The sequence below is a fragment of the Clarias gariepinus genome, chromosome 4 (assembly GCF_024256425.1).
Source record: "Clarias gariepinus isolate MV-2021 ecotype Netherlands chromosome 4, CGAR_prim_01v2, whole genome shotgun sequence".
In the NCBI taxonomy this organism is placed as follows: Eukaryota; Metazoa; Chordata; class Actinopteri; order Siluriformes; family Clariidae; genus Clarias; species Clarias gariepinus.
The window spans coordinates 14,060,292-14,204,470 of NC_071103.1; the positions used below are offsets into that span (position 1 = coordinate 14,060,292).

Genomic DNA, 144,179 nt, shown 5'->3' on the forward strand with positions numbered 1-144,179 from the left:
TCTATACTGCTTTATCCTGTATTTATGGTCGCGGGGGCATGGACCCTAGCCCAGGGCGCTTAGGGCACAAAGCTGAGTATACCCTGAAAACGATGCCACTCCATCGCAGGGCGCACACACAAACATACTCATTCACACACTACGGGCAAATTAAACAACCTAATTAGCCTTATCTGCAGATCTTTGGACTGTGAAAGGAAACTGGAGTACCCAGAAGAAACCTACCAAGCACAGGGAGAACATGCAAACTCTATGCACACAGAGACGGGAATGGAACTTGGATGGGAACGGAACCCGAACCCTGAAGGTGCAAGGCGACAGTGCTAACCACTACACAGTAAATTTGTCATCAGGCTTTATTATTCAAATAACAGATATTTTTAATTAAATGATTATGTCTATACTTCCAACTACATTTAACACAAGGATTTTTGGCTACTGAATAGGAAAGAAGGTGATACCAATGCTCAAGTCGGACAAAAGTTTGCATCAGTGTAGATTCAGTAGCAAATTTGGCTGAGAGAAATGGAGGTATAAGGATGAAAATTAAATGAAATTGTAATATCTATTTTCTCTTTTATTCTCTTTACCACATTTATATTAAAAGATGAAGATTTGCTCATTGGATTTTAATGGGAAAAAATTATCTGATTATAGACTTTACTACTATCGTTGTAAGGACATCGTTCACTTTCAGCACACACACTTCCATAATTAAACTGTAAATGCTTACTGTACATTTAAATGTCTTTTTTTGTTTAGCTTGCTAAATCGAGTAGCAATTTTGCACATGTTCAGATTTGTTCAGTTAAAATAACTTTCTTACATTATTATCTTTCATACATAATAACTACCAGAACCTCCTTCTCCACTTCTTCTCTTCCCCTGTGTGAATAATTTCTATTACCTCTAAATGTTTCTTTGCGATTGCTTTGTTTTTCTTAAAACTGGTGGGAACTATTTAGAACTTGTCTCTGACCTTTTGGAAGATAATAATTCACTTTCAACATTCATTTACTTACATTTCAATTAATATAGGGTGTAAAAAAAGTTAAAATGTCTTCCTTAATGTAAACATTTTACATTGAAATATTGATTCTCATGTTTTTCCATATATCGTTTTCCCACAATACAAAACTAGATTATGCTGAATTGCCCCTGATGTGTGTATGTTTGTGCATTGTGCCCTGAGATCTAGTGATACTGCGGCAGGTTCTGGCTCCACAGCTGCCATGACCAGAATGAATCAGAGTTTATCCTGAAGCTTATACTGAAAGTTGAAGATTTGTACACTGTATGTTAAACCAGTTCATGGCTTATGAGCTTCACATACTGTAATTGACAAACATTACAATGTGTTGGTTAAATGATGCTCTTAGGCACCATTTATCTAGATTGTTTTATCAATTTGACTATTAGTTAATGCCAGAACTACTTCTATATACAGTATAAACATGATCTTGTAAAGAAATAAACCTGTGACAATAATGCACAACGGATCAGTATTATCATACTCAATATGGTAGAAGTATCTTAAATTTAAGATTTCATGTAAATGTTGCTTTAAATTGTTTTTCACACTTCATTTTATGAAAATTGCAAAGAAAACGTAAAACCTCATTCACTGTACATTAATTACATTAATTTATACAGAACATAAAATCTTATGTATCTGAACATAAGAGGCCATGGCATTGCTGTAGAATGAAAAGCAGGTTGTCCGTTCTGCCTTTCAAAGCATTTACCATACTAATTTTGTTTTCAGAACAATAAAAGGTTAAATGAAGGACCACAACATTGTGAACACTTGTAGTTTGGCAGATGAAGAAACAGAACAGTAGTCAATGTGCTTTTGCAATATAATATCTTTATAAAGCAATTTGACCCATTCAGACCCCTCCACACGTCATAACCAAACACACAACTGAGAGACACATCAAGTCTGGACTGTACAGTACAAAGGATTTGTATCGCACATTATTTTTAAACACAATATCACACACACAGTCAATCATAAAATTATTATAATAGAGTGAACAAACTATATAAACCCAAATGCTGTTTAAACAACATTGTATTTTAACAAAAAAGCCCCGTCTTTGACATGCCGATTGCTAATTGCTAGACTTCCTTTCGATCAACATTGCCATGATTAGTAATTTATTAGTAACTAATTTATGAGAACTATGTAAGACATTGTAGGTGAAATTCTGTGGCATCTTGCTTAATTCTATTTCTAGGGTAAAATGATCTCTGAGGTCCCTGTAATAGATCATTAGATTAGACTGGAACATCTTTGATTTTCCTGGTCAAAGGTAAATGTCAAGCAGTGGGTAGATACTGTAGGTAGTAGGTAGGATTCACATTTTAGAAAAGAAAAAGAAAGAAATTCCGCTAAAACAGTTGAAACATAGTGGCGCTGCATAAAGTGGCAGCTTCAAATGGAAGACAAACATTTTCGGATGGGAAGACGAAGCCCACTGTGCACTATTCCCCATGCTCTGCGTATCACCTACTCATTATTAGTACTCAAAAGTCAGGTCGAACGTGTGAAGTGTGTGCCATTCTCACTTGAGCCCTCATTCACAGTGGATGATGCACAGCTATGACTACTACACTCATCTGCACCAATCTCGGTGACTACATGGATGACATGCTGTGCAGAAACAGTTGAATAAGTAAAGCTTCAATGGGGGCTGACCTGCTTTCCTGCATAAAGGCTGCCATCAGATCAGCTCAGTGCTAAGGGAGGCAACCAGACACTTGGATGGCAGTGACGCCGTCCTTCAAGTGAGACCTTTCAGACAGCCTGAAGCTAGGCTGCGTCTTAAATGAGAGAGAGTTAGAGAGAGATAGAGAGAGAGAGAGAGAGGTGACATCTATTTGTATGTGCTTCATATGTGAAGAATGTCTGAAAAGGAAATAAAGAGAAAAGAAAAGGAGAAAGATTGTGGTGGTGTCAATATGTAAATATATCTCTGTCTATCTCTTTCTTTCTCTCTTTCATCTTTTGCTCTTTCTCCTTCATACTTATGTGTGTAGGTGTGGCAGGGAAGTCGATGGAAGAAGAAAAATTTGCCCCCAGCAACAGGCATACTGGCACTGCCAGAGGCATACTGACAATTCACTCATGAAAATTCATGCACATATGCATGCATACACACACACACACACACACACACACACACACCTCCCATACCCCACCACCCACACACACACACATACACAGATAAAATAATTCAAGTCACCAAAACTTGCTCAAGGTCATAGCTGGAAATAAGTAAAAACTGTGCAAGTGCTTCATTCTCACTGAGGCTGAGTCTCAGCATGCTGCATACAAGACAACTCAGCCCTGATCACTGAGCTCAGCATGAGGTGAATGATAGTAAACTTAGCTACGCATAACAGAGCGATACACACACACATGCCCACACGCGCACACACACACATACACACACACACACACACACACAGAAATAGACATACACAAATATGCACACCCATGTGGCATCCTGCGATACGCCCATTAACAGAATTCTGCACTACAAATATTACAGTGGTTTGTTGGTTTCATCAGTGCACACAGAGCCACATTTAGAAAAACCAAAATATTGAGCCCCTCCATGATCACTTTTATACTGTATACCGGCCTCTGTAAAACACTACAAGCTGATCTACTAGGGTTTATGTGGAAAACTAGTTACCCATGTTGATCTGGTTCTGTGAAAACCAAATAATCATCTGTAATCTCGCCAGCAATCCTAGGGGGATTAGAAATCAGACCAACTGAAACCAAGTGGAACTCTCACATGGGTGCATGGCATGAATGAAAATCTATGTATTTGACAAACTCTAGGGAGCTTTTTAGCAATTCAATCTGGAAAACCAACTTCATTCTTCTGAACGAGAAAGTATACTGAGCAAAACACGTCATTGTAATCCAGGGGTTTACTTTTTGCGGTATTTTTCATTTTAAGGGGAAGAAAAGAAAAAGAAGCTTTTTAGGTCACAGTGGATGTAGACTGTTCTGCCACTAGCTCATCATGAGCTCTGCTGGACTATTTAGTGGTGTATGGGAGCTGCTGAGGGCCTGTCTCAGGGGGAGCACTCAGAACCCTGTTAGACGCCTGATGATGTGACTATCCATGTTTAGGATTCATCTGATTTTTTTATGGTTTTGTAAGCACTAGAATTGAAAAGGAATTTTATGACCTAAAGGTAATACAAGGCCAAATGTTTTAGCCATGCTGGTTTTGTGATTCTAAACCCTACGCCTTCCCATGGCCTGTGGCAGCAGAAGCTACAGTAACAAAGCAGATTTTACATGACTGATTTTAGTATGTCTAGGAAAAGTAAACTATTGTATATAAATCAGTTAGGTAGAAAGCCGAGGCTTGCCAGGAGTGATTTGTAGATCAGCTTCCTTTTACAGAATGAACTGCCGTGCAAATCTCACCAAATTGCAAATCTCACCAAGACCTGAGCTCAGACATTGCACATCTGGGAATAGGGCTTTATCTGGTGGGACCACCAGTGATGCAATAGTGGGGAATTAATTGTAGACATATGGCCAAAACCGATCTGCTCATGTTCAGTTATACTAGCAAAAGTGCATGTCACTGATCCATGAGCACTGGGATTAGAAACTTAAGTCTCTATTAAAGCTCTCAAACCTTTTCAGTCCTTGCACTGTGGCTAGTGATAACTGATGTGGTGTGAGAAAGTGTATTCAGTTCCTCAGATTGCATGTCACTAGACAGTCACAATCTGGACAAACTCCAGCTCCAGTATGCCAAATTTGTATTATCAGAGAACATGCAGAGTATGGCAGGGGAGACCCTCTAAACCTCCTCGTAACATATTCAGAGTGTCCATTTGGCTCGGAAGTGTGAGTGAATACTCAGAGGAGATAACACCAAGGCTCTGAATGCACTACTAAACAGTAGCTAACACACAGGCAACATCTGTGACACTAACAAGGCTAGAAATGTTAATTAGGCAAACCAAGTTGGTGCTAGGTTTTAGCAATCTCTACATAAGGAGTTAAAATGTATGAAAAAAATGTACTTACCGTGGCAGAAGAGATGGAAGAAGATGAAAGGACACCTTTTGGGAATAGGATGCCTACAGCCCTGACCGGTGTTCAACAGTTATGTAGACATCTCTATATGGATTATGTACAACGATCAGTCATAACATTAAAACCATTAACACCATAAAACCACCTAGCTTTTGGATTCCTCTTGGGCCACCAAAAAGCTAGGTGAAGCCACTGCAGTGGCTCTGTCCCCTTGCTGTGTGGCTCTGAAGGGCCTCTGGGGGTGTGATGTAGTGTCTGGCGCCAAATATTGGCAGCAAATCCTTTGGGTGCTGTGGGTTGTGGTGTGAGCCTTCCATGATTTGGACTTCTTTGTGCAGTGCATCCATGGATGCTTAATCATATTGGGATCTAGTAAGTTTGGAAGCCTTGGGCCTTGGGCTCTTTTCCTCCTAGACCCTGTCCATGGTGGACTGTAGTGCACTGGGTGTTCCGCAGCCATTCTTACGTGGTCAGTATTGATTTTTTTCCAATGATTTCTGCTCCATTGGCATTTCTACGGATCGGACTGGATGGGCTGGCCTTTGGCTCCCTGTGTGCATTAGTGAGCCTCGGGTGCCCACGATCTTCACATCAGTTCACTGGTTTCTAATTGATGATCAATATCGTTCCGTTCAGTTCATTTGTCATTGGTCATAATGTTATAGCTGATCGGTGCCTATGGTCTGATGTGTACGAGGTAAGAAGCATAAAGGAAATGGTGGTATGACAGCAGTATTTATTGCCAATGCTTTGTCATACATTACTTCAGAACTTTCTGCAGGGTGTCAGGATATATGCACATAAACATATATTTTCACTGCCTCTGTCTTACACATGAACAAAATAGCAAGTGTTTTCCACTTTTCCTGTTTTTTAAATGAATATGCAGCTTGAGGTATTTCATGTACTGAAGATGTGAAAAATACCGGGTGGTGGCAAAACAAGTCGGATCATTTTGCACCCAAAATGTGATTTACTATGCATGAAAGTCACTTTTTAGAAAAAGCAGTAAAATGCACAAATTATTATGTCCAAAGAGCACTTATTAAATTTTGCAAAATGTTTTTGTTTCAAGACAACATTATACAATTTAGCATATACCATTTAGTTTGAATGATGGGAAATTTATCTAAACTATGCCCTAGTGTCTCAAAACAATCAGAAAATTCTACAACAATCTGCTGTGATTACTATAATAAAATTGTACTGTACCTTTATTTGTGCACAATGGCCACTCTGACAGCCTTTAAAAAGGTTTTCAGTCACATACCTTTCGTCAACATAATGCACACTCTACACACTTTTATTCATTTATTCATAATGTATTTGAAACATTTTTTTTGTTTGTTTTTCCATCAGGATCATACTAAAGTTTCAAGTTTCATGTTATTCTCTGAGATCCAAACTATCCATGGCCACCAGGAATTTTCAGTGTACACAAAAGTCTAAGTTATATATTGCTTCCTAACATTACTTTGCATGTGATGTATCTCACCCAATTATGCTTTGTAAATCACCTGGTACATGCCCACTTCTGTGTGTGTGATTTAGCCCCATGCACACACAAATTAGCACTTGCACAAATCTCATAGCCATGTTGTAAATGCATCTTGTGAATTATTGGTTATTAACTGCAGTCCTAGAAACGCACTACCCTGAATGATTTTACATTTCTTTCATACCTAACAAAACCGATAAAAGAGATCAGCAGAATTCTAAACAGAAAAAAACCCTTAAAACGTGCATTTAGGTGGGTCTTCAAAAATATAACCTAAATTCTAGGGGGGACTTGAGAAGGACACTTTCCATTGTGAGCAATAAGAATAATTACTGCTTGTTAATTTTACTTTGAAACATACATTGCTAACATGCAACTGTGCAGTACAGTAACAGTACACTGAGTACAGTACAGCCCAGACTCTTCCTTTATGGTCATCACATGCACCCCTTCAATTACACTGTCCATTTATTAATGCATTACATTTTGCTTAGAATCAAATTGATCATCATCATCTTTAATAATCAGTCAACAGGAGCAAGAACACAGTAGCTACTGGTCTCTGTTTTTTGCTAAGTAAGAGAACTGACATGTATAAGCAGCATGATAACCCATGAATTGAAAAAGCGAATCAAATACATGTGAATGTAATAAAGGTATAAGAACTAAAATTAAATGTGAATTATGAGTGTAAAAATATTCCAAACATTACTTTAAAATGGGGCATTATATGAAACAGATGGAGAATTAAATAGGTTTTTAAATACCCACAGATGGATGGCTGGAATGATGGATAGATGTTTGGATGGATTGTGATAAAAGAAACTGAAAGAAAAATAACAGGAAATAGTTACTTCAGGCAGTATTACAGAAGCAGTTTAAAGCAGTATAAAATAATAAAAGAATGCTCACAAATACCAACAGAGCAGTGTACGATATGGTTGGATGAACAAATGGCTGGATGAATATATAGAAAGATAAAGATATTAGACTTTGTCCTTGTCTTTTCTTAATTCACAGGCACTAATGTTTTCACAGTCATATAGGAGGAATAAAATTCAAAAATGTTTCCAGTATCTAGATTTGCTACAAAGCTAAAACATTTAAAACTATTTCTCTAACACTTCCTCCAAGAATAACAAATATTATATATATATATATATATATATATATATATATATATATATATATGTAATCTGTATAAAAATCAGTATATGTATTTATATATATATTATTTGTACATTACTGTATATATATATATATATATATATATATATATATATATATATATATATATATATATATATATGATTTGAATGAGACCTCCAATAAGAAATGAGAAAAGTTCATTCACAGTATTACATGATACATTCTGAGGAAAAATTTAAACAAACAAATAAACAAACAAACAAAAACCAGTTTATATATATATATAGTGATATATATTTTTTTCAGCAAAATTAAGCTACATGGAAAAAAAATCTGTTCTGTACATGCAAAGAGTACTGTGTCAGTGCCTTTTAAGGATAAAGTGGACCCATTGGACCCATTCTCCTGTTCCTCAGCCTGTGTCCCACTCCCCAGTGTAGCCAAACCTTTCACTAACATGCCAGACATCCCCAAGTGCCATTAGAAACCTAACCAACTCAGTCAGGTACCAATTCAGTTACACAAATCGCACTTTATTACCTGAGCATATTCATCCCCAAATTTATGCGATTGTGTGTACCCTTTCAGAAATGGGCAATGTAATCAATAATATTGCAAATATTAGCAAATTGTGTTAAAAACAAAAAAAGTCCTCATTAAAGCAATACATTTTACAGAAAGACATCACAGACCCTATTAAAAGCGGAATCTTGAGTAAAGGGTGTTTTAATCTAGAATGTGCAAGTACTTTACATCCTGATGAGTGTGATTTTTGATGATGTCTGCATCCCAAATGCTACAAGTCTAAAGGTATATCTATATTTTGCTACATTATTTTACAGCTACATTCAAATACAACAAGGGCAAATGAGTTGTGCCTGATGTAAAATAAATTTTAGTAAGATTTTCATGATGTATGCTAACCTAGGAGACTTAAAGCCCTGATATGTGCTCAGTTTGTGTACGTTGGCACCTGTGTTCATTTTTATGAATAATGATGGTCTTATTGATTTGCCCTTGATGTTATTAAATGATGCATTTACTGGCATGAGCCAAAGCTTTTGTGCTTTCTAAAATTATTTCTCTTTTCACTGGTGATAGTATCTGCCAAATAATTATTAAAACATGGAGAAAGCCGGGAACACACTCAATACCTTATATCTGCAAAACTGGTTAACTATTGAACAAATAATGAAATTACAAATAAGTTTAAAAGACATGATTCACTAGTCAGTAATATTAACTCATTTTAATATTATGTAGCCATCTAGTGCCAATTATAGATATCGCAACCCTCATTTTGGTTAAGACAGTTATGTATTGCTTGTGTTAAATACTCTAAGCCAACAAGAGAGATCATATATTATGGGTCCATTCAAATAATCTGAATTCTCTGTGTTATTTGGCATCCAAGACTAAAGTTCTACTATTTAACTTCAGACATAGCTAGCTTACACTATTTTTACTAACACAGTGAGAGCAATAGATATAATAAAAAAGGAGTAGTGGGAATCTGGAGTAAGAAAAGAAATTCATACAGAAAAACTGCTACATGTATTCTGTTTTTGTCCTTAGTTGTTTTTTTTTTTGTTTTGTTTTTTTGTTAAAATACATAGCAGACTATAGTAACATCCCTGTTTGACACCACAGCATCAGAGTTCTGACAAGCGCCAATGAATTTCTGCTAATGAGATCTGAATAGCTGATGTTTTTGCATTAAAACAATAAAAATGCAAGTAATAGAGATACTCTTAACTAATTAGATTTAAGTTCAGACATCACTGTCCAGTGTGGCCTTGAGGGTTGGACACGAACAGAAAAAGTGTCAATGCATCATTTTGGCAAAACCCAGTGAAAAAGATTCAAGGCCATTTGTAAGCCAGTGAAGTGATTTTGGCCACAGCCGGCGTGCTGAAAAAGCAAATTAAAACTCTAAAAAGCAACTTTAAAGTCCTAATGGTTTCCATAGTCCATAGGATTTCCACTGAAGGAACATAAGTCTTCCTTGAATGACAGTGTGTGTGTAAACATGACATCATTACTCACAGATTCTGGATCCATTGTTCTCATTGGAGGACAGGACTACAGACGACATTGTAATGCTCAGTTCTGAGCAAACATGAAGCACGGCTGGGGTTTCCGTGGTTAGGGAGACAGCCTCTGCCGACTCGCCTCCTGTTGTGGTATCACCACCACTGTCCCAGCTTCTGGCACCATCCTGGCACTCGTAGTCACTGCCTTGATCCTGGTGCAGCGCGTGTATGTGTGTCACAGTCCATTTGCATCTCACCATAGAGCTCACGCACACGCGCAGCAATGAAGCCCCGTGTCATACTTCACTTTCAAGGCTGGAAAAGTGAGCAGAGCCACGTCGAGAACACAGGCTTTTTGCTTTAAGGGGTAGGTGGGGCGAGTAGAAGCGTCGTGGCTGGGGAACAGAGCGCAGTCTCTGGTACTGAAGTTTAGCACTACCACTAGCCCCTTTTGTGGTACCAGGTGATAATACTGGTGGGGGAGACATGGATGCAGAAGAAGGGGGTTGTGAGATGGGTACAGGGAGGGAAGAGGGTGCAGAGCTTGCAGGGAGCGATGGCAGTAAGGACTGGGTAGGGGAGGATGCTGGCTCCGAATGTTGGGCTTGTTGGGCGCTGAGGTTGGACTGACTGCCGGATTTGGCACCATCAGGTTTGGGAGGAAGTTTGGGTCGGGAGCCCTCATTCAGACTGTGGCAGTGGGGCAGTAACTCCTCTTGACTGTGGGAGGTGGCACTGCCTCGTTTGGACCGACAGGGCACTCTGCTGTGGCTAATCTGTGTGTATGATCCCATATCCTGGTCCCTTTCTCGAGCCCTTTTTCCTTTGCTCTTTGACCTATTGTGACCACGTTTCTCACTCTTCATGGGCAGCTTATCAACTGACCAATACCTTCGAGGGGGTGGAAGTGATGCTGGAGGAGGTGGCCATTGTAAGCCAAGACCCCCACTTCCACCACCAGAGCCCCATCCAACTCCTGAACCTGAGCCCCAAAAATCTCCACTCCACCCTTCAGTTCGACCTAGTATTGAATCATCTCTGCTGTTGATGCTTCCCCCTTTCTCTCGGGCTGGGTAGGTGCCAAAAAACCAACCCCCACCGCCAATCCCACTTGCTCCATCTGCCCCATTGCCTTCCCAGTATCTTTCAAATTGGCCAAACTCCCCTGAGGAGCCATCATCAGAATAACTCTCATCAGCTCTAATTCGATCCCTTTCAGACTCAGACACAGCCCCTCTGCCCCCTGCCCTTCTCACTCTTACCCTTCCTTGCTCCCTGTCCTGTTCATCCTCTACTTCATCATTTTCCTCTTCATCCTCAGAGTCCCACTCATGGAAGGACAAGCCCTCACGGGTATGCGCCCGGCCTCTATCATAGTGCAGAAGTAATGGCCGCCGCTCACCCCCCCTCCCTGCCACATCTCGCTCTGCTCCACTGCTTCTCCTTCGCTTAGTTGATGGAAGAAGTGTATGTATTGAGGATTGAGGTGAGCCTCCAGAGGGTTCTGTAGCCCCTCCACTGACCCAAAATTTGACGGAAGAAGGAAGTTTGTGGAGATTTGGGTATTTCTTGCTGGATGGTCTGTGACGTGCATGGCTACTCTTTGGCCGTCTTTCTCTACTCCGACCTCCTCCACTCTCTTCATCTTGTTCATCTCCCACATCCTCTCCTCCATCTCTCCTTTCTCGCTCTCTCTCTCCTTCCCAACCTAAAAGACTTCCCTTTTCTCCAAATGTGCTCCGGTATTGGTTCGAGAAAGAGGCATACTCACCCTCTCTCTCTCCATCAGCTTCTCCTTCTCTCTCTACCTCTACATCCCCTTCATCTGGCTCTGAATGCTTGCTGGTGGATACCTTCTTCTTCTTCTTTGACTTCATCACCTTTTTCTTTTTCTTCTTCACCTTCCGCCGCTTACGCTCCCTTTCCCTTTCACGTTCCTCTCTCTTTTTCCTCTTTTTCGTTTTTTTCTTTTTCTTTTTCTCTTTCTCTCTCTCTTTCCTGTGCCTTTTCTCCCTTTTCCGTTCAGTGTCACCAGAACCTCCACCGTTCCGGTCTCTCTCTCTCTCCCCCCATCCTGCCCACCACTCCTGGAGCTGAGCAAGCTGGCTGCCACCTCTTTCTCTTAATCTACTGCCCTGCCTCTCTCGTTCACGCTCTGCAAATGGACCACGGGGTTTGCGTGGGGGAATAGGGGGTGGTGGTGGACCATGTGTAAGAGATCTCGGGGACAGAATGGAGCGCTCCCTGTTGTTGTGCCGGTTGTGTCCCTGAAGAAGACTGGACTCCTCTGTCAGCTCATCCAAGTCTTCCTCTTCCTCCCTATCCCTGGTACTGCATGAGGTAGTGCTAGAGGTGGTTGAAGGAGAGGTCGATCGAGAAGAAGAGGCAGAGGATGTGGTAGAGGAACTAGTGCTAGAGGTGGAGGATGAGGTGGAGGTGTACGGAAGAGAGAGGGAGGGTGATGGTGGTGTGTATGTTGGGGAAACTGGTACAGGTACTGGAATAGGAAGAGGGGGAGATGGTCTGGGTCTACGACCTATATCTCTTCCACCTCCTCTCCGGCCTAGGGGCAGAATGTTCTCATACAGTGGGCCACCAGGCTCTTTTGTTTTTTTGGGCCTCCGCTTCCTCCAAAGGGATGAGGGAAGAGGAGGAGAGGGGTGCTGCAGTGGGGGGTTAGGTGGCAATGGGGCTGGAGTCTGACTTTTTGGTGGCAGCCTTGGAGTGCCCAAAGACTTCACCCCCTTCCCCTGACCCCCTCCACCAGTACACACTCCCACCTTCTTCCCCACCCCATGATCTATGCCCTTTTCCTGATAAAAAGCCAAACCAGCTGGTGGGGGTTGCTGATGGTTCCTGGGAGCTGATTTTGGAGTCTGAGTGCCTGCTTGTTGATCCATACATGGTCCCAAGCCTTCAGGGTCAATAGGGCCATAGTAGCGCTTATATCCATCCAAAGTGCTTCCAGCAGGTCCACTACCTGCCCATGTAGGAACTATTTTTTGGGGGAAGGTCCCCATGTCAGACAAACCACCTCTAAGATTCATTGGTGTGGTGGCACTGGCAGATTTTGGCAGCCTCCAGCGGTCTACTACAGCTAGTCTGCGGTCTGGTCGGGGCAAAAATGTGGAGCATGGAAGAGGAGCACCCAGAAGTGGTGTAGCAGAGGGCCCCAAAGATCCCCCAGAATGTAGCACAGCAGGAGGGGACCCAGGAAGTGGGGATTTGTAGGACTGCGGAGGCTGGGGTAGGTGCTGTTGTTGCTGCTGCTGTTGCTGTGGCACCATGGCAATGGCTTGGTTGGTGACACCTGCAGTGACCACATGGGAGGAGGGAGGGGCTGACACCACAGAGGGATGATGGTGGGTAGGAATGATGACTTTGGGTCCACCTTGGGCAGTTTCATCCTCAAAACTGCAACAGCTATACATTCCCTGAGAAAAAAATGTAGAGCAAATTAAAAAGGATTTTGGTAAGGTGTTATTCTGTTAAATGTCCCAGATTGTTAGGTTCCAAACCAATTTTCAATCACTCCCGATCTACCAAGCAATATTTCATAAACAACAAGAACACTATATGTGCCATAGTGTCCACTCACTACCTCTAATTTTTGTCTCCTATAATCTCGCCATTTTGTTTTATCTGTTTATCAGGCATGCATTTTTCTGCACCTCTTACCCTGCTGAAAGCAAGTAGAAAGTCCAGTTTGCCAGCTTGGCCCATTCCACTCATACAATGGCGGAGCCTCCAATAGACAAGGTGCTCCCAGGCAAACACTAGTAGACTCAGGCCCATGGCCACCAACAACATGTAAAAGACTCCAGCCATATTGTCAATGTCCAGCTTGGAGCTCATCACTTCAATCTTATCATTGTGGCATATCCCTGAAAGCCAGAGACGCTCCAGCATCTCAATTTCATCTGAGAAGAGAAGAGAAGAATAGAGAAGAGAAGAGAAGGACACAAGGTCAAGAACTACACCATGATCCCTTATATGCTTTTCTCCATTGCAAAGTAAATGGAGGTGGAGAGAAAAAGCAAAAAGCAAGGGAAATTTGGTTATCCTTGTTTGAATACTCCATTGTGTTAGGGGAAATTGGCAGAAAAAATGGATAAAATGTAAAAGGAGAGAAAGAAACATACATAAATTGTACGTAATGACTAACAGCAGAAGAATATTTTTAGTTTAAAGAGAAGTACATAAAAGAGAATGATGAGGATAAATAAAGCGAGTGAGACTGTAAAAACAACTGAAAAAATTATACAAGTATATTGTGTTTGACAGTGTGAAGGAGTAAAAACTTACTCAATGAAATGAGTTAGAAATCAAAGACAAGGTTAAAACAGATAGAGAAGTGGGTCTGAAGGGTGAGATCATAATCATTTAATTGTAGTAGATGTTGGTCAGTCTGACTGTAGGAGAGGACTAGAAACACCTGAGAATTCCAGGACTTAGCTTCTATATATAGAAAGAAAATCATGGGAACAATTTAAAGCTACTTAAAGAAAAACATTGGCACATTTACTGGTATGCTTAGAGATCAGTAAATGTACAGTACTTTTACTGTACTATTACAGTAGGCCTAAGAATAAGAGCCATACATTTTTATTTACCTTAAATGTAAGATGTTACATTTTTTAGGGGCATCTCAAACTTTTAAGTGAAGCAAATGATGGCAGCACTCAGACATGTGCACTCAGCTTTATTACTGGAAAGATGTGGGGCTATTGTAAGTGATTGATAATGCAGAGCTTATAAAGATCATAAAGTTCATTTAATCACAGATTTTAATATATAGTTATTTATTCAGGAGAAAGATTGTTGAACTGCATTTTTTTTTTCAAATTCAGTGAATTTCACCTCATGTTCTGCTACAATTGTACACTACATTTCAGACAATTGTACATTGAAACTACAACAATGTGATGGCTTTATTTACTACTCAATCATGCATTAAATGGCAGTCACATGATGTTGACAGGAAGTAAAGAGAAGACTAAAAAGAGCCAACTACTGTAGGTAGTAGTGTCCAGTTAGGGACCGTGGAAGTTTGAGGGGGAGTCAAGTTTATTGAGAACTACTGTTGTATAAAGAGTTATGGATGGGGCTAAGCTTTTCCTGGGGAGAGGGGGGCAGCATGTCCCAACCGGTCCCAACATGTCTGTCTTCAATATTCAGTAGCAGATCTATTAAAAGGCTAGATTGATTAAAGGTTTTTAGATAAATGTAACATTACTTAAATCTTGGTGTTAGTAACCATGGCTAGTGAAGAAATCACAAATTCAAATACCAATGGCACCACAACTATCTGTGGGTGGAAGCCCAAAAGAGCAAAATAAAGAGTGTTTTTACTTACAGATAAGTTATACAATTTAGGACATCACACCTTTGGTGCTAGGCCATCCAATTTTCATGTGATAAAGACATGTGGCAGAGATAGTTTTAATGTAATGTAGTTTTTAATATGAAGACCAGAGAACTGTCTATGGGAGAATACCAAGCCATTTTGAAGCTAAGAAAAAAGGGACAATCTAGAACACTGGACATAGGAAAAAATAAAAAGGAAAGAAACCATGGTGTACTAACAACCAGACATGAAACACATCAGCCAAGAAAACAACAGCAGCTGATGCCAGAAACATTTTGACAATCGTCAAAAAAAAAACAGAAAACATAGCTGCTTTGCCTATCTGCTACTGGAGCAAGCAAAATTGATGATGTAACACTATTATATACACTATTATATAAACTATGTACACTGATCAGCCATAATGATAAAATCAACCGCCTAATATCATGTCACTAGGGGCACTTTCACGCTAGGCACGATTGATCGTACCATGGAACAAGTACACCCCTTCCTCACTCCTCCACTGGCCAACATTCACATTATTATTTATCTCCATACTCAGGTACACTTGTTTTTTTTTCACCATCCGATACTCTAGCTGGCATTATGCACCTACAGTAGTTGATTTGTGAGCCACCATTAAACACAAAAAGAAGAAAATAAGGAAGCCAATCTTCACAATATGCCAAACATTATTGATATCCCGAAAAAAAATGTCATGAGGAACGCTCTCGTGTGCCTTTCCACTTTATCAGCTATGGCTCTGTACAATAGGTCAGAGGATAAGACTGGCACGTGCTACACGCACACTGAGGCACAGTGCCTGACCCTAGAATGCTTGAGTTGTCATTGATCAACATTACTCAGACTTTTGTGTCAAATGCCGTCATAATTCCATCTTAGGGCCCTAATGTGAATACGCCCCCTAAAAGACCTCTGAAACACATAGGCATGGACTCCAAACCTCTGAAGATGATGTGGTATTTGGTGTTAGAAAGAAGCCATTGCCATCAGGAAATTTAGTGGAACCTCGGTTCACAAACTTAACTGCTAAGTTCCTAAGTACAGTTGACCAATTCATTTTTTCCTATAGAAGTACATGTACAGTAAATAGAATTAATCCCCTCTCTGTCACTATGACCTATATTTAACTTTAGATGTATTTGTTTATATCACAACATATAAATAAAAGTATAAAAAAACTGTATTATTATACATATTATACAAAAATAATACAGCACTAAATATAAACTGTACAAGGGAAAAGCAAACACTTAATTTTCACATGTATTGTTCGTGCACCTTTCTTAGAAAGACTCCATGATGAAGTAATGGAGGAGAGGAATATGGAAAAGATTAGTGTTTGGAAGTATAGGAGTCCCCTTCCATAATAACACTAGGTAATTCTCTTTCAGGGGTTTTCTCTCTTTTTTGTTGTTTCTTTCACAAAAAAATCCTTTCAAACACAACAATTTAAATCCTTCTTTCGCGCTGCACAAAAAGGACACTTTTTTGTTGTTGTTATCATTCACAAGGCGTAGTACTCTACAGATTTTTTTCAGATAATAATTCCCGGCAAAGGCTTGGGTCATCACTCCACTTTGCGCATAAAATTATTTTATCATGTGCATAATCTGTGACTGTGGACCGGGAAAAACTGATGCTGCGCGACACACTCATGCCTTGGTTCAGCTGATAGCAGCAGCTTGGGATGGCGGTTTCTGGGTCGTATTCCAAGGAGGTATAAAAAAGTATCAGACTGTCTTCACTGGCATATATTTGTCCCATTGGACATCCAGAAGTCATCTATTGCCCATTGCCTGGGTACTAACTAACCATTGCATACCAGGAACACCCCAAAAAAGCTGCCATTTTGAAGATGCTCTAATTAAGCTTTTTAGTCATCTCAATTTGGCCCTTATTAAATGGTCTCAGATGCATTTGCTTGCCCATTTTACCTGATGCTAGAAAAAAATTACTGTTTCTCTTGCTGCCTAACATATTTCACCCCTTGACAGGTGTCAATTTAAGAAGATAATCAATGTTATTAACTTTACCTTTCAGTGTTTTCAATTTTATGGATGATCAGCGTACAGTATATTATATTAATGTGCACATTTTAATGTGGTTCAAAATAAGTGGTTGGTAAGTGTATATTACATAATTAATATACCTTAACCATTATTCTGATTAATATTGTTGTTGCTGATGATGTTGTTGTTCACACATAATTCATGTCATACATAATTAATTTTTCTACCTACAGTAACACTGTTTAGTTTGTTGTGGGAACACACAACCGCATAGTCAACATAAAAAACAGAGTGCTGTCTATGGGGAAAAGCAAGCCATTTTGAAGCTGAGAACAGAAGGAAAATCAATCAGAGCCATTGCACAAGCACTGGGCATAGCCAATACAACAATTTGGAATGTCCTGAAAAAGAAAGAAACTACTGGTCTACTAACAACCAGACATCAAACATGCCAGCCAAAGAAAATAACAGCAGCTGATGAGAGAAACATTGTGGGAGCTGTGAAAAACAAAACAAAACCTCCTCCATAGGGCATGGGTGAAGGTATCTCAATCCACCATTCAAAACTTCAAGAGCAGTACAGAGAAATACAGAGGCTGTACCAACTCAAAATGCAAACCACTCACCAGCAGTAAGAATTAGCAGAATTAGCAGGCCAGATTAGAATTTGGGACGTAGCGAAGAGATCAGCCACAAAAGTCCTGAACCGAGATAAGCCTCTACCGAAATGGTGAGAAACAAAGTTTATATACAAATTCAAAATTCTACATGAACATTCCGTCTGCCAATTTCGAGATAAATGCATCCAAGTGAATTCTGAGGAACACAACAAAACAAAAAACGTTGAAGGCTTTAAGATGACCATGTCAAATGATCCATGTTTAACCCAGTTTAATTTAATCTCCTAAAGAAAATCTGCAGCGCAAACCTGGACAAGAATCACAAAAGAAGAATGCGACAGTTTGTTAATGTCAGGGGGTCGCTGACTTGATGCAGTTATTACAAGCAACAGATGTGCAACCCAATAAATATTCACTGATTAAATTACTTCTAGGCTATCTGTTCAAATATGTCACTTAAAAATTGGGTGATCTGCCACCACTGGTGCCACGGTCAGCTCAGTGGTTAAGACATTGGACTATGGTTCAGAAGGTCTCAGGTTCAACCCCCATGTTCACCCTCTAGGCCCTTGAGCAAGGCCTTTAAACCACAACTACTGAGATGTATAATGAGATAAAAATGTAAGTCGCTCTGGATAAGGGCGTCTGCCTAAATGTAAATGCCACGTTCCAAGTTGGCAAACTCAGGAAATGAAAGTTAAAGCTGTTATTTTCATTTTATTATCTTAATGCTATCAATTTTCAGTATATAGCACAAATAAAAGAATTAGCCTTGCCTTTGCCATACTTTCAGTGGAACTACACTCACCTAAAGGATTATTAGGTTATCAGGTATCTCATTAATGCTAGGTTATCTCATTAATCTAATTAACCAATCACATGGCAGTTGCTTAAATGCATTAAGGGGTGTGGTCCTGGTCAAGACAATCTCCTGAACTCCAAACTGAATGTCAGAATGGGAATGAAAGGTGATTTAAGCAATTTTGAGCGTGGCATGGTTGTTGGTGCCAGACGGGCCGGTCTGAGTATTTTACAATCTGCTCAGTTACTGGGATTTTCATGCACAACCATTTCTAGGGTTTACAAAGAATGGTGTGAAAAGGGAAAAACATCCAGTATGCGGCAGTCCTGTGGGCAAAAATGCCTTGTTGGTGCTAGAGGTCAGAGGAGAATGGGCCGACTGCGTCAAGCTGATAGAAGAGCAACTTTGACTGAAATAACCACTCGTTACAACCGAGGTATGCAGCAAAGCATTTGTGAAGCCACAACACGCACAACCTTGAGGCGGATGGGCTACAACAGCAGAAGACCCCACCAAGTACCACTCATCTCCACTACAAATAAGAAAAAGAGGCTACAATTTGCACGAGCTCACCACAATTGGACAGTTAAAGACTGGAAAAATGTTGCCTGGTCTGATGAGTCTCGATTTTTGTTGAGACATTCAAATGGTAGAGTCAGAATTTGGCATAAACAGAAAGAGAACATGGATCCTTCATGCCTTGTTACCACTGTGCAGGCTGGTGGTGGTGGTGGTGTAATGGTGTGGGGGATGTTTTTTTAGCACACTTTAGGCCCCTTAGTGCCAATTGGGCATCGTTTAAATCCCACAGGCTACCTGAGCATTGTTTCTGACCATGTCTGACCACAATTTGTTTTCAAAATATACATATCAAATGCACAGCAAAATTACTATTACTACTACTACTACCAATGATACTAATAATCTCAAACCCCTAGATCTCTAGCAGTAATCTGCTGGTCACATTAGTGTGCCCTGGGTTGATAGCATTAGTTTAGTGGATTGGGGAATGGCTGGCAAGAGACAAGAATGGTTAAGTGAGCATATTTTATAAAGACTTTTTACCACCCTTAAACTCAGTGCAGTGGCAAAACATGACACCATCTCTGTGACCTTAGGCCCAATCCCACTCAGACCAGGTTGACCCAAAAGAGAATTTAATCAAAAATATCCACCAGCTTATTACTATAATAAAAACAAGGAATTTTCTTCATATTAACAATAGGACTAAGGCATATTAGAACATATATAAAAACATCAAACCTTTTTTTTATATAATATAGTATATAATACTGGCAATATTTAATCCAGTGCCATTTGATGAAATGTACTGTACTTCAAACGTATAATGATTATTTTATGAGGTTGTGGGTAAACTAGAACTATTATAGTGCAAAAAAAAAAATTATCAAATTTATCAAATATCCCAGTAAACAGTATTCTTGTTATATAGCCACTTCATACAATGACTAGCATGATTTTTTTGTGTTTCAGGAAAGGTTAAAAATTGTAACAACTATTATAAATATTGAATGAATGCTTTTGCTATTAAAGAAAACAACAAGCCACTTTAAATCTGCACATGAAGTATTGTACTGATAGTTACAGTAACTACAGTAACAGGCCTTTAAAAGTAAGCAGGGAGCGTTGGGAGGGGAAGGGTGCATAAATGATTAGTAAAATTAAATTAAATTAAATTAAATTAAATTATGTAGGATAAATTTAAGAAATCAAATTAAATGTTTAACTGTGTCAGGCTGCAAAGTGCCTAAAGGTTTAAAAATTGCTCGCTTACATAACAAATAACAGCAGCAACCTCATTTCCCCTCTCGTCTGTTCCAACCACTTAGCATTCAACATCATCAGTATCCTAATCACCAGCCTGATCATCTGTCAGCATCAGCACCTTTTTCCCACTGGTTTATGCCCAAGGTTAGATTTTTTTTCTGCTTAAATGATTTATAGGTCACTGAGCGGCTAAACAAACAAAAAGAATTAATCTGGAACTGGGTCAGGGACTGGATTAAAAATTAAAGCCAAAAACTTGCCAAAGTGAGAGCTTTGCAAAGTTCTTTACAGGAAGCCTCGAGAACTATTCCTCAGGAGTACATTTAAAAAAATATCCAAGAATGTCCACTTTGGAAGCAAAGTATGTGGAAATGAGGGGTGGCTCAAGACGTTTGAACAGGACTGTGTGTACAGATGAGACACCTTGCTCAATGCTAAAAAAATACAGTTGGTAAAAAAAAACCTAATTATCCATTAATGATAATGACCGCTACACGCATTGTGCTTGTTAATGTTTCCAAAATGTAGTTGGTGCAAATTTTACAAAAAATAAAACCACCGAAAACACACATACTCATAGAGTATGGCAATAAAAATACAAACGGCACAATTAATTATGCATATAGACCTGTCATGTCAGGGTTAGATGTTTAATTGTAGCATTGGAAACTGGCATCAGTGAAATGTTCTCATAGCAGGGTATTGGCACACGCACACACACACAAATATATAAGTCTATATATGAATCCCATTGAGGATTAAAACCATAAAGCAAATAAACTATCAGTATATGAGTAGTTTATGGATTGATGCACTGAAATAATCCTTAAGCATTCAGATTAGTAGACGATGAGTATCATGCCAACAAAATGAAGTCCAAGAAAGAAATACCTCAATTAAAATGAATGAATTAATTAGTTTAAAAAATTCAAGGCTCTACTGGACAATGTTCATGAATGCTTTCGTTTTATTTTTGTATTGAGTTTCTGTTTATAACCTGATTGGTATAACTTTTCTGAGGGTCTCTTCATCTAAAACATTTATGCCAATTCATCAATTTTAAATCCTTCATTTACATGCATACAAATCCAACACGGGTAATCCTTTATTACAGTAATGCTTAATTCCCTTCCTACGTACAAAACAAACCAGTACCTTCATCCAAACCAACATGCATGCAGTACATTAACCCTTTCACCCCATTTAGGCTGGGTGCAACCACAAGTTCGGGCTCTTACCATCGCCAACCAGCTGTAGCAGTGCCAGGTCCAGCGGTCGCTTCCAGCGGGAGTTCTTAATGAGGGCAATGCCGTAGCCCGTGGTGGCAAAGACTTTACCAGAGCCGATAGTCATCACTTTACAGCCCTCGTCCTTACGAGCCATGTAGTTCAGCACTGCGGCATCATAGATAAATGCATCCAGCTTACTGTAGGGGGAAGACGAGGAAGAGAGATAAAAAGATGGAGAGAAAGAGATAGAAAGAGAAAGGGAAATGCTGAGAAGACAGGTTGAGAATCTCAGATCTATTAACAAATACAAAACTGTGTAAGGAAATGACTGATATTGGAAAACCACACTGTATGATTAACAATTTATACTACTTAAAATATTCATATGAAGCTATGACAAAACCCCACAGTTTCTGAAATAGAAAATTTAAACACTTAAAACCATTGTGACATGGTCGAAAAAGTAAACTGCAATTTGAATACACTTTTGTAAATAAACATTTTATTTTATTTTTTTTAAGGAGTCTACCATGTTACACTCCAACACACAGTATTTGGCTATTGCACTATTTTCCGTAGCCCTTTTATTATTCACCATATTCACTTGTCAGTCATATTATTCCTGAAATTGCTCTCAGGCTTCTTTTAGCCTAATTCTTAGTGACTGAATTATACAAAGACATTGACTTCATGTGCCTAAGTGGTTTCGAAGATTTCTTCATTATTTAGCACTGGTCACCTTCTGAAACCTTCAGCGTGATTAATAGACCATAATTCATAAAGTGGTTGGTATGCCCTATGTGTAAAAACTCATGCAACAGGTAATGCACTGCTGTCTCACACATCCAAGAAACGTGCTTCTGTCCTGAGTCCAGATTACTGTCTGTGTAGAGTTACACATGTTCTTCTTGTGTCCCTGTAGGTTTTCTCCAAATGCTCTGCTTGCTTAAGCCGGTGAACAGACTGGCCACACTTAACTGCTTTAGATATTAATGAATGTGTGTGGAATGCATGGCACACTGCCATGGACTGGCATCTCATTGAGCATTTTTCTCTGCCTCACACCCAATCGATCCTCCACAGCCTTTATTAGGATAGTGCGGTTAAACATAAATTATAAATGTAAAAAGAAAAAGAGTCATTTATTACCATATGATTATTGGTTAGATTGATGATGTTTTAATCGTGAATCTTGTACAATGACGTGGCAAGTCACCCAGGACCTACTTGCTAAGCTTTTTCCCCAATACACAAGTGGACAATGAGCCAGATTTGATGTCATGCGAAAACCTCGTTCAATCAAAATCACAATTTAACATTAGAAAACAGTATTAGTAACGGTTTAAGTTTCAACAATTAGACCTGCTTAGAAGACACACACAAACTGTGTGCGCACCTTCGATAGCAGCTGAACTAAATTATGGGTTGTAGTTAGAGAAGACTGACAGGGTTGTTTGTAATTCATTCCAACAGGTATCAGGTACAAGGAATCATAGTCTGAACTCAATGAAAGGAACAACTCTACTGACACAGTAATACCAGCAATCAAGAGGGCAGCTGATTAATAACTGGCATGGCAAGCATATAGTTTAACTTAAGCACAAAAATCATAGAGGACTTAAGCCACCCTTCATTTCTTCACATTAAATGTATTTAAAATATGTAGAATAAATGAAAGAAATAGGAATGAATGATGAACTGCAACCCTAACATGAAATATAAAAATCGGTTGTTTATATAACAACCTCAGCAGCAACCTCATTGCCTCTCTCGTCTGTTCCAATCACTCAACATCACCAGTATACTAATCACCAGTATAATAATCGGTCATTATCTGCACCTGTTTCTTAGTGGTTCATTGTTACAGTAGATGCTGTGTGGCTTAACAAACAAAAAACATTCATCTGAAACTGGCCTAGTACATTGAATAGACTGCAAATGAGAGCCAAATACTAGCTAAAAAACAAAAATGAAGAGGCAAAAAGTTGTTGAGGAAGCCTGGAGAACAAAAAGGTTTGGCTCTTTGGATGCTAAATGTAAATAAATGAGGGGTGGCGCAATACATTTGCATACTGTAGGAATTTTCCTTCATAACAAAAATTTTGCAAGAAATTTGCCTTAAAATGTAAAGCATTTTTGCCATATAAGCGTCCAAGCCAAATTTTCGTACTTTTTTGGTTGGTAAAACGCCAAGTGCGTTTTAGTGAAGACATAGCACCATTGGTCTCAAGAATTTTAGCAATGCTTATAGCAAGAAGAAAAGAGAGCCACGTTTATTTTCGTTTTTAAAGCAGTCATAGCCAAAAGAAATCATGAATTAAGGTTAAGTGCGGTTTATTGTCTTAGTATTTTAGATTTAGTTTAATTTACATGTCATGTTTTAATTGTTCTTAAATGCATAAATACAGTATGATAATAGTGTGGAAAATTGGTAATATTGGTAATATTAATGGTAGGCCGGAACAGATTATCTGCATTTACATTACTTTCTATGGGAAAATGTGTTTTACAATATTTGATTTTACCTTAAGAACTCACCTCTGGAACGGATTGAATTTGTACCACTGTGTGTAATGATTGCATTTGGTTATTACATATTACTTAAATGAAACGACGTCACGCTTAGATGTTATAAGTTACAGCCTTATGATGAAACTAACGACTTAACAAGAATACTTGATAATATTACCAATCACGCTATTTAAATTTAAACAAGTCCCTCTTAGTTCTATTTATTTTAATGCCAATACCATCCTATACACTGCTGAAGTTATTCATATAGCAGCAATAATATCCAAATTAAATTACACCAAGAGAAGCTGGCAATGTACTGTACTGCATATTTACAGGAAAGGCACATTTAGGAGCAAATGATCTTTGTACTGTAAGTGTTTTTGCTTTGTTTTTAAGGGAAGCAAAGACTTACTTCAAACTATGCTCCTGTATGACAAGAACTTCAAATGTAATGAATAATGACTTCAAAGTTAACCGTTTTTAATTAGTTTTAAATATGTGGATGTAACATTGTTATTATTTTATTCTAATTGTTTGCTTCAAATATAAATTACAAAAGAAAGTCTCCATTAATCATTCCAGAGTTTGAACGATGAGTACTTGTGAAGATGTTACTCTTCTTCTAGTGTGCTGGAGTGTATCAAAGCAGCCTCACTTGCAATAGCACTATTAGCTTCCCCCTCGTTTTAACAGTGATTTTAAATGACAATTCTTTTTCTTGCGAACCAGAGACTTAAAAAGCAAAAAGTCAAGATAGGAGACTGTGTGTCTGTGTGAGCGAGAGAGAGATAGAGAGAGAGAGAGAGAAAGAGAGAGAGAGGAATATACTGTAGAAAAGAGAGAAATTATACATTGTATATATCAACAAAGTGATAATGAGAAAGAGTCAGCAAGTAAAAAAAAGTGCAACTATATATAAAAAAAAGGATATCCTTAAACTACAGAGAACTCAGGGTCGAAAGGTGAAATGGACTCAAATGGCTGGATGAAGCATAGAGAAAAAAGAGATAAAATAGAAAAAAGAAATATGACGAGAATCAGCAAGACAGAGGCAGCACAAACCCTGTCTTCAAGTTAGTGATGGCTTCTTCCACTCCTTTCTGGTTGTATTTGATCATGTAGTGGTGCATGTCTGGGTAATTACTGCGAATGTTCTTCTCTGTGCTGCCATTTGGGACCGTTCCAAACTTCAGGGGTGGGTATTGTTCAGTGGGGTGCTGAAACTGAAGAGGACCAGAGGAAAAAAAAACAGAGCATGAGGGAATACAGCAGTGATTAAGGCGAGTATTAAATCAAATGTGATTACTGGGCAGAAGTATTAGCAAAATTTATGAGTCTTCCAAGGAAGACATATGTCACCTCCCCACTGAACATCCTACTTCTTAAAATGAAATAGCTATCGCACATCTATGCTTCCTAATAAAGGTTCTGTCAAGTTTTGGTCAAGTTCCCATTAGTGGTTTAGGGGGAGTTGCAGATAGAGGAAAAGTGTGACGGTGTATGATGGATGACGACCACACACATGACGGATAGCGATCCCTATGTGTGGCCCATGCTTCACAGACGGGTGACACAAAGAAATAGCTAGTGCACGTCTCCAGTATTAAACATCAACTATACAAGCCAGTTGTCCACAATATTACATTCATTAGTTATACGTGAACTGTAGAATATAGCAATCCTACCCTGCAATGCTCGTTACTGAGGGGAATAAGTTCAGTGATGTAGCTAATCAGAGTGGCATCATGGCAAAACAACTTCCCCTGTGCAAACCTTCAGAGGTGCCACCTTTATGTGTTATTTAGGTGCCGCGTAGGTTAATTACTAAAACCTATAACTGTTCCTGTATAATGGAGGGTAATGGATAAAAATAATAATAAATTTAATAATAATAAGGAGAATTTAAAACTTAAAAAAAAATTTAATAACTTTCTAAAAACATCACTATGCAAGTTTGGTCAAATTCCTTTTAATGGTTTAGGAAGAGTTATTAGATTTGACCCTCCCCATTTTTGGTTCTGTAAATGATTTTGATAATAAAATACACAGTGCACATCTATGCCTCTAAATAAAAGTGCAGTAAAGGTTACAAATAAAAGAAAAGTGTGTTGCTCAGGACTCCCACGTGAGACGACGGTATTGATCCATATGTGTTGCCTATGCTTCGCAGGCAGCCGGCTCAAAAAACTGCATGCAAAAATATAAGAGTAATGTTATATGGCAAAGAAGGACTTTCTGTAAGATTATGGCAACCAATCACAGAGCTTTTCTATTATCCGTTATGTACATTTATTAAGCAATGGGCAAGTCATTCCCCAGGTACAATGAAATGTTATCCATTTAAAGCTGTGCATACTGTATGTGAAATTGTAATAGCCAAAGTAGAGAAAGTGTGCTATTTACAGCAATTACAATTTTTGTACAGTACAGTAGATTGTCGCTGACAAAATGTGAATGAACCTCATGGAATGTCAGAATTTTAAAATAAATATATTCTATAGTTAGAATATTAACATAAACAACATATATAGCTCTGGGGGAAAAAATAAGAGACCACTGCAATCTACTCCAGAAAACATCTGGAATGTCATCAAGAGAAGGATCACAAGCCATCAAGCAAAGCTGATCCGTTTTTTTTTTTTGAGTGGTATAAAATTACTCAACAGCAATGTGAAAAACTGGTGGAGAGCATGCCTACGTTGTTATTTAGCCAAAGCATTGACACAATTTCTTTACAAATTATTAGCATTTTTATAAATACACTTTAATGGAGGCATGACGCTATTAGATTTAACGCCAATATAAGAAACAAAACGCAGCTCCAGATGTATTAGTACCCTTGATAAAGGTTGAAAAGTTAATTTGTGGTTAATTAATTTAATTTCACACTGACCAAAAGGTAACCAAAAAAAAAAAAAAATACTCTTTACACATCCATCTTGTTTCTAACTGGAAGGCGGCTTTGTCTGTCTGGGGCTTAGAGTTCATGTCTTAAAATCCATTCATGATGAGAACTGAATTAAATGGCCCTCTTGTTCAGACACTTCCTCCTCGAAATCATTCTCAGAGTCTATGTTCTGCAGAGGTAGTTCCAAGAATTGCTCATATTTGCCCGTACTGCTGTTTTTTTCTCTTCTTCTACTTTCGGAAGATAATAAGAGCCAGATGCAGAAATATTTATCACAGAAAATAACATAATTCCTTAAGCTGTAGAGGGGGAAAGTATAAGACTCTGTGATTAACACATCTGTCTATGTATGGAGTGCATAATTAATATAATAATCATCACGCACTTATCACACCACAAAGAGTAAAAAAGAAAAAGTATGTAGGGAGTGTGTTTATGTGTAGGCCTTTAAGCCGCTCACTTAAATCTGAAAAGAAATAGTTTATTACACACAGTATGAGTCACGCTCTGTTTATGCCAACTAAGGAAAAAGCCACACCTTCACACACTTATGGGGCCTGCTGGTGGTAGGTGAGATTACACAGCACAAAAGAAATTGAAAAGAAAACTTTTTTTCTTCCATTTTTGCTCCCGTTTAGATTTTACCATATTATTTTTTTGGAGGCTAAACAGTCCTAAAAATGTTTCACAAAGTATAAGCGTTAAAGATATATCAGTACTACACAGTGCCACTTGCATGTTATAAAAATAATTTATTAATTAAGTCACAAATATTTTAACTATATAATACTTTCAAGTATGAGCACACTGACATAATAACATAGCATCTAACATCTGCTTTAAAATTAACAGAACTAGTAACATACTGGAAATAAGCATAGGCACGATTACTCTATTTTCTCTAAATTACAGCTACTTATCCAGACAGTGCAATAATTTGATGCCTTTTATGGAACCTGCTTAAACATGTTTTATATCAATTAGATGTACTAAACATAATGTACAATGTATAAAACAAAAGACAAAAAAATCTTATTAATACTGTTAATTAAACAATATCACACAAGAGAGGGTGCTGTTGTATTGAATATCAGCACAGCTGTAAAACTTGAAAGATTTACTTGAAATTTTCATAATTTTTTTTTGTATGTGGGTTTGGCAGGGAGCCGCTGGCGGACCGTACCAATCTATTTCCATCCATGCAGGCAACTGGCCATTAGTTTAATTAACGTCCCAGTGCCATTATGCTCTATATCATCACTCCATATCAAATCAGATTACTCGTTTGGAACTTACTGTTGTATAATCTTGGAGAAAAATGGGAGCTTACAATGGGAATATAAACATTGTGTACAATGCATGTCTGTATTGAAACTTTAAATGTACTGTATGCATGTGACTGATGAGGACCAAGCTTACACACACAGCTGGTTTAAAAACATTGATTAAGGCATCAAATCCAAGTGCCATAGTTATAGCTTCAATAAACAATAAGAATAAACAACTCTTCTGAATACTGTGGGTTCTCAAGTGTCTCAAGTCTCGAGACAAAAAAGACGACTAGACATGTAAAACATATCTTTTCTTCATTAAGAAAGGTTTTTCATACCAGACAGTTGATAAGCTAAAGTACAACTCTTCTGAAATTTTCCACCAAGAAACAGGACTACTGTCAGAATTCTCTATTTGGACAGAATGTTTGCCTTTAGTCAAGAATACCTTGCCTTTTTACATAGCTTTTTTCTTTTGCAGGATAATTTGTATATACACTGCAAAAGTAAAGAGATACTGTATATAAACAGTATATCTAAAATATAATATCTATATTGAATGACCAGGTTTTTTCCCCCAATCAGTGGAATATTCCCTCCCTGATGACATGTTCTAAGACAAATTCAAATTTTATTTGTCACATACACAGTCATACACAGTGCCAGGTCCAACTTTCCCACCATCTGCACAAGATCCTAGAGAGAACTGAATGTGATTCTGCATGGAAATAAATATTGTGACATTGCATAAGGTTATTGAAATGTAATCCAATAATCAAAGCACAACCAAACAACAGGACGTGTTACAGTAGAAATTAGAATTATTATCAGTGCATCCACCTCTCTTCTGACCGTGAACGACACATCACTCTAGAACAGGTGAAATCTGCACGCAACAGACCATCAGCCTCACTCATCTGTTTAGTTAAAATCTCTAGAGTAATCTGTGTGTGTGCATGTGTGCGTGTGTGTGTGTGTGTGTGTGTGTGTGTGTGTGTGTGTGTGTGTGTAAAAATGCTCTTACTTTCACTCTTACTTTCACCTGAGTGTGAGGTCCAATGTTTGTTTTTTTAACAAACTGATTTCAGCACACTTGATCTCTGATTATGATTATTAAAAAATTGTTTCTGACCATATTTATTTCTGGAAGATTATGGTTATCTGAATTGTCTAGATACACGATACCATTAATTTCAGTAAAGAGAAAGAACTGAAAACAAACATAAAACCATACTACCATACAGCTTACATCAATTTACGATTTGTATTCCGTGTTTGATTTATTTACCTCCGAGATTCCGAAATGAACATTTATCAGCATCACTAAAATCATTTTTCTCCTCTCTTATGCTGGATTACTGCCTGCTGAATAATTTCCTTTTATAGGCTCATTATAACATTGTTGGCATGAATTGGAGCATTGTTATGTAAATTCGATTTATATAATGGTAAAGTTGAGGATATTGTATTGATTTGACATATAAATTAAGGGACTAGAAAGAAGGAGCTTGCATGATTCATCACTTGTGCTGAGATCATCATTCATTTTGATATATATTTTTTTTATGTGTATAAATTTCCATGAATCAGAAGCGTATTTACCAGAATGTCATTTAGCGGCATAACCAGGCTTGTTTGCAGCTTTGATGATTATGAGCCAACGCATTGTTTAGATATAATGGAGCGCCCATGTAATGGTCATAAATAGAATAATTATTGTTCCAATTTTAGCAAAAAATGTAAACATGTTTAAAAGTAGAAATATAATATAAACCATTACTGAAATGGAAAGATTATAAATACTGTAAAAGAAATTATGTTTTTTCTGGAACAAAGTTGCTTTTTAATGGAAAAGCTTTAGATTTTTTAAATAGCAGTGTAATAATGCATTGTTGCTTTTAAATACAAAAATATATTTATAAGTAGCATTAAAGTGGACTAGGTGTGTCAATCACCGAAAAAAACAGTTTTACAAACACTATTTATTATCAACAGATTATTATTTATTTGTTTAATTTACCAATGAATTTGCTCTGCCAACACATTTGCACTGCGACTGATGGTTAATAACCTACCAGACCTAGCTTTTTATTAAAGATATAAAGTTTATATCTGGTAGGTACCACCTAGAGCACAAAAGAAATAATTTATATCTAAGAATAAAATAAGTTTCGTTTAATGTTTCTCACAGGTTCTGTGTCTAAATCCCAAATAGCATTAAATGGAAAGATTGTGGTGTACACTAAGGTGTACAATCACTTGTCTATTTGTCCATTCAGTTGTCCCTTTAACCCTAGGATGCACAAGTGGGTCAAAAATGACCCGGAGAGGTCATTTTCTTGCAATATCTTTGTAATGAAAAGTTGTTATCTTTTCATATTCCAGGTATTCCTTAAATAACATGTTTTTGATATCATTCCATTAAAATGTTTAAGTTACCTCTTATACTTTTTAAGAAATTATAATATTTGTATTACTACCCCAAGTTTCCATAAGTGGGTCAAAAATGACCCACATGCATTTCCCATACAATTTCATGGGAACCTCAAGTCAAGTCAAGTCAAAGTTTACTGTCACATACATAGTTATACATGTACAACATGTAGTGAAATGTACAGTATTGCATACAACCATCAGCGTCATCTAACAATCTGACAATAACAATTATTACATTCTAAATGTAACAATGGCACACATGAAATTAGTAATAGCACGTACACTTGAATTGTCTACACACCCCTAACCCTAAATTTAAGTTCGCTCTACAATTTTTAGGCTCCCTCAATGGTTGTATAGATGGTTTACACAGGGAGACAACCAGGGGAAGAAGTTCAGAAGAATCTGGAGAAGAACATTGTCCGGCAGTTGTGCAGTAGATTTAGAAACACAGGTCGCAACATCACCACAGATAATTTTTTCACCAGTGTGCCTCTTGCGCAGCATCTCCTGGAAATGGATCTCACTATTGTGGGGACTCTACGGCAGAACAAGCCAGATATCCCTTCTCTGATGAAGGCTTCCAAGTCCAGGAAGCCTTCAAAGGAATCCATTGAATCCAAACTCCAGGAGTTTGGATTCAATGGCAGCATTACTATGGCCAGCTACGTCAGAAAGAAAGGAATGGCTGTTGTCCTCCTGAGCACGATGCACCACAATAAAATGGTGGATGAAAACACCAGAAAGAAAAAAACAGAAATGGTGAAGACCAAAGGAGGTGTTGACACCATGGACCAAATGGTTGGCACCTACACCTGCAAGCGACAAACACAGAGGTGGCCCATGGTGCTGTGGTACAACATCCTTGACATCGCCACCCTAAATGCCTATACCTTTTTCACGACTCAGCACCCTGAATTCAACAGAGGTATCACCAATGCACGACAACTCTTCCTAAAAGAGCTCTCAAAGGAGCTTGTCACACCACACATGAGGAGTCGACTGGAAGGCTGCCCACAACTGCAAACCCCGATCATTAAAGCAATAGAAAGGTGTGGAGTAACAAAACCCACAACCCAGGGAAGGAAAAAAGCAGACAAGGCCAACTGAAGAGAACGAGGTGTCCGATCTGCCCAAGTAACAAAGATCGCAAAGTCAGCAATAGGTGTGGGAAGTGCAATGTGCCTGTGTGCAATGATCACAGCCAGAAACAGGTAGTCTGTCACAACTGCGTGCAGTGAGGAGACAATAAGGCAAAACAGGGACTATCACATCAAACGCTTTAGCAAACACAGAGACTTACCTGCAAGAGAATAGAAAAGAGTGAGGAACTGTCAATGACCAGACATTTACACACATACACATAATGAATGTTGACATTGTTCTATTGCTGTTCTGTATAATATTCGTTTTTTAATTATCAAAATGTTCAAAATCTGTAATAAAGTGAAAAATAATACAATTTCAAACATGAAATAATTTTTGTGTGGTTAAAATGTAATACAAACTATGTTACAATTCATTATTCACAACCAAAATGAAAAAATAGCATAAAACACATTGACTTTTATAGGTGGGTCAAAAATGACCCATTTATGGAAGAGTGTAGGGTCATATCACTCGTGCATCCTAGGGTTAATTAGGAAATACAGAGGGATTTGGGATTCAGACTTGCATTATAAGCTAGTTGGCTTTGTAGCTCACATTAGGTATAAATAAAACATTATAGAAGCAATTCAGAATGATGTAGAAGCAGTTATTAAGTAGACAATGTGCTGCTGTAAATGAAATAATGTTATCAGATGTGTTTTCTTGCCAAAAGAGCGTCCATGACTGGTTTTTAATGTGGGTTTGGCAGGTAGCGGCTCTCTTCTCAGTACTGCACTGCTGACAATAACTACTTTCACTCATGCTGCCGACTGACAGTTAGTGGGATGCGGAGTGATGCAGTACATACTGTATAGTTCCCACAAGTCCCAGTTGTGTTACTGTCCATTAACACCACTCGTAGAAAGCACCTCATCCAATCAGACTTCTCTGTCGGAACTAACTGTTGTATAAAATTACCTTAATAGCTTTATTCTTAACTCTATCTAGCATTGCTGAAGAAGAAATGTGTCGTTTTATCTAGGCACCAATAGGTGGTTTGATCCATATAATGCTAAAGATATTATCAATCTTCCACCCTGACTGACTGCACTCTTCCTCCTCCTGCTTGTGTCTCTATAGGCATGAACCATATCGATTTTACACTGTACATCCATGAGCCCCCTGAATAATGAAAACAGCATGACCTTAAGCACACACACTTACTCAGCCTTAAAGGTTTCTTTCACCTCCACCCATGCACATGTGTACTCAAACATACCTTCTTGTCACTGAGGCCAGACACAGTGTCAATGTATTCTTCCTGGATCATGAAGGCCGCAAGGTTGGCTGTATAGCTGGCAAGAAAGATCACAGCGAAGAAAGCCCAGACGAGCACCATGATCTTACTGGTGGTTCCTTTGGGGTTCTCCACAGGCACAGAGTTATTGAAGACCAAAGCCCACAGCAGCCAGATGGACTTTCCTATGGTGAACTTTGAACCTCCTGCTTCTGGAAATGTATAGAAAGAAAGTCTTAGATTTAAAATGTCTCTGCCATCTTTTACGTCTAGCCCTAATTTAACTGCAATAAATTAGATGCAGGGGCACCCGAATGGATGATAAAACAAGAGCTGCACATTGCTACCCGAGAAATACGTGAGAGAGTAGAGGAGCAGCAGGATGAATACAAAGCTTCTGTACTCCTCTATTATACATGAGGGTTGAGGAAGAGTGAAAAGTCAGCAGCTACTGCAGAGCAATCAAACACAAATCTTAAAAGGGATAAGGCTAGGTGAGTTTACTTATTAGTCTTCCGCAGAATTCCCCGGCTCCCTAAACAAGTGTGTTCATTCATCTCTATAGACAGCTTACTAGTCATGTAAAATATGGCCATTATTAAAAAGCAATATAGATGTCTAAAAGCTGGCACAGCGAGCTGGAAAACAACATGGCCGCAAGCAAGACAGAGGTTTGACTCACTCTTGCCGTTCTGCAGACTGCGGTTATATCCAACTGGACTGAAGAACTCAAAGATAAATACAGTCACTGCTACCACAGTCAGGCACATAACAAACATCATCACCCAAACTGCAGGGCTGTATGGTTCTGTAAGGAAGAAAAAGCATAAACAAAAGAGAGAGACAAAAAAGAGAAGAACAGACACAAAGCCAGGGAAATGGATACAAAAAGCATTGCGTCCCCTCTACACAACTGCATTTGTATTGATCATTAGGGTACAAAGAGCATCTTATAATGTAAAAGCAGACAGATCCATTAATAACAAAACAAGCTGTAGCGTTTGGTAAGGGATAATGCTCATCCGCTACAGATCTCTAAAGTTTGTTATAATAGAAAACCTCAAGATTTGGACAATGTGTAACATACATGCACTAAGTCTTAAAATAGTTCAACTCTGCGGTGATAAAAACTGTTTCTCGTCATGACACATGTACTCACCAAGGAAGGCAGAGGGTGAGACAGTGCCATTACTACGGGAGACCATGACACTGATTCCTGTCTCCACAAAGGGCACTGAGAAGTCTATGACCTCTGACCTCTCCTCATTGATGGTGAGTGAGCCAATAGCCATGTCTGCACGCTTATCCACCACCTACAGCACGAGAGAAAGAATTGAGCACCTACTGGATAGCACAGTGTGATAGCTAACACGCAACAGATATGGCCTCAAAATAATTCTTTTGATATTATTTAGTAGTGCCTACACCTAAGACAAACAAAAAAAGCTGTGAAAAAAAGATTATTTAAGTGTGAATTCACCCAACCAGCCCACCAGCCACAAGTAATTTAATTTTAACTATGCTTATGGACTATTTCTTTCCAGGTCAGAACATACACAGACCTAAATCTGATTACAAGTTCAGGTTCTTTTAATTGAAATAAATACGGCTGGAATTATTATAACAAGTTCAACTTGAAACAAACGAGGAATTAACTATACTGGACAAAATTTTGTAATACAGTACAATTATGCATAAATACAGAAGTAGTTAAACGTTAGATGCACACACGAGATTGTGTTTTTTAAAGGCATTTGCAAAAAAACCTGTATCCAGAAGGCCACCCAGCACTTGTACTGCATGGCTGCAGTAAAAGGAGATTCCAAAGCAAAACATGTATACAAAGAGGCCATTTTAGGTGACTCCCAAATGTTCTGACTAACAGATTAGTGCCTCAGGTACATAGCAAGCATGGGGGAATTCTCACGTCTACACTGGGGAATTTTGACTTCTACTGGGATATTCTTATGTGAAGAAAGCAGCACTTTGATGGATGACTTAACCCACTGGGAACCACAGTTTCAGTTGTGTGTCAGTGTCAGTTTGGAGTTCCTTTTTGTGTCTAAGGATACTATGGCCAAGTTGAAGGCATTGAACAAAATCGGTGTCAGATGGCCAACACACTTTTCAATGTTTCATGGAGACCTGGAAGATCTGGGTCAGTGGCCTTGGACTGGCAAAGTGGGATGGTTGTCCCACAAAATTAACACTCCTCAGGCCCCAGAAAGTGTTTTAAAGAGATGATTCTGTCCACTCGTCTGGTAGAATACAATGTAGATTCTGTCAAGGCCATTTACGTACTTATATACAGCTTTCTAAAGGGTTACAGGTGTAATCCAGTCTACTTATGTTTTGTAATTTGGAGAAAGCCTAGAATAGTTTGACTTGACACCACACAAACATAACATTACCACCATGTAACATTAAAACATTTTTAATTAACTTTGTCAATTATATACCAGTGGTGACTGGATCATTGGCAGCAAATTGGCTCACCCCTGCCCACAGGGACCAAAAGCCAGCCTGTCCTGTCTGATTCCATAGAAAAGCCAATTCAGCAGAAATCATGAAAAAAGAGCCCAAGGCATCGACTGAGTCTCCAAACTCCCAAGATCCCAATCAGATCAAGCAGAAATTGGATGCACTGGATAAACAGGTTCTGAGCCACAAAGGCCCCACCCACACCACCCAAAGCATCCGTTGCCATTGTCCTGGTGCCAGACACAACAGCACACCCCAGAGAACTCGTGGAGTCATGCCATGTCAGAGCTGCCCAGGTTGCATAGGGGGAACCTAACAATACTGGGCATATTTTTTGCGTTATAATGTCATGGTTGATTAGTGTACAGTATATTGTATGATCCAGTCTCTGTCTGAGCTCAATTAGACCTGTTCTTCTATTCTTGGCAACATAATCAGAGTTGCACAAGTACTGGAGGGTGCTATCCAGGGTTTGGAAATCCCAGTAAAAATCTAGATTCAGTACCCCTGTTTTGGACTGCGGTGATGGGGCTGGTCAGAGTCCAGGGACAGAAAATCTCACATCAAATGCTTGCACTGATGATGTGCAGAGAAGGTAAATTATGCTTACATTTCAATCCCAATCAAGGCAGAGTATGTCTCTTTTTTTTTTGTCTACTTTTTAGGCTTTTTCTAAAGAAACAGTCGTCCTCCTCCAAGCCATCCTACAACAACAAGAGCTAATCCAGGATGACCTGCCTGTTCCTGGAAAAGGTGTGGTTGTATCCAAACCCTATCCAACACTAGGCAACCCAAAAAGCATCATGTTACCGAAATAATGTTCAAATCAGTGAAAAAGTAAGTTATGGCCCTTTCACAAGGATACTTACTCTGGCAGTAATGGGTATCTAAATTTCTTTTACCAGTTCCCCAAAGATATGCTACAGCCCTGTCTACTCAAGGCAAGTCTGAAAGGTTGCACATCCCTTTAGCCCTCCACCCCAGACATGCCCAGGTGCTCTCTAATGACAAATTGACACAATGCATTGCGCAAATAAAGTGTGCCAACCACAGTACTGACCAATCACATAGGAAAGCAAACCCTCTCCCTACTACTTGCATGCACAAATATCTAACATAACCAAGCTTCTCTGATTGGGTGATAAAAGAAACAAGTGCACAGTTATTGTTGGCATAATTGCAGACCTTTCTGTGCACTTTGATCATGAGACAAGACCGCCCTGCCTGGATTCAACCGAAGCACTCTTCTTAGGACAGAGGAGCACTTAGAAAGCAGAAATCTGTTTCAGATGACAATAGTCACTGTTTACTTAGAGATCAGAAGGAAAATGATTACTTTAAGATTGCCTGGAGAGATGTACTAAGTGTAGAATTTTGCAGAAGCAGATTCAACTGAATTTTTCAAATAATTTTTTTGCACAGCTCAACAATTCCCAGCCGGATGTGCAGGAAAATGGCAAGAGTAATAGGGGGAAAAGTAGTAAGATGAAGTCTTTCGTTGGAAGGGTTGAGGCCATCCCTGAAAGTGGTTGCACTGTGATTGAGTGAGGGGCAGCAGGTAGCCAGGTATTGATTCCACAGCGTTCAGTACAACAAGGCACTTTATATATATGCTCTTTAAACATCCACCTCTTTTCTTTCCCCAAGTAATTCTTGATAATAAACCAGTTTAACTTTCATTAAACTTTTTACTCTCTGGACTTTTGAGAGGAGGTGTTCAATGACGTTTAAGTCTCACAGTTAAATTTATTTGAAGTTGCTATTCGACTGCGTTTTCAAACGGCTTTATGTTCGGTATTGTGTGGGTTTCTCTTGTGCCACCGGAGCAGTTATGGCCCTCAGAGCATAACTTCATGAGAACTTTGTGGTGCACTCTGGTGTCTGGCACTGGGAAGTTAGTAGTAGCTTCTTTGAGTGCTGTGGGTTGCAGCGTGGGGCCTCTGTGGATCAGAGACTGGCTACAAGGAGAGCAGGAAAAATGCACACAACTAAATTTGTGAGGAAACACAACTAGTAAAATCAATCCCACAATGAAATGCTACCGAATTAACCACAGATTATTTGTAATACTGTGAATATATACTGTATTGTACTAGCAAAGTGGGAATTACTTAAGTCTATTAGACATAAAATTGCAACCAACCTTTGTGCTTTAGTTCACTGGTGTGCTTAGAACCTCATTTTTTAAACACAGACTCTTCAGGTGGAGTTTGGTCTCGTCTTAATCTAACACATATGGCAGTACCCATTAGGTGCCGACCCTCAAGTGTCAGGAAACAGCTGGTACAAAATTTACACACAGCATTTCCTGCATATTTCAAATCATGGTACTGAAAAAAGTCTTCACAAATTAAAAAAAAACAAAAAAACCTTGGTCTCATCTATCACATTTCTTAGTGTATGCTTTCAGGTTTTAAATTCTTTGATCTTTACAGCTGGAGTACTATGTGTGTACCATAAAGAAATTGTGTTTAACAAGATAAAATGAAAGTGAGTAGGAACCTTAAATCACATGCATTAGGAGTTTCAGAAAAGCCTTTGTAGTTGTGCTGGATGGATCTGTGTGCAACAAGTGGACAGTCAGTTCTCAAAGTTGAGGTGTTAGAAGCAGAACAAAATGAGCAAGTGTAAGGACACAAGCAACTTTAACAAGTTCCAAATTGTCAGAACATGTCCAACACGGCAGGTGTTGTACTGTATGATGTTTCCAGTATACAGTGGTAAGTCTTTTCAAAATGGTTGCATTTAATGAAGAACAGTTTGTGAACTGGTGACAGGGCCATGGGCTCCCAAAGGTCATTGATTCCCATGGAAGCAAAGGCTACCCTGTCTGATCCGATCCCGCAGAATTGATACTGTAGCAGGAAATTGCTGAGAACGCTAATGATCCTTATGAAAGAAATTGGTTAAAATACACAGTGCACTGCAAACAGCTTGCTGTGTATGGGTCTGCGTACCCACAGAACAGTCAGAGTGCCCATGTTAACCCTGTCTACTGACAAAAGTGCCCACAATGTCCACAGGAACATAAGAACTGGACCATGGAGCAATGGAAGAAGAAGAACAACCATGTTTTCGGGCCAGGGTGTTGCACGGGTTGTTTTGGGCCATTGTTGGGCACTTGAGCGAGGGCAGTTGGGCACTGCATCACATACCTGGGGAAGAGATGGCACCAGGATCGACTATGGGAAAAGACAAGTCAGCAAAGGCAGAGTGATGCTCTGGGAAATGTTCTGCTTGGTACCACTTACATCCCTGACCAGGTACACCCCATTATGAAAAGGACCATTAGCAGTCTAGGTATAAGCCATAAACTGGCCTTTTGTACATTGCTTTTTTATTGTTTTTACTTATCATAGCTAGATATCTGACATTGGGATAACACTGAACAAATGACCAACACAATGCTGCAAACAGGACTTAAAATTCAAAACACAAAATTCATTGATAGTGTGTATTTTTATTTTTTAACTGAAATACACATTTAAAATGCTCATGTCAGGAACATACAGATTTGTGCTGCTTAACACTAAAGAGCCGACCGTAATACTGGACATTATTATATTAGTTTGGACATTGTGCAAACTAATGCAGTACGGTATTGCAGATACTTAGCAAGTCATATGGGATAGCGTAATGTATGAAAGCAGCATCCTTAAATTGTGGTTAATATCAGTTTTTCCACCATTATATTGTATAATATAAAAATGTTTCACTCAACTTTCCCTTTGCCCTTGGCTGCTGCTATTACTAGCAGTGGTATTGCAAGTTTTTGAATACACATCAAGGTAATATTTCACAAAAGTAAAATTAAACATACGTTTACAACACTTAACTGGGGCAGTGGTAGCTCAGTATCCTAAGGCTGTGGGTTACTGATTTAAATGTTCAGTGGTTCAAGACTCTGCCTCACCTGTTGGGCCCTTGAGCAAGGACCTACTGTATCTTAACCCCTTAACCACACCTCGCGGCTGACTCTGCTCTCTGACTCTAACTTTCTAACAACGTGGGATATGAAAAGGATTTTAAAAGAAATTTCACTGTCCTGTAATTGACATGTGACAAATAAAGGCTTATTTTAACTTAAGCAACTTGTAAACGCTTTGTGTTTAACACACATGAGATACACACAGTGTGAGAGGGAATGTGTTGTGCTCATCCAGGTCTTATCTAAACTCTGTTATAATCTTAAGAGGCCATGAGTTTGCAAAGATAGATGCTACGGTTAAATGTCGATATTCTGTTGTTTAGATATTGTATTTGAAACATTATGTTAAGGTCATTCTTTTAATCTTATCACAATGTCATTTTATCAAATGAATTCTATGTACGTACCAACAGTAGTCATGAAGTTGAACTGTATAGTGAATACCTACTCACTCATTCATTCATCGTCTATAGCAAGAAAGATTACAAATATACTTGCATAACTGTGAAAACAATATGAATGCAATAAACTAACTACAGCTATAACAATCCAGTGTTAAATTGATGCAATGTTTTTCACAAAACCTACTGTAAACCAGCCTAAAATAATCATGATCTCCTATAATATTCATTTTATTATATAACAAACTGTAGACACTGTTCGACACTTCACTGTAGAACTGGAGCCTTTACTGAGAACACCAGACGATAGGTTGGAATACACCTTAAATGAACCACCATGCAAATCCACGCATTTGAATAAAAAAAAAAAAATCCACATATTGGCTTTTTTAGTAGGTGGACAGAAACTGGAGACTCCAAACCCAGAGTAAGCATCTGAAACTCCCCACAGGCAATGCTACCTGCTACACCTGCATGCTGCCCAAAACAGGATGTGTAATTAATATATCAATAATCATGACACCAAAAAAGTTAGAAACAAAAATATAAAATGGAAATTAGAATGAATTAGACATTAGAATGATTTAGATTTAGAATGATATTGAGGAGGTGTACAGTATGTTTCTTCGTCCATCGTATGCGATGAAGACCTTGACATCTAGCAGGATGAGGGCTGTCCATGATGTGTCCGCAGGTGGCTGGTAAGGCCGATACGAGCACAGAATGTTCTGCCACATGTCGGGTAGACATGTGTGGCCAGCAATTTTCCAATAGGGGGTGTAAAATGTAATGACATCATTGGTTAAAATATATTTTTTTCCTTTGCTCACTGTTGCATAACAATGGTTTAGATATGTAATCATTTTATTCATTTAAGTCATGCAAATTTAGCCTGCTAAGCTCCCAACATGTGGAAACTATCTCCTTTTTTAAAACTACACACAATTTTATTTTATTTACTGTAGTTACTAAATATCCATAGTTTCTGTTGAATAGATAAGTCAGGATTAGAAAGGGTTAATGGATGATTATGAGAAAGCAATAGTTTTTATAATTTATGTGCAACACTGTATATAAAGCGACATGCACTACCATAGGATGGATTTTTTATTATTATTATTTATTTATTTAAACACTATGAAAAAACTAGAATGTCAGAGGGAGGAGATCTCACCTCTTTAATCATTTCTGAGAGTGAAGGGTAGACTGCACATGCAGTACATCCGTGGTGTGAAATACGAGGTCTCAGGGTCGATTTATACTTCTGTGTTAAAGCACCCTTTCATGTCTGTGTTTTATAATGCAAAAAGGGGTTTTATGTGTATGAATGAGGCACAAAGATGCAGAGACAGCGTCACATGCTGTTCTCCAAAATGATAACTGTGTTGCACATTTCTATACTTCTGTGTGGCCAACAAGGAACCGATGATTGGTTAGCAGTCAGAAATGTGCCCGAAAATACTGTATGACCAAATGTTGTGACCTTTTTTTTTCTGGGTTTTCGTAAGGATCATTTTTCGATTTTTCGATTATTTTATCCAGCACTTCATGTCTAATGTCCCTGCACTCTCTTGTTTATTGTGTAGTCTAGTAAATGTACACAGTCAAAATATTGTATTGGTGCTAAAAAGTGTCTCAAAAATTTATTCTAAAATGCAAAATCGTTATGATATTGCAACATGAATTTGACATGGATTTGGACACTACAGATTTTTTTTTGCTTTGTAAGCTTTTACCAAAAAACTATTTAAGCAACATGAATTATTTACATTTAAAATTATGATTGTTTGAAGTGAGACAGTATATCACTGAAAAATGCCACTTTTGAGGCACATTTAAAATCATCTCTCCAAAACGGCTGAAGTTAGCAACTTGAAATTTTTAGATTTTAGATTTTTAGATTTTTACATATATCGCACTTCCATGTTGCAACCAATACTGCGTTTTGGCCGACATTATAGTACAGCCCGCTTTCTGAAAAAATATCAGTGTAGGGCTACTCACTCCATTAGCTTCATAGGCCTTGTCTTTAATAACCATTCTGACTTGCATCAGACAGCTTTAAATGTTATAACGTGAACAAAAACTATTTTCTTCCCACCGCAATTTATTTATAGAAAACTACAGTCATGATACAATGGCATAAGAATATATAATGCATTTATATCAACCAATGTCATTGTAAAAGTCAGCCAAATTAACTAGCCTGTATGGTCACACACTTTACTTTCTTTTTTGCTTCCAATCTTCTCTTAGTAAAGAACCTCAGAAACGCTTTCACACTGGTTTAACTTATATATAATGTGTGTGTGTATATATATATATATATATATATATATATATATATAATTGGTTTGGTTCACATGACACTGCCCCCTAGTGTACAATCTCAGATTACATGCAAACGTAAAGATGGACATCAACGACGACAAGTCATCAAGTCATCGATGTACATGCAGAGACACAGATACAAATGTATGCATAAGCCTTCATGCCCAGGGGAAACTGTTCCAATACACACATGCCCATACATATGCACTGGGTAAAGAAAAATAACCTTTAACCCAGCACAAAGAGGAGCTGACTTGCTGACAACAAAGACACAACAGAGGCAGAAAGAGTGATGAAGCAATAGTGTGACTGTTATTAAGAGCCAGAGGGAAATTAAGGGAGTGAAAGAAAAGATAAACAGCAGTTAAATTGGATGGAAAACAAAGGTGTGAGAAGAATGTGAGAAAATGAGATAGGCCGAGAGGGAGAGCGAAAGAAAAAAAATAGAAGAATAGATAAAGTGACAGAGGAAATGGAAAATAAGGCTCTGATTCCTTAGCAACCATCTTGAGCAGGCCTCCCTTGGGGGTGTGAGCACCGCAGCAGGGTTTCTCTCTCAAAACAACAGCCGTCTACGTCCGCCTCGCACGCGCGCAACAAGTGTAGGCAAAGCCAAGACAGAGTCCCGAAAGTGTTCAAAAATGAGTCGCGTGTGCGTATGTGCGCGGATGTGTGTGTTAGCCATCGTTCACACTTCTGCGTGGCGTGTTAAAAGGAGGACACAGTGTTTCAGTGGCAGTTTCGGAGTGACAGGCTGAGAATCCAGGCATTAAACACTTCACAGCTTCCTATGTTACACACAACAAGTCAGAGCATCACCCACCCACATCCGCAAACACACGATTCGCAAACGCGCACATCGACTCGATCAGGCAGTGCGAGGGTTTCAGTCTCAGGGCCCTAAAACTTTTACACACTGCATAAGCAGCACAGTGACTATCTACAGACAACAGCGAGAGACACGGTACTTGGATTTCTATAAAACATAAAAAACAAATAGATAAAAATATTGAAAATGTGATGCAATGAAAGGTTATTAAATTGCCTCCTTATTTATTACATTCAAATGAGGAGAAAAAAAATGACGACTCTAACTTCTAGGATAACAGGGATTAAGTTAATTTTTACCTTCATTGCATTTATATTTCGAATGTTTTCATCAACATGTTTACAAATGTTTTACATTTGTAGAACAAAGAAACATTTAGGTTATAACCGCTAAAACTTATTATTCAGTCAAACATTCTTAAGCATATTATACAGTACATAAGAAGCTCCATTTTCTTTTTTTTTTTTCTTTTTTTTTTGCCATTTTAAACTAAAATGAGAGCGGCAACAAAAATGTCTTTTTATAAAAAGAAACAAACCTGTTTTTCAGATGTTCCACAACTTTAAATATAACTATAAATAGATAACAAGTATAATGCATTGTACATTAATAAATAAATTGTAATTGTTGGAAACCTGCTGTAGTTTGTAATTCCGGATGAGCTTTTGATCAGAACATAATCAACTACAAATTACTTAGTAGTTCTAGATGGCAATGATTGGTTAATAATTCTACCTTATGTTCAGAAACTCTAAACATAAAGTCTGCATAGCCGAACAGATATCATTTTATTAACTTTTTTTAAGCACATTATCATTATAATGATAGTGATCTATGTTATTATAGTGCCACTCAGCTATCCAAGGAATCGAATTTATGTAATCACATATTCTGAGATTATACATTTAGAATTACAGACCTCTCATAGGGTCTGATCGCCATTCAAACACCCGCATACACGGAAGCACGTTCAGCAAAAACTTCATTTTAAACAACAGATGAAACAATTAATATCTGCTTCTAAGTTGCTCCAAATTGCCTCTGAACCGTCTGTATTGTGTTTCCCAGCCAACTACTGTAGCTGTGAACACAAGGCTGGATCCCAAATCCTTTCTAGTCCACTCTCACAGGCAGTACTTAGTGCGTGAAACACAGAAAGGATTTAACACCCTACATAGCACACTAGCTTTCCATTTTATGCTATTTAGGATTCAACACCAGAAGTTAGCTATTATGGGGTGGTATCAAAAAGTTCACACTAGTTTTGAAACAGGCTAACAGATGGCAGCACAAGGCTGCACGCACAGTCACAGGGAGCACCGACCTTCATAAGTCAGCGTGTCAAAAGACATGGTCCTGTGTACATCGGGAGCTGTGCAACTGGTGCTGTTCTGACCACGTGCGTTACCGTGTCTGCTATTTCATCATGGACAAGTTAGAGCAAACCGCTGGACAAATCTACTACAGAGACGTCTGACATAATTCTGCAAGTTTACGGCGATGCTGCAATGAGTCGTTTTGAGGTGTTTTAAAGGGCACGGACACTTCAAGAGCGGAAAAACGTCACTGGAAGACCACAAGAGATCTGGAAGACCTTCAACAAACTTAACCATCGAACATTTTGAGCTCTCATATATATATATATATATATATATATATATATACATATATACATAATCACTTCAGACAAGGCGTCACATGTTTCTTTAGATATATTTCTTCGTGATCAACCTTGAGGTGACTCAAGTCACTGACATTTGCGTTAAACAGGCTTTCTGTTATTTTCTTTATCACCAAAATACACCTTAAACAGAACGATCAAAGGTAATGTTGGGTAACAGTACAGTACTTCTGCTGTCATGAAATCCATGGTGTTAAGCACTTTCTCTTCTGGATAGTATATTTTCATGATGTGCCAGCTGTACAGGGTTTTTAGCAAATACTTTTTATGATGTTTATGCCTTCATGTCTTTTCATGATTTTTTTTTCGTCTGATAATCTTTAAAAAAAAAAATGTATGTTTTGTATTTTAAACTCACCACAGCCAATTTCAAGAGAGGTAGCAGGGCATGACATTTTTGTGACATTACATCATACATAGGTACATTGAGAGTTATCGTAGGTTTCCAGCTTACAGTGTACCTGTACCATCACTACACTATTGTAGAGTATTCTAAGGTTTTATATTAGACACTCTTTCATCAGCGAAAAGAACATCAGTCAGGGTGAATGTAAAAAAAAAAAAAAACACAATGTCTCCAAAGGAAAGTACTAAAGGACCATCTGGTGCCTTACCTCCCCCACCATGCCGTTCCACACGCCGTCAATCTTCTTCCCATGCTTTCCGTTGGTGACCAGATAGAGGTCATAAGTGAAGCCTACAATCTTGGCTAAACGCTTGAGGATATCGATGCAAAAGCCCTTGCAGCACTGTTTCACAGGAGCTACCCCTTCCTGATGAGCCCTGTAACCACAGGGAAAAAAGACACACACACAGACACACACACAGAGACAAAGATGAAATGTGGGAAAAGAAGAGAGGAAGCAGGATGTATTATTCAACTGTACTGCAGGAGTCCACAAAACGTACCAGTAATAATTATTTCTGTGCCAAGAACCGAGAGGCGGAACAAGAAAAACGAAGGATGAAAAAGTAGGAGACAAAGGCTGTAAGAAAATGAGAGAGAGAGAGAGAGAGAGAGAGAGAGAGGGCTTAAAGTTGAAGTCTGATGGAGTGGGACGCGAGTAGAAGGTGAGGATAATGAGATGAAAAAGCATTAAGCAGTGAGTGGCAAAAATCATGCATAAGCAAGTCTGGTTCACTCACTTACAAGGACACACACACACACACACACACACACTAGGTCAGTGTGCCTGCAATAAGGCAGTATTCACATGAGACACATTAATACCTCAAGCACTCAAATAGATTGACAGGCTACATGATGAGTGAGAGTGTGTAGAGATAGCCATAAGGCAAACACACGGAAAAAAAAAAAAACGAGAGAGAGAACGAGAGCGACAGATCGATGGGAAAATGGTAGCAGTGAAGGTACCCTCTGGACTCTTACAGCCCCATCTGGGCCTTACCTAACAAAGTCAGTAAGAGGCAGATAGAATGGGAGGGAATTGAAAGAAAGGTGACAAATGGTGTAAGAAGGAGATCTTATTCTGTTCTGATGGTGGAGAAGTGGCAGCTCTTAAAAGAAAAAAAAAAATCCATTATCCATTTGTAAGTTCCCTGTAAGGGAAAGGGTTTGCTAGTGTTATTTAAAAGTTGGTACTGGAGTTTCTACAATGAATAGCCGAGGGATGAATCTCATTTATGGTAAACGATTCTCTGACCTCGAAGACGCACTGATCAGCTTTTTAACAAAATGAAGAAGTTATAGAAATAAGACTATATCATGACAAAGTGAAAAAAGAAGAGATTACAGAACCTGTGTAGCAACTAGTAGCAGACAGAAAATCTGGTGTGAACACAACAACCAATATCAGGTCATTCCTGCATATATGCAGCTGAAGCTAGGGGGCGCCATAATGGTACAATCGAAACAAACAGTTGCTATTAGCGAAAGAAATGTGTTCAACCTATTCAATCTAATCTATATTGTTCAGCAATATTGCCTTCAACCTTTAATATAAAATACATATGTAGGAAAAAGATAGAAATTATTTAAAAGCTTTAAAATTATTAGCTTTTTGATTGGATCAAATAATTATATATTACATAGAATTAATGATATAACAAGCAAGTCTTATTATTATGATTATTATTGTAAAATTTTAATACATAATGGTTGGCACCGTGATCCAGGTTCGAGGGTCTGATGTGCATGGAGTGGTAGTGGTTAGACTTGCACCTCATAAGCAGTATAGAAGATTTAAGAATTAATTGAAAATTGTTGTAAAATTCGACTTTTTAAAATTGTTTTATGTTATGTTTGATGCACGTGAAACAAAATAAACAAATCAAAATACAGTGAAGAAAAATGAAAAAGAAGCTCCCTAAGCAAACAGAGATTTGTGATTGCTCATGGGCAGCTCTGGGGTGCGCATGCATGCATGCAGTAGTTAGGCTGGACACACTGCTGAACACGCGGCTAAAAGAGAGAGGGCCTTTCACATGTACAGCAGCTAAGACTGCACCGTCATGCGCAGTCATGCTGACTCTGCCCTAGAGAAAGTAGCTAAACGAGTCAGTAGAGGGGTCTCATCGTAAAATTAGAAAAATCTAGTGACAAAGTTGGCAACACTGCTTACAGAGACCCTAAACTCCCAAATGGTGCACGTTTTTTTGCAAGTTTGTGGAAACAAGATATATTTGTGAAAATGTTAAAAGACTTGCTAAGCTTTTGCGTGCCAGCACCTGGGTCTGCATTTACACAGACACTTTTTTATCAAAGTTTATTTGAAACATGAAGGCATTTATTTCAGCGAATTATTTGTGTTGTGGTTAGAAGACAAATATGTATGCATATGTACAGTATATGTATGCACAAGATAATAATTTGTTCCATCACAATAATAACCTGTCCATAATAGAAATCAGAGCTTTGTAGACTGTAGAGGCTCCGTAAGAGACTGATCTTTCTTTTCACTTTGTCATGGCACTGATTTCTGCAACCACTTGATTCTGTTGTAAAGCTGTTAAGTGATACTTGAATAGAATAGAATAGAATAGAATAGAATAGAATAGAATAGAATAGAAGAGTTCCTGGTGTTGACGTATTTTTATCCTGGAACTTTTCTAAAACTTTTTCAGTTTCTATTTACATCCACTCGTATTCTTTCTCCAGACACTTATATTAGATGTAAATTACAAGTAAGGGAGAACATACTGCCAGAATGTAGCAGTCATAGCTTGGCGGTAGTGACAGGACTTGAAGCATCCATTTTCAGAACAGAAGCTTAGCCACTCTGCTATCACTCTGCTATTTTTTTTTATTTGCTATTTAAGATCAATCTGACATATTCCTGTCTGTAGCAACCACGAAACCCGAAATTCTCAAGAATCCTATCTAGTATCATTCAAATGTATTTTCAAACCCATAAGCCTATTCAGAATGCCGCATTCTAAGTCTTGTACAAACACACGAAATTATTTTAAAGCACAGACCCCGTGTTCCTTCGCCTTTCATTCACTCATGTTTTGTCCATGGCTAAAGCCAACCCTAAGCTCCAGCTTCAAGACCTGTTTCCGATGGATAGCAATGGTGAATAATAATGCGGATGCATTCAGGAGCCCACAATCCCATTAAGAAGGCTTTAAAGCGCCGCTCAGAGTGAGCTAAGATATTCAGGGCTCTTAGCGAAGCAGAGATTTACAGGTACAACAACCACAGCAAAATAGCTCCCCCCCCTCACAACCCAATCAAAAATAGTTCTTATTTACTGGAAACAATTATATTAGATCCAGGGCAATGAATACTGATAGACTATTAAAAGTTTGAATATTGGAAGTTAGGTTTTGCAGGAACATTGTGTTTTAGGTGCACAAATTTATAATTGGAGCATTTTTGTGTCGCATACCCTGGGTTCCATAAGAATAAAATGAGATCTACAAATAAATGAAACTAAGATGTTGACACACAACACACGGCACATGTTCAGTGGATTATTTTTGCACACTTCTCACACAGACTCTTGCAATTCAATTCATGAATATTTTTTTCACTGTGCTGACATCAGCCAACTGTCAGCTGTTGCATTTTTATTTATTTATTTATTTATTTATTTTATTATTATTCATGCAGCACTACTGGCTATCAAGCCCTTCCTCTATGATTTGTGTTTTATAGAATAGACCACAGACTCTGAAAAACACTAAGTTAGTTTAGTTCAGTAGGACTGCAGAAGCTTCATAAGAGTCTCAGCTGAAATTTGGAATACATTGTTGCACAGAACGATGGTTGTTGAATTTGGTCTCGATTACTTGCATTGTAACCTAGCACTCAAGCACCCAAAATACTTTAATTTAATTTCTAACTCAGCTTAATACATTACTCGTAAAAAAAGAATGTAAAGGTAAACCCGTATCCTGTAAAGCACTGTACTGCTGTGTCTCCTGCAGTGCTATAATGTAAAATACCAATGTTACCCCTACTGAATATGTACTGTAATTCATGCAAGCCCGTTTTCTTTGGTATCTACCCTAAACACAGTAATAATTCATCATCCCAAGCTGCGTTTTCCTCTAAGGTTGCTTTCGTGTTCTCTCTACAGTACGAAAAAAAATTATATATTTTATAAGAAAATTTAGCCGAATTTACATTAATGTTAATAATTTTTTAAATTAGTAAATTTTTAAATAAGTATTTAAAATTTTATTAAGTAATTTACAAAATATTACAAAATTAGTAAATGATATTGTTCTTAATAATTTAATGTTAAAATGCATGAAAAGGGTTTATATACGTTTTTTATTGCCACGAAAAAAAAGGCATAAAAAATTGAGGAGGATATTCGCGGTTTCCGCAAAATTGAGGGGTTTCTGTGAATAATCATTAGCTAGGTTTTAAGGAAAAATACACAAACGACTAAGGACGTGAACTCTGAACTGTCACTTTGCAGGAGTCATCTGTATGTCAATTTGTATTGTAATCACTTTATGTTAATATGTATTGCAATCAGTTTGTATCGATTTGTGTATATGCACCTTAATTTTCATTTAAGGCAAACTTGAAGAAATAGCCATCATTGGGTATAACGCTTGTACACTCGCCCGGTGATTTGGAAACACCACACAACATACTGTGCATGTCTTTGGACTGTGGGAAGGAACCAGAGTACCCAGAGGGAACCAACCAAGCATGTACAACTCCACACACAGGACGGGAGGTGGGATTCAACCCTCCAAGCCTGCAGGTGTAAGGCAACAGTGCTAACCACTATTTATTAAACTCTAGCAGAATATTAGTATAATTAATCAAAGGTACAGCAAACATCTCCAACATACCACCAACCAAAAAGCCATGTCAAGGCTGAGATTATCATTATTATTATTTTTATTTTTGGTGTTATTTTTCATGGGTCAGACTAACATGGGAACACACTGTCTGGCTGATGCAGAACGGATGAGAATAAACACATTCAAAGTCTGATTTTTTGCACGGTGATGTAGGGGGGAGAAATGCATCCAGAAGGTTCAAACATGTGCCATGTGATGCATTAAGCCACAAATAAAGATAGCAGATTTTCCAAAAAAAATATTACGCAGATGGTTGTGCACTACATATTATTGAACCAATTTACTCATTTTTGAGGCACAGAAATATTAATGCATCTTATTTTATATGTGGAACAAAACTACTTTTTATTATCATGAAACTTGAATTGTTAATTATTTGGCTATTTAGATATTTCACATATTTAACTCCATGCAAAGTATGAATGTATAGCTTTAAGTTTAAAATAATCAAACAGTCCTGGATTAAGTGAGGTGTGCTTTGGGTAGAGAGTATTATGCTGGGTGTTATACTGACGTGGCATTGAGAGGTCGTCGGCAGGGTACAGAATCCCTGATGCAGGTTCCTGAAGCAGGGTCGGCCAGCTCCACTATGACGAAGGGCCTTTCTTCCAGGGTGACGACTCTCAGGTGCTGTGCGTCATCGGGAGGCTGGAGGAAAGGGCCGTACCGAGACCAGGCCGGGTATCGCAAACGTAGCACGCCATTCTCCCACCATCCTACCTGAGGCCACACACACAGAACACAAGGCGAGGTCAAAGACCAGCTGGTAACGAGTACAAAATTGCTTCATGCTTTTTCCTGCGGGACAAACCCAAACAGCTAAAAGGTAGCAAAACTCTAGATTTATTTCTCCTTGTCTGGAAACAAAGTGCTTACTGTTTGAATGAAGTCGAAAATACCTGCTCTAGACTAGAATACTCTCTTTATTCACTATGAATTTCTTTCATCTGAACGTCAGAGGTCAACCCCAGCCCATTAAAGCTCACTTTACGAGAACTGCCTCGTTTTGGCGTGTCATTGAGGCAGGTTGATGGAGGAGAATGACTCTGCTCTGTGTTGGGAAGCCTGCAGAGCGTGTGGAGGCAGTGAAAAATGACTCCCTGCCTCCTCCATACTTCTCTCATTGAGAGTCTTGGACCTTTGGTGCTAAAGCAGCATGGGTCTTTTCACCGAGGAGCAAGATGGAGCTTTTCGCTGTGAGGAAAAGGTCACGGAGACACTTGAGCTCTTTATTTACTAAGTGTGCTATTAAGGCCTTCCCATTTGCTTGTGAAGACAAAATAAAGTGACACGGCACTTTCGATTCGCCTACCATGTGATTGCAATCTGGTAACAATTACTCAAGATAACAGCGTTTGTACGAGTTACCCTCACTGTTTCTACAAACTAATGAACCTCTCCATACTAAGTTTGCTTTATTCATTCCGATTATGAACAACTTAATGGTCAAAACAAAGAACACACACACACACACATATCTCTGTGAATGGAAAACAGACACCAGCCATCAATGTGTCTTTATGGATTGGTTTGCTTGTCCCACGGGGCTCCTACTGAGGCTCAGATATATTTTACCCATTTGGTATAGTTCGTTTTAATTAGATAATAATTACACTGTTATATTTGCATAGCAGACAAATGTCACAGTATGATTATCCTACATGTCTCCCTGTAGAAATCATTCGCTTTATAAAGGCATTTAAATAGTTGCCCCCCCCACCAAAAAAAAAGCTAATTATCTTAATGTAAACCCTATTTAAAAGCAAACTTGCATACAAAAAAGATCAAAATACAACCAAATCAGACAATCGAATCAGTTCATATATACTGCATTTAAAAAAAAAACTGTCCAACCCAAATGAATACAAATAAAAGCGAGTAATAATAAAACATCATTAGGCAGTGAAATGAACATTTTATGAAATGAAAGTCACATAAGAAGGTTGCCGTAAAAATATCAACTCAGCCAATTATACACGAAGAACATTACAACGGTAATGAGTGGGCTAACACAATGCAACAGTGCCAGAAGGAACTGTGTGGGCATGCAGGCTCTTCAAACTGACAGGCTGTGAATGCTGCACGCTCCACACTCTCCTCATTACTCCAGTCCTCCCGCTCCAGCCTCTGCACCTCCACCAGCACAGCCGTCATATTGCTCAGATCTGCCGGTGACACTGCAGTGCTGGGTCTTATCGGTGACAGTGATGTGCAAAAGGGCCACATCACCTTGCATCAGCGAGTGCAATCCTTCAGTAAATCGCGCTCGCGGAAAAAGATGGGTCAAATACGCTGTCGAAAGCAAGTCCGACTACACGGTAAAGAATTCTAACAACTCCACTTTGGTTCCATTTAGTCTGGACAAGCTCACAAATGTCTCGTTACATTCTCTATGGTAATGCATTATTTCTCAGAACCTTGGAATTGGCACTTTTTTTTTTTTTTTTTTTTGGCGGGATGCAATATGAGCAAGCCAGATAGCTGATTCTGGCCTCTGGGTTTACACAACCCTAACACTTACACACATAGTGACAGCTATCAGTAATTCTGCAGCTCTCCTCCTAATCCCCACAGATCTATTCACCTGCTCCAGACACTGAAATTGCACTTGTGCTCTTTTATATTGTATATCTATCACAGCCGAGATGGTGTGCGCACAACACTATCGTGTGTGTGTGTGTGTGTGTGTGTGTGTGTGTAATGTGCGGACGAGAACCCGGCGGCCAGTTGCTGCTGGACCTTCAGTATAAGATGGCGTGGGCTTCGAGCTGAGACAGCTAATTGAAAGGAAAACACTGGGATCTAGCCTGTAGGCGTGGGTGTCGCTGGTCTGCTAACTCATAGCCATTCGGTAGCCTTAGCGCTGGCCTGTGAGCTCATAGCTCAAGGAATAAATATTTCCGTGGTACAGCACAGGAAGTCCATGTTACCCGCGAATCTGCTTTTGTGACTATTTCATTGACAGCCTGCTTGTCACCTTCACACCTCCAATGCTCCATCGTGTCATCAACCTGTCTCTGTAGGTCAGTCTAACAATCCAGTGCAGCTTGTCTGTCCACACGCATTTAATTGTTCGGGTTATCCTACAAAAAAATGCCAGCTCTCTAACAATAGAAAGTTGGAGAACACTCTAAGAAAGTCTAAGAAAGTGACGAGGAGGGACGTCTCAAAAATCTAGCGTAGGATGAGGGCTGATCGTTTGATATCCGCTAATACTGACTAAGAAACGGTAGAGGTGGATGTCTGAGGCATGCTACAACACATTTCAGAAATCACTGCCAGAGGTGGATATGTGTGACGATAAGTTTCATGCCTTTGTATCCCTCTTTAATAATTTCTACTCGATTCTGCGTCTCTCTCTCTTTTTCTCATTCAGTTCTAATACAATCTGGACCAGCAGCAATGAGACATTTCACCAAAGTGGTGGCTCTGCAGAAATCTCACTCCGCACAGAGGTGGAGGGGGTGCTGTAAAAGACAGGCTCTGATCAAACACTCTCTCCCCCGGGAACAGCTAATGCTTTCACAGGGCAGAACACACACACATACACACGCCGCCGTAACACACCCATCCCTCTGAACAGCCCCTTTCAGAACAGGGATAAAACAGGACACAGTTAACACACAACAGTTCTTACACATCAAGCCGACGGCATTTAAACAAGCTAAATACCTTTAACCACGACTGATTTGATCTACCATAATGTGCTTTGGAGCTGCAGAGGGGACAAATCCCTTCACAACTACACATTTTATCCCTTAATTTGATGAACGGTTTTGTTTTAAGAACACACAGCATGTGACAGAATAATTGCCTAAGTAGGCTGAACACTATTTAGTGAATAGATCCAACAAGAAGAGAATTAACGCTCTATGTTAAGGGCACACTAGTTGTGTCAGGGTTCCTACAGTACCACTGACTATGCAAATGATCAACACTACAGTACGTTTTACAGGATTAATTTAGGAACATTTGCATCCGTTCGACTTTTTACAAGCAATCAGAAAGGGGGGAAAAAAACAGCTATACTCAGCACACCCCTCGTAAAACCGACATTACAGCACTTCCCTAAATATTTGATGAGAATTAGAAATAGAAAGACTGATTGCTGGCGCTGGAAAAGCTCAGAGCCAGAGTTCCCGCTAAGGTGTCTAATCTGATGCTCCTGAGTTCTGCAGATCTTCTGCAGGTCTTCAAATTAATATCAGGCATAAAACAGAACTCTCTGTACAGACATGACATGTAACACTAGGCCAACTGTTGCATCAGTTTGTTAACGTCTTGATATATTCAGTTTGTCTTTGGGCAATCTCGAGACTGCAATGCCCTGGAGGCTGAAGGGCCGATTTGCTCTTTTGTCCAGCTAGTCGGAACAAAGAACTCAAATCAGAGCCAGGCAAGATTTTTTGGGATGGTGGATGAGAAAAGGAACAGGGGAGAGAGATTTTCTGGGTGGATTGTAATGGGCCAAAGGCTAATGGCTGGTATCAATGCTAAGTTCCACAGCTGGAGACATGGGAATCTAAACTAAGCTGACAGGAGTACATGGGAATCAGGAAGAGATCAATTTATCACCTCTCGGCATGCTCGAGGCCAGTATGAGCCACCACGTTCCTTCGCTCTTTAGCTCAGGGGCTTGCAACTGGAGCTCACCCATTGTGTATTCCTGTTCTCCAGTCAGCCAGGGTATCCTCCCCTACAGAAGGACTGGATAGGTATTACTGAGTCAACTTAGAGGTATACTGTAGAGCTTATAATACATCTCTTTTTCCTTCTGGTTCCAGGAATACACTATAAGGTCATACACTGCAGCAGGAATCCACACAGTAGTTAAAAGGAGTGACTAAGGTGCCTTAAAATGCAGACACATATTGTATACACACACACACACACGCACAGATATTAGTACTATTTAGACAGTATTCGTTTTGTGGACAAATGTTCACTGACTACTATATTAGGAATCCTTTTGTGACAATCACAATGCAGTGTAGAAAATCCCACACAAGTCAAGAACTTTAGCTAATGTTCACATCAATCATCAGAATGGGATTTCAAAGACTTTGATTTAGCATGATTGTTGGTAACTGGTTTAAATATTTCAGAAACAGGGATTTTACAGCGCACCAGCCTCTCAGACACTCAGACTTGAAAAGAATGGCAAAGCAAAAGGAGGAAAGTAAAAAAACATCCAGTGAGTGGCAGTTCTGTGGACAGAAAGTACTTGTTATTTAGAGGGGGTCAGAGGAGAATAGCAAAATATAATGGGATTTTTACTAACATGTCCATTTAGAATCGACATACATTATATTGTCGAAAGTTTGTAGACACCTGACCATTTCTAATACACTTTGTAATGTGGCTATAGGAATTTCCACCTATCAAGCCTCAAGACCATAGTAAGGTTAGTCATTCAGCCCAAGGAGGTTCCATCAGATTGACCCAAATTTGGCAAACTAAGTCCTGGAACAGGCTTTGGGTAGATCTGTTTATTTGAGGACAATAAGGCCCCTACATAGAAACATTTGAGTTATGAAGTTTCAAAGATGTGAGCATGTGTTTGCGCATGTTAATTTCAGAAGCTATATCACATGGCTGGCATGCATGGTCATGTGCGTGGAGCGTGCATCCCAGGATGTCCGGAAGCAAACGTTAAAGCAGCAACAATGAAGCTGTTACTGCTAAGAAGGGCCAAGCAATAACGATTGAGACAAAAGTTTTTTAAAAATTGAGAGAATGGAGAATGGAGGTAAAAAAGATAGCAGTCATTGCTCGTTCTTTTAATACACCATCGTGGAGCATGTTAGTTTTTTTAGTACTGAGCCAATTGTGTTAGTATCCTAGTACCTACAGTAGCAGTGGCGGCCGGTCAATAGGGGGCGCTGGAGCCAGCTAAATATAAGAGAAAATACTGTAATTTCTTCGCTAAAATACCCCATCGTAAGGCGATCGGATGAAGAAAGTAAAGAATTTAAAGAGCTTGGACCAGATCGAACTGATCTTTTAATTAAGCAGCAGTCAAGTGATCGCGACCAAGCTTACACTCTGTGCTTTTCCAGCACTTCTTATGGCTATTTACAGGCCATTATTAAAAGTTTAATTAGAATTTTGTTTGCGCCCCCCAAAAAGATTTTTGCACCAGCCGCCACTGGTACCTAGTCAATGTTTGTTGGACTTACAAACCAATTGGACTTACAGATAAAGACTCGTTCGTATGTTGGGGATTTATAAGGGGACAATCTCAATGTAAAATAAAATCTTAAAGTACAGCATACAAAGACATCCTACTTCAACTTAAAAGGCTTAGTTCTCTCACGGTTCGTACCTGCTTGTCCCTTAACTCTGATCTGTACATGGGGTTACAAACCACACCATCTGACACTTGCTTAAAAAAATGCTCTTGTGCTCTGTTGGTTCGTCTCCTGTGCAAATCTAACATGTCATGCCTGTAAACATGGGCCACGTGCAAATTAGGCATAGCTTTTCTATCGACAAGAGACAAACTTTCTGTCTCTGATCTTATAAAAAGGTCTAAACGAATTCATTTCTCATAATCAAATGTAAATTTCTGTTGCCACCAGGAGATATTGAATATGCATGAATGAATTAGTTTCTGGTCGTCTTTTTGGTGTGTAGAAATCAACTGCTGCATTGTTTACCACATGACTTAACAGTAAAATGTTGCCAGAATTTCATGCGCAGAATTTCCTTGTCTCGGTTTATCTGTATGGCAACTTTATCATTCTGTTTTATCTTGTTGCACTTGAGTGACATTGCGATGTTTGTGACATTTTTCCAGCTATATTTGTTATTACTGCCTTTGCCTCCCTTGAGTAGTGCTCCGCAGGTTGCACCTGACATATTACACACGACTGCTATATTCAGCTCACAGGGGCTTAAGGCTAAAATGCCATAAGTTTTCATCAAGCATTAAATAATTGAACCACATTTAGTCATTGTGAATGTAGGTTTTTCCTTCACCCTTTAGTCATCGTTTAACTCGTCTCTCAAAGCTTAAAAAGGCTTTTTTTTAAATAAAATAAAGAGTTTGGTATTTACTTCCATTTCCCTATTTTGTATATATCTATTCACCCAAGATATAATTATAAACTTCAAGAGTAAATAACCGTTTATGGGTGTTAGAACACATGGTGCATTGTTTGTGGCTCCAGAATTCAAACAGCTTATTTTCATTACTGTTCGAAAACTCATTATGCCTTACATCCAGAAAAAGTGAGAAAGTGTGAAAAAAAGCCAGATCTGGAGGAAAAAAAAAAAAACACAACCATTCTGGTGTGCTAGCTCAAGGGGCAACATTAAGTCTGTACCTTGCTTTGCAGATTACAGCCCATTTTACACTGGAAGTCTGTTATATACAGTTAACAGAATTTAATTATATAGAATGTGCTTTACATTTTTCCCAAGCAAGAACTAAGAAGCCCAAATGTGTTCCAGCAAGACAATGCACCTATGCACAAAGCAAAACTTTTGAAGTCATGATTTGCTGAGGTTGGCGTGAAAGAAGTTGTGTGGCCTGTAAGGACCCCGAAACCTAAAGATCTTCATCATTTATACTGCTTATCCTGTGTACATGGCCATGAGGAGCCTGAAGCCTATCCCAGGAGACTTAGTGCACAGGGATGGGTACACTTATTTATCACAAGGCGCACACACTAAACGGGCAGATTGAAAAAAAACTTGGACTGTGGGAGGAAACCAGAGGAAACCCACCAAGCACAGGGAGAAAATGCAAACTCCATGCACACAGACCCCGAGGCGGGAATCGAATTCAGACCCTAGCGGTGCAAGGCGCAAGTGATAACCACTATGCCACCAGGCCTATCCCATGTCAAATTATTATTATTATTATTATTATTATTTTATTCTGTTCATTTGTTTTTGAATAAATTGAAATAAATACTTTTCCACTGTTTGTGTTCATGTTCTGTCCCCCTAAAAACTTACTACCGCATGTGTTGTCACATGACTCTGCCCTGTCCAATCTGCGGTATGGAAGCAAGGAGAAGAATTCGTTCATTAGAAAAAATAATATTTCATCTTTAATAGTTGACCATATTTACGGTACCAATGTTGTCGGTCATCTAAGGAGGCGAAAACAACAACTACAACAACGGAAAAAAAACCAAATGCAATATATTACAAAAAAATGTGTTATTAATAATGTAGAAAAAATGTTTAATTAATCATGTTATTGATTTGAGGTCATATCGCCTAGCTCTAGCCTGACCTCAATTATGCAGTCGTAAATTAATCCCCAGAAAAGCCAATAGCCATGCTCCAAACTCTAGTGGAAAGCCTTTGGAGAAGAGTGAAAGCTTTAATATAAGCAAAGGTGAGAGTGGCTTTAGAATAGGGCATTCAGCAAGAATATGTGAATATGATGATCCACATATCTTTGGTTTCACCACCTTTCCTCATATAAAATGTGTTTAATTCATGGTTTAGTAAAAGTTGCATATACTGTAAAAATCTGTATGTAAAAATCAGATGATTATTGTGCGCACAATTCTCTGGGCAAATCTGATGATCATATTGTGGTAGCATAACTTTATATTTAATTAAAAGTTTACATTTTAATTACAACCCCAGTATGTGCACTGTCACAGTAGGAGTGCATGCTGAAATATATCATTAAATATATTATATAAACGGTTTCACATCATTTTTGTTCCTTTGTCTTTGATCAGTTCATTAACTCTTAAGTCTATTCAAAGAATCTAAATTGGGCAAAAGGCACATTCCTAATTCTGATTTCTATAAATAGTGCAGCAACACTTTACTAAATATAGGGTTCGTTAGCAAGAAAGACACCATATGCTCACATTGTACTGTACATCTGATGATGATCTGTCATATTAGTTCTATCTTAATGCTTAATGCCATGAAACTGTATTATTTGTAGCATATTTCATGACAGATTTTATGATGTAAAATATTAAAAAAATATATATGTTATAAGCATGGCACAGTGGTGTAGTGGTTAGCACTGTTCCCTTTCACCTCCAGGGTCCGGGTTCGATTCCCAGCCAGGCTCGATTCTAGTCTCTGTGTGCATGGAGTTTGCATGTTTTCCCCGTACTTGGTGGGTTTCCTCCCACAGTCCAAAGATTAGGCTAACTGACATTCCCAAACTGCCCGTTGTGTGTGCCCTGCGATGGATTGGCACCCTGTCCAGGGTAAATACTAGTCTTAAATTGCTTGGTAATTGTCGTTTATTCTAGTGGACTAAAATTTTGTCATACATGCTTGCTATACCATTTACCAATTGAGAAAAACCTGCATTTACACAGAACACAATAATGTCTGAAATATGTACATTTCAAACAAAGGCAACCATTTTTTAACTCATGTTTGTCTTAGAAAAGGTGAACATGTAATGTAAGCTATGAACTTGACAGCTGGACAAAAAACATCACACATCCTGACAGTGTGTGACATCTACTACTGCACGCTACATTTATGACATGGTTATGCAAGATTTTAGTAACATACAGTCCTGTCAAACAACAGTGATTATCCTCCTTAAGTATATCTGTAGCATATATACAGTTATTTCTAATATTTTGTTATATTGCATATTATATTTTATTTAAATATTTACATAAATTTTAGAGTTCCTCAGTATTTGCTACTGTATATCCTCTTTTTTTGCTTTAACTCAATCTGGAATAACTTGAGTTAAACTTACTGGTGGTAAAGTTACTATAATAGCGTTAACTCGAGTATGAAAGATGATCAGTGCCACCATGAAATAACATTCTGAGTTCTGCCTTTTACTTTCCTCAGAATTCTGGCTTAAAATTTAAAATTCTGACTTTATACTCAGTTTAGTTTAAAGCCAGAATTCTAAGAAAAAAATGCGGAATTATGAATTTAAAGTCAAAATTATAAGAAAAAAAAAACCCAGAAATGTCATAATTCAGAAAAAAAGTGGTTCTAATCCATGTCTAGTCCTACAGTAGGTGGTGTAGAATTTTATAATCAGTAAAATTCTAGATTAAATCCATTAAAGTGACATCTAAACATGTGCCTTAATAAAAGAGATCCAGCTGTTTTGGTTTTTTGATTTCTTTTGGTTTTAGATTTTTATTTTTTATTTTTTGGAAAAATCAGTTAATGTACAATATTACAAATATTCTTAAATTCAAATTGGGACCTAGAAATTGTTCAAAATACAGGATTATTAATATTTTAAATATTGAACATTTACTTTAATTGTTTTAAACTGTAGTTGAACCCCATCTGAACTCCACAGTAATTTTTACTTTGCTTTCTTTCTGGATTGTATTTCATATGGCCATGAGTTTACTTCTGGCCTGTACCCTTATAACTTCCCTATTGCTACCTCATTTAAAAAAATTTTTTTAAAAAGTGTCAAAATGTATACATAATTATCAATCTTTATGATTACTTTATGATTATTTTATGTTTTGTAAAAATCTTTTATTTTATTTTGTGCTATTTAAACCGACTGTAATAATACCACATATTGATACACACTAATGAAGAACACACTATTACAGATCGATATATCATTACACCTCAATTACAGCATTACACAGTCAGCACTTGTGCTTCAGCATTGTTCTCAGCTAAATGAATTGGGCTTCTCTGCTGAAGAGTGACTAAGAGCTCTTTTTGAGTACATTGTGTAAAAATTATTTTATAAATGGTTTCACTTTTTGCAAAATAATGGTTTTACTTCAAACCATGAAAGAGTAAATCAAATATAATATTTCAAACACTCCTCCATGTTCAAGTGGAGCTCTTCTGCAAAATTCACTTTTAAGTCATTTTTAGACATTTAGATGGGTTGCCAGTGTGCAGAAACAAAAGAAATGTTTTTTATACCCCCCACTTTCCATTTTTATATTGGGCAGGGTTTAAACAAGCCAATTAGATTTCCCTCCCAAATGTGACCTAATATAAGAAGAACCCTCCCCTGGCTTGTTACTCCACGTGACCCAGGTCTATTCATCCTGCTGTTTCAGGAGGGGAAGAGGTGTTTGACTCAGCAGCAGCTCATTTACATACAGGAGACACAAAAATGAAACATGCAGAAAAGGACTGAAACAGAAGGAGTCTAAGTCATAACAAATGATATCTGAGGTTATATAAGAGGTTCTATAATAAACAAAAATATGGGAACCTTAATTTAACACATGCTACAGTACACCACAAATATTGCATGGCCGCCTGGAAAAAACTGCAGGATAATGCAATGGATAGATTCTGTGAAACAACAAAAAATTCAATAAAAATTGTTAAAAATGGACCAAAATGTTGTCTTTTCAATGATACACATTAACATCTCTACAAAGAAATTATACAAAAAGAAAGAAAAAAAGAAAGAAAAAAAATTTAACTATGTCTATATATTCATAAAAGAAACACACAAATAAAAATATAATAATTATTTAATCATGTTTAATTGTGGCAAGTGACCAGCAACATTTGTCATCTACCAACCAAGGAGGCTGGGAAAATACAGTATAGGCTTAGTGCAAAACTAAATATTTCATTTTGGCGAATCGATTCTGAGTACTGATAGTGTTTTTTGTTTGTTTGTTTGTTTTTTGTTTTTTTGCAAATGCCTACTGTATAAATCCACTAAAGAAGTTTGTCAAAAATTTATAAAAGTGCAATTAATATAGCAAACTTTTTTTTTTTTTTTGTCATATGGGTAGTGAGTCGTCAAAAATTATATTTCCATTTTTTTGTTTTTCTTTTTAGTTCATTCAGTCTAGCCACTATTTTGTCCAACCACTATAGTAAAATCAATGCAACTGGCTTGTTGTATGTGTTGCATTTTGCCCTGAAATATAGATAAAATGAGATGTTTTACTTTTTGCAAAAGAAATAAAAAAACAAGAAAGATGTATGTTCGAAGCTTTTAAAATAAAGTTATATTGTGTTTTAAACAAAATATTTTTATTATAAACAACTATTTTTTTCAGTTTAAATGAAAGTCAGGGAATTTATTGTGTTTTGCAGGAAAACCCTTCATTTGCCTCCTCCAAGACTTGTGAAGCCAACCTTGGCATTTTTAGACTCCTGCTAATGCAGCATCACCCACCTGGAGGAAAGCTCTATCTTCCCTATTCTGGACGCATGAGCTCACAAATGCCTGTGATTGATTAGTGTTGTTGTTGAGTGACAGGGGAGGGAGAGCGAGCAGGGCCAATTTCGGTCTCTTGACTGCTGGCCACAAATGTCTGTGGCATTGTCAGATTTAACCCTGATCTCCAGACTCTTAGGAGAAGGTTTTCCAGTGTACTGTACCACTCAGCAGCCAAAAACTGCATTATTCTAAAAATATATCAATTAGATAAAATGTTGCTTTTAGTAAACAACAATTTACTATGAAAACACACAATGTTTATATAATAGGTTTTATCCTTTATTAAATAGCCGATATTCCCAGATGTTGGGGGCAAATTCCTTTGCATCCTTATACTTGTTAAACTCATTAGGACCTTTTTGCCTTGACAGCACAGAATTAGTACTGTAAATATACCCGCTGAACCAGGAACAGCTCAGCTCTTTAGTATGGGAGTACACCTCTCTACTCCATTATATGTAAAATTTTGATTCAAACTACAAACAAGATTCTGAGTCTCAAAAAGCCTTTCACTGTATAATACATCACATGACCAATTATGCAAGGATGAAAATCAAGCACAAGCACAGCATCCTCAGACGGACATGATCCGGTAATTTAAAAACAGAATCCTTGTTATTGCTTACGTCTTCCCAGCCACTCCCAGGTGTGTAGGAGATGACATCCAGAAAGGGATTGGCCAAGTAACCATCATTATTGAAAGAGTAATCCTTCCCACTCATTGTGATGTTACTGAAATATCTGCAAAAAAAGAATAAGAGGGGGTCAGAGAGAAGGAAATGAGTAACTCAGAGGTAATGCAGATTTGCATTCACACCATTTTCAGCACTAAAATGGGATTCATGGAGGCTGTAATCTAAAAGGTGCTATTTTCTATAATTGCCTCAAATTAATCTTTTCGTACAAATCCAACATTTTCAGAGTCTGCATGAATCTGTGCACATTCCTAAAACACTATTGAACACTTCATAATTGTGCTATACGTATTTGTATTGTAGGCAACAGCAAGTCCAATTCCATCTTGTAGTCATGAGTCATCACACTGCAAACACTGCAAAAAGAAACTGCCGGGAATGTACAGCATTTATATTGTTTATGATTTTACACAATTGTACTGTACGCAATTAAGCAATTGAAGCATTGCATTGGTTTACATTAAAAAATAAAATAAACAAATTGAATTAAAATGAAATCCCGAAAACACAATGCATAGTGTGACAGCTAATGTTTTTGGCAAGATCAAGACTGTAAAGTGCAAAATACTTAATCTTTCTTTGTTTGCCCTTTTTGAGGCAAGTTTATTAAATTAGTGAAATTCATCTTTTGGTGTGAATTAATCTGATGGCAGAGGTTGTTGAATCCTTGCAAGCTAAATGCACTGCACTACAGCTCTGAAGACCGAGTTCAAACCCCAACAACACCAAGGTGCCAATTGTTAAGTCCTTGTGTGCTAAGACCGTTAACCTTTAGCTCTTCAGTTTTGTCCTGCAATAACTGTCAGCTGATTTTGTTTTAAGGTGACAGCTAACTGTAAATATAGTCAGCTTTATTTCAATTCTATTCTAATTTTATGTATTTTTGTTAATTCTGTTTGCTTTAAAATAGTGCTTTATAATAATCTTATGGTATCTTACTGAAAATATATATAATTGTGCTATAAATTTGCAAGCATTTGCTGGAAACTCAGATGACAGAAAATTACAGTAATTGTTAAATAATAAAGCATAGTCAGGCTGTTTTAGGCCTTGCGGTCTTCATAAGAATAAAGACTGATTTAAGATATTTTAATATTATATGGCCTATGGACATCTGAACATCAGACCCTGGAGTCTATCCATGCCAACCTATCGCAGGGCACAAGCACAAACTCTCACACACTCAAAACAATACACTATGGACAACTTGGTAACACCAGTCAACCTATTGTGTATGTCTTTGGACTGTGGTAGGAAACCCAAGCCCCTGGAGGAAACCCATCAAGCACCTGGAGAACATGCCAACTCCACACACAGTACTGGAGGTGAGATTCAAACCTCCAAACCCAGGACGTGTAAGACAACAATGCTAAACCCTAAGCACAGTGCTGCAGCATCACACCCGTACATGCTTTTTAAACATGCCTATATATATTTAGTCCCCATAGTGGTAATATAATAATATCCTCTTCTGGGACATTAGAAGATAGATCTTGGGTCTATGGGTATTCATGCCCATTTCACCCCAGATGCATTATGAGGTCTGTCACTGATGTTGGGCGAGGAGGCCTGGGGAGCAGTTGGTGTAGTTCCTGTCAAAGGTGCTCAGTATGACTGAGCTCAGGGTTCAAAGCTGCTCAGTATGACTGAGCTCAGGGTTCTGTGCCACTTGAGCTCTTTCTTTTAGCCTTGGACCTTACTTTATGCACAGTAACACTGTCATACTGAAAAAGGTTTGGGCCTTGTAATTCCAGTAAAGGCCATTTGTGAGGCTACAGCATACAGTCATTCTATACAATTATGAGATAGTCAGTCTGGATAATGCATCAAGTCAAGTAGACCTTATTGTAATCAAAGCCGAATACAATGTCCAATGTAAATCATGGCTAGGATGGTCAGGTGTCCGCAAATCTTTGGCCATGGAGTGTATTTAACCTGGATTTGGCATTAATCTTTAATTATATGCTCTACTTTAACACCTGTCCCATGTTATTTTCTCTTCTATAAGCAATTTCACTTCAAATTCTGTGACCTTGTTGAAAGTAAGAACATGCTGATTTCTTGCCCCTGGTCTCTCTTACAAAGAAATAAGAGAGGATGTAATGTGGCCCAGGGATATCCTATGTTGACCCTAATTACCAGATATGCCATACAAGCTCTTTTTATAACTGCAACACAACATCTAAAAGTGAATACTCAGAAAAACAGAAAACAGAACCTTGAGCTAAACAAGATTATATTTAAAAGCTGTGCCTAGGGATATTATAGGCAAAGGAAGTAATTTGCCTACTAAAGGAACGCTCTGATAATAATAATAGAGTATTTACAGGAAATCCGTAGTTGGAGAGATGTCACCAGATTCCCCAGATTTGGTTAGATTACAGAAACAATTAAATAAAAAAGTAGCCAAGCATTGTCTACAGTATGTCTTTTGAAGGCATCCTTGCTCTACAAACCTCATTTGCATGTGTCTCAGACTTTTGCTGAGTACTCTATACACCTTATTACTCCAGACGTATTGGTTAGGTCAAATTAGCAGTCATTTCCAGAACTCTTCCTTACTTCATTCTCCCACGAATCCTTTGTGTCCTGTTGCCATCTGTCTGGCAGTTTGTGACAAAGTGAGGCCCACTGGTAGCGCCGTAGTCCTGGCGCAGGGCCATGGCCCCATGAATAAGGACGGAAACACCCCGGGCGATCCGTTTGCGTGCTTCATCTCTCCAGCCCTGAGGCCTCACAGCGAATAGACGGGTGGGCAGGCCATTTACACCCAGCTCAGACAGTGCCGGGCCAACAGCGAACCACATATGAGATGCTCCAGCCTGCCCAGCAGCCCACGCTGCATGAAACACCTGCTCAGCCTCCTCCTGGGAGCAGTACAGCAGACGAACCTGGGAGAATGGGAAAAGAGCGAGAGATCATCAGCAACTGAGAGAGATTTAGGGCAGAGAGGTCAATAAAGAGAGAGCCACAGAGAGAATACAGACACCAAGTGAAGTGAGTGAGTGAGATCATTTGTGGTGGAAGGACAGAAGATCAGAATTAGGTCAGAGATTTTGGAAAAAAAAAAGGACCTAAAAGCCAGACAGAAGATGAAAGAAGAGGAGAATCGCGGAGTGATGATATTTGCATACATGTCTTACAGCTCTGGAGGAGACGAATAAATATGATCATAAAAGAAGGTGGCGTATCCTTCGGGAGAAATATGGTGGGAATCAAAATAGGCCCAGTGGGGAATAAAAGCAGTATGTCATTACTTTGGTGCCATATTTTCAAAACATAACAGTTTAATCCCAAAAAAAAAAAAAAAAAAATTCTAGCGGTACAGAGTTTCTTACAGAGTTTTCATTAAAAAGAAGAAGAAAAAAAGAACATATCCTGTTACACACAAAAGTACTTTGTCCAACCTGTTCTGTTCTCATGGGTTATGGGTTTAAAAAAAAAAAAAAATGAAAAAGTCATCATTTTTCTGCTTTCTCACTGGTTCACAAAATAAAGTAACTCATAATCCATCCTGTAGTGAGGGGAACGACAGCTCTTTTCAGTAAGTCACATCATTCGGCTCAGCTCGCCAATAACAGCCAACTCTTCCAGCTCCCTAATGCCTCATTGCCACTTTTAATTATGCTCTAAAAATGCTCTTCTTTGCTTAATTATGGCTGAAATTGGTCCATGAAATCTTACTCTGCCTTTTGATTAATACAATAACAATACTTTGCATTCAATTGTATAAAATCAATTTGAATAACTGCCAAATCAAAAAACGATTATTTCTAACAATATTTGTGCACTGAAAAATACAGAACTCATCCCTTCACTGATGGAATCATGCCTGCTGTGTCTTGGCTTCATTAGGGAGATTCATATAGAAATATATTTATTAAATTAAACCCTAGTTTAATGCACTTTGCTGTATGAAGTCCTGTACATCTTCCATAAACTTCACGGCAGAGAGCTCTTCCCTGTCATGCTGCCTCATTACACAGTCGAGAAGATGTCGAAAAGACATTTCTATAGACGCGTTCAGATTTAATCACATTGCGGAAGTAACACCATTGCTGGCTCATATTTGCAAGTCAGCTCTTTATATAAAAGAAACAACTTAAAGGACGGACTCGTTTGCAAATGACACATTACGGCCATATTGGTTGATCTGGGTTTCTTAAAGCGAAACCCAGATCAATCTGATTGGTATGTCTGGGGGATCTGCATATACTTGTTTGATTTTTTTTTTTTCCCCAGACACTACCGAGTTATATAACATATAAGCATTAAACTTTCTCTCTCTCTGTTAGTATGGCAGTCCTACACTACACAAATGAACCGACAGCTCTATACAGACAGCCCTGAGATAGTAAAGCAACATCCAGGTGTTGATTAAGGCATTCCCAATAGGGATCTGATTATATTACCTGATGTTAACACTACAGGTCTTACTAATGCTCAGTTTTATACAAATTTACATAATGTACTGTGTTGCACCAGTTTCTTTGAAATAACCTGAAGATCAATAAAATGCTGCAGATGCTTGCTAACTAGCCAATTAACAGATTTGCCACACATGAGCACTGCAGAGGCTTGTTGAAACACTTACTGTAATATAGCTAATTTTCCAAGTAAGAAGCATGACATCATTACAGAGTAATTTAATATAATATTTTCAATGAAGACTTACAAAGTACTGAATTATTCTTTATACAATTGAAAAAGATTCAAAATTGTAATACTTTTTTAAAAATAAAAAGTAATACATAAAAAAATGTAATAATCACATAATAACTGCTGTATGTTATTTAAATTGTCTTTGTTGCTCAACATACATTTATGCAGCTGGCCTCATGTAGCTTTTACATATTCACATTATGTCAATTTTACTGAAATATTGTAGTACTCCGGGTTAAATCCTTTTTAGAGACGAGACAGACAGCACTTAAGGTAAAATTATTTTTCTTGATTTCTCTTGGCACTGGCTGCTTTAAAAGCTAAACTGAAAATGGCTTCCTTTTTTTCTTGCTACTATCCTGCCATCTTGGGACACTTGGTGCGATGTGTTTACTACCGTACATCTTGTACAAATTGTAAAAAATCCGACAAAAAAAATATGCAAACACTGATGCAAAGAAATTTTGAACAGCTCCCGAACGTCCACGCAACTTAGCTGGCATTCGGTTTGGCTCGGTACGCTTGTATGCCGAGGTACCACTGTACCGTAAATAAAATAAATGCCCCTAGTTATAGTTAACAATTTTAACATACACATACATTTTTACTATCATTTACCATTATTACTTTTTCTTACTCAAATTAAGACATAAAACGCAAAATGTAACTGTAAAACATAGTTTACTTGAGTGGAAAGTTTGCCTTGATGTAACGATGCAGGTCTCGCGAGAGGCAGAACCGCGTAAAAATACTCCGCACTGTACAGAACAGGCTGCAACCCCGCAGAGTTCTGAACAGACAGAGTCACGGTCACCAGGCGACAGTGCCGTAAGCACAATCAATGCGAACGCGCTGCACCTGGCAGTGTTTATTTAAGGGCCCTGATACATGCGCACTTCAAGTGTGCGATCATTAGGTAGCACCAGTAAAGGTATCAGCGCCAAGACAAAGGCCAAGACACAGCCGACGTCTTCACAACAAGCTGGCGTATCTCAGGATGTACCCTGAGAGAGAGAGAGAGAGAGAGAGAGAGAGAGAGAGAGAGAGAGCGGCATGAAGCATTAAGCGTGCACTCTCGGTTTAAGTGTTAAAACACATACAAGTCAGATACTGTATAAATCCTCAGTAAGGGAGGAATCGCCCCAAGAAGATAAAAAGCCTTATTTTGAGTTTCCAAAGCCCTGTTCAGTCTCAAGGAGACGGCGGAGCTCTGTTTATTTTGTGTTCTCAGTTTTAGCTCCTAATTAATCATCCCATGCTATCTCTAAACAGGTAGGTCTTCCTGTGCGTGTCTCCTAAGCACTCTCCCTACTGCTATTTCATTTACCCCCTCAGAAGCCCAGCGTAAGGGCTCTATTACATCTCGTGGTGCACCACGAAACACCTTTATGTAAATATGGTGATACACTGATTTTTTATATATATACACTACAGTTTAAAAGTACAAAATGTACTGAAAACCTGACTAGCTGCCCTTTAGTTACACAATTCTGACGTGTTAAAAATGGCAAAAAGGCGGAAAAAGATTAATGGGAGTCAGAATTCAAATAAAATTTGATAATAAAAGATAATTATGATGTATAATACACCTCATGTCTTCAGATTAAATTAAATTCTGTAGAATACATTTTAAAAATGGGAAAAGAAATGTTTTACTGTGACAGGTTGCAAAGTGGGGGCGGCATAGTGGTGTAGTGGTTAGCACTGTCACCTTGCACCGTCAGGGTCTGGGTTCGATTCCCGGCCAGGTTCAATTCCTGCCTGTGAGTGCATGAAGTTTGCAGGTTTAGTTTCCTCCCACAGTCCAAAGACATGTAGATTTGGCTAATTGGTGTTCCCAAATTGCCCATAATGTTTAAGTTGCGTGCATGTGTGCACCCCGTCCAGGATGTACCCTGGCTTGTCCAGCCCTGAGCCCCCCACGACCCTGTATACAGGATGAACCAGTATAGATGTAAATATAGATGAGTAAGTAAGTGAGGCTGCAAAGTGTCAAAAGATACAATTGTTTATGTGACATCCTTAGCAGCAACCTCATTTCCCCTCTTGTCTGTTCCACAAACTTAGCATTCAGCATCATTAGTATACTAATCACCGGCCTGATCATCTGTCATCATCTGCACTTGTTTCTCACTGGTTCATGCAAGTTAAACGCTTGAACTACATGTAAAATCTAAGAAAGTCTGGCTCATTGGGAGCAAAATATGAACAAATATGTATGTAACTGAGAAAAAAATCTGGAATGGGTTAATAACTAAAAACAAGGAATATAAAGGAAGAGTGAGAGGTAAAGGCTAGAAATAAAACAGTAATCACAGGAAAACAGGTTGAACTTTAGCGAAATGAACTTCTCAGGGTGTCGCAGACCCCCATGGACATTTAATATAAAGACAAGGGAGACCAACTCACGTTAATGAAAAGATTCATGCATTCATCACCCGCGGACCATGATTCAGCTTAATTGGGGCTTGGAAGATTTCATTTAGATGGTCTACTCTTGTGATTTACATAACTTGTCCAACTGAAATCCAACTTTTCACAAACATATCTCAAGGAAATGGTGACATTTCCAAACATTTGGACACTGCACTTAGCCACACCATGTCCATTAATTATTGGCAGATCCTCTGTATTCATTATACCCATTTACAAGCAGCAGTGTTCTTCTGACTTCACTCACCTGAACAGTGTGTTCTTCTTCCATGTCAAAAATAAGGAATCATCAGGTCCCTTGTAAAATTACCTTAAATTATGCAGCAAGAAAAGCCTACATGAAACCACATTTTAGGATTAGCGTGGTTACTCCGTGTTTTCCTCTATCCATGAGAAAGTAAAAGAGAAATAGAAAGCAGATTTTTTTTTTTTCCTAAACACATTCTGGTTGGTTGGGGGATTTTGTCAGAGCAGGTAACCTGAAAATTGATTACAAGTGTAGACAAAAAAGACATTTTAGCATGTAAAGTGTAGAAAGGCTTGCAAACTGGAGGAATGCATTTAAGCATGCATGCACTCTTTCCAAATCCCAGCAAGGCGCACACACACACACACACACACACACACACACACACGTGAAAGTATACTGATTGAGTGCGTGCAATTCTGTTTGTAAATCAGTATGTGATGGAAACAGAGTTTAGCGTGGACATGCACGCAGAAGACATCTGTGTGAAAGCAGGAGGAAATCTGATAATATATTATGCTCTGCTGAGCTCAATTTCTGCTTGTAAGTTAATGCCATGGAGAAAGATTAGGAGTGCAACAACAGAAAGTCTGTTGAAAAATGGAAAAAACAGCAGGAAAGATTGAGAAAGGGACTAAGATTCTGAACAGTTAATCTTTTATTGGTTTTGGAGTTATACGGCCCAAGTGAAGTGAAATAGCTGTGCGCGAACCAACGTGAGGGGAAAAAAGCCTATTTTGTAGCTTTGTTATGTAGCGGATGTGCTTTTGAAACTGTGCGTCTTATATAATCCTAAATATTCTAGTCTGACTTTCTATATCTGAACAGATGCATATTTGATATAGGGGTGTGTGTGTGTGTATTTGTGAGTTCAGGATACACATGCCTGTAATTGAGCATGACCACTAGCTCATCCTGTCTGCCAAAGAAATCGGCAGGTCTGACCGAGGCTAATGCACAAGGCACTGGGCTGCAGAGCCACTAGCGCAGAGCTATATTAACACTGACACCGGTGCACCGGGACCCACACAGTACAATAACAAACCTGTGAACATACCTTCCCTATACCCACACACACACACACACACACACACAAAATAACAACCCATGGCGACAGTTGAAAAAAAACAACAGAAAATGAGAGTGTGTGTGCACTCAGGAAGGACAGAGAGAGGTCACAGAGGGAAAGGGCAGAACTAGGAAGCATCACTGATGGAAACAAATAGTCATGAAGGATGAAAAAAGAAAAGAATTAGAGAGAGAGTAGGATTCAGAAAATGAGAGAAGGTCAGCAGAGATACCGGGTCAGAAGTAGACACAATGGGAGATGTAAAATAGAAACCGACAGAGCATGGTAATTAGGTAAAGAAATGAACCAAAGTGAAAAAATAGAGGGGAGACAGAATGATGGACAAAGAAAATCGTTGTAAGATGGAGTAAGTGAATTTGCTGCTGTGTTTAGAATGAATAAAAGTAAGTAAAAAAAAAAAGCAAAGTCTTTCATTCATCCTTACCTGCGCCTCGTTCTCCTTCAGTAGTCTGCGTGTGCGAGCTCCACCTGGGTCATCGGTTAAATTCAGCATCACCACACTCTTCTTCTCCCAGCCAATAAAGGAGCCATCTGTCAAACCCTCGACCATAGATAGGAAGTCCTGGTAGCCATGGTGACGCGTGGACACCACGGAAAACGCTGTCCAATCGTACTCCTCGAGCACCTCGAAGATCACTTCGAGCTGGAGCGCAGTGGAGGTGCTAAACTGCAGAAAGATGGAGCCGCTCTCCTGCACAATGATGAAAGGAGAAATGAAGTACGCTTTCCATGTCGGCGGTCTAGCCATTCCCTCTGTAAGGCATCACAGGGATTGAATTTCTTATCCGGTGTTTCTTACATAATACTAACTACAATTAACTCCGGGGTGCTAGAGCCTCTGGCGAAGTAATTAAGAGGGGGAAAACTACATTTCCCATGACTACAGGCTCTTCATTTTCAGTTTGCATCATCGTGGAAATTGAATTTCTCATCAAGTGTTTCTGAAATAGGAGTCCACCGCAGCAACGAGGGGGATGTAACTGTGAATGGGTGGAAATCACCCACAAATGTTTGATGTGATTTGGGGAGACATGCAGGGCTTGTGGAAGAAAAAGCTTGCAGCTTGAAACTGACTGCTATCTCTTTACTGTAAATAGGTCTAGATAGATAGATAGATAGATAGATAGAGAGATAGATAGATAGATAGATAGATAGATAGATAGATAGATAGATAGATAGATAGATAGATAGATAGATAGATTTAACCTAAATTTTCGGCCTGCTTCTATATTAAAGTAGTCTATTGGAAGTAAAAACCCTCGCATACCTGTGGCACTCTGCCCAGCCCCGCTCCGCCTCCCACAGCCACAATAGGAAGGCCAGTCTGGGCCGAGACAAATTCCAGCATGGGTGCCAGTGGGCCTGACGCCAGTGGGAGCGGTCTCTCATCCTCATACACCAGCCCCTGCACAGGTCTGGATGCCAACAGGTCACACAGTTGGGAGAGCAAGCTCCTGGGACTGCTATCATTGACCTGTAAACAGTTTCAGATCAATTACATTCAACTCAGCTCCAATACACCAAATTCAAATGCAATAGTCATAGGCTTTTCTTTTTTCTTTTTTTTTTCTTCAATTTTTACACCAGTAAGAAAAACCTAAATTAGACATGAGAATCTTCAAATTGTTCAAAAAAAATCTTCAATAAAGTTTTAACCCACCTGAAGCCAGATGACATTAACATAGCCCCACTTGGTGACAACGCTCTCTCCGAAGCTGCTGTGCACTCGGCCAAAGCCTGGATACAGGACCTTGCCCCCGGACCCTGTCACTCCCGCCTCGTCCTGAGCCACGGCGCCCGCATGGATCACCGCGATGTTAAAGTGCATCGGTGCCACCTGGTCGCGCTCACGCTCTCGGGGGCGGAGCAAGAGGTGAGGGGAGGAGATGACCGGCCCCACCCATTCCACCAGAGCCAACAGGAGAGGCAGGGCAGGTACTGTGACCATGGCAACAGAAAAAGAGGGCAGGAGAAGCGGAGCAGCAGGGGGCGCAAATAGAGAACGCCTAAGAAAAAAAAAGGAAGAGAGATTGAGAAAAATGGAGAAAAGAAGTATTTAAATCAAATCTAGCTGACGAGGTGCTGGTCAAGAACCCTGGAAGACCGGGTGTGAAAAGAACAAAAAGAGAGATGAATGCACGAAAGAATAACGAAAAAAAAAATCATCTTTATTTGGGTCACTGTATGAAATAGAGCAATACTGAGGAGAAAATAGAAACAGAGAAAGAAACCAAAATTGATAGACAGATATAGCTGTGCTGGAAGGCGATGTACAGTATGTGTGTGTGTGTGTGTGTGTGCACGCACGCGCATTTCTGTGCTTGTGTGCATATTTTTACAAGCAGAAAATAGATGAAAATTACTCCTGTGGTTATTATGGAAAATAAATAATATTAATTAAAATGCTGGACCTCCTACAGGTACTATATTTGCATGCACAAACACACAGAAAGAAAATATTGTTAATATGGGTTATTATTGTACACTTACCTTCCTATAAACATACACTAAAATGCACAAACATACACAGACTCTGTGTATGAGAAATTATTTTCAATTTACATACTTGACCTGAACTAAAAGCCCTCTTCTTGCAATTTCCCTCAAGTTCATCCTCCTTGCCAAACCTCCTACCTGTTTCTCATGACTTTTGGTGTAAATGCAATCATGTGGGGGTCATTAAACTCAACAAAATGATGTTCCCTTGCCACCTTTTAAGCTTGTGAGATCTTTGAGCAAACAAGGAGGCGAGGAGAGAGAGGGAGAGAACAAAAGAGAAATGCTGTTTGTGGGTTAAGTGCAGTACTAATGATTAAGATGAGCAAAAAGAAAATAGGAAGGGGGAGCGGAAGAATTCAATATTGAGGGAGAGAAGGAACAAGAAGAACACTGATTACCAGGATGTGTGGACGTGTCAGGCTTACACAAACAAACTTGCAATCCTATGGTTTTTGTCTGAGCGCGAGTGAATGGTGATATAAGACATGGGCAGGTTTAATAGACACAATGAGCAATTGTCAAAGGCTCGCTTAACTTATTGGTAGGTACGTAACCATTTCCATTAGACTAGTGCTGATGCACTCTACAGTAAAAATAATGATGAAGTCCTATAGTGATGGGTCAGATCCAAAATCTTACCACATTGCAGTCAGACAAGTACAGTTCTCCTGGCAACCACCAAACCCAGACTCATCCATCGGATTGCCATTGGATTCGTCATTCCAAAGAACACATCTCCACTGCTGTAGAGTCCAGTGGCGGAGTTCTTTACACCAGTGCATCTGATGCTTTGCATTGCACTTGATGCTGTAAAGATTGGATGCAGCTGCTCTCTACAAACTGTTCTTGAGGTTATCTGAAGGCCACATGATGTTTGGAGGTCTGTAGATATTGCCTCTGCAGAAAGTTGGCAACCTCTGTGCACAATGCATTTCAGCATCTGCTGGCCCCGCTCTGACATTTAACTGTGGCCTACCACTTCATGGCTGAGTTGCTGTTGTTTCAAATCACTTCCACTTTGTTATAATACTACTAACAGCTGACTGTGAAAAATTTTATAGCAAAAAAGTTTGATGACTGGGTTTTATACTGGATTTTTTTCCTGTAACCATGGAAGTGACTGGAACACCTGAATTCAATGATTTGGATGGGTGAGTAAATACTTTAGGCAATATAGTCTACAGTACGTATATAAAATGAAAATAAAAATGCTACAATGCTGATTGTTTCCTTTTATTGCATTTTTAAATAATGTAAAAGTGTAAAAAAAAAAAAAATTTTGCTGGCTTTTGTCTATGATTAACGTTTATCAAAAATCAAAAGACTCTTTCCTTAAAATCCTTGCAGTTTCTGTCAAGTTTATAATAATAATAATAATAATTATTATTATTATTTATTTATTAGCAATAATTAATTAAAAAAAATTAATTTCCTTTTGGTCTTTCATAAGCTGAATGAGAGATGTATATAATTACAAAATCACAATATGCAGAAGTATACAATTGGTAGGGTAGGGTGGTGTTGTGTGCTTCACACACACACAAACACACACACTCTCTGCTCTTCACAGAAACTCTGCTCTGCTCGCTGAAACGTGCGGTTTATTTGTTTGTTTGTTTGTTTTACTTTACAGCAGTGATTCCGTTATTAAGCGCTCACACGAGTGTCATTAGTGATGTTCCTTGCTAATTTTTCAGACAAAACAGTCTTTCTGTTAATGTGTGTTTATGTGAAATTCAAATAAGAAAGGTTCCCTCAGCCTCTCTTATGTGTGTGCGCACGCGTAAGTTGACTCCGAGCCGGTTTATACACTCTCTCTTGGAACAGGAGGGGCTTCACACACACACACACACACACACACAAGCGTGAAACATTTGAACGGAAACACTTATCTGTCGGGATTTCCTTTTACTTTTTTAGAGGGTAAAATGCAGGTTAATTTGTTTTATTTTTACTTTATATTTTGTGTTAATTATTTTAAGTATTTATTTTTTCGGGCTGTGGAACGAATTATTTGAGTTTCTATTATTTCTTATGGGAAAATTACATTTGGTTTATGAGTGTTTTGGAATACGAGCTTGCTTCCTGTACGAGTTATGCTCGTAATCCGAGGTTCCACTGTAAAAAACTTCATTAAATGCACCAATAGGTCTCTAAAAGGCACACCAGTATACAGTAGCTGCACTGCCCACAAAACAAATGCTGGCTGCTGTTGTATGAACACCTGAGTACTTACCCATTCATGCATTTAGCTAATCAGCCAATCATGTTCCAGGAGTGCAAAGCAATACATCATGCATATACAGGTCAAGAGCTTCAGGTAATGTTCAAATTAAATAACAGAATAGGAGAAAAAATGTGATCTAGCATGTGAAAAAGAATATGTGATTTTTCACACTTAATGGTCTACCAAGGTTCAGCGAAAAGGTGTGTGTTGGGGGAGGGAGGGTGCAATACCATGTGTAAAAATGAGAGAGGTTGAAGGACGATGGCCAGAGAGGTTCAAGCTGACAGGGGATCTATAGTAACTCTTTACCTCCATGATTATTCTTAGCACACTGAACCTTGGGGTGGATGAGCTACAACAGCAGAAAACCACAAGGGGTTTCACTCCTGTCAGCCAAGAACAGGAATCTGAGTCTATCATGGGCACAAGCTTACTGAAACTAGACATGTGAAGACTGGAAAAATCATTGCCTGTGCTTTTTCCAATCTATCACTGAGCAGTTTCAGTGAGCCTGTGCCTATGACAGAATCAGCTTCCTGTTCATGGCTGACCGGAGTGGAATGCGTCTCTGTACCATTCTTGCCATTGCGTAAACTCTATAACCTGTCATGCATCAAAATCCAGGACGTCAGCATTTTCTGAAATATACATACCAGCTGTCAGGCACCAACAACCATGCAATATCAATGGGATCACATTTGTTTGTGAACATTAGCTGAAGTACCTGACATGTACCTGCGTGATTTCATGCATTGTGCTGCTGTCACATGATTAGTGGATAATTGCATGAATGAGCAGTAAGGTACTATTAAAGTGACAGATGACTATGTGTGTTATGTGGAAGATATTGATTTTTTCTACTGAGCCATAGATGTATTATACATCTGTACATTTAACAAATGTCCAAATCACAAAAAGGTGATCTGATTGGATGAAAAAAGAAATTCAAACCACAATCAATTTTGCAAAGCAGGAATAATGAGAGGCCAAACTAAATGCAATATGCTAGGATATCTCATTCATCTAAAATGAACTGTTTTAAAGAAAAATTGACGAATAATCATTCTTGTGTATATAGCCTGCATTCTGGCGGCACGGTGGCTTAGTGGTTAGCACTGTCACCTTGCACCTGGATCCGGGTTCGATTCCCGCCTCTGTGCTTGGTGGGTTTACTCCCGGAACTCCGGTTTCCTCCCACAGTCAGATTGGGCTAATGGACGTGCCCATAGTATGTGAATGAGCATGTGATTGTGTGTATGTTTGTGTGCCCTGCGATGGATTGGCACGGCGTCCAGGGTGTGCCCTGCCTCAACCCTGTTAACAGGATAAAGCGGTATAGACGATGAGTAAGAGTGAGTCCATATTCTTAATTCAGTGACTATATCCTGTTAATGATATAAACAGTCAACCAAATAACCACATATAAATTCCTGATACGTGTGGACAGTATAAAAAAGCTTAAATAATGTAATCGCTTATGTAGCTTATGGACCTAAGGTAGAGTCCCTGCATTTGAGAACAGTAACATATACAGCACACATGCACACCTGCACATTTGTGTGCATATTCAGGTCAGTGCACATTGTGATCGGAGTGAATATAAAGTAGCTTTAACTAGTGATAACCAGAGGAATGTTTCCTGTGTGTTAAACCACACGGTGATCCACATTCAAGCGTAAAAAAATCATCTAAATTGAGGCACGAACCAGAAATAAGTGCAGATGATGACAGATGATCAGGCCGGTGATTAGTATACTGGTGATGCAAGGGGAGCAAACGGGTAAAAGTCTGATGGAGCAAGATCAGGACTACAGGGAGGATGCTTTAACTCCTCAAAACTAACTTTCTGTAGAGTGTAGACTATGTGGGCAGATGTGTGTGGACATGTATTGTCATGCAAGAACACAATTCCCTTGAATAGCAGCTCACTGCATTTAATCCAAAGGCTCAAGTCTCCATTAAGCATCTCACTGTAATGATGACTATTAAAATTTTTCCTGATAATACTCCAATACTGGCCCTTGAGAAAACTTTTTCCTGGTCAGTGATAAGGGGTTTATACTTTGCCGTTTACTCTCAGGCTCAAAGTGATGAATCCATGTCTCGTCACCAGTATCCAGTATCTTTTGTATCCAGATATCTAAACATCTCCGCAAATCACAAGAAGGAAATCTATTTTTTCTCACACCACAGTTACAAATGACCTGATGTAAAATGTTTATACGTGCACAGCAGTGACTGAGAGAAATGAGGAGTTTCAATGTAACCAGATATTTTTTAACCCTTATAATTTAATCTTAAGTAATTAGGGGTGACTCGAAACTTTTCCACAATACTGTAAATATTTAAAACGCTTCCTTGATTTGTGGCCAAGTTTTTATAAGTTTATAGCTTCAATCTCATGGTGTTGTGTTCACTGAAAACATACTGAATCAAGACGTTACAATTCAGGTATATACCGAACTGTGACTTTGGGGTACTGTTACACCCTTACTGGTGACCAACAATTATTTTAAAGAAATTATTGTACTTATTAGAATTTCTAGGAGTTTTACGATCCGATTTTGCATTGCTTCATTATGTTCGTTGTGCCGAGAAGACCAGTGCATATTTCAGGACAATGGGGCATATAGAAGTTAAATAACTTGTGTTCATTTGTCCTGTGTCATTTCCACTATAGATGAATGACCAACCTAATATCGATTCTAATCATGTAATATGGCCTGTGACACTTACCAATGTCATTCTACATCATTGTAATTCAGGACCCATTCGTGGCATTTATGATACAATTATCTAACATTTCCCAGCTGCATCCTATTATAGCCAGATCCCTAACAAAGATTAAGGCGATACCTGGACTTGAATGGCAAAACATCACATAATATCTAAAGCACTACATATGCAAGATATTACAATGTCCACATCATTACTCGTATATCGATAATAAATAATGCATGCTTTCATATTGCTGAACGAAACTTGAAGCCACCCACAGCCAGCCAGAACAGTAATATCACATCCCGATTTCTGATTCACTTTCCATGGCTAGTTTGGAGCTAATTGGTTCTCACTTTGATCATATTCAGTATTCAGTGAGATGTGCAGAGCTTGGATGGATCACAGTGATTTTTGAAGTAGTGTGTGTGTATGTGTGTGTGTGCGCGCGTGTGTATGTATGTGTGTGTGTGTGTGTGTGAGTGTGCGCACTCTCATACACTCTCACGCACACACACATACGGATACACATGCACAACCACATTATGCATGCATGAGCTTACACAAACGCACAGGCACTCATGCATACACACACACATACACACACATGCACACACACTCATAATCTCATACATACTGTACAGGCTCAAGCTGATGTGCATTATGCAAATGCAAAACACCTGAAACCACACACACACACACACACACACACACACAATCAAACACACTCAGGCCGTCTGGATCTCGAATTGCCCAGTGCTCGTTATGGCTGGCAGCATGACCGGATCTCCAGTAGCGCACGACTGCCAGGGTGCAGCAGCACTGGCATCTCCCTCCATTGTTCGGCTGTGAACACCTGTCATAAAGCATCGCGCCCACAACCTGATGACCAACTCTATAGCAACTACTTCATCTGACAAACAACCATGTCATCAATTATGTGCTTAGACAGCAATAACAAAAGCCTACATTGTTCTTCCACACTGTACATGAAAGTTAATGGACTATTTATAAACTGAAACAATCTTCAATCTATTAAAAGATTTTTTTTTTTCCCTTTTAAGGGACTAACATAACGCAGAGCCTTGGTGGACTTCAATTACAGCACAGCGTACAACGCAGCAGGGCAAGAGCTGTATTAAATGTAATCTTACCAGCTAAGCCAAAGCAATTTTATTGCCTATACACCTATCTGAGAGGCCACTTGTGATATTGGGTTTCAGCTGAGACTAAGAATTTGGACTTCAAATTCCTTCATTTATTCATTATTCAATAGCAAGCAGTGTTCGGGCTTAGTGCAGATGTGCTTCCGAGTGCATTTCACTAATGATCATTAGGAGGCAGTTCTCGCAACAGCAATCAATATACAGTAGGTACATGAGACATATTTAAATATTCAAATAAATACGGAGCAGCGAGCCAGCCAGGATGCTGACATACAAAGCTGGCGGTTGTAATCTTATCACCTCCAGTGAATTACATAATTGCAGTGGTGTAACAGAGCTGAATATACAGTCTTCCTCCTTGGTCTATAGTGCTCTTTGCCAGACACTCGCTCCACTCGCTAGCACAGAGAAATGGAACTGAAGCCTAACTAATAAATGCCTCTCATGTTAGTACTGCTCTGTTCGTCCCCGAGCTCAGAAAGATTACAGAATCACTCGACAGCCATCGGTTAAAGTAATGAAATTCATACATTTGACATCAGTACATTTCAGTGCAATTACGGCGCTGTAACCTATTATCATGACACTTAAAAGATTCTACTGAGGGATTTCGACTCGATGTGCTGAATACTACGAAATGAACAGATGTGACAGAATTTGATATGAGGATGTAAATTCCATTAGAAACCCTTTCATTTGGTCCGATCCTAATCTACCGTAGTTATTAGAATCATATTTGTTTATTTAAAAAAAAAAAAAACTAGGATTCCAGGCTGCTGTCGATTAACACTAAGAAGTGCACCGAGGAACTTCTCTGTGACTTAAACGCTAGAATTTTTTTTTTGGTTTGTTTTTTTTACACATCGCACCATGCCATTAAATGGTTTTGGAACAAATTCAATCAAATAAATCATGTACTGTCCAGTGGGATCTCTGCAAGTGACAAAGTATGAATCTGGTTTTGATTAATTTTCTTGAGAATCCATGAATTTAAAATACTGCTGAGCGAAATGCAGTATGTTTGTTGGTTAAACCTGCAGGCCTGTTGTTGTTGTTGTTGTTTTAAATTTAGTTTTATTCATGTGATCACACAGTAGGGTAAAAAATAGACTATTATAAAAATCATGGCTGCTTTATTTTATGGCTGATTAAAAAAAGCATCAAATGATTTTCTTCAGTTTATATTCGCTTGCAGAGTTGAGGACTCTTCATGCTCAGCCCATTTACAAGCAGTCTTTTTTGCTCTGGGTTTTTTCTCTCTCTCTCTTCTGTCTCTTGCTCTGAAAGCTACTTGAGTAAAAAAAAAAAAATAAAAAAAAAAACAGCACATCCCCACAAAGCCGAGTATCTGAGCATGCTGTGGCTTTCTCTGTGTCTCACAGAGTCCATCTCATCCAACTGGCTGCTTTGACCCATTACCAAAAACATGCCTTTAAAAAGCCTTTGCATTCAATTCACTATTACATTCGCTTACTCACTTATTCTCTGTGCTGCTTATCCTGTTTAGGGTTCGCCCGAGGCCTGGAGCCTATGCCAGGGGACTCGGGCACAAGACCGGGAACACACTAGGTAGGGTTCCAATACATACTAGGGCACCAGTGACACTGTTACATGTTCACTCACACACAATGGGCAATTGGGAGTAGCCAGTAAGCCTAATTTGCATGTCTTTGGATGGAAGGAGGAAACTGGACGACCTGGAGGAAACCCTCCAACCAAACCGTGCAATTCACATTCACTCACATTACGATATAAAATAAAAAACATTCCTACATTCTCACTCACTTTTTGTTTGACCTCCAGCTAAAGGCCAACTTCCTAAATTTCACTGCTGCACATTATACTAAAGGCAGCTGTACTGTATATGCACATGCTCTGCTCAGTCCCATTCACAAACATCCATGCTTGTGTCCCATTTTCTGCTCCATTCTAACAAAGCTGGCTGCTTTTCAGAAGCACTACGATGATGAATGGCTTCCCAAACACCTCTATTAGCAGGTAGTTGGCTCTAGAGAAGCTTCAGCAGGGTGTATCAGCACTATGCAGCTATTTGGTAGAAGGTGTTGGGTGCTAGACTATGTGCTGAGCTGGTGGGCAAAAACTAACACAGCTGATCGTGCTTTCAGGTCAACAGGTCGGTACTGCATGGTATTGAATCGTTTGCTTTGTAGTTTAAAGACGTATTAACCTATTTAACTTCCGATCGATGAGCATGTTTAACGACGTCTCTCATTCTCAAAGCTACACAACCTTCTTATTAATTCCATGCTGGTTACAGTATCATTTATAACATAAGTTCTGATTAATGTGTTTTAAATGTTTCTGGATAGGCTAATGAGCTGCACTTTTTGTCTTATTATCATTTTATGAAAGACAAAAAACAGACCCTAACAAGCAGTATTTTATTTATATACATAAAATTTGATCGATCAATTTGATAAGAATTAACAGCATTTACAGCATGTCAAAAAACTCTAGTATGAATAAAATACATTGAGACATGCTGTTATAGAAAAATAATCCTACAGTGATCTGTACATATAAAATACGAGAAGTTACTGTACGTTCAATACTGTACAATAGTAAAGTTTTACCTTCGTGGGCAATACTCAAAGATAATCTATTTTTATTATACAATAAAAAACATTTTGTTACATTTAAGTGTTTAAACCTTTACCACACCATATATATTTTGCTGACCTTGGTGCTTAAATGAGGAAAAGAGATATTTTCATTTTAATTTATGTCTTTTTTTTTTTTTAAGCATTAAGATGTGACAGAGCCTGAGAACACAAAAGCATCAATGATGCCAACCTTGATTTACAATAATAATAGAAAATGTAGACAATGCAATAACTGACAGTTTTACAACTGAAGCAGTCACTGGCGCAAATATACAATATTGCAACCGGCTTTCTAACACAGCATAGGCGTAAAGAGGTGGAGCCAACTTAAAATCAAATTTAAAATATAGATGAGAGTAATAAAATGCAGCACTGTCGCCTTGCATCTGCAGGATCCAGGTTCGATTCCCCGGCCAGGGTCGATTCCCGTCTCTATGTGCATGGAGTTTGCATGTTCTCCCCGTGCTTGGTGGGTTTCCTCCGGGTACTCCGGTTTCCTCCCACAGTCCAAAAATATACAGGTTAGGCTAATTGGTGTTCCCAAATTGCCTGTAGTGTGTGAATGAGTGTGTGTATGTGTGTGCCCTGCAATGGATTGGCACCCTGTCCAGGGTGTACCCCGCCTTGTGCCCTAAGCCTTCTGGGATGGGCCTCCAGGTCCCCGCGACCCTGAATACAGGATAAAGCGGTATAGACAATGAGTGAGTGATATAATGCATCAAATGTGAATTCTATTCAAGAATTCTATCAAAGGAGACACAGAATAGAAAGTTTACCAACATGCACCAGTCCACCTGTAGCTAGACTGCTTGTTAGAAATGAGTGTGAAGGGGTATTCTAACCTTGGTGGAATAGAGAGCATGGAAAATGTGAAAACACGTTAGTGCCAACATCCTTTCAATTCCACTATATTGTTTATCTCAAACGTTGATTAAATCTTATTTCATAATTTATTACGTAAATTGTAATAAAACAGTGATTTTCCATTACAATATTATATTATATTATATTATATTATATTATATTATATTATATTAGTGGTGGTTCTGCATTAGACTTTCCTTTCCATCCATTCAATTTTTAAAAGCATTGCTGCCTTGTCTGTTATTTACAGAATACTCAGACTCTGTGTATCACACAAACAGCTTCCCATAGCAGCAAATTACACCTTGTCATTATCAAAGAGATGATTAAGATTATCACAAAATATTTTTATAACTGTTGTCTTGACTTTGATAACTGTTAGCCAAGATCCATATGAACCCATTCCGCTATCAACATTCTTTTTATGCATCTGTTATTTATGTAATTTAACACTTCAGAGTGTGCTGTTATAGAAAAATAATCAGTGATGAGAAGGAATAAAATGGGGTGGGAGAGTACCACAATGAATTTTTGATTTCGGAAGGTAATACTACAGATTAAAATACAGCAATTTGGCGATCTTTTTTTATCTTTTTATTTGTGTCATTGTGTACTTTATAACTGCTTATAGTTATTTTAATGTTGCAGAACAACAGCAAAGCATTTCAGTTCCTGATATCACTTCTATTAAAAAAGCTTTAATCGGTTGTTTCCTTACTATCCTTTTGCAATTTTTCTCTTTATTCAAGTTATTGCAGCTTATTATTTTTTCAGAGAAATGAGACAGTCCTCTTACCTCTAGTGTGAATGGAAACTAAATGACGGTCACAAAGTGCAAATTCCTTCCAAAAACTCTAATCAGACAGGAAGCTTCATCACCACAATTCTACCTTTTTACTTAAAATAAAAACTTATTTAAAATCCTAATTTACTTAATATAAAACTAGATATTCTTAATATTAGAACTAAAGTTAGCATTATCTATCCAATCAGGTACAAGGTTTCAACCTGACGTGGAATAATATATATTAAAAAATGTAAATGATTGATACTTTTACTCTTAAAATTTCCTTTAATTTACTGGTCAAAATATTGCATTATGTTGTTATGTTACATGCATTATAAAAATGTGGATTTGATTTGAATGTTTATATTAACACATGGTTTAAAGAGTAGTTTTAGCTGTATGACCAGTAGGTTGACCCTTATATGTAGGTTCAACCTTATATAGGTTATATAGGTTAACCCTTAAAATTCAAGTGGCATGGATCCAAGCCAGAATTACATCATTGGTCACTGACTGAATGAAAAAAAGTGATGTTGGCATATATCAACAAGAAGACTTCAGACCTTAAACTGTGCGTTTGGGTTTTCAGATATGTCACGTCCAATACAGGAAAATAGAACTTCAAACTTACAAAATGCAAATATTTTTCTGATCATATGTATCTTTGATATTGCTTTGCGTATGTGACCCATTTCTTAATTACAGTGGAACCTCGGATTACGAGTAACGCGATTTTCGAGTGTTCCGCAAGACGAGCAAAGATTGTTAATAAATTTTGGCTTAAATGAACGAGCAAGTCTTAGTTTACGAGTATCGAGTATCATGTATCATCATGTATGCGCTTCTTGCTTTGACGCCGAGCGTTACGTGATCACAACTGAGCCAATGGTTTTTCTCTCTCTTGCGCTGCGGAATTGGGGTTAATCGTCTCCCCTGCTGGGTCCATTCATGGCCCAGCTGTGCTCGTCTCTCACTGGTATAATCAACACTGTTACTGTTACTTGTAACACTGTGACCACGTGTGCGCGTAAAACACATTTTATTTTGTGTTTGTAAGCATGTGTGTACAGCGCGTGTTTACTGTTTTTTATAACACACGTGTGTGTGCACGTGTAAAGCTAAAAAAAAAGTTTCATTAGAGGGTAAAAATCCATTTTCTCCCTTTCTGTTGTTAAGTGTGTGCTTTATGTGTGTGCGCGCGTGTAATTTGACACCGTGCCGATTCACACTCTCTCTCCATCTTGCCTTTACTGTGTGTGTGTGTGTGTGTTTCTGTGTGTGTAAAGCAGAGAGGGGGTGCTAAAGACACTAAAGGCAAGAGAAAGTGTGTGAGAACTGGCACGGTGTCATATTACGCACACGCACACATAACGCACACACTCCGCAGCGCAAGAGAAACACACACACACACAATCACACAGCCCCTGCGCACATAAACGGAAACACTTCTGTCGGGATTTATTTTTACTTTTTTTAAAGGTAAAGTGCAGGTTAATTTGTTTTATTTTTACTTCATACTTTGTGTTAATTATTTTTATATATTAATGTTTTTGGACTGTGGAATGAATAATTTAAATTTCCATTATTTCCTATGGAGAAAGTTGAGTGCTTTCCTATGGGAAAATTTGCTTTAGTTTACGAGTGTTTTGGAAAACGAGCCCGCATCCGTAACGAATTATGCTCATATTTCAAGATTCCACTGTACTCGTTCAATCTTTTTTGTAAAGTTGGTTAAAATTAAATAATTGATTTCATTAATTTCATTATATTGCCCAGGTTGTATCACCCAATATATTGCACAATCTTGACCTATATATATATATATATATATATATACCCCTAAATATATTAATTGTATATATTTATTAAAACCTATTAATGCAAAAGATGAAAATGCTCGAGGTTTTAAGGGCTACTGTGGTTGTTCTAACATGCTATTGTTTGTTATTTGCATTGTATCAGCTCATACATACGGATGTTCCACATAATTCGACTAATATTAAAAAAAATCTAAAACATGTAGTTTAATAAAGTGAAAAAAAAAATTCTGTTAGAGCTTTTATTTAGCACTTAAAAAAAGAAGCCTTTATCCTTACAGTACAGTGCAATCCTTCTTTCACATATACCAGCTTGTTAAGAAGCTAAAGTCAGCCATGACACAGCACCCCAGGAGCAGAGAGGGTTAATGGACTTGCTTGAGTACCCAACAGTGGCAACCTGGCAGTGCATTAGGCTTGAACCCCCAGCCTTCTGATCAGTAACCTCTGGATGGAAGAAGCCTCACTTGCACAGTTTGCAACAGTCTAAATGCTTTATAAAGTTCTCTATATAATCCCTGACTACTTATCCCAGTGTTTAACCAGTGCTTGGATACCACCGAGATAGAAAGTTATAGACATAATCAGACTGCCTGCTTTACATCATCATAACTGCTGAAACGCTGGCCTCACAAGAACTCCTTTAACGTCTTGTTCCTTTAATGGGAAACACAGCCTGGATTGATCATTAAAAGCGTTCATTTTTTCTTTTTTTTGCCTTAGAAGGCACAACCTCATACTGCCCACTGCACCACTTACACATTACAGGAACTCGGCTGGGAGTGATTGTCACATCCCCTGTACCATCCTGACCAATTTTCAAATGTTGTCCATTAGAGGAGTTCCTGGGAGGCTAACACGATGGCAGTGATGGCTCCAGTGTACTGAGAAAACTTTTTACTTTAATGGTGTCCAAATACTAGTGAAAAGCTGAGATAAGTGCATTAGTGTAGCAGAGGATTATATAGAGAAATAACGTCCTTTATACTCTCATGGCTGTGTTCTGTTATTCTGCACAATCAAAAGTCTTGGTTGGACTGGTTTTTGCATTATAAATTTAAGATGTTGACAAAACTATATTTCATTAAATACCTTTTAATTGTTTATCTGAACTCGAACAATTTTGCACAACATAGTTTTAAAAGAATGTTAAAGGAAAGGATAGAGAAGTCTCAAAAAGATCACACAGACTCTCTGCTTGATTCTACATTTTGCGCATCCACACACACACTTTACAAAAGAACCAGGACATGGGGGAAATCCCTCACATAAACCACGTCTACTTGCACTCTTTGAACACCATCAGTGCTGACCACTGATATAATGTGTCTACTCAAAATTCAGACGTGCATCCACACACACATGCTTTCACACAACATCTGTCACATCCTTACACACACCGGGTGCCAAGAAAGAGACCGGATTCACACTGTGCACATCAACACACACTTTATAGGCACACACACACACAGCTGTCACTTTACCCTGTATCTTCCATGGCATGCACAAACAAATACCAATACACCTGCACAGATGGAGGCTCCCATCGGCATGTAAGGTATGATTTAAATGTAGATGTATACAAACAGATGCATATGTATACACACAGACAAACACACATACATATTTATACATGTCTGAAACTTTACATACAAAATGGTATCATAAACTCTCCCCAGCAGACAAACTTACACATGCACTATGCTAAATGACAGACACACTGCAGATATGTGGATTCCCGTACAGACACTTGCACGAAGAATCACAAACATTGTGACTCCAAACACACACACACACGCTCATACTTGTGTGTGTGAAATATACTCTAGTGTTAGGGTGGTGCTCCAAAGAAATACAACACTTTGTTAGACACAGTCATTATTAAAGGTCGATGGCCGCACAATGGTGTCATTATCATAACAAGGAAAGCGTCAGAGGAACCTTTGATCCGACACACACATCTCTGACAACCGCGATTAACATTCTGACACACGGGAGACCGAAGACCCTGCAACGCAACCTCAATATGTTATTCATTTTTACAAGCAGCGATCTGCATATTCGCAAAGAAGTGACATTGTTAAAGGCATGCCATAACTGCCAGATCAAAGGGAATGTTGTAAGAAGGTGGCAAGTCCTGCATATGCACATAAATGAGGGTAGCTATTAATATCAATGGGCAATAAGAGAATAGAATTTAGGAGATACACGATTTTTTAAGCTTTTCATGGGCATTGGTGGCTCAGTGGTAGGTTTCTCGCCTGCCACGTGCGAGGGCCGGGTTCAATTCCCATCCAATGCACAAGTCCCAGCCACTGGATGCAGTGCCAGTCCTAAGCCTGGATGAAATGGGAGTGTTGCATCAGGAAGGGCATCCGGCTTAAAACCTGTGCCAAGTTGTGTGCGGATCGGATGGTGCTCTGTGGCAATCCCCTTGACGAGTGCAGCCGAAAGAGACTAACAACAACATGATCATTTCCAGTAAAAATTCTTCTCACACATGTCCATTCACAAGTTAAGCTGTAAAAGGGAAACATCCATCATTATTAATAGGAGTAGTAGTAGAATTGCTTAAAAATTTCAGCAAAACTATGTAGGCTTGTCGCTAAATCATCTCAACCACAAATATTTTACTAAGCGCAAGAATAGTTAGTCATTAACACCCAGGACTGTATTTAAAAGCCTAAACCATAAGGGTTCTGTTTAAAACTATTGGCAGCATAGAAGTAGTTACAAATATATGGAGTTTGAAAAGTAATCACTGTAAACCATTAGCAAATTTGATTTACAAAAATGCTTTTTGCAGATCATTGCCTGTCTCTCACACTTCAGCTTCTGTCTGAGAACGAGACAGTGTTTTATCATGTTCTTCTGTGTTCATCACAGACAACCAATCACTCTTGAGCCTATGAGCCAAACATCTGGGAAATCTGAAGGCCAAATCAACACCTCGAACTCTTTGCCATGTTTCCCAATACCTTCTTGAAAAGTACTTCTGCTGAAAGAAGACAATGCCATCAGGAAATACCATCGAAATGAAGGTGCGTACTGAAACCTGCCATTACAATTGTAGATATGATTACATCATGCAGATTTTTCTGGTGCACATTCATGGTGCAAATCTCCGGTTCTACCATATCACAAAGGCGTACTATTGTATTCAGATCCAGTGACTGGGAAGGCAAATGAGAAACATTAAACTCATTGTCAGGTTCATGAAACCAGTTTGAGATGGCTTTTGCTTTGTAACATGGTGCATTCTCATCCTCAAAGTAGCCATTAGAAGATGGTAAACTGTGGCCATGGATGGAGGGATGCACACGGTTAGCAACAATACTCAAATAGGCTGTGACATTCAAGCAATGATTGATTGGTATTAACAGGCCCAGAAAGAAAACATTTCCAACACCATTCAACTACCGCCTCCAGCTTGGACTGGCAGGTTGGGGCCATGAATTCGTGCTTTTGGGACCAAATTCTGACCCTACCACCTGTGCAGAAATCAATAGTCTTCAACTGTCTGGCTTTAGTAAGCCTGTGCCCAATGCAGCCTCAGCTTTCCGCTCTTGACTGTTTGCTTGTGTGTCTGCTGTTGTAGCCCATCTGCCTCAAGGTTCAACATAGATTGTGAGATGTTTTTTCTGCTCAGCACAATTATACAAAGTGGTTATCTGAATAACTATAGCTTTTCTGTCAAGTCAAAATAGTCTAGCCATTCTCTGTTGACCTCTCATAAAAGGTGCTTCCATTCACAGAACTGTCACTCACTGGATGTTTTATCTTTTTGCATCATTCTGGGTAAACTCTAGAAACTGTTGTGCTCGGAAATCTCAGGAGATAAGGAGTTTAAGAAATACTCAGACTAGCTGACTGGCACCAACATTCATGACTGGCACTATATTTCATGGTAAAGTGAGGGGGGAAGTAAGGCAGGGGTAGTACAGTGGGTAAAGCATTGGCTCCAGGTCCCCGTGATCCTGAATACAGGATAAAGGGGTGTAGAAGATGAGTAAGTGAGAGTTGCTCTGGATAAAGGCATCTGCTAAATGCCTAAATGTACAATCACTGAGATCACATTTTTGTTTGATGTGAACAGTATTTTCCAACATTACCATAACTGCCTCATTTCATGCATTGCACTGCAGCCCAGAGCTGGTCCTGACCTCTCTGGGGCCCTAGGCCAAGTTCCCATGACGGGGATGTTCCTACCTGTTGTGAGGCATGTAAACCATTTGCCACTACTACACAGTCACATTTTGCTCAGTCACTCTGTCTAAGAACAATTAGAGCGATAGAATCTGTTTTATAGAATCTTTGGTTCCTTCTACAGCTTGGGCATTTCTAGCATCAGCATGGCCACCTCTCTATCCCGACTGTCTATAAAATAAGAAAAGTATTTCACATTAATAGGTAAGCAGTTAATTTAACATAAATACACTTCTGCCATACATCTATTTGCTATAAACTAATGTATAACTATTAATAATCTTATTAGTTGCATTAATCCTAGTGCATCAGCCCTGCCCCTTTCAAATGTAGAATATAACCTTTGCTATGGCTTGGTGGTTATGATTTAATAACTGATGTGCATCCATATTGTCTGACATGTCCGGCTAATTAACATTTTAAATGTATTATTAAATCAATAGTCGATGTCCATTTATTTGCTTCTACTTGCATTAGTCCAGAGTTGAGGAGTGTTTATCTATTCCGTTGGCATTTATCAATTATAATAAATAGTTGTATTTCACATTCACTTTTGTCCATATTAAGTTGCAGAACACACGACACAGTTAGTCCAAGAGACACACAACTTAACTAGGTTAGCAAAACAGACTAGGGTGGGATGAACAGCAAGCGAGCACATCTTCTCAGCATTACTGTCATTTGCTGACATCAAACTTAACGAAGAGTCTCATCTTCTTTTTTTTACCATCCAGATAAATATTTCCCCTCATCCTGTCATCAAAGTTGTTAACAGTGACAGACACTTTGTCACAAGGAGAAGGTGGGGTGTATGAGTATATACTTGTACAGTTGAATATAAGGTGATCCGACACTACTGCTGCCACATGATTGGCTGATTAAAAGATTCCATTCCGTTAAAGTCATGAGGAGATCCTACAGTAATAAAGTGCTTTGTTGGTGTAGATAAGGGTGTGTTACACAATACAGTATAAGCAGCAGTTTGAAAATATGTGGGGATTGGCTTTGTGTGTCTAAAAGGAAGCAAATGTAAAAAAAGAAAAGAAAACAAAAGGAAAAGAAAAAAAAGAGTCAGTACTGTTTTGGGTCTGACCATTCCTTGACATTAACTAAGTATTCACATTGTTCTCAACTAAACAAATGCACATGAATGCTTTTAATCCTACTTGTGTTCATTTAGTATTTAGGATTTGTGCTTGCACTTGCCTCCGGTATTGTGCAACATTTTTTTATTATCTGTAATATCAGCGGTAGGAGAAGTACACAAACTCAACACTCAAGTAAAAGTACAAGTTCTTGTCTAAACATGTGCTCCACTACAAATACAAGTACCATTTTATTTTTTTTTACTGAAAATGAAGTACTACATACATTCTCTAAAATGTACCTTAAGTACAAGAATACAAGAACTCCACAAAGAAACTGGATTTTCCAAATTGTTTGCCAAGTTTTTACCAGAAATAATATATAAATAATAATAATAATGAATAAATAAAAGTCCAATTCACTGGTGGTGTTCAGGTACTTTACAATTTCATGAAACCTTGTAGGCATTACATGGGATAAAAATGTTTTCGGCCAATGTATTTTAAATTTTCAACGCTAGTTAGATTATTTATTTGACTGCTTGGTTTAAACAGTACTGGACAGAAAGAAGTGAACACAGCATATGTTTTTAGACAAAGGAGATTACAGATAGAATGTTGAGTTTTATGGATAAAGAAGAGAACACCTTACAACGGCACTCGTAGTTTTAAATCAGGGGAGCTGTTCAGATGCTAAAAATAAAATTTTGATTAACTTTGTTAAAAAATTTAAGGTTTCAGCTTCTATTAGCTGATTGGCAATAAGTCTTGAAAAAAAAATCAACCCAAAAAATTAGCTTTTTTTTTATGATGCCAAGACTTGTTAATAGCGATAAGATTTGACATTATTTAAATGAATACTGAGCAGCATTATTATCAATTTTTAATTGCTTCTGTAGTTAACCAGATAGTTGCTCCCATTGCTACAATATATAATGCAAGTAGTCTACATAATTGAACATGGCCATACTGCAAGCATACAGAATACAACAAGGTTAAATGTTATAAGCTACCGACATAGTTACCAGATGTGAAAAGCAAAAACCGAACACATCGGAGTTCACAACTCTTTTGTGCGGGATGTTAGTTAGTTAGATTACTTGCTTTGAATTGCTTGAAAATCTGCAGGCTGGAGACCAAGTGGGCGGGATCCATTGTCCAGGTAACTGTCAATCATTTTGGTGTGCTAACCAATCTGTGCTTTCATAATGACCTGCCAGTCACATCTTTAAACTGGGACTGGTGGAATTGCTTTGTTTCTTTCCTCCCTACAGTACATTGTGCAGCTAAGGTCATGATAACTGACATCATAAAGCATTATCGTTAGATTGGAAAATTAATGCACTTTTTCAGATTTTCATCTAAAAAGTAACCAGTCTCTATTTAAAAATGTAAGAAGAAAAAAAAGGAATTTTTTTTGCACCAAAAAAGTAGTGAGTAGAATAACTAAATATCACATATGGAAAATAAAGGGCACCTTTATTACTTGCCACCAAACAAGGAGCCTAGTTTAAAAAACCACTGCAATCCTGACCAGGCAAATCCCAAGGATGAATGAATAAATGAATGAAAGCAGTATGCTCAGGGTAATCAACATCCCTTGAGTAGATTTTTTTCACTGTATCCTGAAGGATGCCTGTACTCGTGTACAACCATATCCCGTCATTCTTTCTGACAAAAAGAATACAAGTGTCTCCAACACATACCTGTTTTTCTATCTGTCCAGAACACATGACAGTAAATGTTCTCTCCAAAAGATTTTTTTTTAAAGATTTTTTTTTTCTCTTTCTCTCTAATATGTTGCTTGCAGCCCAAATAGTCATTTCATATAAAGGACCTTGTTGTTCTGTGTTAGTAATACATTTTCAACTTTACCTGGAAGGAATAAATGTGTGCAATGTCATGTTCACGTCTTGCCATTAAAACAGTCAGAAGATTTACATCTATAAATACAAAAAAATGTTTTAAAAAATGATTTTTTTTTAGTTGGCAGTAAAATGTTCAACAAATGCACGAGTACATCAGGTGTCTGCATAAAAACAAAACTCTGTGCTCCTGACATCTAATCTAATTAGACAGAGGTGTACTCATACAATGTAAATCACGTTGTGGTTATTGGTGTGTGTAAAGAGCCTGCAGCTGTAGGCTTTGATGAAATGCAATGAAATAGGGGGCTAATTCTTTTTTTAATCAAATCCCCTCGGATACAATCCGTTTTTTAGAAGCAATGGGATTCGAAAAGGGTTTTCCCTGGTAACTGTACATGACCGTAGTTGTAAATGGACAGAAATATCCGTGGTTATGGTAACCGTGGAGATGGGTGAGAGACGGCTTCCTGTAGAAACTCAGGGCTGAGGAGAGCAGGATGCCGTCAAGTGTCGCTCTCTCCCTCCCGAAGCAAACATTTGCAGCTCATTTTTTAAATTAACACTTTAACTTTCCATTTTCGGGATCTATTCATCACCAAGAGACACCATACTGTACATTTCCTCTCACTTTTTCTCTTTCTCTCTCTTTTTTTTTTGACCTGTCTTGCTCTCTAAGAATACAGTGAGTGCATACATGTGCTTACGGCTATGTGTGTGACTCTGTGTTTGTGTGCATGTGTAATGTACAATGTGTTGGTGAATGTTTTTGTGCTGTCCCACGTTCAGTGCCGCATCTGACCCAAGCTGTCTCCATGAACTAATGTGAATTAACACAGTGTTTATCTACACGGGCCCAACCAAACCCACACGGGAGCCGGCAGAGAAGGGAGCACTGTAATCTCCTTCAAACACCGGTCTCTGATCTCGTTAAGGACTAATTGATGTACAGTGTTAACGAGCTTTACCTTAATTAGTCACATTTAAGTGAACAAGGGATGCAGAAGGAGGGAACAAGGAAGCCGATGCAGTTTTGGGGTGGGCTGGAAATATTAGCTCGATCAAAGTGTGCACCGACGTGAGCACACAGACAAACAGACTGATAGATAGATAACGCAGGTGGACTGATCGATGAATAGCTGTTAGGAAATGAAAGAGACAGGCGGCGTGGTGCTGTAAGAACAGCAGAAAAGGGAATAAAGGAGACAGATTTAAGAAAGTCTTACTTCGGTTAAGCATTACTGTGAAAAAAAAGATATTTAAAATACATAAGAGATGTGAAAAGAAGGCAGAAATACAAAGACAAATGAAAACAGTGACTCCAGTTTCTCTCATCTTACAATGTGAGCCCTCACATTGTTTGGCCTCAGACACTCAATTCCAGCTGTCCCCTCTTCCCTCGCTTCCCATTTTCCCTCATCTTCCTCTCGCTTACTCCTCTTTCTATTCTGTGTGTTCCTCTACTGTTGATTTCTTTCACACTGTTCTCTCTTCTGCCATTTACTCCATCCCACCCTTCTCCCCTTCCCCCAGCTATAACACTCCATCCAAACATCACTACGCTACTGCCACATCAGCCTCATTATATGTGTATTCATTTTTTACAGCTTCCCATTCTACACCATCACCACACCACTCTGGTTGTGTCGTCTGTTTTTGTTTAGTTTTTTTCCCTTCTGTACATTTTCCTTTTTCTCTCTCTCGCCCCTGTCTTGAAACCTGGAAAACAGCTGACAGACTGATGGCAAGAAGCTCTATTGACACGGATGGCAACACATGAGCAGTAATATCTGCATTAAAGTCATGCGGCAGTGCCTGTGTGTGAGTGTGTGTGTGTGTGTGTGTGTGCGCGTGCATGTGTGCATGTTGCTTAATTCTGTGGAAAGATATTTGTTTAAATTAATAAATACAAATGTCTATCCAGTGCCTTTATTAAGCAAGATGTAACAATAGGGATTTGCTCGCTCGTGGGACACTGTATAGATTTCCTTGACAGATCAATCCATGGCCGTATCCACACGCTCTGACACGATACAATCAGCACACAAAATTACGAACGGCAAGAAATTGACCAGCCCTCCTTTTGGATATCCGCCTACCTGTAGAATTCAGCTCCAGCCTGGATGAAACACCTGATCTAGTTGATGAAGTGGTTATGATTAAACTCTGCAGTAACACAGATCTCCTAAAGGAGGCCACTGCATGGGGTCCATCGCACAAGTGGTGGAGTACAGTACTGATGTCAAGCATGCACTGACTGATTTCTGTTGTTTTTCATTAAACAAAATCAATATTTCCCTCTGTATGACCGGAGCAGAGAGTGGGGAGATTTTGTGCAAAGTTATTGGGAATGTTGGAGCGATGAAGGCCCCATCCCAACGATTTTAGTTAATCCACTTGCTGCAATCCACTCAAATCACGTGACAAGAATATCCCACGTAGGTCTGTCAACTAATCAGCATCGACACACGGCTTAATGAACCTGGATCAATGTTCTGCTATACAAATCCAAATGGTCCAACCATGGAGAGATTTTTTTTTTTTTTAATATATATATTTTTTTTGCTTCTCTGCGCCTGAACTGTTTGCATTTCTATTATTCATGTGCAAGCGCAAGTATATAAGATTCCTGTTGTTGGTGTCGGATAGCGTGGTGTGTGCAGCGCGCAGTGAGAGCTTTATCGACAGCTGCGCTCCGGGATATTGATAAAGCCGCAGTTTACGCGACTGGAGAGGAGCGGGCTGACAGCGCACTACGGCCAAACACCGCCGCCGCCGCCGCCGCTGCTGTTGCTCGTGCTGTTGCTCGCCAGAGAGAAATGCACTTCAGTATTCCATCGGATGCTGCTTTCCTTAACGCATTCATTAACCGAGCTGCTGTTTCAGGGTCTCCAGCAAGCATGCTGCAAACATGCGCGCTTTTGCATCTGTGCGTATTTGGAGAGAGATTTATATATAGTATATATATACAGTATATATCATACAGTAGTACGTGCAGGACGAAGTCACACAGTTCTTATGGCCTATGTGCGAGCGTACGGCAATGACAGAAGGGTCAAAGCCCCGCGCGCGCCGGCTCGCTCCCACCGCTCCATCCCGCACCAGTCGGTCTCCTTCAGACATACGTGTCCCCGCACCCGCACGCGCACCCCATCATCAAATACCGCAGCAGCGCTCCGTCAGCCACAGACGCGCTCCGTGCGCCCCGCAAAAACACCACCACCTAGATGTTTATTACAGATGTGGACTACTTACTGCGGTTTTCACGCGCCTGTCCCCCCTCTCTCTCTCTCTCTCTCCTTCTCTCTCTCCGCTTTCTTCACATCATCTTCCTCGGGCTATGTCCCTTTTGGCGTGTTCTCCCCCGGCAAATGCACCTACACACAGATTCTACATGGATTCAATTTTCACGAGCTCACTTACTCTCTCTCTCTCTCTCTCTCTCTCTTTTCCTCCGCTCCCCCTTTCCTCTCTCTCTCTCTCCCGATCTCCCTCTCTCTCCCCCAGCTCTTTTGTTAAAATTCAGTATATGCACCCGGTCACCTAGCAACCGTCAACCTCTCTCTCTCTCTCTCTCTCTCTGCTCCATCACAAGCGACACGTGTTGAATGCTAAACTTAGCGGCGTGCAATAATAATACTAACCGGTTGGCTCGCGTTCTCTCCCCCTTTCTTGCTCTCTTTCTCCCCCTCTTCACTGCTTCAACGCTACCGTTCGCCTCCGTGCATCATAACGCAATATAAATATTTACTAGAAAACCCTCAGCCTTACCCCCCCCCCCCCCCTTACACCAGTCTTCGCCCCTCCGCGCAGCGACGCACTCTCCAGCAGGGTTGCCAGATTGGGTTGACCAAATGTTTGCGAAAAGAGGTAAATATACTGTGCATACACTTACCGTCTACTTTAATAAGAGCACCTGGACCCTTTCTTCATTATACCGTTATCTAAGGTTAGGACATCAAACTTGAGAAGGTTGGAGTGGCATGGTTGTTAGTGTCAGATACCACAGTTTGGTTTAAGTATTTCTGATCTGGGATTTCACCCTAACCCTATAGCCCTAGCCCTAACCCTACAGACATTGGTGCATAAAACAGAAAACAGCACAAGTGACAACTGGTTAATATAACAGACTGAATAATGTGACTAAGAAGAATATAAAAACTTAAACATATCACCCTTGAGCATGGTAAACACACACACAAAAAAAAGCATTTTAGCATGCACCAATCCTTTGAAGCTACGACAGCAGGAGACGATTATGGGGAGAGAAAAAAATAAACCTGGTTGTTTTCCAGTCTTGATTGAGGTTGTGTCCAAAATAGTCTCAAGGTTGGGTACATATACTGTAAATACACTAATTGTCCACTTTAATAGACGCACCTGCACCCTATCTAAATTATTCCATTGTCCAAGGTTAAGACATTAAACTTCATTATAGACATTAAAGTGGCATGGATGTTGGTGCCAGAAACCACATTTTGGTTAAAGTATTTCTAATCAGGGATTTTTACACCTAAGTTTACAGAGATTGGTGCATAAAACAAAAAACACTAAGTAATAGCTAGATAATCGGACAGACTGAATAATGTCACTAAAAAAGATAAAAACTATATAGAAGGATATAAAACTTTAAACATATCACCCCTAAGCATGGTGAGTGCAAATGCATCTCAGCATGCACCAACCCTTTGAAGCTTCAACAGCAGGAGACCACATCAGGTTCCACTCGTGTCAGCCAAGAACATACACCTGAGGCTTTCACTGGCCAGGGCTATCAAAACTGAACAGTTGACGATAAAAATTATACCTGGTTGTTTTTCGGTCTTCATCTGTTCAGTTTGAGTGAGGCTGTGTCCAAGATAGTCTGAAGGTTAGTCTCAAGGTTAGGTACATATACAGTACATACACTTACTGTCCACTTTAATAGGAGCTCCAGGACCCTTTCCTAATTATTCAGTTGTCTAAGGTTAAAACATCAAACTTCAGAAGGTTGGAGTGACATGGTTGTTGGTGCCAGATAGCACAGTTTGATTTAAGTATTTTAGAACCCCCTGATCTGGGAATTTTACAAGCAACAGTCTCTAGAGTGTTCACAGATTGATGAGTAAAACAAAAAACAATGTGAGTGGCAGCTGGATAATGTCACTAAGAAGGATATAAAAACTTAAACATATCACACTTAAGCATGGTGAGCGCAAAAGCATCTCAGCATGCATCAACCCTTTGAAGCTACAACAGCAGGAGGCCACATCAGGTTCCACTCCTTTCAGCCAAGAACATAATCTGATGCCCTTATTGGCCAGGGTTATAAAAAATGAACATATACAGTACCTGACTATTTTCCAGTCTTCATCTGTCCTGTATAAGTGAGTCCATGTCCAAGATAGTCTCAAGGTTAGTCTTCAGGTTATACATACACGTACTGCCCACTTTAATAAGGGCACCTGGACACTTGCTTAATTTATTCAGGTGTCTAATCAGTCAATACAGGTTAAGACATCAAACATCAGAAAGTTGGAGTGTGATCTCTGTGACTTTAACTGTGGGATGGTTGTTGGATAGTATTTCACCACTGAGTATTTCAAAACCCCTCATCTGAGATTTTTACACACAACGGGCTCTAGAGTTTACAGAGAATGGTGCGTACATCCCCATCAAGTTGGATAATGTCACTAGGAAGGATATCTATAAAATAAAAGAAAGGTCTTGCCTGTACATTCGTTGAAACTTTCTCTTTCATAACATCTTTATGTTTTATACATTGGAGGACCAGGAAAGAGTCTCAGAAGAAAACAAAAAATTCTGTTTGTATGTCTGTCCTGGGATATTTTGGATGGATAGAGTTTAATGAAACATTAGAAGTACTTAGGTTTTTGCCTAAAGTTAAACCTGTGCCATAAACAAAAATGTTGAGTATGAAGTTATAAGTAGTTATATGCCAGATGTCACAGTGTAACAGTCGGAGACAAGAAAAAGATTGATACTGGTATTGCATCAGCAGGATTTGCTAACTAAAGACTTTTGTGATGAGTTTATGTATGGTACCAAAATGTTTATTAATTCTTTTCATGTATAAACAACAAGTAAATTCATTTAGATCAAACTAAACAGTGACTTTTGAGCCAGTATTTATTGCACAATAAAAATTGCATTGTGACTTTATTTCTTAATTCTGTATAGTGATTTTTGTAGCCAATATGGCTAATAGCCTTCAGTATGTGCATGGAAAGAATTTAATGAAACTTTGCAGTAGTTAGATATCTGCCTGAAGTTTAACCTGCACCCTAAGTAAAATGTTGAGTAAAAGCGATGGTATGAAGTTATGTGCCAGATTTAATAATCTACTTTAAATTAAGCTACTAATAAGCCACTTACTCAATGTAAATAAACACCTGCAGCAATAAATATTAATCAGAAAAGTTAAATTGAATATTTTTAGTGGAATTTGTTAATATTTTCCCTACTGAAATAACAGCGCTGAAGTGGTATAAGTACATTTTAACACCCTGAAATGGTTTAAGACAAAACTTTATCTTTATCCGATCTACTTTTTCCGATTTCTCTGCTAGTAAAAACTAAAACATATAATCACTCTCAAGAACGGTGAACACGAAAGCATTCACCAATCATCAAAGCTATGACAGCTGGAGACCACATCAGGTTCCACTCCCATCAATCAAAAACATTCATCTGAGGCTTTCATTGGCCAGGGTTATCAAAACTGAACTGTTGATGATTAGAAGGGAAAAAATGCCTGGTTATTTTCCAGTCTATGTCTGTCCAGTTTGAGTTTTCTGTCCAGTTTGATATGAGCATTTCTGCTCATATCAAAGAGTGATTATTTACATAACCATAAAGTCTTTGTCAGCCAGGACCAATCCAGTCATTTTCCTTTGTTTCTTTTCAACCAGAGATGTTTTAAATCGTAGACTCACAGGATGTTTTTTGTGCCATTCTATGTAAATTCTAGAGACTGCTGTGTGTTTGAAAATCACAGGACACTAGCACCTTCTCAAATGCACCCATCAACCCATCTGGCAGAAACAACCATGCCACAGGGAAAGTCAAAGAGATCATGCTTTTCCTCATTAACACTGACTTAAGCTCTTAACCTGAATCTGCATAATTGTATTCAATAACTACATAAAGTAAGTAGATGTACTGTACAGGTGTTCCTATTAAAGTCGATGTTGAGTGTCTGTAATGCACTAATCTAAGCGTTTATTAGTGCTTGGATACCACCAACGTAGAAAGTTCTCTCAGTACACTGGAGCCGTGATCAGACCGCCTACTTCACTTCTGAAACATTAGCCTACCAGGAACGCCTTTAATAAGTCAAACACATTGAAATGGCTTGGAGCAAGGTAAGGACTGTATGGAGGATGTGACAATAACTCCCAGCCAAGTTCCTTTAATGTACAAGGGGTGTTTGTGAATTGCTGTGTGTAGGTTGGTGATAAGTTAGCTTTTAGTTTCAAGGGATCAGGTGTTTCACTCGCTGAAAATTCATGGGAATGTTCCAAGAAATAAATTTACCAAACTGTACATTTCTTTGTGGCTTAGGTGACACCACCAAGTGGACATGTTTTATATCTGTAGCCACCTCAGCCAGGATTGTCATTTATGGACGGATGGCCTCCTTTAAAACATTTGCACCATTCAAAGGCTTTACTGCAGCTAAGAGTCGCATCACAACACTGTACTTAAAGTCTTTTATGTCTTCATTCACAAGAAAGTTTAATCTATGTAATTAAGTATGTATCTATTATGTAGGAAAGAGCATGTGGTTTGCCTTTACATAGCTAAAGTAAAGTTTTAAAGGTTGTGAAAATATAATTATTCAACATGAATAATTGTAAATATATAGTATATACACATTTCAAAGTTTAAAGATGCAAATAAAACCTTTCATGGTACAACCTGAGTGGCAAGGAAAAGGAACCTTTTGGCATTCCAGATTTTTGCTTAAACAATAGCTCAGAACATGCATGCACTTCCCCATCACCCCATCTCCATCGCAAATTTATATACTTCAGGGCAATTTGTACACTCTGACTTTATGCGGATCTGTGTGGATTTCCTCTGGGCTCAATGGTTTCCCCTTATCTCCCAAAAAACATGCTGATAGGGGGATTGGCTACTGTAAATTGAAACTAGGTGTGAATGAGCATTTGGGAGTGTGTGTTACAGCCTTTTATCCGGCGTTCCTACAGGAGGAAAGGCTTTGTTTGACCAGGATATACGGTGACTGCAGATATATGAATGCATTTCCCCACTCTGTCATTTTATCTATGACATGCCTTCCTTTTAAATTTGTTTGTCAGTATATACAGTATGAATGAGTAAAAGAGATAGAGAGACAGAGATGGAGACAGGATCAAGCTCAACCTGGTCTTGGACAAAGTTCCTGCAAGGGAAACAGATTACAGTAGCAGTGGAGGCTTGGGGGACAGAAGTGCCACAGGCCAGTGAAATATGCTTGTGATCACAATGAGTAGTACATCCATGGATCAGTCCAGGACCAGGTGGTGAACTGGTAGTGAACTCTGGGACAGACAGTACAGAGAATTCAGAAATGGAACTAAAGGTACAGGCAGATAATATAGCAGTGGGCTGTCAGACTATGTGCCAGTAATGGGATGATTCAGAATTGTATAAAAACCCTTGGGGTGGTATGCCATGCAAGCACAGAGAGGCTGGAAAAAGACGACTTACTGTATGAACAAGTTGAAACTCTGGATGGGCAATGCCAAAAATAATATTAAATAGTATTATTACTACAGATAGAAAGTAAGAGCATGTCAGAAGAAACAGAGCTTGTTTGGGATGGACAAAAAGTTGTAATGAGGATTAGCATTCCTACAACAAGAGCAGAGTGAAACTTGGTTTCTTCATTAACAATTATAAACAGATTTTCAACTTGCTCCTACATCAGTGAGAATAGAGCATGACAAGAGACCTACAAAGCATAACACAAGGCTCATTCCCCAATCCCTCCCTAAACCCTTATCAAGGATACTATTGGTGTGCGGAACAAGGGATTCAAAGTTATACTCTACATAGTGCACTAGCTTTCCATTTTGCAATATTTGCAATTTAACTCTTGAACCACGTACGTTTGCTGATATCCTAAAGTGGAATTAGTTGAAATATGAAGTACATCTCGTAAGTTTCTCAAGACTGTCCACCAGCTCCATGGTTTATTCTCCTCGCCATAGCAAACCATACGATCCGTATGACAACTTGGCACAGAAAGAAGGATGAGCATAATACTCCACTGAGGGACTATGAGAGTGGAGGCAGTGGAGGTCCAGATATTCATGCACAATTTTTGGTATAGTATGAGGAAACAACTAAAAAATATTCAGAAATTCACTATAGGCAACAAATTGAACCTACTACTGTACAGTAAGAAGTCCAGTTTCACATATGTGTAGATGGCACTGTACAGGAGGTGTTAGGTGTTAAATTGGGTACTTTTCCATTTTCATCTTTCCAATTCCCTGGAAAATACACAATTGCTGGAGAAGCCAAATCATCCATAGCATGCACTATTCTATTTTTATGACAAATGCCTTAAGTCGTCATACAATCTATCTGTTCTTGTTATTAACAAAAGATGTTTTAAACCTCAAGTAAGCATTTTATTTATTAAAAGTGGTGAAATGCAATTTACTATGTTCTATGTTTTTTTTTTTTTTTGGTTTGTTTGTTTTTTTGCCTCAAATATTTATTTTAATTTTTTTCCAGGAAAGGTTGTGTTGTTTCTAATTTTAACACTAACCATTTAACTGTATACTAAATTAATTATAATCCATAAAGCTGACTAAAATCAGTAGCAGTCGATCAAAGCATCCAAATAACCGATTGTCTATCAGCTTAATGTGATTAATAAAATAGTCCTCATTGTAAAGCAAACCACCCAATCTGGCAACATCACATTCTGGTGTCATATCCTTTCTGTCTCTCCAAGAAAAGGGGGAAAAGGAGGATTTTACAGGATCAGAATGTAGCCGCTCTGTGCGTGAGGCTTTGTGTGGTGTGTCCGGGGGAAAGAGAGAACTATAGCCTCTACAGCAATAAATAAGTAAATAAATAAATAAATAATTCTAAAAGTTAATGAACACTGAGCAGGGCTATTCAGCTGACATGCTTACGCACTCATTCACTAATTCTCTATATTGCTTATCCTGTACAAGGTCACAGGAGGCCTTCTTCCACACACACAGACCTGAAGGCGGACTTTAACCCTCGACCCTCGAGGTGCGAGGCAGCTAACATGCTGCGGTGCATATGTACAATGGAAACCAGATCACAGATTCCTATCAACATGGACCATCCATTTTTTTCTCCTGTTCCTATGGTATGGCACATGCTCTGTGATGCAGCCTAGCTGACAAAAAATTTTGCCAAGCCTGTCGCATAATGGACTTTTACATTTTCCCTGTCTCTTTCACTGAACAAATCCATTAGACATCACTAGCGTGTGTGGGGCAGAGAGAGAGGGAAAGACAGAGGAAGAAAGAGAGAATGGAACGATGAGCAATCAACAGCCATGGTACTGTTTAATTGTTGTGTTCACCTTCCTTTACCCTGAAAATTTGCTTTCCCACAGTCCCCAGTCTCTGACAGGTGGGTAGCATGATAGGGGAAGACACTTCTGATCCATTATCATTAGTGCAGATAGTGGTACCCAGATCAGCTTGGCTGATATTTAGTTATTCGGTTAGAAAATAGGTTTTGGTAAATGATTGTTCTTTCACAGGTTCTTAACACTGGTCTTCATTCATGAATTCATCACACTAAATCCCCCACCCCACCGCCCCGCCCCGCCCCATTCCCCTCCCAATCCCACCACCTCCTGTGTCCCTCTGAGTCTGATGCCAGATACACAGATCACAAGAATATCACAGTGTCACAGTGCAGATTTTGATATTATATGCCTTTTATTAGACATGTTAATACACATTTCAGTGGTCCTGCCTTGCCAGTGTGTGTGTGTGTGTGTGTGTGTGTTTGTGCATATGTGTGTGTCCTGCTGTTTGAGGAACTGCTCAAAGCACAACAGATGAGTCAATACTGATAGTGAAAGATCCATTTTGCTTTGGTAGTGTATACAGATACACAGCATGGCCTACATAGACAGTACGTAAGCAACAAATAAATAAATAAATAAATAAATAAATAACAAAGAAATAGAGTGAATTAATCTCACAAAATGGAGTGTATGCTGTTTAATAGAGGATGTTTGAACTGAGACACAACTGGTGATTATTGAATCACGGCCATTTTCAGATTCATCCTAAAGTTACACTGTACAGTCGTGGCCAAAAGTTTTGAGAATTACATAAATATTGTATATTGGAAAAGTTGCTGCTTAAGTTTTTATAATAGCAATTTGCATATACTCCAGAATGTTATGAAGAGTAATCAGATGAATTGCATAGTCAGTCCTTCTTTGCCATGAAAATTAACTTAATTCCCAAAAAACCTTTCCACTGCATTTCATTGCTGTCATTAAAGGACCTGCTGAGATCATTTCAGTAATCGTCTTGTTAACTCAGGTGAGAATGTTGACGAGCACAAGGCTAGAGATCATTATGTCAGGCTGATTGGGTTAGAATGGCAGACTTGACATGTTAAAAGGAGGGTGATGCTTGAAATCATTGTTCTTCCATTGTTAACCATGATGACCTGCAAAGAAACGCGTGCAGCTATCATTGCATTGCATAAAAATGGCTTCACGGGCAAGGATATTGTGGCTACTGACATTGCACCTAAATCAACAATTTATAGGATCATTAAGAACTTTAAGGAAAGAGGTTCAATTCTTGTTAAGAAGGCTTCAGGGCGTCCAAGAATGTCCAGCAAGCGCCAGGATCGTCTCCTAAAGAGGATTCAGCTGCGGGATCGGAGTGCCACCAGTGCAGAGCTTGCTCAGGAATGGCAGCAGGCAGGTGTGAGCGCATCTGCACGCACAGTGAGGCGAAGACTTTTGGAAGATGGCCTGGTGTCAAGAAGGGCAGCAAAGAAGCCACTTCTCTCCAAAAAAAGAAAAAACCATCAGGGACAGATTGATCTTCTGCAGAAAGTATGGTGCATGTACTGCTGAGGACTTGGGGAAAACCATATTCTCCGATGAAGCCTCTTTCAGATTGTTGGAGCATCTGGAAAAAGGCTGGTTGGGGGGAGAAATGGTGAGCGCTACCATCAGTCCTGCAGTCCTGTGTCATGCCAACAGTAAAGCATTCTGAGTTCATTCATGTGTGGGGTTGCTTCTCATCCAGGGGAGTGGGCTCACACAGCCATGAATAAAGAATGGTACGAATAAGATAAAGAATAAGGCAAAAGTGATAACTAAGTGGCTCGGGGACCAAAACGTTTAAATTTTGGGTCCATGGCCTGGAAACTCGCCTGTCCCCAACTCTTTGCATAAATGTCATGTAATTGTCGATAAAAGCCTTTAAAACGTATGAAGTGCTTGTAATTATATTTCAGTACATCACAGAGACAACTGAAACAAAGATCTAAAAGCAGTTTAGCAGCAAACTTTGTGATAACTAATATTTGTGTCTTTGGCCATGACTGTACACAGTAGAAAAGTCTATTTCAGCTCCCCTACAGTGCATATGCAAACTAACCTGTCAGTCATGAAATCATGTAATTAAAAAAAATCACGTCACAGCCAAGTACCCGCTAAAAATTTGTAAATACAGCTTCCTGAATTTTAAATGCTCTACTTATAATTCATGCTATAAATATCCGACACTATAGTTATTTTTATATTTCAAACTTGCAAGCAAGCAGAAATAGAGTATTTCCTATTAAGCACACTGATTAACAAGAGATGTCTGCAGATGTGCATTACTCAGCCACTATGACATGTTATTTTCTGCCATTAGAAGACAAATTAGTAATAGTCCCACTATTCCTAAATCCAGTAAATGTTCTGTTAGCATAGTGCAATTAATCTATCTGCGTCTTTCTCACTCACCATTCTCTATACCTCTTATACCATAAAGGGTTGCAGGAAGCATGAAGCCTTTCCCCTATTACAGGGGACTCCATGGTATGAGGCAGGGTACACAAGCATAAACACACTACAGGAAATTTGGGAACACAAATTAGCCTCATCTGCATGCCTTTGGACTATGGGAAGAAACCTGAAGGAAACCCACCAAGCATAAGGAGAACATGCAAACTCCATGGACACAGAGCTGAAGGTGGGACTTGAACCTTTGACCTTGGAGATAAAAGACCACAGTGCTGACCACTACGCCACAGTGCCACCAACTATCTGTAGTAAATAGACCAATTTTGCTTTGTACAAAGTAAAATGCAAAGTGGGTGTGGTTATTTCAGTTGCTCCTTTTTATTGTTAAACTCTGACAAAACACTCAGGAAGTAGAAATGCCAGTACAGTCGGCATGGTCTCTTAATTGTCTCACTCATCCTGATACATAATTAGAGATAATAAATGGTTTTAAATAGGGATGCTTGGTATTAACTTATTTGATTCAGGGTTAAACATGCTGTACGTTGAGATGCTTTTTTTACCATAGCTGTCCTGTAACCTTAAACCAGTCTTGCCAATATCCTCTGGTCTCATCATTACGACATTGCTCCTGCAGATCTGCTACTCACTAGATGTTTGTTGCATTTTGTGCTGTTCTCTGTAATCTCTTGAGAGAGCTGGCTGTAAAAATCCAAGGAGAACCAGCCAACATGGTTCTGTTTGATGCAAACGTTAACTGAAGCTCTTGACTTGTGCTGGTGCCGCATGATTGGCTGATTGGGTAATTGCATGAATGAGCAGGGGAACAGTCCACTATGCAAGTGGCCAGGGAATGTATGACAGCTGATGCAAGTTCCATACTTTAGAGTGAGCGAACTTGTTTTTCTGCCAAGAGCAAGCGCATTCTGCCTGGCAAATCTGCTTTCCCATTTTCCTTATTGCTGCACGTGTGACATATATAAGGCAATTTGAAGAAGATGCAAGCTGATGCCTTGTCCCTGGCTAAAAAAAAAAAAAAAAGCAAAATATTTCCCATTGAAACAGTGCCAGTTTACAGTCACATCCACTTAATGTTACACACGTCCAAATTGTGAAGGGGATTACTGGGTAATTCATTGTCCCTGAATCCCTGGCCATGATAATCAACGTTTCAACCTGGATTTTTCCTTGGGTGTACACAGTCATTCAGTGGAATTGTTTTATTATTGTTTTTAAAAGCATAGGTCTTTGGATGATTAGCTATGCAGAGGAGGATATACAGTAGCATCTGGCATTAGCGTCTGATAAAAATGACAGAATGTTGGCTAATACAGAGAGAGGCTAATAAGGAAGCAAAAAAAGAGACAAGAGCCAGATGGAGAGAGAGTGATCCCAATTCAGCAGGCTGCCACGACAGAGGCTCCTATCTCACACATAGACTGTGTCAATGGAATTTTTTCCATTGCAGATAAAGAAGGAAATAAAAAGAGGCCTCGACATAAAATGTAGCTAATCTGTTATGGTGCCCTTCCCATACAGTATATCTTCTTATTGTCAAAACGAATATATTTGATGTCTTGAATGCATTCACCATTCCAAACCCTTTCCCCTTAAATTAAAGCCATGTCTGTGTCCTTCACGGAGCTTTAAAACCTAGTCTTGCTGTTTTTGCTAAATGAGCGAGAAATTCTAAGAGCAACACTCATTTGGATCCTTTACAGTCATAAAAAAAGGAGCTGGCATTATCCCCGATGATTCATAAATGAGCAACAAAAGTGAATCACCATGGCAAAATTACATTCATAATGTATCTCTTAAGTAAGACAATATAATGAATGCATATATCAGGCAAATAATTATTCATAGTCATGAAACTAGGATACATGCATATATTATACTTTTTTAAAGACAGAAGGGAATACTTATTTATTGGACAAGCTAGAAGGCAAATGAAAATAAAAGAATTTCACAGCGGATTGGGTCTGACTTTCTTCCTTCAGGAAATCACTTAGCGATAGATCTCTTGAACAATAGAATATTGAACAATATAATGTGTATTTATATGTGTATATTCACAAACACACACACACACACACACACACATAAATATATACACACAAGTGTAAGTCAAAAATGATCCGCACTCCAGTTCTAATAAAACTTCTATAGCCACGCTTATCTTTTCAGCGCTTTCTGCTCAAGGCTACAGTCTACCCAGTCACTGCTGTGCAGGTGTGAACGTCTTACATCAGCTCATTTGTATTTGTTACTATGGTGCAAGCAATAATGGATGGCCCACTTGTGATTTGCACTAAAGAAGAGCAGGGGGGAGTGATATTTTTTTTTGTGGTCTGAGGGTGTATAATACCTGGTGTCAAAACAACTCTTAAACAGAAGCGTTTGGATATCTGTAAACGCAATACTCTAAATGAGACTATAAGAAAGGAGAACCTTTCTGAAGGAGAATCATTGCTGTGACGATACATGGATTTATCACTACTAGCCTGAGGACCAAAGTGTGGAATAGAAACAGTAGAGTATGGAATGGAAACATCCTCAATCGCCGACTAAGAAAAAGTTCAAAAGTCAACCATCAGCTGGAAAATTGATGCTTACAGTTATCTAGGATGCTTAAGGGCCAGAATTGGAACATTATCAGGAAAAAGATTTAACAATCAACAGTGCTCGTTATAGTGAGATGCTCATTGTAGAGCTTAAGCCTGAACTTCAGAGGACTGCTATCCAAGGGCGTCGTAATCTTGCAAGATTTTGCAAGGTGTCCGCACCCTTCTGTCCAAACTATCGACACTCTGCAAAAACTTCCCTATAGTCCTGATCTTGCTCCATCATAATTTCTTCTGTTTAGTCCCCTAAAAGCAGCCCTACAAAGACAGAGATTCATTTCTGATAAAAAAGAAAAAAAGTGAAGACGGCGGTCCATTTAAGTCTTGCAGCTCAGTCATTAAGACATTTTTAATGAGGGGAATACGCAATGTTTCTAGGTTTATTGTGTTATAGTGTCTTATGCTTATCAGCAATGTTAGATTTTCATTTAATCTTATACAGTACTTTTCAGGAAGAATGCTCTAAGATTTCAACACTTTAAACAATTTCATAATAGCATTCATAAAATTAGACACTGATGTTGGACGGCATGCAAACGCATTTAATTTATTCCTTCTGTTATGTATATACTGTACCAAAATTTGATTTGATATAGGCCAGCCTACTATCATGGCCGCTATGATTACAACCCACAGCCATCTCAGGGCTAGGTTTAATCAAATAGTAATTACAAGCACTTGGACTCACAGTCACTGTATTTAAGGACTCTCTGCAAACTCGCCCACTGCATTTGTACAGTATACTATATTTGTGGTGTTCATATTAGTCACTAACAAGCCTATTGTATATTGAGTCTATGTCTGTTTTTTAAATCCTTTTCCTTGTTTTCTCAACTTATCCGCTTGCCCTAGTTCACATCGTTTGGCGAGTGCCTGGCCCATTGCCTCCACCTTGACCCTAATCCTGATTCACAAATTTGTCTTGTTAGCAATGCTTAATAAAACGCCATATACCCGCACTTGCATCCATACTGGCCTTTTTGACAGTCATTCTTTCAGCCATGCATTTATTCAGTTGCAGACAAACAAACAAGATCCATTCAATTAAAATCCACTTTAATTTAGTAAAATAAATTAAAATAAATGTAACAAATAAAATTAAATTACCAGCAATCCTACATCTAGATTGAGCCATTCCCTATTGAGCAAGTCAGAAGCAATAGTGGCAAAAAAAAAAGCAGAAGGAGGAAACCTTGAGAGGAACCAGACTCAAAAGGAAACACATCTTCTATTGTGGCAACACTAAGGAAATTGACTTTCCCAAAGTTGCCACGAAATAGAAAAACTGAATTCTCCAGAATGTAATGCAATCTGCATTGATACAATAAATTATCCCTTATCTTATCTTTTTAGTTTTATATCACGCCATTACAGAAGAAACTTTCTCCAGGCATCCACCATAATGGTTAGAGTCTCCTGAAGGTGAGGTTTACATCAATCTATCCTGTAAGAAAGATTTGGTTTGCATTATAGATGGAGACACAATTCAGTGGCTTATGGAAAACCCATGAAATTCTTGTGCTAACATTGCTTCCACAGGCAGTTTGCAACATGATAGCAAGAAGTCCAGCTGAAACCAGATTATTTTTACACACAATGCACTGGAGAAATATGTTGTTCTGTTCTGTGGGAGAATAGTCAAGGTGACGTATGGCAAAGGCAGAAACTTGACAAACTTTTTGGGAAGGCAATACCATACCGAACGCAGAGGTGGAGTGGTGGTCTGGCTTACAGCACATTTCCTGGTAGGCCAATACACCTTGTGGCTGATATAATTTATTTTAGAGCTTTAATTTTTTTTATTTAAAAGAAAATCCTTTTTTTTTTGTCTAACGACTACCCCATGAAGCAGGGACAGCAGCCAGACTGAGCATAAACAGGAGGAGCTGAAGCACTAAGGATGGAGTTACTTGAATGATTAACTAGGACTCCCAGGGAGAGAGCAGAATGCTGTATGTGCCATGCCAGTGATGATGAAGATAATGATAAAGATGATGATGATGATTAATTCAAATAATCAGTTATAATAAGATAACATTATCGTTATGCTATCATAAAGTGAGATCATCACCTACTGCTGGTGGTCACTCAGTCAGTGTCAAATAGTGCAGCTTCAGCTGTTTGGGATTGTTTTTATACATAGCATAGTTCCCCAATGTAGCACCATCTTCAGATGATTATTCTAACCTATTTTGTCAGCATCGCGTTGGCTAAGCCCATGTTACTGTGTGTGACCCAAGAAATACAAACCCTTTTTTTTATTTATTAGACCGCATTTAGCTTTGATTACGGCTTATGGCTTATTATTCAGCCAGATGAATCTTGGCATTGTCATCCTGGAACATGCTCGTGCCATCAAGAAAGATAAAACGTATTGATGGGATAACATGAGCATTAGGTACATTTAGGTAGTCAGCTGACTTAATTTATTGGCTTATACTGTTGCTGAGCCTAGACCTCACCAAATGAAGCAACCCCAGATCATAACACTGCCTCCAGAGGCTTGTACTGTACAGTGGGCACAATGTATATTGGATGCATCACTTCATGCACTTCCCTTCGTACCCTGACGTATCCATCATCCTGAAATAGGGTCAATCCAGACTCACCAGATCACATGAAGTCCAATCTTTGGCCTTCTAGTAAACTGAACCCTTTTTTCCATTAGTCACTCACTCCTCGACTATACCGCTTTATCCTGTATACAGGGTCATGGATTGCCTGGAGCTTATCCAATAGGGCACAAGGTAGGTTACACCCTAGATGGGGTGCCAATCCATCGCAGGGCACACACAAGCATTCACACATTAAGGGCGATTTGGGAACACCTATTTCGCATGTCTTCGGACTTTGGAAACCAGAATACCAGGAGGAAATCCACAAAGCACCGGGAGAACATGCAAACCCCATGCACACAGACCCAAGTAGGGAATCAAACCCGGAACCTGGAGGTGCGAGGCGACACTGCTAATCACTAAACTGCTGTGCCGCCCTTTTCCCCATTAGTTTTCTTGTGATTTCTCATCACATTGTGTGTGTGGAAATGCTCTTACTTTCACTATTAAACATAAATGTGAATCTTCACCATGTGATCATTAATCATGTTAATTCATGATTTGTTTCAGTTCAACACTACCCTTCTGTATTAATGTATTAATAATGAGCTGGATAGTTTTTAACACAATTTCAAAAACTTTAGGAATTTTCTTTTCATTGCTTGATGCAGGCCAACAATTTGATTCTTCTTCTTCTATAACCACGAGATAAATCTTCCATCATGGTTGTTTAGGTAAATGAGAAGCTTCTCACTGCATTAGTTAAATATGTGTGAGTGAAAATAATTTACATATTAATTAAAAACATATTAATCACTGCAGTAATTGTCCCATTAAAAGCTCTTAAGTATTTGTTTAATTAAATCCAAACAATGTTGTTGTTGTTTTTTTCTTTGGTCAGGCAGTGTATCATCATAATATTACTGAAATGACTAGGTTCTAACTCTTACTCCTCTCTGAACCTTAATAAAAAAAAACAAAAAGCCATATTCATCCTCAATAATTGCATACTTGAACTCTGTATGAACTAAATAGTTTATATCAAATTAAATAAAACACAACAGCTCCATGCATTATTTGAACAACAGTTTCCTCATTACCCATATGGCATTGTTTAAATTGTGCAACTGTTTTTTCACACACATTTGTCAAGGAATTCTAACAATTCAGTAAAAGTATGATCGCGGTAAAAATAAACGAAATTTCTTCATGGCCCCCTTTTTTACATCTTAAAGTCTTTTAGCTCTGACCTCATTTAACTTCTTGTATACGTAAACTGACATACACACATTCATTCTTAATACTGCTTATCCTATACAAGGTCCTGGGAAGCCTGGAGCCCATACCAGGGAATTAGAGGTACGAGGTGGAGTACAACCTGAACATACACACTCCTCAACTGTGGGGTTAAGTGGTTACAGTGCTGACCATTACACCAGACTGCCACCTACACTTAAAATGTCATAAATAGTTTGAAATTATTCTTTGTCCTTTAACAAAGCTTTTTTCAGCAATTATTTGCAATTCTATTTGAGTATAGAGATTGTAGTGGTTTGGTGGCATTGAACAGTAGGTACACCTGTATAAATGTATGATGTATTGGTTGGTGGTGTCTGACTGATTATAGGTGTCCATTTGGACCAGAAATGGCAGGACAAATTTTTGTCCCAGTTAAGCCCTGATCGATAATTAAAGAACTTTTTAAGAGTTCTTTAATTGTTGAATGATTGTTTTCTTTGGGCACAGACTGTAGTATTTACACTATGATGCATCAGAGTTGCCTAAAGTAAATAACCCTATATATTGTATTAATTTAAGTTTATTAAAATATTTGTTTATTCCATACATTATTTTCACACACAGTTGTAATCATGTTTTATCATGTGTAATCATCCAAATTTTTAAAATGTACTAATTATACATATACTGTATGTACACTGTCTAGCCCCCCCCCCCCCCCCCCCCCCCCCCAAAAAAAAGTCTTCATTTGGATTTCAAATATCAAATACTTGTTTGGCGACAAAAGTTCAGTTAATTACTGCAATCATTAATTTGTTTCAGCTGCAACAATTCTTTTAACTCTAACTGATGTAACGAGTCACTTCTCATTTTTAAACAACCATGTGTTTCACAAGGATCAAATTATTGGCTAGCACAATGTGAAGAAAACATTGAAATTACTGAAATTAAATGAAGAACTGTCAGAGACTTTATTAAAACCTGAAAGGATAGTGCTGAACTGCGCAATATGATGAGAACTGACAGGATTGGAACTAAACAGCTGTGTGGTCATAAGACAAGCACTTGTTAGTGAGACTAATTAGGGAGCACTCTGTTCTAGGGAGCAAACATTTTGGACATTGAATTTCATTTAATTTACTTATACTGTGAATTAAAAGAAAGTAATAATGAATAATAAGACTTATAAAATCATAAATATATTTGGATTTGTTGGAGTATACAGCATAATATTAATAAGAATAATAGATACATTTGCCTGGAGTTGCATATTTTAAGTAATTTTATTGTTGTTGTTGTTGTTGTTGTTGACATGGCCTGAATATACATTAGAGCAGAATTACTGCATTCAGTAAACTCCATTAAAAGTCTTATATTATTTTGGTAGGTATCTTGAAAAGCAAACATAACTGCTATTTTTATGCTGTCATTTCTTAGCAACAGTAACACACTGTCAGCATGAATTTGGCATATGCACAAAAATGTGTCAGCACTCCTCAGGTAAAAAAGATGAGTATATCAATTTATATGCTATACTTGATTGTATTCTGATGAATAGGATCACCTAAGGCAAAAATGACTCATTGCCACCTCACAGGTTCTAGTTTGATCCTAACCTCAGTTTACTGTCTGTGTTTTGCATGTTTTTCCTTTGTCCATATTGCCTCTGGTTTCCATTTACCTCTCAGAAACATGCTGCTAGTTGAATTATCTACTGTCACCTGAAACTCAGTGTGAATGTGAGTGTGCATGGTGCTCTGCATTGAACAGGTGTCCCATCCAGGTATAACTATGTCTATCAAATAAACTACAACGGACTCCAACTATTGATCAAGAACATTTCTTTACAAAAAATTCTTGCACGTGTGCGCACGGGGTGTGGTGAGGGGGTTTGGGGTTTTTACAAACACAATAACGCAATGGTCGCATTCGCGACGGTCCAGGAGGAGGTTCCAGGAGGAGGAACACATGACCATATACCCATATGTGCTTTTTGAACATCCTATTTCATTTTCATTCCTTCTTTGCTGTTACAGAAACCAATGCTATTCTGAGGAAGCATTCCACTAGATTTTGGAATACATTCCTGATGGGGTTTGTGCTCAATCAGCCACAACAGCATTAGATAGGTCAGACACTGATGTCAGGTGAGAATTCCTGGAGTCAGTCAGTGTTCCAGTTCACTATGTCTTAATAGACCTCATGTTGAATAATTGTAGAGTAATCCTGGGGCTTATGCAGAGAGAATTGTTGATACTTGTAGCAGAATATTAAATATTAAACACTGAAATTGTAACCCTACGGCAACAACAACAAAACAGTAGGCGCAAAACTGAATAGAACCCTTGCTTAACAAATATAAAGACAAGCCGCTACTATTTCAATACACCTGTAGATGCTTGTATACACTTATATGTACATTATTGATTGGTACAATATGGCAACTAATAGGAGAAAATATTAAATGCAGTAGAAGGGCTGAAGAACCTCTCACTTTTGTCCCTTTTGTCCATTGTAGATGGAGATGAGGTGTTGAGGCCAACAACAATACCCCTTAAATTGTCATGTTGCAGTAGGTGGGATGAACACTCAAAAGCAATATCCGACCATAAACATGAGAGTCTGTAGCTTTTTCCCAAAAACAGTGGTGATTCTCTCACCTTTTCTGTGACCGTTACACTTGGGACAGGTTCAGCAAGAGGCACAGATGAAATGTTAAATGTCAGAAAGACAGGTATGAACACCATTGCTGGTATGAAGGATTTTATTAAACATAGCAAATCAAGACATACAGTACACACGAAGGTGCAGTATGGGTGCAGACAAATCAATAAAACCAATAAGTCGCATGCAAGGGGCACAAATGTAACTTTTGTCCAGTGTCTCGTTCATTTTTTTCCAAGATTTTGCGTTGATGATGGTATGTTCGGACTGCTGGGTAAAATTTCCAGCACATCCTAAAGATTCTTAATGGGATTAAGGTCTAGACTGTGGTGGCCAATCCATATGACTTATGTTTCATAGTTTGAGCCCTATGAATCCACGCCATTGCCATCTTGGAATATGCATTGCATTATTTAGAGTTAAATAACTTTCCAGCTAAAACATATTAATTACTGCAGTAATTATCCAATTTAGGCTCTTACCTATTTAATTTGATTAATCCAGATGACCTTTTTTTGGCTGGGCAGTGCATTTAACAATTTGTGTGCACCTCATAAGTCCTTAAATGGCTATGTGATTGATTCCAGGTGCTTGTGATTAATAATTGGGTGAAATAAAAATAAATGGCTGTAAGTTGTAGTCCTAGACGGTGAAGTTTTTGAACAAATTCTGCAAACTCTAGGAGTTGAAGCCTGCTGCCAATTCCATCAGAGACATGACAAGGCCTTGTTCAGACTGCCAGCCCAAACCAAAATATTTCACATAGTTGCAGATTTGAAACAGTTTGAAATCTTACTGCTTTAATGTTATTTGCACTTCAATTTGACCCACAATAAGAGGAAGTTTGACATTTATATTCAAACCACCAGAGACGTGTCTCAGTCTGAAAGCTGTACTCATTCAAATCGAATTTCAAACATTCTATTATGTCACTTGCAACCTGACGTGGTTCAAGTTAAAGTCTACACAATTACATGGTACTGTATGGTCAATTAATCCATGGTTGAAAAGGAGCAGAAAGAGGGTGGAAGAAATAGAGGTATATAATTTATATAAATTTGCTATGCTTTAGGAGGTAGCGGAGGTGCTTTTGACACCATCACAGTACCACTAAGTATGCAAAAGCTGCATCTTTGCATTTTCCATGCAGCTAGATTAACTGTGCTTTCATTAATCACAGCTGACTTAGCTGCAGTATGAAAATGGAATTGAATGTATAGAAACAGGCCAACATATGAGGAACTATTGTGCTGCATGTAAGTAATTACAGCATTGTTACCCCAGTAACCAATGAACATTTGGGCTGCCAGTCTGGACAGAGTCAAATCTGATCTGATCACTTACGAATAACAATGTACACAGTCAGTTCTAAAGATCAGATTTGTGAAACAAGTTGAATTTGCCTGCAGTCTAAACAAGACCTACATACCCAAGTGACCGGAATTAGAGCATCATCAACAAGGGTCCACAGTATAGTGTGTAGCCTGAGATCGACAGGCTACACTAGAAAGTAAAGAAACCCAAAAGACAGGTCTGAACCAACATTTGCCAGGCATGGTCTGAAGAGGATTGGAAGACTATCTGAAACTATATCCAATGGAGTCAGAAGCAATTACAACCATGAGGTCTGATGGGGCTATTACCAATGCTATTACACGAAGATCTTAAGTGGGTTTTAAAGTTAAGCCTCTATGCCAGCAGCTCTACTAAGCAATTGGCCCAGCTGCTGAGAATAAGTTAACATTGCAAAGACTTGCCACTCCACATGTAATAAGGTAAAAGTTTGCTTTTAATGTTACTCTGTCTTTGTTATCTTTGCCAGTATTTAACACTACACCGTAATTGTGGACTTTTTAATAAAACACACTTAACCAATATATCCTAATAACTCACAAAAGGGACAGTTTTAAAGCTGTAGCGTGTGCTGTGGTGGTATTGTCAGGACATACCATGAATTATGCTGCTAACTTTCCATTTATGCAAATGAACCAGTTTTGTGTACATGATAAGCCACAAATAATTCAATAATTTCATTTTATTTATTTTATACCACAACAACTTGCCAATACGAGCAATTCAACAATTTATTGTTTTCATCTATACGTTTGTTTTGTCATGGTTTATTTTATACTTACACATTATACATATTGCTTAAAAAAAAACTACATGAATTCTAAAGTATATGCTAGTTACAGTATATGGTATACACGTGTGCTACTGTCTATACTACTATTTATTCTTTAGTATAGTATAGTTTAGTATAGTATAGTATAGTATAGTATAGTATAGTATAGTATACAGTTGTATAGTATAGTATCATAAACAGTAGTATAGTATAGTATAGTATAGTATAGTATAGTATAGTAAACTTTATTATACTATACTATATTTTATTTTAGAAGCTTAGTAATGCATCTAGTACTGGATTCAACAAAATTGAATGCCATCTGGCTGACTGTGAGCTGTTAACGGCACATGTTTGACTTGATCAGCTTTTTAAAGTTTAAACACATTGTGTGGATTATGTAAAATATTTCCATCTGGCACTTGTAAAGTTAAATTAGCTATCCTAGGAGTCAAATCTTGGTCAATGGCTAATGTGAGGGAACGACTAATTAATCTCTCTGCGGTTGTCATGTACTAAAAGTCAGATACTGTAGCTCATAGAAACTTCATTAAGTGCCTGTAACTTACAGAATATTTAGCTGCAAAGAACATTCCATTCTCTCTCTCTCTCCCATCTCTCTGTCAGAGATACTGTATATCAGTCACAGGAGAAATGTGCCTCATTCTTCGGCCTGATGTAGTAGGGCTTGTATTGGAAAAATGGATACTAGAAGTAGCCCTTAATCAAGAATGGGACAAGGGGAGGATGGAGCACTGCAGAGAGATAAATTACACGGCATAATCAGATCAGCTGTGAGGTGCCACAAAATTACATTCCACATACAGCAGCATTGCCTGAGGCTGGCACTTTAACAATTACATTAAAGGTTGTTCAACTGTGTTAAACTTTGGAACATACAATAAATGCTTGCTGAAGCCTTGTTATGTCAATAATGTAACCGTTTTAAAAATGATAACAGGATTGATTTGATCAGTGTGAAATATGCTCAATCGAAACAGCAGGCTTTTATCATCATGGGAACTGACTGTGTTGTGCAAATGGAATGAAACAGTTCGAATTTATGAATATTGTTATGCATCTTGGAAACACTTCCATCTTCTTTCATCTGTACGTGGTAGGTTTTTCGAGGATTTGTCAATGAACAATACCCTCACGAGACCCCACTCTTCTCATACTGTATAACAACATCATATTTTCTCCCAATAACATTGTGTGTATCCTTGTTAGATCCTGATATGAGATTTGTTGGGTATTACTCTTTTGCCAAAGAAGACGACATTGCTCAAGTCCAGCGGACACAGTAGAGTCACATGCCCTCCAAAATTTGCAAGTCTTCGCTCTGTTCTGCTATTGCACCTTGATTGCTGATTCTTCTTGATGACAGCTAATGATCAAATACACAGGAAACTCATTAGTGTAAAATTACCATCGCTAATGGCACCTTACCACTAGAGGACACATCAATTTACACTGAGCACACATCAATTTAGATTAAGTGAGTTTGGCTACATTTTCAACATACAGTACTTGTGAGGTCAAATCATCTTGTTTTAAGGTTAAATTAGTAGAACTACACTTCAGTGTGGTATGCATTCTAAGAAAGATAAAAATCACAGGCAGATCACAGCAGGCATTTCTGTATGACCTTTACAAGACCTATAGGAACAAACTGCTTTCTCTTTTAATCTGTGTGAACAGTCAAACTAAAATTTCTTTCTGCAGAATAAAATATCACAGTTATTAGAGTTAAAACTGATTGTGTCTCAGTGTTTCACTAGTGCTTGGAAAGTTTTCTCAGTATGTCAGAGATATGATTGGACTGCCTGCTTCGTGTGCGAAACACTGGCCTCCCAGGAACTTCTTTAATGGCCCAAACATACAGTATGCAAATCACTTGGAAGATTGCACCATTTAAATGTTTTACTACTGTGTTTGAGGTCTTCTGTAAATCTCAATCGGTTTTATAACTTCATCTATGAGAAATTTCAATGCAGGTTAACACTTTTTGTAGTTAGTCATGTAAAAAAAAAAAAAAAAAGCATTGACAACAAGCTGTTTTCAATACTGTAGTACCGCCAATTTTACCTCAGTGGACTTCCGGCACAGGTGTAGCAACCAAATACCACTGTGACCCATTTATATGCTTACCATTTGCATAAGCATTTGAATGTAATTCTAAACAAGAACATGTCCAGTTTTCAAAACTCATGACTCTCATTGTTTTTCCACCCAAATGAAACAAAGCAAATTACAAAAAATGCATAAAAAGCATACTATAAAAACCATTAAGCCTTACTTATGTAAGCTTCTCTGAATGAGGCCATCTGCCAAATGCTATAAATGCGTTTCCAGTAACGAATAAACTATTTATCAAGCCATGCCATGGATTGTGCTAAGAGATGAATATTTTACAAGAACCATAATTGTTTTAGAAACTTGCTGCAGGTTAATATGCAACTGCATTTCTTTTTCTATTTCACTAGTTGTTTAAAGAAGCGGTTAATCACGACAGAGTGGCCCAGTTGAAGACTTATCTCTTCTGGCTGTCTCTCAGTTAAAAGCTACAGTTTTGAACAGGTTGAAATAAAGTGGAAGTATGGACTGCAGAGGAGTCTGAATATTAGAGACAAGATTTCCAATAAAATCAAACATTGTTCAAATCAGTTTCCCTCGGTGGCTTATGCTATTTTTTTTCGTCTGCATTGCGACAACACGGAGTGTGTGCATCCATGCGTGCATGTGTGTGTGCTGTAATTTGGCTCCCTAAACTGCAACCCTTGAGGAGAGCATGCTGAGACCCGAAGGAAGTTTCTTAGAATAGGTTTAATATTGACGGCAAAGCAATGTCCCATGTGACGCTCTTTGTCACTATTCATTTTCCATTCTTTGAAAGATTCTCCTGCACTGCTATAAAAACAAGTGCACATCAGGAAAGAAGAAGGAGTGGAGCTGGCAAGTGTAGCACACTGATATTGTTTTTTATGACATATACTGTAAATAAAAATAATAAAAAAAATCAGGTATAACTGGAATGGAAAAATTCCTCATGTGCTCCAGGGCTAACAATCAGTTGTTTAAAAACAAGTTTAGAAATATCATCAGTGATTAAACTGAGGTTGCGCAACCTGTCTACTAATATAAACTTTGCCTAATAATTGTATAACATTGAGTGTAAATATGGTAGGTATTTAATTAATCCCAGTGGTGGTTTTAAAGTTATTCAACCTGAATATGTTTAATGTGGTCATTGATGGAGTGCATACAAGCTAGAGTTACTCGCTAGAGTAAAAAGACTAGTATAGTAATCGTTCACCTCAAAAAAGACAAACTTAGTCGGTAGCAACAAAGGCTACATTCACATTATGGCTACACAAGCCACATTGTTAAATTCTAATTTTTCATGGGATCATGGTGCTTTGCATGTTATGATGCTCTATATTCATAATTATAAAGTGACTTTTATCTGACCCACGTCGCCTGACTCATGTTATCTGGGTAAAAACACATTATATTTGTCTGACCACTCGTTCATTCCAATAGTGGAAGCTACAGTATCTTAGCCAAATACTGCTTAAGATTTTGCTCTGGAGAACAACAAGCAGTTAGTCAGCTGTATTTGTTGAGATCCAGAAGAAGGAAGAAAGCCAGATGCCCCGCTTTAGCGCCTTCCTTTAGCACTGCTGTGAAATCCGATCTGCCCATTCTTGTTGAAGTCACATGACCATGTCTTGAAGATTGTTAAAAGTTGATATATTTACTATGGTATTGATGACAGCTTGGCACACCCATGGCATTCTCTTATCAGATTCACGAGGTAGTTACCTGGAATGTTTTTTAATTCACAGGTGTGCATTGTCAAGAGTTCATATTACCAGTCAGAGGTTTTAGAGACAACTTCTTTTTTAATGAAGTGGGGGTAGCTTAGGTATAGGACTACTGAGCAGAAGGTCCAAGGATCAATCCCCAGCACCCACAAGTTGCCTTGAGCAAGGCCCTTAACCCTCAACTGCTCAGATGTGTAATGAGATACATGCAAGTCGCTCTGGATAAGGGTGTCTGGCAAATGCCTTAATCATAAATACAATAGTTTCAGGATCACAATAAGAAAGTTCCTCCTATCTGTAAAACATCAGGTTCAGACAGACATTAAAAAAATCATATCTATGTCACATTAATGTTAAAAAAATCTGAATTGAGTCACTTCAGACTGGTAACGTGAACATTGCCAAAATGAACGATGCTAAAATGAATACTACTTTCTGTACACTGTCTGACCAAAAGAAAATTGCCCTCTCTAATATTTCATTCAATTTCATTATCTTTGATTATGGTGCACAATGTGGTGCCAATTCATGTGTGAAAATTATTCCTCATGTTCCCAGACCCACTGTTTCACAATTTGAGTCTTGGAATATTCATCTGCTATTAGAGATGGGGGAAAAAAATCAATTTATGGTCTGTACAGTTTGTACTATGTATGATGGGTGCATCGCTTCATGTGCTTCCCTTCTTACCCTGACATACACATTGTTCCTGAACAGGGTCAATCTGGACTCTTTTTTTTTTTTTTTTTTTTTTATTGCTCCAAAATTTCATTTTTATGCTCCTACTTTCAACAGATTAATGTCACTAACAAGTCTTTTTTTATGGCCAAACAGCTATTCAATCCTAATCTCTTTGTGAAAATGCTTTTACTTTCACTATTAAACAAAGCTGTGATTTGTTCTTTAAATTTTTTTTACGATGCAACTATACCAATGTTTAAATGAGCAAATCATGATTTTCTAATAATATTTATGTACATCATGTACATGAAGGTTGTAGAAGGACTTAGATATTTTAAACACAACAGATAAAAATGACCAAACACCAAATGAACATTTTAAGTTTGATAGAGAGTTTTCAGACTGTAAAACATCAAAAGAACAGACAAGCTTGTCTACTGTAACTCACTCAGCTAGCTAATGGTTTACATGTGCATGTTTCCACTGGCTGGATGTTGACCTGTGACATGTCGATATCTCCACGGGTTTTGGCTGGCATAATTTGCAGATTGTTATCACTCTGATTCACTGACATAAAAGTACAAGAACTGTTATGTAATTATACTTAAAACTATCATTAAACTGAACCATGTACTGTAAGGAGACTACACAGAATGTGTTGCTTTCCACTTCTGGTTACAGTTGCCATGTAATTTTATTTCTCTTCTCTTGCTGTTAAAATAGTCCATAGATTGCTTTGCCTTTTTCGAAGGTTAAAACTGTAGCGCAGAACCAATAAACACTCTACATTACCGATAACCGTCTCAGCAGGTGTGTATGCACTTTGCATCAAACTGTTATTTGTCTATGTGACTTTTTTTTTTATGTTCCCAGCAACTTGGTGTAAGATGGAATTAAATTGTAATAAAAATATCATACGACACATCATATGGTTGCGGTTTTCATTTGAGGGTTATTAGGATCAACAGAGGTGCTGAATATTGCCCTAAACCCCATTTGAGTAACAGTGCACATAGAACCTGAGAAAAAGAAGACGTCACATATACTTCACCGAAAAAAAAAATCTTTTCTTTCCATTCTCAGCTTGTTAGGAAGCTGTGGTAAGAGCACAGATCATGCTACAGCACCCCTGGAACAGAGACGGGTAAAGACTTGCTCCAGGGCCCGGTGGCAGTTTGGAAGTGCTGGGGCTTTAACCGCTGTCCTTTGGATCATTAACCCAGATTTACTCGTTTGAGCCACCAGCTTGCTGTGGATTTTTAGGATGTCCAGCATTATTTAGGCCATCCAGTCCTCTTTTTGCCCCTGACATAATCGATAATCTCCCTAGTGCCCTGGACTTTAGCACCTACTGTAGCAACATTCTGCTGGTGCTGAGTAAGTCCATTCACACAAGTGCTGGTAAGGAGTAGACCTCAATTAGCATTATTCATTTAGTAAGTGCGGCAGAGAAATTTAGATTTTGAGACCAGAACTTATTCTTACTATCTTCTAATTCTTTTCCATGATCTCAGTAATAGTAAAGAAATGGAAAGGTAGGCTGACAAAGTGAGATTAAATACCCGAGAGTAGCTGAGGAACGTGTGTGTGGTTGTGTATGGTTGTGTGTGTGTGTGTGTGTGTGTGTGTGTGTGTGTGTCAGAGATAAGAACGAGTCAGAGGGTTAATATGAAAATGCTGTGCCTCAGGTGAGGGAGTAAGGTAAAAGAGGAGGTCGAGGAAAGGGGGAGGGAAGTGCAAGGGGAAGAAGGGGAGGCTCAGAGGTAGGATAAGTAGAGAAGAAAGGAATCCAGAAGGCACTGGAAGCAGTGTGGAGTCAACGGGTGGAGCACGGAACACAGGAAGGCTGTAAATCAAAACATGATCCTCCAGGTAGATGTGGCAGGAGAGAGAATCTACAAGAGAGCAAGCGAAAAACAAGAACAGGCGAGATAAGGGTAAGGTGAAAGGGGTTAAGTTACTGTCTTGTGACGTTAAAGTAGTGTCTGCTCAGTGTGAACCGCAGAAGAAGGAAGTGCAGAGCTGACTGACTGACGGAGTGGGAGGATTAATGTGAGAAACTGGAACAAGTGACAAAGTGAAACAGAGAACTGAGTTAAACACGCGACTGTAGTACACAGTGACGTTGTTTGAAATGAGACTGCAAACAAAAGTTTGCAGGTAGGACAGACTCCGGAGACACAAGAAAGTACAAGCCCGGGATAGACAGCAGGAAAATCTGACATAACGCCACCATGTTGATGAAGGAGTACAGAATATGCATGCCTCTCACTGTGGAGGAGGTAAGTGCATGTGTGCCGTTTGAGCGTGTCTGTAAACATACGTGTGAGAGCGGGTGCCGGCATTAAAAAGTCTATGTTTGTTTACATGGTAAACTCACAGAAATGTACGTGACGATGATGTTTATGTGCTTGTTGCTAAGTCAGGGTGAACTTACTACGAACCTGACCTGAGTTATCAGGTTTAGCCTTTAACCATATCCATGTCATATAATGTCAAACTTTAGACCGGGAAAGTTATATGTGGAACAAGAACCCGCCACAGTTTGTGTGTGTGTGTGTGTGTGGTTGGTTGGTTGGCAGTTTTGCTTTTTATTAAACAAGTTAGACAGGTTAAAATCTTAACACTAGAAGCTGTAAGCAGGAATCTCAGTAAACACAAAAGACTATGAAATACTATCAGGCATTTTATAGCAATATCCACTGGATGGACAGGTCTGCCAGCTTCACGCTCACACAAACGCATCAGTGGCATTCACTGCAGCTCGCAAGATATAGTTGGGTTGTTTTTGGTCGTACTAAATCAGATAACCGCTAAGACAACGCACTTTATCGACACATCCTTGAAGCCGTTGCTGAGGATGACCAATGAAGGAGGGATGATGAATGAGCGTCTTTTAGGAGGAAATAGTCAAGTGAGGAGTCAGAGGGCCTCTCCTGTTTTTTTTTTTTGTTATATTAAACAGAAAATGAAAGCTGACGTCAATCCTCGATTATTAATAAAGCAGTGAAAGTGTACAAATGCACAAATGAAGGAGAGATAAAGAAAGTGCCACCATGCCAGGCCAGGTGGTTTTAATGATAGAACAGTAGGAGGGCAATTATTCGAAGAAATAACTCCAAAAATGGCTGCAGAAAAAAAAAATGGCAGCATAAAATGACCGAACAGTGAAATCATTTCTTTGAGAACAAAGGCGTGTATTAAGTCTTTCTCTCTGTCTCTAAAGTGAATTCAATACCATTTGAGTTGCATTATTAGCTTAACAAATCACAGCACATTTGGATTGCAAAGGCTTGTGTTACGTAATTTGTGAGTATTGGGCAAGAAAGAAAATGTGATGGGCTTTCAAGTCAAACCAGGACTGTTGATTGTGATTTTTCTATATACGTAATCCCCTGCCTTACTAATGCACTTATCCCAGTGTTTCACTCACGCTTGGATACCTCGAAGGTAGAAAGACTTCTCGGTATGCCGCAGCCCCAAGCCATTTCCATCAAGATCCAAAGATGTGGAAATGGCTTGGAGCGAGATCAGGACTGTATGGGGAATGTGTCAATAGCCCCCAGCCTAGTTCGGTTCAGCGGTATTTGTGAATGATTGCAATTAAAGTCCCCACAGACAGGTGTGTCTCTTCCACAAGTTCCGGATGTATGACCTGCTTTTTAAAACGTTTACGTTATTCAAATAATTTTCCTGACGCTCACAGTCTTATCAACCTTGAGAGCTTCTGTAAATGTCAATCAGTTTCATCACAAGTCCCAGTTTGACTTGATCGGCCCTCGTACACATGTTAACTACTGTGGGACATAAGAAGAAGAAGGAGAGATTTAAATGTCAAAAAAGAACAAAAAAAGAAATCTTCCCTCTATGTGATTTAGTACAGAATTGGCCAGCTGTACATGATCAGTAAGCACAGCCACGAGCACAGCGAGGGAGGAGATGGTGTTGAGGTCGTCCGGAATGAGCCTGATACACACCCTAAATACGGACTTGGTCAAGTCACCGAGAAGCGTATTTACCTCAACAGGTAAGACGACACCCTCTGCTCAGTCACACTTTTACTATTATCTCCATTTGCCTGATCATTTAAGCTTCCTTAGGATAAAAACACGGCTACACTATGTATAGAAAGACAAATAGGCTCTGGATCATAAGGTGTAGGTCTAGCAGCATTGCAAATTTCCTGGCTGAATTTCCTTCTCCTATAACCTCCCTTCCTGGCCTCAATCAGGTTTGTCAGGTAGCATAAAGGCTTAACATGGCATCTTTCCTTTTTACTCACAACCCTAATTATTCAGCTTTTAAATCTTTTAATTGGTATGTGATCTCTTCGCTCACACTCTCATTTCCTCTCACTCTTAAAGACGCAGGAAGCTGCAGCAGTTGTGTTTGTACTTTTTTTTCCCCTCCCTTTTTCCAAATATCATTCATCAGTGATGCTTGAATGCAAGTTGAATGAAATTCCATCTTAAATACAACTGTAAACTGTTTTCAGCTCCATGTAATGAACATCGCTCACAGTTCCGGCAGTTCTTAAAGTTGTACATATGATGATTTTTTTATTTATTTTTTTTTCCCCAGGCTTCAAATCTAATTGAATCAGTGTTGCATTCTCGCAGGCATTAGCATTTAGATTATGCATGCTGAATCAGGAGCAAGTGAAGAATGAGTGAATAATTGCAGAGCCACATACTTGTGAAGCAAAGTATCTTGGCTTGAATCGTTCAAAACATTTTCTACTCTGCTCTTATCTGGACTGCTGGTGTAACTACGCTGAGAGTAACTTACTACTGATGCACGTCGACCGTACACACACATATACACCAAACAAAACACACAAACATAACCTGCATGCACACAGCCTTGGGGACTGAGAGTTTAAAACATAAAAGACTTTACAGGCAGAAGCAGAACAAATTATTTTCAAACCATCAGGTGTTAGGAAAGACAGAAGCATGATTTTCTTAATGGCTAAATACTGTAAGTTTATGTTTATTTCAGTATTGATACTGAAATCATTTATGATATTGGAATGGTTCAGGCGATAGAAAGTGCCATGGTGACATGTCCCTTAAGAATCAGAGAGACAGATAAAGGGAGACGAAGACTTTCTTTTAGGCATGACAGCCTACATGTATAACTTTTTCATCATATCTCATCTTTGTGTCACCAACCCATCTGTCCCTACATCTATCACTCTGTTCCTGCGGTTACAAATCTGTACTGCTGTCATTTATTAGAGGACAGAGGTCTCTCTCTCTCACGCTCTCTGTCCCACTCTCTCTCTCTCTCTCTCTCTCTCTCGCTCTTGGTGGGTTTCTATTTTTGTGAACGGTTGATTTTATAGCCTACAAAGTTTTATGTGTCAGAGGTCTGTCAGCAGTTAACAGCTTTAACTTACTTTACTTCGCACAACTATGCCAACGTGAGCAACATGATAATACTGATAGAAGTGTCTGATAATAATGACATGCATTTTTTTTTATCATCTTTTTTTTTTACCACTATATTGCAGTAAATTGCCCTCCTGGATGAAGAAGTTTGTCCCTATGATCTTTTATGTCACAGAAAAGGCCTGGAACTTTTACCCATACACTATCACAGGTTAGTAACAATAATCCAATACAGATAAACATACAGTACTGTGCAAAAAGTCTTGAGCCAGCTTTATTTCTTCAAATTTGGCTTCCAAAGAGTCAGACTTTCTTGTATTTTCATAAATAAAAATTGTGAAAGGATGTTTTTGGCTCTCATTTTTGGTAGGTTTTTGACCCTCACAGTAGTTTTAGTTGGATAATTAATTAATTCATCTTCTATACCACTTGTCCTGTACAGAGGGACGCAGGTGGGTGGGGGGTGGGGGGTTTGGTTTGAGTTGCGCTGCCTAGCCCAGGAAACTTACGGTAAGAGGCGGGGTACACCTTGGACAGGGGGGCCAATCCATTACAGAACAGACACACACCCACACATCCACATCCACACTATGGGCAATGTGTATATATTTGGACTGTGGGAGGAAACCCACCAATAACAGGAAGATAATGCAAACTCCACGCACACAGGTGTGGTTCAAACCGTTGACCTTGGGGGTGCAAGGCCACAGTGCTAACCACTACTCCATCATGCCTCTGTCTAAATATCATTCAAGCATAAAAAAAAAAACATCTAACACATGGACCAGTAAGAAACAGGTGCAAATGATGACAGGTGATGAGGCTAGAGATTACTTTACTGCTGATGCTGAATGCTGATTGGTTGGAAATGGGGTTGCTGCTAAGGTTGTTAAAAAAATCTAATTTCCTTCAATGAATCTATATAAATAAATTTAATCTATTATACTGAAATGAGAGGTGGCTCAATACTTTTTCACAGTTCTATACATGTACACCAAATATCTGCTTTATTAAGGACAGCGGTAGAACTGTACATGCATACAGTTTTGTATCTCATCAGCCAATCATGAAGCAAAAAACCATGAAGATACATGATTCACAAGAGCTTAAGTTAATGCTCACACCATCTTTAGAATGCAGAAAAAGTCTTGAAGTTTCTTCAAGGATACCTGTCGAGGGTGACTTCCTGGCAGACTTCCTGTCAGCTCAGACCACTCCGCTCATTCTCCTCTGATCTCTCTTGTCAACAAGGTTTTTGGGTCTGCAGACCATCCATTCAAAGTTTTTTTTTTTTTCTTCACATCATTTTGTGTAAACATGACTGACTGACATTATATATAGCGCAGATTAGAATAACTGCATGACTGTGCAGCTGTACAGGTGTTCTAATAAAGTGCAAGGTGAGTGTATATCTCTGTTGTCACGAATGCTGTTTCATCCTGCAGACCTTCCCAGACATGGGATGTTTTTGTGATTCATACAATTTTGGGTAGACTTTAGTGAAAAAAGTGTAAAAAGCGCAGTAGATCAATCAGCAGTTCTAAAATACTCAAACCCAAACCTCCGTCACCAACCACCATGGCATGGTTAATGTTACTGAGATCACATTTTTCCACCCCTATTCTCATGTGAACATTAACTGAAGCTCTTGACATGCATCTGACTGATTCTTTTTTTCAGCGTAGCATAATTTATTTGATAACTTTTAACTAAAACAATGGCTGTGAAACAACAGCACTATGAACAGCTGTGAAAATAAAAATATACACAATGTTATCATATAGAAGCTATGGCTGATTACATCTGAGCTCGGACTGTAGATTGATGCAGTTATCAGTGAGAATCTCGTCACATGGTTACACAGCCTGGAACTCTGTGTGCACTGAGGCTAATTTATTTCATCCCATTTCTCCATATCTATCACACATCAGCAGTAAATATCATCCCATCATTATTCAAATGACATGAAAGCATGATGACAAGAACAAGGTTTCTCTGGTTTAAAGGAAAGAGCTAGTTAATGGCTTGCCTGTTTGTCTTCCAGTGAGTGTGTGTGTGTGTGTGTGTGTAGTGGTTTTGTACTCTATTTATAACGAAATCCTATAAGCCATAAGCCTAACAAATTCATATTTGTACTGTATTTCTTTTGTATGTATTATTATTATTCTTTTTTCCCTATGCTGTATATAAACTGCCAGGAATGCATGAGTGTGTGAAACATAGTGATTTTCATTATCCTGCCCCAGAGAAATCCTTGATCATAATGCTCTGACTCTATTTTTCCTCTCAATGCTTCCTACTCCACCTGCATCTGTTTGCTGCAGAATACACAGTAAGTAGCCTCATACACTGATGCAGTCCTGATATACTTACAGACCCCCTGCATATACATACATACACTACAACTAGTCTCTTGTGTCTCTCCTTCTCTCTCGTTTTCTCTTTATCTGTCTTCCCAGTGCTCCTTCCTTCCCAAGCTGAGCGTCAAAATCGAGACACACTTCGAGAACAACAATGGCAGCAATGATAATGTGAGTCCAGTGAGTGTGTGTGTGTGTGTGTGTGTTTGTGTCAAGGTGCGTACACCTCTAATCTTTTTAAAGCACAGCTACGTATTCACCCGCACGTTGCACCCTTACTGTCCTTGTAAGAACCTTTCTGCTTGTGACCTTCGTCAGGAAGATCTATTTGTTTTAGTTTCAGCGCCTGTTAAAAGAGCGAGAGCGGAGATGCTGTTCGGACTGTAAGGCAGGCCACGTGTGTGGTAGTCGAGTAAATCCAGGTTTGATAGTGTTGATGTTCGTCTGAATGCAGTCAGCACCTGACAAAAAGTTGGCTCATCCTCAAAGTGCCGTCTCTTATTAAGCCATGCAAATGAGGGCTGTACAAGCCCCAGCTTGCCTCCACGCCATCGCTCCAGATCTACCCACAAATAGACACACCCAGACATTCCCTCAGCAAATGTTCCAGCACACAAACACACGAGTTCACAAATGCTTGCGAGAGGATAATGGGAAACAACATGCGTGAAAAGTGTCAACACGGCCGACAAGAGCAAGAGCAAACATTGAAGCAACACTCCATAGTGCGAAGGACAGAGAGAGAGAGAGAGAGCGAGAGAGTGAGTGTCTGGGCAGAAGGCAAAGTAAAAAATAAATAAAAAGAGGAGGAGGTAGGTCAGAGACTTATACACAGAGACTGATATTGCAGTAGTCACTGATGACAGAAGCCCACGCTGCTTGTTTTTATCCTGTCCAGCTCTCCTCGCTTTCATCCTGCCTGCTGTAAAAGGCACCTGCTGCGCCGCAGAGCCGAGGCCGCTCTGCCTCTGCTCCCTCTGTGGCTCGCTCTCAATTGCGAGGTGAGCAGACTTGGGCAAAGATCCCTTCGCCTGCAGTAGTTTGCATAAATCACTGGCTTTGACTGCTGCAGGCTGTCTTTTGTCATTGTGTATTTTATACAATTTTTTTATATATAGTCTCATGCCAAGGGTGTGTTTAAGTATGTTTCTACAGTTGTACAGATATTTCGGCTCAGCATCATGAATCATTTCATAACAAGGCATTATGAATCATTCCATGACAAGGACCTTGCTTGCTTGCATGCCCCATTGTGTTTCCATCCATTGGTTTCGTTTAAATTGAAATTTTTTCATGTTTGCTTTTTTTCCGATTTTTGGCATGACTTATTAAAAAAAAAAAAATGCCTTCCAGGCTTCAGCACATTTGGCTAGTGGGTTCCAGCTCTCAGACCCCTTGTGTGAGCATGTGAAATGCAATGATTGTGAGTTGCATTCTCATCCCTGCCACTGCTGTGTTGTCACTCGTACTATTTCAAAGATCCAGTGACCGTTTTCTCTGATGTCACCCCTAAAGGTGTTTGAAGACAAACCCACCCCGAAAGACAGCGTCTCCTTCTTGGATATACTGAGCGACCCGATTCCTGACAAGTATTACAAGAAATACGAGGTATAACTACACTCTGCCTTACACCTACAGTACATCTAACATCTAACAAAAACTATCACATAGTGTCTTTTTATTCTCGTTTAGGCACTAGGTCTCAACCTGGATTTAAAAATATGCCCCTTACACACACAAACACAAACAGCAGTTTAACCTGCTATAATCTGATGAGCTGTGAGCCAGATCTAAAAAGCCAGAGACTAAAGTCAATATTAGCCTACACACACACACACACACACACACACACACACACACACACACACACACTTTTATATTACTATCTTTGTCATTTATTTTAATTGAATGTCAAAGTGAAAAAATATACACTTACCCTGACCCCTAACATATATATATATATATAAAATGCATCTCTTATAGAAATTTATAGAAAATTCCTTTATACTTATATATATAAGTATAAAGGAATTTTCTTTATGTTGATCAGTTGAACCAAAGTTTTTTTTATTACAGGGATATTTGGTCACCATGAAGTGAGGGATACATGCTTAAACACATAAATAACAGCTTCAAGATTTGAAGGAAATTCTCTTCCGTAGTAGTAAATCAGTAAATCGTTCTTTATTGTTACGCCTATCCGCTGTAAAAGCTAACAGACAAAATCATTTGTCAATTAGGGATTAGCTAGGATACTGCAACAAAACCTGATATAGGAGTGCTCAATCCCATTCTGCTAATTATTACAGAGAGGCAGCGCATCTTAGGTGGTTTGTGTAATTACTATCAGGCCACAGGGCATACATACTTATTACAACACCTCAGATTAGACAAGAAATCTGTCTTTCTATCAGAATCGGCCAAAAACGCATTATTAATACAGAACATTTTCTCACTCAGGCATGCACATATGTGTGTTGTGTGTAGCATGTACAGTACTCTGTAATATGTGACTGATTAACCCATTCAGGACTTGAGCAACTGGGTGTCAACTAAGACAGGGCGCGGCCCCCTGGTGGACGGCTGGAGAAATAACACAGAGCCCATCATGTGCTCCTACAAGCGAGTGCAGTGCAGTTTCGAGGTCTATGGGTTCCAGGGCCGGACAGAAGAGTTCATTCACAGGGTGGGAACACGTCCCAGGATTTATCCATATGGCATTGCATTCAGTAATTATTAGTACATTAATAGCAATGATTCTTGGTTCCTTGTAGAATATCCGTGACATCCTCTTGGTAGGACACAGACAGGCAGTGGCATGGATAGATGAGTGGCATGGTAAGTATAAAGCTTCATAATATTTTCTTTTATGAATTCTTATGTTCAGCCTGTCCTATTCAAACAGCCTGTTTCTTTTTCAATTTATGAAATGTGTTACCTAATATCTCTGCTTTCACTTCTCCTTAATACCCTCAGGTCAAAATACCCTTAGAAATACTTGTACCTTAGTTCATATAAATATTATCTTTTAAAATTGGTTTTTCGTTTGGGGAAAAAAATGCTTTTTAGTACTGTAATTTAAGCAATGGAATTCGTACAAAAAGGGTCATTTTGACCTTACATTACATTAAACTCTTTTGCTTGACGAGCCCTCTCTAATACAAGCGCTCCAAGTCATTGCTGTACAGCTTATTTGGGCATTATACGCATGCTGCGTAGCCTGCATATCAAGCGCTGGTGTGTGGATTGGTGCGTGCCTGGCTAACATGGCTCCACTTTTGTGTTGTGGCAGGGTTGAGCCTGGAGGAGGTGAGGGAGTTTGAGAAGCAGCTGCAGCAGGAGACGAACGAGAAGATGAAGACCGACATGAGTGGCTCAGGTAGCATCTGAAAGCATGAGAAAAAAAGGATTTGGGGAGGGGGAGTGATCAAGAGTGACAGTGATAGAGAAATGAGGAGAGTGCCTGAGTATAAGGAGGAAGATTTGGAGAAAACAGGAGGAGAGAGGGGAATGTGTGTAAGACGGAGGGAAGGGCGGATGCTGGAGGACAGAGAGCAAGTGATGTCAGAGCAGGGTTTGTGTAGCAGGGATGATCTTAAAGAGTCTAATGCTGCCATGCTCACCCTGTCTTTGTACAAGCAACATAAATCATCCTCCCATGCTAAACTACACTAATGACACTACTGGCATGCATGAGTCTGTGTGTGTGGTGTGTGTATATGTGTGTGTGTGTAAGAGAGAGAGAGAGAGTGAGTGTAGGGTCATTCAGAGCCTCCCACCGCTTTCTGTTGGCAAACGTGCAACAGCTAATGATAATCCTGACAGTAATTACAGTCCAGTGGGTGATATCCTCTGACTTTGAGCTCATGATAAAAACCATCATGCTCTCATCCAACAACATGCCGCATATAAGGCATGTACCTCTACTGCCCCTTTAGGCAAAGTGGCACTATTGCAATTTACTGAGAAACCTTCTCCACTCCACATTCACTCATATTGCACATGCATTTTTTTTATCATTGCACCAGAATGTTATCAGGCAGGTGAGGTGAATGTTATGCCATGTTTTTATTTTCTTTTTTTATTAGCACGCATTTGAGTATCTCTATAACAATGCCTCTCTTTTTGTCAATTTCCCCTCCACACTCTTGTTCCTCCCTCTTCCACCTTTTTTCACAGGCTCAGTCGTTCCTGAGCGTCCCTCCTTATCCCGCTCTGTCTCGGTCACGGATGCGGCATCACTGATGAAGATGGGGGTGAACACTGTGGATATTACAGACTCTTCATCATCATCACATTCCCCTGGATTCAGGGGGCCTAAGAGATTAAATTCATCATCACACTAACATCCTACATGTGAAATGAAACAACCAGCCAAATACTGTTACCTTTCAACACTGTTGAAGAATCCATCAAGATAACCATAATCAGATGTATCTTTCAGACACATAAGCTATGCACAAAATTTTTTTTTTTTTTTTTTTTTTTGGTGGGGAGGGGGCAGTAGTACAGGGTTATTTTTTTATTATTATTATTATTTTAATGCACACTTTCTAGCCAGTCTCCTATTGTATGACAACTCTTCCTCCAGGACACATGATGCAACCACATTTGTATAAACTGCTGCTACAAGGAACTACACAGATGCCAGAATGTGCCAGGACCACTGTTTCTAGCTTCCCTAGCTACTCTTAATCCATGCCATTCATGTTCCAAGGAAAAGGGTGAAAAAATCTTCTTCCCACCTGCAGAGCAGTTGCTCTATACAATAAATCCTGTTAGTATTCTATCCTGTTTACACAACCTAACACAATCCCATATGCTTTTCCATTGACCTTGACAGGTTGTATTGCACACCTTCTGGTCTGCCTAAGTCAAACAGTATGCGCATGCAACCCTAGCAAATCCCCATTATGACATCACAAATACACCAGCAATATCTGCTTTAGATCTCCTGGAAGATGACTTCCTGCTTCAAAATCAGTTAACCTGTGCAAGACATTTTTTCCATACTTGCTTTTGCTCAGTTGTTAATAACACCTCCCCGTGGTACAAACGCACAATGCACATATTCTACATGAAAGAGAAAATTAATTACAATACCTGAACTTGTAAAGAATGCACAATATATCTGTCAATCAGACAGGTGACAATCATATTAATCATTCTGCAGAATGAAGTGCTATCTGTTTCATCCCCTTGAATCACTGTGTAAGCATATTACATAATAACTGTATATATTGTTTGAGGCCCGGTCATTGTTGGTTGACGTTAGAAGTATATTTTATAAAAAAAAAAAAAAATACACCCCAGTTTTCTTATATGTATGAGCGCTTATATTTCAGTGATGGTATGCAAGTGAGCGAGAGTGGCCAGGTGTTTATGCTTGGATTGAATTACAGTCTGGGACCCTGGATTTTGGTCCTGGCATTTAGTTTAAATTTTAACTATAATATTTTGCTAATGAGTGAATTACTTTACCTCAAAAATATGAAAGAACTTAATTACTATATGTAGATAAGGTACAGTAGGCTTCCATGACTCTGAATTACATGATAATTTGTTGGGATAACACTTTTGTGTTTGTCCTTTTCATTTCGTTTCAATTCATTTCATTTCATTTATGTTGTTGATTATTTTAAATGTGGGAAGTGCAAAACTTACTCACTTATTCTCTGTACCACTTATTCTTTACAGGGTCGCATGGGGCCTGGAGCTTATCCTATTTTTGTGTGTAAATGATTTGAAAATTTTAATGTGTGTGAAAATGACACTGATTTGCCTAAAATCATAATTCAATTCAATATGCATGACAGACTCTATATAGCTTTCTCACTCACACACTCACTCTATACAGTACAGTTTTATTCTGTATACAGTGTAACGAGGGGCCTGGAGCCTATCCTAGGAAACTTAGGGCAGAAGGAAGGATGGATTGGAACCCTGGATGGGGTTCCAATACATCACAGGTCCCACACATACACACTCACACAATATGGGCAATTTGGGAATGCCAATTTTCCTAATCTGCATGTCTTTGTATTGTTGAAACCCGAGTAACCAAAAAAAACTCACCAAGCATGGGGAGAACATGCAAACGCCGACCCTGGCCAGACTCTGGGGATGCAAGACAACAGTGCTAACCACTAAGCCACCATGCACGGTTGATTATCATATCTTAAGTTAATTTTAAAAATGGGGAAAGCGGAAAAATTTGTCACTCACTCATTCTTTAGTCCATGTACAGGAACATTCTGCTAACTAAGTATTGCTAAATCAATATCATCAGAAGTGAAAATAACATGTAAAAATCTTACTCAGATAAAAACTGGAATGATCCTGCCAACTTCAAGGAACAGTTGTCCTATCCGTGGGGGAATTTGCTTACCTTGATTCCAGGGTTATCAGGATAGGCTTCAGATCCATAGCGACATGTGAAATTTTAAAATTGATTGAAATTTTTTTATATATGTGAAAATTACACTGTTTTGCCTAAAATCACAATTAAATTCAATATGCATGCCAAACTCTACATAGCTTCCTAATAATGTTTTCAGATTAAATAGTGTACATGGCTTCAAGGGAGGCAAAAAAGACATATTTTATAAATTACTTGCCTTATTCCAGTATCTTGAAACATTTTACTGAGATAGGAACTCTCATCCTCAAGTTCAACAGTGCAGTGTGGTGGCTCATCCATCTTCAGACACATACAGATTGCTATAACGCTAACTACATTGTGTAGCATGAGCAAGCTACCACAGATGACAAATGGACAAGATTGTTAATAGTTTCATTATACCCTGATGAACTTGATCGGACGCTTTAAACTGAATTGTAAATGAAATGCACAGAAGCCCATTGAACTGATATATAGTATGCAATCAGTGGCAAGATGAGAGAAGAAGTGACTGAGTACCTGGAATCTATATTAAAAAAAAGAAATAGGATTACTGAAGTATATTCCACCTCTAATTTTATAAAATTATAGATTAAAGATTTAAATATATATAAAACTGTATAAAAACAAATACAAATAATAGAATGTGACAAATTTGCTGGGAAATGTGAATCATTCCTGATACGTCCTAAAAAAATATATCTTACAGACATGTTTTGTACAAGTTTTGTACCTGAGCCCCCAACATTGAAAGTGGACTTCATATTAACTTAAACACCTTTCCTGTTATACTGAACTTCCAGCTTCATAGCACACAGTATGACTGCAGATCAATGCCTGCTATCTTATATCAATTAAATGAAGATGGGTTCCCTGTTGATGGTTCCTCTCATGGTTTCTGCCTACTGCCATCTCAGGTATGTCTTCACACTTTTCAAACTCAGTTCCATGATTTTTCAATTCTGTAAAGCTGCTAAGCAACAATTATCACTGTTAAAAGTGCTATATAAATAAAACTGAATTAAATTGATTTAGTAGGTTAGAAGGGAACATTTAACATGGATTTTATCTGATTACTGTGGTCTGATGTTTAAAAATGTATTACCATGTTTGTGCCATTTTTCTCTTTTCTCTCTCCCTCATTTTCCTTCCTTCGCCAAGGAAGGATGCCCCAGTGCAAAAGCCTTTCACAGCAGGTTTATAAATGAGATTAATTAAAACGATTCGCATAAACACAGCCACATTGACTTGCAGTCTTACAAGCACACATTCACAGCAATCGCTGGATCACCTGTCTGCCAACTAAATTAAAGTGAAAAAGGCTGTTGGGAAGGTATTAAGTACTACTGCTATGCCCTTAAGTCAATATTGCCAGAACCCCAAATGACCAAACAACACTAATGAGTTCAATTGATGTTATTCCTGAATGAAATGGCGTAATTTGTTACTTCAAAGGTTCAGCATCACCAGCAGCTTGAGGATAAGGTTTGTTAACAAGCATGTGGTGTAACTCTATGCATTTATGTAACACTGCAACATGGCTCGGGTCGCTAGCTAAGATAAAATCAGTGTTTAAAAGAGACCCAAACATACTGACTGAAGTAAATGTAGTCCAACTGTAGAAATCAGTCATTTGAACTTTGGTAAAACTTACTTTTTTATATTGTCACAACTAATGATGCTTAATACGTTTATTAATTTATTCTATAAGGGGAGTTTAAGTCAAACCAGCTCTTGTGATGTAATTTCTTGTGAATAAACCATAAAACTATAACGACGCGGGTCGCGCGAGGAGGCAGAGACGCGCATAAGCTGTTAAAAACGGGCAAATCTGCAGGCTGCTACCACGCGGAGTTCTGAACAGGCAAAGGCGCGGCCATTCATACACACGGTTGCCAGGCAACGCCGCAATCAGGGTGAACGCGCCGCACCTGGCGGCGTGTCTATATTAGCGTCCTGATACGACAGCACTTCGTGTGATCATTAGGTAGCACCGGTAAGTTGTCAGGGCTAAAAATAAATAAATAAATAAATAAATAAATAAAAAGAGAGAAAAGAAAAGACAATACAAAACAGAGAAAGTGCGCTGTTCTGCGGGAAAGCCCCAGCATTTGCCTGGCTAAGACGTCGGCGTGAGAGAGTGCGTGCGAGCAACCGCGCGCTCAGTTAAGTAGTGCAAAGCACCAACTCTCCCTCGCTCTTATCTAAATCTTCGGTAAGGGCAAGGGCCCCGAGAGGATATAGTTTTTGTTTCAGTTTCCAGAGCGCTGTCCGTTCTCGTGTAGACGGCCTGTTTATTTTGTGTTTTCAGTTTTCTTTTATTTCCTTTTAAGTTTCTTATTAATAATTCCACGCCATCTCCAAATGGGAAGGTCTTCCCGTGTGTACAATAAGCACTCTCACAAACTCCTGTTTCGTTGACCCCCTCTAAAGCTCTGCGTCGGGCTCTTATCATTTAAAACATCACGTGGTGCGGCTCTTCATACCGCATTTATTAAAGATTTTAAGCACTGTATGGTGACTCTTAGCCACAGTAAAACATTTGAAAGGTGCAAAGATTTTGGGAAAAAGGCCCTACTGTACCTCTGTGGATAAACACATGATTCTTGAAAATCAATGAATAACTTGACAGCAACTTGTGAAAGAAACATATCTGTCTGTGGAAACTGTACACAGAATTATTTACGAACACCACTTTCACGTTACAGGAATTCGTCTGGGAGTTCTTGCCACATCCCCGTACAGTCCTGAACTCCCCCCAAAGCCACATCCACATCCTCTGGGAGGTCAGAGTTTTAGATGTTCGATCACTGTGCCGGCATACTGAGAAAACTTTCTACTCTGATAAGTGTCTCATTATAGCAGGAGATTATATAGACAAAAAAAGTAGTTTTAGTCTCATAACTGTGCTATGTTTTTCTGCCCAACCGAAAGCTTATTCTATTGTATATTATACATAAAGAATTCAGATTTTCCCTTATATTTTCTACGTGGTAAACATCACCTTGATTATCAACAATATATAAAGTAAATTCAGCTGACTATAACTAAATGCAGCAATGGCTACCAAACATCAAAGTGACATGTTAATTGAATGTAATAGGGGATTTTTATATTGCAAACCAGCAAATGATCAGACTAGCTAATCTAGATAGTCACATACAGCTAGCCAACAGCTTACCAGTGGATTTCATTTTTCCATTTTGGCTTGCATATTTGCATAGTATTATCATGCTCTTTTCATAAATGGTCATGTGGGCGGAGCAAACAATGCCTGGCTGCAACACAACTACTGTACTTACCTCAGTTACCACCAGCTAGCTAGCTAAGCTTTAGCTTAGCTAAAATGTTTAGGTGGATGTTATAGTAATGATAATTTTAAATGTATAGCTTAAAATATAAACTGTTAAACTATATGCTTAAATGTTACAAGGAAGCAAAATGCTTCAAATGAGCAACTGAATGTAGTCTAATGTGTTGTATGTGTTAGAGTTAGGATACAAGTCCAATTTAACTGGCATACTAAATGCTAAAATTTAACTGGCATACTAAATGCTAAAATTTAACTGGCATGCTAAATAAAATTTTTATATAAGGCTACATTATCGACTTCTGTTTAAATTGCAATAATGTACAAAAGTTAATTTATACAGTACAATATTACTGTATGTTACTTCATAATAACACAGTTGGAATGAAGACTAGCCTTCAGGTCACCTATAGAATGACTTTAAAACTCAAGACTTCTTAAGGGGTCTCTAGATCATCTTCAAGAAAATAGAATATTACTAATTACTTTGTGAAGCCCCCCTAAAGATATCTTTAGTGTGAGGACTTTGGTCATTTTCTTTTTCCCTCAAGACAATTGATAAGTCCCTCAATAGGACCAACCTGAATACCTGAATACATCCTGCTCTCTTATCTGTGCCCACTGGAAATCATTAATTAATCCACATCATATAATTATCATAAGGATTAAAATTGATATATAATTAAATATTCATACAATGTGATAATTTTTCATACACATTTCTTTTTACATTTTCTCCCAATTTTGGTGATCTCTCAATTTCTACCCACCATCCAGTTGTCTTCTATTATACAACACATAGCCACTGGGTAGAGTGAAAGCTAAGCTAACACATACTGCCTCAAAGCAAACCACTTTTACCTTTTAAACTGCCGCTTACTCAAAATTGGCTAGTGTCACATTGAGGCTGGGGATGACTGTGAAGGAATTTAAGGATTTGAACTACCAAACTCCCAACAATTAGGGGAACGCTTTTTTTGTTGCGTCTTATGAGAGCTTAACATAACCCTCTCTGCTGGTCTTGCTAGCAATCACATAGCCTGACAGAGATATGCACTGCCAGTCTTTTTTTTTTTTTTCATCTAAGTGGGTTTGAAAAATAACTTTACAAAAATTAAAAAAATAAACTTCTAAACAAGCAGTATTTGAAGAAGATTATTAAATAGAAGTTGTTTTTTTTAATAATCTAAAGAGGCAAATCCCTCTATCACTCTAACAAGGTAACCATGGAAACACCACATACGTATGTATTACATTTATTACAGTATAGGCACAGTCTATAAATCTTTTTTTTTTTCTATAGTAATGTTTTTGCCCATCTTTTAGGAGTCCCACTGGGATCTGTAAGCAACCTGTTAATAGATTGCCTGGTTCTAGAAGCTTAAAAACCTTTGACTGGCATTCCATAATTTACTTACTAACAACGACAATCAATAGTGACAGCACTAGTTTTAGTAAGCTGAGTTCGAGTAGTGACAGCAGAGTGCATGCGTAATGAACAAACACCACAGACGTCTTTCATGCGTGTTGTTGTTTTTATAAAAGTCCAGGTGGGCTCGTTCACAGAAGTCAATTAGGAACTTTTTCTCCAATCATGCATAAACAAACATATTTACACATTTCTACATGTAAGCAAGGCAAGCCCCCTTTCCACATACCCACACCAACACTAGCTATCGCACTCCTCTGAGACACGGGATGTTTGGAAGGCATTCATTGAAATTCAGATCCTAAATATGGCAATCAGCGCAACCATAAAGGATCCAAATTTAATTGGCCCACCCAGGGCATTAATTCCACAGTTAGTGCTGCACTGCAGAGCAACATATGCTCCCTAATGAATCCCAATGCTTCCTAATAGGACACATTTTATTGATCCACAAAGCCGGAATTACAGGCTCCACTAGCTAGACAACAATGCTGCAAAGATTCACATTACAACCTGAACGCCTCTACATGGTTGTGTAGGGTCATGGATATGCCACGTATCGAGAAAAGCAACAAACATACTGCTGTACACGATTACGGAAACACACCACAAAACACTCACACGGACACACATACAGCATCCCACATGACGGTCATTATGCATCATTACAGAGACTTCACCCTATGACAAACAGCCAAAAAGCCTCTCCTCCCTACACATGAGAGGAATAGTAATGAGTGCCAGAGAAAAGAAACGTCCGGCCCATGCAATCTTCCCCATGCCACACTGTTCTGTGTGTAAAGACTCAATCATGCATCCCTCTTTTTCTCCAGCACTTCTGTTACAACATCAGCTAGCTGCCTCTGAATCTTTTTCTGACTTCTTTTTTGTCCTGTATTTTATTTCCTTTACAGTTTTCCTTTCATCACCTACACTTATCTCTCGCATTCAGATTCACACCTCCCAGCTCCAGTGTTTGCCTTCTGAAGTGCAGAGAGAATTCTTTTTCATCAGATCTGGTTTCATTTCACATCCTTTCTCGTCACATCTTCCTCGGTTTAGATGAATCCGCAAATTGGTTTCGCTAGATGAAGATCAGTTTCCTAATCTGCCACAGGCCGCACCTAGTCCTGAACTCGTGCGCTATTATTAGAATGAATTACGCTTCCAGGAAAGTAGCCAAATGAGTAACCTATGCAAGTGGCACATGCCTGCATACTAACAGATGCACATTGTGTTGCACTCCCACGTCATACATATTAATGTGGACCTGCTCTCAGCATTGAGGCACAGAATGACCATGAGTAAACAAGCCTCTGACTCTGTATTAATGCCCTTGTGGTATGATCCACAGCAGAGTTGATTAAAATCTGAGAGAAAGAGAAACAGGTGAAGCAGCAAGCTGACCCAAATCAGTCTGACAGTTATTTCCACAACCTTATTTGTTAAACATTGATTCAAAGAAGGTCATTCTTTTTAGGCACATCAACATGTTTTTTTATTTTTTATTTTATTTTTGTTATTTAAAAAATTTAACGATCCCCTCTGGTTTCATGCCCCGCTGCAACTGGAGATTTTAAGTCTACGAAAGCAAATCATACGAAATTGAAAATTGCACTCTTTATACTGGTCAGTGACATGTGGATCCAAAGTCTATCCCAGAAACATTTAGGCATTTGGCTGATGTCTTTATCCAGAGCAACTTACATTTGTATTTCATTATACATGAGAAAAGTGCAGAGGGTCTTGCTTAAGGGCCCAACAGGGACAACTTGGCAGTCGTGGGATTTGAACCTGGGACCTTCCAAAACGTAACCACTGTGCTATTCCAGACCCTAAACAATGAAACCCTGAACACTCACACTACACTCACACTTCTACTTTTCCTGCATAAGGACAAAACTCTACTCAAAGCTATTTTTTTAAGCAAAATTATCACCTTAATAGGTCATTTAGTAACCGCACAGAGGTTATCATAAAAAGATTGTGTATTCATGTGTAACAGTTGCATTCGAAAGGGCATTGGACCTAAAACCTGTGCCAGATCAAATATGCAGAGGGTTGCCACTTTTTACTTGTAAAAAAAACCAAAACAATACAATCAATTGACTGACAAACAACAAGACTGACCATCTCATGGAGACATACTTTTTGGTGCATTTCTTGTGTTTATTTTTATGACAATCAATGGATTGCTTGTAAAATAGTTTTCCAATATAGGTGTATAAAATAATGTTTTATGTAAAATCAGCCATATAAAAACAGGCAGCCATGTTTTCTGGGAAATGTGATGTAATACTAAAAAGGGGACATCCTAGGAAGACCGGAATGGGTGCCAGTAAGGATTGGATCAGATGATCAGGTGTGGCAACCCCTAAAAGAGGGCAAGAACCTGTTTTCACTATACAATGGTTAGTTCTGAGTTAACCAATTTGGTGTTCAAAGTGTTCAAGTGCCTATATTTCCTCTAACCACACTGGAACTTTTCATGTTGTGTATTACTCCATATATCTGTGGCAGGCACCTGCTTGGGGCCATGTGTCAGTTGCGGGCCCCTGATTGCTGACAAACTTAGTTATTATACACAGGGGTGGAAAAGGGGTTACATTCTTGCTGGTACTATGTTGCCAAAAGGGGAGTAAACCATGGAGGTGGTGGACTGTCTTGTAAATCTTCTAAGGTTCTCTTTATATTTCCACTTATTCCATTTTACATTAGCCTTATATAGATAAATTGTTCCAGGGTTAAATCCCAAATAGTATAAAATGAAAATCTTGTGCACAATATAGGGTGTCCCTCACATAAAGTAGTCCCCTTGTTCAGAGGGTTAGAGAGGGATTTGGGATTCAGCCTTGTGTAAGAAGCTAGTTCTTAAAGGCCAATTTATGCTTTTGCGTCAAGTCTATGCCATAGGTCTTGTGTAGCCCTGTACCATACGCTATACCCTACGGCGTGGCCGGACGTGCAGCACTCCAAAAACGTAACTACATATTGCGACAATGCAAACCATAGTAACTGTAGTTGGTCCATGTGGTAGCATCACATTTCCGGTTTCATCTTTGGTTTAATAAACTGTGCGCATAGTTATTTAAATTGAGTGCATGATCTCTTAACTGATTCTTAAATAAAGGTAATTTAAATGGAGTTTCTCTCCCTCTCTCTCTCTCTCTCACACACACACACACACACACACACGTCGCTTTAATTGAATAGGTTTATTTTGAACTTGGACTAAGATATATGGATATACTTTGGGTTGAGTCTGTTAAACACAACTTTGTGTTATCTTTGAGATGCTTTTTATTCAATGGATATTCAAAAATATGTATGTCAAATAAAATTCACATAAAAAAACTGAACACTTCACATTCACATTTTACAAACATTAAAGGAAGAAATTAGTACTAATTAGTA

General features: G+C 38.8%; 2 protein-coding genes across 2 annotated transcripts; one reads left to right on the top strand and one right to left on the bottom strand.

Annotated features, from left to right (window-relative positions):
• Nucleotides 1–8,028: 8,028 nt before the first annotated feature.
• On the bottom strand, nt 8,029–96,547 carry LOC128520910 (glutamate receptor ionotropic, NMDA 2D). Its single transcript, XM_053495356.1, has 15 exons — nt 96,420–96,547; nt 72,967–73,312; nt 72,574–72,780; nt 71,731–71,997; nt 65,437–65,765; nt 62,806–62,920; nt 50,552–50,757; nt 45,363–45,531; nt 34,257–34,410; nt 33,780–33,905; nt 33,080–33,309; nt 25,159–25,319; nt 21,592–21,779; nt 13,439–13,680; nt 8,029–13,194 (listed from the first exon to the last, which is right to left on the bottom strand). Exons 2-15 carry the CDS (start codon nt 73,252–73,254, stop codon nt 10,057–10,059), a joined length of 5,820 nt encoding a protein of 1,939 aa, XP_053351331.1. The 5' UTR covers nt 73,255–73,312; nt 96,420–96,547; the 3' UTR covers nt 8,029–10,056.
• Nucleotides 96,548–123,635: 27,088 nt separating this feature from the next.
• Nucleotides 123,636–135,382, top strand: pitpnc1b (phosphatidylinositol transfer protein cytoplasmic 1b). Its single transcript, XM_053493649.1, has 10 exons — nt 123,636–124,155; nt 125,752–125,900; nt 127,389–127,477; nt 129,591–129,598; nt 129,726–129,797; nt 131,142–131,234; nt 132,157–132,312; nt 132,401–132,464; nt 132,919–133,005; nt 133,806–135,382. The coding sequence occupies exons 1-10, from the start codon at nt 124,108–124,110 to the stop codon at nt 133,970–133,972; spliced, it is 933 nt and encodes a 310-aa protein (XP_053349624.1). The 5' UTR covers nt 123,636–124,107; the 3' UTR covers nt 133,973–135,382.
• The last annotated feature ends 8,797 nt before the right edge of the window (nt 135,383–144,179 follow it).

What these genes read in the sequence shown, in the direction of transcription:
- LOC128520910 (XM_053495356.1), bottom strand. Translation starts at nt 73,254, where the DNA reads ATGGTCACAGTACCTGCCCTGCCTCTCCTGTTGGCTCTGGTGGAATGG. An exon ending in TTAATGTCATCTGGCTTCAG is followed by an intron (nt 72,781 to 72,966) that starts GTGGGTTAAAAC and finishes AACTGTTTACAG; the next exon opens with GTCAATGATAGCAGTCCCAG. An exon ending in AGGATTCGTGGGAGAATGAA is followed by an intron (nt 62,921 to 65,436) that starts GTAAGGAAGAGT and finishes CTTTTTTTGCAG; the next exon opens with ATATTTCAGTAACATCACAA.
- pitpnc1b (XM_053493649.1), top strand. Translation starts at nt 124,108, where the DNA reads ATGTTGATGAAGGAGTACAGAATATGCATGCCTCTCACTGTGGAGGAG. An exon ending in AAGCGTATTTACCTCAACAG is followed by an intron (nt 125,901 to 127,388) that starts GTAAGACGACAC and finishes ACTATATTGCAG; the next exon opens with TAAATTGCCCTCCTGGATGA. An exon ending in GACCGACATGAGTGGCTCAG is followed by an intron (nt 133,006 to 133,805) that starts GTAGCATCTGAA and finishes CTTTTTTCACAG; the next exon opens with GCTCAGTCGTTCCTGAGCGT.